Source organism: Varanus komodoensis, unplaced genomic scaffold (genome assembly GCF_004798865.1).
Source record: "Varanus komodoensis strain SLA01 unplaced genomic scaffold, ASM479886v1 scaffold15, whole genome shotgun sequence".
Classification (NCBI taxonomy): domain Eukaryota; kingdom Metazoa; phylum Chordata; class Lepidosauria; order Squamata; family Varanidae; genus Varanus; species Varanus komodoensis.
In genome coordinates, this window is record NW_025335440.1 from 28578139 (window position 1) to 28722317 (window position 144179).

At 38.9% G+C, this 144179-nt stretch overlaps 7 protein-coding genes across 13 annotated transcripts in view; 2 read left to right on the forward strand and 5 right to left on the reverse strand.

Annotated features, from left to right (window-relative positions):
- GATAD1 (GATA zinc finger domain containing 1) overlaps positions 1-3712 on the forward strand; it is a 4686-nt gene extending 974 nt beyond the window's left edge. Inside the window, exons 2-5 of the mRNA XM_044424895.1 lie at positions 20-145; positions 1260-1319; positions 2227-2410; positions 3364-3712. Coding sequence (XP_044280830.1) covers positions 20-145; positions 1260-1319; positions 2227-2410; positions 3364-3554 — 561 coding nt within the window. The 3' untranslated portion in view covers positions 3555-3712. The remainder of the gene's footprint in view (positions 1-19; positions 146-1259; positions 1320-2226; positions 2411-3363) is intronic.
- A 1744-nt stretch (positions 3713-5456) lies between these two features.
- LOC123020751 (1-aminocyclopropane-1-carboxylate synthase-like protein 1) lies at positions 5457-24140 on the reverse strand. The gene is made up of 14 exons (XM_044424894.1): positions 23461-24140; positions 21690-21749; positions 21189-21259; positions 19857-19926; positions 19103-19169; positions 16628-16725; positions 14965-15042; positions 14104-14204; positions 12350-12436; positions 11783-11828; positions 10463-10604; positions 8988-9130; positions 7705-7858; positions 5457-7019 (listed from the first exon to the last, which is right to left on the reverse strand). Exons 1-14 carry the CDS (start codon positions 23623-23625, stop codon positions 6847-6849), a joined length of 1455 nt encoding a protein of 484 aa, XP_044280829.1. The 5' UTR covers positions 23626-24140; the 3' UTR covers positions 5457-6846.
- A 4092-nt stretch (positions 24141-28232) lies between these two features.
- Positions 28233-54966, reverse strand: PEX1 (peroxisomal biogenesis factor 1). 4 transcript variants are annotated; one of them, XM_044424972.1, is made up of 24 exons: positions 54754-54966; positions 52772-52915; positions 52047-52130; positions 51713-51827; positions 50860-51629; positions 49616-49735; positions 48766-48883; positions 47219-47325; positions 46397-46491; positions 45350-45482; positions 44513-44609; positions 43663-43833; positions 43386-43540; positions 42943-43132; positions 41364-41530; positions 40004-40138; positions 38866-38930; positions 38529-38671; positions 38339-38442; positions 36257-36433; positions 34654-34884; positions 33014-33082; positions 30699-30829; positions 28233-28537 (listed from the first exon to the last, which is right to left on the reverse strand). In XM_044424972.1, the coding sequence occupies exons 1-24, from the start codon at positions 54865-54867 to the stop codon at positions 28456-28458; spliced, it is 3717 nt and encodes a 1238-aa protein (XP_044280907.1). In that variant the 5' UTR covers positions 54868-54966; the 3' UTR covers positions 28233-28455. The 4 variants fall into 4 exon arrangements, with proteins under 4 accessions (XP_044280907.1, XP_044280906.1, XP_044280908.1 ...); XM_044424971.1 differs by having other exon boundaries at positions 32885-33082; XM_044424973.1 differs by lacking the exon at positions 54754-54966 and having other exon boundaries at positions 32885-33082; positions 52047-52146; positions 52772-54726.
- A 286-nt stretch (positions 54967-55252) lies between these two features.
- On the forward strand, positions 55253-61690 carry RBM48 (RNA binding motif protein 48). The gene is made up of 5 exons (XM_044425205.1): positions 55253-55391; positions 56782-56972; positions 57160-57305; positions 59199-59728; positions 61495-61690. Exons 1-5 carry the CDS (start codon positions 55266-55268, stop codon positions 61585-61587), a joined length of 1086 nt encoding a protein of 361 aa, XP_044281140.1. The 5' UTR covers positions 55253-55265; the 3' UTR covers positions 61588-61690.
- Positions 61691-61799: 109 nt separating this feature from the next.
- On the reverse strand, positions 61800-69572 carry EFCAB1 (EF-hand calcium binding domain 1). The gene is made up of 6 exons (XM_044425206.1): positions 69515-69572; positions 67928-68083; positions 66367-66471; positions 64092-64243; positions 63502-63606; positions 61800-61929 (listed from the first exon to the last, which is right to left on the reverse strand). The coding sequence occupies exons 1-6, from the start codon at positions 69570-69572 to the stop codon at positions 61879-61881; spliced, it is 627 nt and encodes a 208-aa protein (XP_044281141.1). The 3' UTR covers positions 61800-61878.
- A 2313-nt stretch (positions 69573-71885) lies between these two features.
- Positions 71886-91080, reverse strand: FAM133B (family with sequence similarity 133 member B). Of its 2 annotated transcripts, none has more exons than XM_044424898.1 (11): positions 90960-91080; positions 87361-87458; positions 85500-85578; positions 83281-83355; positions 83071-83103; positions 82681-82749; positions 79305-79400; positions 77447-77494; positions 74950-75045; positions 74496-74540; positions 71886-73786 (listed from the first exon to the last, which is right to left on the reverse strand). In XM_044424898.1, the coding sequence occupies exons 1-11, from the start codon at positions 90981-90983 to the stop codon at positions 73700-73702; spliced, it is 750 nt and encodes a 249-aa protein (XP_044280833.1). In that variant the 5' UTR covers positions 90984-91080; the 3' UTR covers positions 71886-73699. The 2 variants fall into 2 exon arrangements, with proteins under 2 accessions (XP_044280833.1, XP_044280834.1); XM_044424899.1 differs by having other exon boundaries at positions 90956-91043.
- Positions 91081-96421: 5341 nt separating this feature from the next.
- Positions 96422-144179, reverse strand: part of CDK6 (cyclin dependent kinase 6) — a 154142-nt gene continuing 106384 nt past the window's right edge. For 2 of the 3 annotated variants that reach the window (XM_044424897.1, XM_044424896.1), the window contains exons 5-8: positions 133790-133899; positions 116588-116638; positions 108304-108439; positions 96422-107799 (exon numbers count right to left, since the gene is read on the reverse strand). In XM_044424897.1, the coding sequence (XP_044280832.1) occupies positions 107653-107799; positions 108304-108439; positions 116588-116638; positions 133790-133899 (444 nt within the window). In that variant the 3' untranslated portion in view covers positions 96422-107652. The remainder of the gene's footprint in view (positions 107800-108303; positions 108440-116587; positions 116639-133789; positions 133900-144179) is intronic. The other variant, XR_006414205.1, reaches the window with a different exon arrangement.

Below are 144179 nucleotides of genomic sequence, written 5' to 3' on the forward strand. Positions count from 1 at the left end.
TTTAAATTTTTGTACACAGAGTAAGCAAGAAATCCATAGAAGATCAGCTCGGTTAAGGAACACAAAATACAAGTCTGCTCCTGCTGCTGAAAAGAAAGTTTCCACTAAAGGAAAAGGGAGAAGGCATATTTTTAAGTTAAAAAATGTAAGATGACTATGGATTCCTGCTACTGTTTAGCACTTGCTAAATTCCAGCAGCGTGGTAGGTTCTGCACCAGAGAAAGTTGTACAAAAACGACTTCAGCTATTTTCCTACATGGTTGTCAGTACTATGTAGGTAAAAGGCAAACACTTGCATATATGTGACTCTGCACTGGAATTGCTTTCTTGTTGGAAGAAGAAAGAGGATATACTACATGATGCTCATATATATGCAAAGGAAGTAAAACAGTCTGTCACAGGTTTCATGGAAGTGGTACCTCTGGAAATTGGCATGTGTGAAATGTTCCCAAAAATAGATATGAGAAGTAGGATGAGAGAGCTAGATAGATTAGGATAAGACACAGAAGAGGTGAGTCTATTGTGGTCCAGATAAAGGTGCTGAAGGTGAGATTTGAAAGAGCAAAAGACATTGGCTGTTCTTTGCAAATATCTTGGATATAGTTTTGATTCTGAGTTTTTACTCTGATTTATTTTCATGAAAAGACCCCTTCTACAAGTCAAACCTCCTTCCATCCATGTGTAGGACTGAAGCCAATCAGTCTACTTATTTTCTATGCAGATACTCTTTTTTGGATGGAGTTTTTTGGTTCCACTAAACTTTAATGTGTATAATTTTATTTTTTCTTGTGCATATGCAAATCAGAACTGCTTTACATAGTAATAGGCTAAGGATATGCTCTCATGCTTTGAAGTGGATACATGCAGCCATTCTACCAATTTAGCAGGTACCTGCAATTGTTTGCTGCTTCATGGCTTTATGTACAGCATGTGTTCTTGCACTATAATGGATGTGTGTAGCCTCTCCAAATGTTTTGATTGTATTTGTATGCCATAATACATGAAATGATTTTAAGACCATGTCTTTGCAACATATGTTCTTCTAATTAATTAACCAGGTATGTACTGGTAAGTTTTATATTTTTATCATGGTTTTCTGGTACTGAAGATATCAATGATATGCCTTGACATTTTCATATTCCATGGTCCAACAATTCTCTATTTCTCTTCCAAAACCAGTTTTTACAAAGTTATATCATACTTTAATTTTTGAAATTGATACAATTATTAAAACATGGTAACTATAACTTTTCTTTTAGCCTATCAAAGCTCCGGAATCAGTTGCCACCATAATTACAGCAGAATCTATCTTCTACAAGGTATAACTTTGTAATTCTTTTAAGTCTCATAAATCTGACATTACAAATACCCTTGTGCTAGTAGAAATGTTTCAATAGGAAATGAAAGAATAAGCAGATTTTAAAATAGTCCTAAGTAAAGTATCTAGCCAGTCCTTTTACCAATTCTTTTAAGCAACATATTATGTAGTACTTGGAGCTTAAAAATCATTGGATATTTTTACTCAAACGTATGTATTTAGCACTATGTAGTAGCACTCTGAATTGGCACAATGGTTTATACTTTTCTTGAATATTGTCACTGAAGTGTACCACATCTATTTTCTGAAGACCTAGCAAGAACTGAACTAGAGACATCCATGTGTAGTTTATACAACAGTATAGTGGTTAATATTCACTTAAGATCCAAACATTTCTCCCTTAATTTCCATCTAACCAAATTTTATTGCATATTATTTTATCAGTATCTATCTCAGTCCCCAAAGGGATTACAATGTAGTTTTTATTTTTATATATTTGAATTTTAATGTTTGAGTTTTAATGTTAATTAAACAACATTAACACTGTAATCCTACACTTGGTTGAGAATAAGCCCAGTGACATGCAGAAGCACCTTAATGTAAGTAGACATTAAGGTTACAGTGTAAACAATTAATATTGGCATAGAGGTTTGGACAGAATTCATGCATAATTAATTGCAAGAAAGAAAAAAAAGATGCAGTCATCCGGTTCTACTCCTGTTTATAGTTAGGGGAGACCATATATGCACCTAAACAGACAGAATGGTGACCTTGCTGAAAAGAATTTCAGAAATACTATAGGAAGCAGACTAGTGGGAGGAAAGGATAATGTTACAGGCCTAATTGGAAGCTGTGAAAATATCAGTTTTGTTTAAAAGAAATTCTCTAATTGTCTATATTTTTTCTAGGGAGTTTACTATCAGATTGGAGATGTTGTTTCAGTGGTTGATGAGCAGGATGGTAAAACATACTATGCACAGATTAGAGGGTTTATTCAAGACCAGTACTGTGAAAAAAGTGCAGCTTTAACATGGCTCATTCCTACTACAGCTAGCCCCAAAGATTGTTTTGACCCTGCAACTTACATAATAGGTAAGTTCCAAGGCCTAAAATGATAAGTTCCCCTTGTCCTGTCAAATCATTTTATAAAGTGCTACATGTAGGATAGCTCCAGAGTCATAGATTATTTGGTTTTATCCCTTGGTAATACTAGGACAGTGATGTCTGGCAGGGATGTATGTGCATGAGAACCAAAGACCAGTGCTACATATCTGACAGCAACTGTTTTCCTCTGTAATGTGCAGATGCTGGCACATCTCACTGACTGTGAGGCAGTAGTGCTCACTGACTGTGAGGCAGTAGTTGAGCTCTTAACTACCTTCTGTGGGGAAGGGCTGTTATACACACCTGTTTTTAATCCTAAAGAATCTAGGCTTGAGGACAAGGTACTACAACATGCCTTCTTACTGCACAAATGCCACATGCTGAATCTATGTTACTTTCCCATCATCACCAAAAGAAATCATGTAGCTATACAGCATCAGGCTCTTAAGTTCTTCCTTTCCACTGCTGGATGTTTTATAGGAGTACAGGTGTTAAGCTTGATTTACTTAAATATAATTGTTTCCTAGAAGTAGCAAAGTACCAGGTATATCTATTGTGCTACTGTATTTTAAAAGGCAGAGAACTTGTGCTCCTCCAGATTTTAGACCTACAGTTCCCATTACCTCTATCCAGCATAGCCAAAACAACTGGCCACAAGTTGCCCATATCTGTTATGAAGGTATGTTTGTTTGGTACGTACTTGGATGGTACTTTGGGCTAAGTCAACTGGCTTTCATACTAAGCAGATTCCCCATCCTCTGGTGTAATATGGAGAAGGCTGCAAAGCCAGGATTTTGAATAGCTTGTTTCCTGTATCTGGGGGAGGGAAAGGTACAAGTTTTTCCTTTGGCACTTATTGAGATATATGGCAGTGAGTATCCTGATGTACTGTGAAGTTGTGTTTGAATTATAACATGCAAACTTTTTTATTTTTATTTAAGGACCAGAGGAAGATCTTCCAAGAAAAATTGAATATTTAGAATTCGTTTGCCATGCACCTTCAGAATATTTTAAATCTCGCTCATCTCCTTTTCCTACCATACCTACTAGACCAGAAAAAGGTTATATCTGGACTCATGTTGGACCTACTCCAGCAATCTCAATCAAGGAAACTGTTACCAGCAGCTTGTAGTCTGTTTTGTTTGAAACGTACCTCTTAAATGTATAATTACAACTGTTTCAGTCTGCCCAACTAGCTCCAGCAGTGACTTTAAATTTGCCTGTATCAAAATCACATTTTCTTCACATTATTTGAAACATTCTGTAAATGTACTGAAACACATTTTCAAACAGTTGTATTTGTCTTTTTTTGCATAATACAGCAATATACATTAAGTGATCGTCTTCATTAAGGGAACTGCTTATCTGTTACTGTATATTGTGTGTGTTCACCTACAAAAAGCCATAATTACATTAATATTTAGTTTGCTTACTGGGGTGGGGGATAGATGTTGGTATCCAGCCAAAGAAACCAGGAGCTGGGCACAGTGAAGCAACTGGTGCAGTCATCAGAGCACAAGAGCAGAGGACCAGTCAAACAATGACTAAACACCACTTAGAGCTCATCTTAGATCTTACTCTTTAGCAGTGATGGCAACAAAGGGATATTTTTCCACCACTGCTATACAGCAAAGCATTTCCAAGTTGCATGGGGACGTCACATGGGTCTTCATCCTGCTTTTAAGGAATTGATATGTCCTGTTTGTGAAACACTTTTAGGATAAAATTGGTCAACTGCTCCAGATTAGAAACCAACATTTGTTACCTGGAACAAAATGTGGACAGGTTTATGCAATATGACAATGGCTTTTTTAAATCTCTTTTTGGTCTGTCATGTCATCCATATAATACCTATTTCAACTGGGATATAATGTAACAATTGGGAATGTGGCAAAAGAAAGTTGTTACGCTTATATTTCAGAGCCTGCAGCCTGATGGTGCTAAGTACTTGCGTTTTGGATTCTTGTGCATCCTGGTTTCTGTAATCAGGCTTGTCTTTACAGGTATTCGTAATTGCAAATAAGAGAAAATGCTCATGCTGAATCACTTATCTACCTTATCTATTCTTTTCAAAGTAGCCAACCAAATGTTTATGGGAAGCCCACAAGCAGGACCTGAGTTCAATAGTACCCACCCACTTGCATTTTGTAGATACTGCAAGATGCCAGGACAGATCGCCAGAAATCCCTACAACTACCACAGAGTTTTGAACAAGTATGCAGTCCAAACTTGATCAAATAATGAGTCTTGCTTAGTACCACCACCCATCAATTGCATGGCCTTATAGAAGGCACAGAAAGAAAAGTTCAATCAAAGGCCATGAAGCCCTTAGCTTCATGGTCTTCACACTGAAGCTTAGATTACAGGCAACCAAGGCAGGAGGGATGTGGAGGCTGTAATTGCTTCTATACTTCCCTCACCCCCCTAACAAGTAGGTAGCCAATTTCAGCCATCTAAATGATTTTCCTTTCTCATGAAAAAAGGCTGAGGCACCACCAGGCTATTTCAGAGTTCAGGGGTGCCTCACTGCTCCCTTCCCCACTTTCTGCTCCCTTGATTGCACCATCCCCCCACTGGTGCCAATTAGGGCCCTCTGAGTTTGATTAGCAGCCAGCATAGAAGAACTTAAAGGGACTAGCATCAGCTCTAACATGAGTGTTTTTCTCCATGGAGCTGGGATACTATCTATCCTCTGGCTCCCCAAATAATGCTGAGAAATCATAGGATTGCACCCTCACAGATTTAAAACCACAGAAACTGAAAGATTAGCATTCCTGGGGAAATAGCAAGGTCTTCCTGGAAAAAACACAGCACAGCCACCACACAAGTTTCTCTTGAAAGCTCATTCCACAACCACAGAGCCACAAAAGCAAAAGCCTATTTTTCTGTAGCCACCTGCTTCTATTTCTTTGCCAGGAGTTCCCAAAGGAGGACTCATGAGGACAATCTTTTGCACTGGACATGTGTATATGAGAAATGACTGCCTTTCCTCATTTTGGACACCTGATAACCACCTACCGGAAAGAATCCTTTCTGGTACTGGAAATAATTCTTTATTCAAGTAGGCATTTAATGCTACAAAATAATCTAATCCTTGTAATCACTTTCAACTCTTATTCAGTTGCTGTTTCATAAAGTTAATTAACATATTTTACAAAGTGCTGTGACATGTGAAGGAATAACTTTTAAAAAGCAAAGAATCTTGAAAATAATACAAAACAGGGCAGATAAGAGACAAGAAAGAAGGAAAGCAACCAAGGTAGTTGAGACAGATTAGTAGTTTTTAGACTTTGCAGACTTTCTAAGATGTAACACATATTTTTAAAAAATAGGGTAAGACTAGGAAAAATACCAGTTGATATACTACACAGCAAGGGTGAAAGCCAAATACACTATGTTCCTGAAGTAAAGCACCAAGAAAAAAATATCCGTGCAGCTTAACCTAACACAATTTTGCCCAGTCATTGGTAGGGGATTTTAAAATCATACCTGGAAACAATGCAAGTTTCCCTTATTATATTTTGTACAGTCATGATGATTTAAAGCTAGTTGCTACCAAAGTAAAATCCAACAATACCACATAATTGGTTACCTAATGTGTTAATTACATTCCATGTCCTGTGACACTGGAACTTAGGCAAATATATATTTTCTATTCCTTCCATAAATCAACACCATCACATTCAGCAATATATTTATAGAGGTGTTGAAGACCAAAGTTGGCAATGTTTTTGCAAGAATGATATATAAACAGCACAATATACAAATAAACCTATTTAATCCGAGAATGAAAAACAGAAAATATGAGCACTTTCTTAGAAAGCAAAATACAATGGTGTACACATTCAGAAAGCTCACCCTTCAGTTTAAACAATGGTTCAGCATTTACACATTTCCATACAGTATGTATCAACATTCAATCAGTATCTGATTCACAAAGCTGTCAATGTGCAAAGCACAGTCACATGATTGTCTGGGATATCAAAGTCAATTACTTGGAAGTTGGTTGCATGACCTGATTTAATGTAAAGGAGAGTTGCCCAACGTGAACTATTTGTAAACATTTGATGGTGTCAATTTTAAAGCAAATGGGGACTAAGGAGGAGGTACACAACCTTCTCCCATCATGTTTCCCTCTTCCATCTCCGGTTTTTATCCCAGTGGAAATTATATCTGGCCACAAAATCCCACTGGAAGAAAAACAACTGGGGAGGTGTGACTGTTTTCATATACAATTTGGCCCATAGTGCTCAGAAGATCTAAGTGTTTCAGCAAAATACTTCATTCTAGTAGTCCCAATATTTAAATCGTAACCACAGGTTACAATGCACACTGCCAGGTAATAATTAAAAATGGGGTGGGGGGGAAATCACATAGCTACAGTAAGACTAAGCATGTCATGCTTCGTTTTAGCATTCAGGTTCTTAGAAGACAGCTATTTTTTTCAGGTGTGCATATCCTTCTGAGACATCATCCACTGATACATAGTTAGTTGAAACATCATCCAAATCAGTATGCTTGTTTTCTTTAGGAGATGAACTGTTGGAAATGGATTTGCTCATTTCAGCATGTAGCATTTGCTGAAGTCTCTGAATACCTATAAAAAGGAAGACAAATTCTCATTTTTCAAGGAACTACAACAGAAACTGTTTTAAAATGAAATAAAATTCTTGTTTTGTTCCTATCAACATTCCCAGTCCTGTACATAATAGTATGAATAAGTTCATATAAAAGCTGTGTATTTAAGTTTTCATTAGGCCCATAAGCCACTTAAATGAACTGGAACTTCATTTATAACATTCTGAAATTCTACAGAGATTCCATGCATGCAATAAGCTTTTCTTAGAATTGCCAGTCTCAAGTGAGGAACCAAATATAATGCAGCAGAGTTTTCTGGTGGATGATTGTTAATAAACTGAGTTAAACTGAGTTTTAACATAGCAGACTTTATTGTGTGGAACTTCTTAAATCCACCACACATTAAGGCTTGTTTGCCTCAAGGATTGCAACACATCTGAGAGACAATAAGGCATATTGTGGCATTGGAGGTACATTCGCCCCCACAGTCCTGCCACTGTTTGACAGTGCATGTTCTGCTGGGCCATCCTGGGTTCAGACAATCTGCAAAGTCACCTTGGCTTTAAAGCCATGTCACCCACCCACAGAGCAAAGCCTAGGTGTTATAATTTCGGAGCTAAGATCTGAGACAGTTCAAATGTTATTTATATTCTTCAGTGGCCTGAAAGCTGCAATGAATCAGATGGAACAAAATGGAAACGTACACAAGTAAATCTTATCTACAGAATCTGAGAAGACTAGCCTAAACCATCCAGGTTCGTAACAGTAAAAGGCTTTCCCAGGACTAATGAGAATCTTTTCATCAAGAATTTTCCACCATAAATCTATTTCAGCTTCAAATGTCTGCGACTTTAAGAACTAAAAGGAAACAGAGAAATGCATTAAATTATATTATTATTAATTTCATTTCTATACTACCCCACAGCCAAAACTCTGTGGGGGCTTGCAATGGAGCATAAAACACACACAGAGAGATCACACACACACACTATACATATATACATAAATTATAAAAATATATACACACAATACTGTGGTTTTATGTGGCTTATATATAAAACAACACTGGACCCCTCCACTTCTAGCAAATCAGAAAGGCAAGAATTATTAAAGCCTCTACTCAAGTTACATGGACACCAAGAAATTCAGTTTTCTTGCTTATTTCATTGCATTCCACAAAGCTAACATTTTAATGATTAGATACCACATAATTCAAAAATTTCTATGCTATGAAGTTAGAATATATTAAACCTTTAATACTAGTTGTTTACAACCAAACTAGGTGTGGTGTCCATTGCAGTTTGCCCTGAAATGTTTTTAAAATGGCAGTGTCAGGACCACGGCCATAGTGTGGAGGCTTTGCCCAAAGCAGTTCCAGCTGAAATCTCTTAAGCTGAAATCTCTTTTATTTCCAGTGGGAGAAAAACTCAAACTGGCCTTATGTGTAGCGCCAGATCAGTTGTCCAGGACTCTTAATATTTTTACAATTTAAAATTATAATGCATTGGTCTCTAGAGGTGGATGGACATCAGCATCTTCAATTGTCTGGTCTGCTATTTCAGTGTGCATTACATACAATAATCTTCTTTGCCATTATTAGGTGTGGTCAGTGTTTTGCAGTAATGGACTACACAGAGTAAAAGTGTTTTGAGTTGATGTATCTTCTGGCTAAATTTGATGCAATGTTTTATTTATGCAAGATTACTAATATCCATTGGTTGCTAGAAAAAAAGTCAAGGTTCAACACTACCAGTTTACTAGTTATTCAGATACTAATCACTCATCCCTCCATTTGCAAAGTAAGGGAAATACTAGTACTTGCAAGAATTTCCAGAATCATATATATGAAATTCATTGAACTCTTGAGTAATGTGCTGTAGAAACCTCAAGGGTTTTAAAAGAACAGCCACAAGTTCCCCCATGTTATGTACCATATAATACTATTGTTTCAGTTTACCCTCCCTGCCCCACCCAATCCTTCACATACTTTTCTAAAGTCAGCCCACACATATAATCCTCCTGAGCTTTTGAAAACTGGAATGTCTATCTCTGAAAGGCCATCTACAAGAATGTTCTGTGCTTCCTTAAGTCTTCTTTTATTGGTTGGGAAAAACACATTATTCAGCCATTCTGTCAAAAGAACACACAAATAACATTAGGTTTTGCTTTCTGCTTGTATTCTTCAGGGACAGCAGCATCTAAACAGATACTATGATTCCATGAAACAGCATATAAACAGATACTCTGATTCTGATTCCATGAAAATGCAAAGTCTAATTTTAGTGACAAATTTAGTACCACACTGTATTCATAGGACACTTAAAAACATACCAAATCAAACCTAGCTGATGTCATTTAGAGAACACAAATCAAATGGTTTAAATTGAGAGAGAGAGAGAATACAAGAACATGCATATCTATGGGTATATATTTTCCCTGTACTCTTATTTTAAAATCAGCTTTCAATAAGATTATGGAAGAGATAAAGAATGTAAGGCACCCCCTTTTGTATGTATTATCTCTCTCTCTATATATATATACACACACACACACACACACACACACATATATATATATATATATTTATAGAGAGAGAGAGAGAGAGAGCGCGCGCGCGCGAGAGCGAGCACGTGCACGAGCGAGCATTCCCCATCCAGACTGTAGTGTAGTCTAGTGTGCTTAGCTTTAAAGACTGGTCTATAAAGACAAGGCTTTATTCAAACCATCAAGAATTACCTAAAACAATAATTTGCCTTAGTCCAATTTTAGTTGTCTGCAAGAAAGTGTTGCACACTCAAGACTGCTGGCCCCAGATGTGTATGTGTATCTGCATTTGATGCATCGATACATTCAGGGGACTGAGATCAGCATAATTGTTACCTTAATGTACACTGTTTGCATGCATGAATAAAGAAACCTCCAAATCCAACAATGGATGTACAAGTGAAACCCTGTGTGCTTTCCCTTAGGGGACAATCCTATGGCCTCCTGACATTGTCTAGCGTGTGGACATAGGATTATTCAGAGTCCCAATTCTACGAGCATGCAATCTCAGAACTCAAACTCTGGAAGCCAAGTGCCTGCCCTAGCAGAGTCATGCAGCCAGCACAGAAAGAACTTTGCTAGTCATCTCCCCTGAAATTGCAAATGCATCTCAGTAGTCAAGAAAAAGGGGCATACAGGGAAAGGGAGTAGGCTGGGGCCAAGGGCTTATGCTGATTCTTGTGGACATCTCAGCCTCCTTTCCTCCCAGTCCCCAGCGTTCTATCTGGATAGCCACCACACAGGATTTTGTTTGTGATATTAGGTAGTTAGGAACATTGAAAGCTATTTTATAAAAGCCACACTATTTGTCCATCAAGTTGCATACTGTCTAATGACTAGCAGCAGTTTTCCAGTAACTCAGGCAGAAATATTCAGCACCTAGTTCACACACAGAGACACACATTAGATTCTGCTTACCTCTGTCACTAAGGAATTGCCTAAGAACATGTTGCACAGGTCCAGGGCATCCATGAAAACCAGCCAACTGATTAATAGCTTTCCTTATCATACAATTTCTGGTGTATAATACTCCAACTCTAATACCACACATGCCAAAATCCTTGAAAAGCAGGGGGGAGAGAAGATTTAAAATATTCTCATATACAATGCATATATAAAGAATATAAAAATAAAGAATCTATTTCTGACTCAATTTCTCAGGTTTTCTTTAAGTGAAAAGAATTATATTCTTCCATAGAGAATGTTTCCTTTCATATATGATTAAAGAAGCAGAATCAGTGAATTGATTATTCTTTAAATCTAACTTCAAATATCCTGTGCTGTACTGTGAGTGAGACTATAAACAGTGAATGTCCTCCAAAAATTTCCAGTCCTTGAATTCCCTGCTCAGCTTTTGCAAACTGAGGCTCTGGCTCCTTTTATGAAATCAATCCATCTCATATTTGGTCTTCCCAAACTTCTTTTATCTTTGACTTTTCTCAGCATTATTGTCTTGCCTTCTCAGGAGGATCTAAAGTACACCAGCCTAACTTTTGTCTTTTCATCATCAAGGGAAGTTCTGACTTGATTTGATCTAGGACCCACTTATTTAATTAGTCAACTAATTAAAATTTGATATTTGCAAACTGTAATGGAGAACTTGCTTTGTTTACATGGGGGCATTATTTTTTTAAAAAAAACAGACTCTTAACCCCGGCCTCATTCTCAAATGATTGAGTTTTTGTTTTGTAATATTCTTCAAGTTGAGATAATGTTGTTAGTCTTTCTTCTTGCATGTTTTAATGCATATGGTTTGTTTTTAGTAAATTTTCTGGTGCAAGAAATCATTTTGAGATGAAAAACAGATTACAAATCCTCAAAACAATCCTGAGTAATCCCTACAGACTTGGTTTGTTGATAAATCAACAAGCAAGTGGAATTTCAGTAGGAAAGAAATCAACAGCACAAAATTCAAAGTCAACCTGCTTTTTCCCCCTAACAAAATCCAACAGCTTGTTGGATTTGTGTTTCATATTCAGTTCCAAGGAAGATAAAAAGGTTGTTTTTCATTACTCTGAAGACATGCAAATAAAATTTCAAAAATATGTTTTGAATGAGTTGACATTTCAAAGAATATCTAGGAATGTGTATAGTAGAGCCTTCTTATGGAAGTATATTTATGTGCACTAAAGGATTTCTACAGACAAAATTAATAAATATTGGAGGAGGCAATAATTAGTCAAATAATTCAAGTTTCAAAGCCTGTTTTGAAACGCTATTGTTAACAAACATTCCTACCTTGCTAAATCCCCACATGAAGTGTGTCCGGTCTGGGTCCGGTAAACTAAAAAGAAAGTTTTTCCAGAGTTAATTACTTATCTTTAAAATTGTATAAATGAGTTCTGAGGCTAGCAATAATTACTCCAATCCAGCAAAAGCTGACACAGGTATAAGGGTTCAGTGGACATACAAGCATATATACATGGAAGCTCACTCTCCATAAACATTTTTGCAAAGGCAGGTTTGGCTTGCATTACGTAGCCTGCCATGTTGCAGTATGGCTGAGTGCAGGAGCAGTATACTATGTGCTCAGCAAGCAGATGGAGCAGAATCACAGGTGTAACAGCCAGTCATAAATCGGCCACTTACGTCAAAACAATTACACGAATTCAACACATGAGATTTGTTAGACAGCAATTAGTAAGACATAACAAGAAAAATCTGTCAACTTCAATTCTCATACATAGGATACCATCACCAAATACCATTTTGAAAAAGCATGTTATAAAGGCAGCTGAAGATGGCCTGTTTATGCATAAATAAAAAAGACAAATATGTTTTATAGTAGCAGGAAGTTACACTTACCTCTGTAAGCTAAGAATGCTTGTGAATGTGGTATCACCATACACTGAGAGCATGTAAATTTCATCCATTATCACATGTAATTTATATCTGCATATAGAAAGAGATACTTGTAAATAGCACTTAAGACAATTTTAAATACATGCATATATTGCAAGTTAGAAAATCCTTTGTAAGCTTGCAGATTTACTTCTATACTGTTAGCTCACTCCTACATATGAAACAGATTTGTTTATAAACATTTTAATGTTTACAGATATTAAACACAAATGCTGCTACAGTCTTCAGTATATTTAACCACAGTTTTAAGTTATGTATGCAGGAATTTAAAGATGTACTTGTCACCTTTTAAATATGTGCCAGAGAATTAGATGTCTGAAAAAACCATCATGCATTTAACATTTCTCTTATTATACTTGCACAGTGAAAGCCGCACAACCACCCACCAAAAAACAAAACAAGACCCCAAACCCACAGCAAATTGAATTCTCAGTCCTAATAAGGACTGTTACAATGTTTCCATTTTAAATAAGTCATGGCTGTTAAAATTAGAATATAATTATAATAAGTTACCACTTTATAATCAGAGGAACTCCAAATCAGAGCTCCTGCATCTCTTCATTCCTCCTGCCAGGCAGAGTGGACAGAATGAACAAGTTGAAAAAGGGTCACTGGCTTATCTAAGCCGCAGCCAGAAATGGAGAGGCTTATTCCTGGGATTCTGCAGACCCATAACCTTTCTGTTCGGTCCACTCCCAGCCTACTGGGACACCCACTTCCTATCCTACTCTCTTCAAGATCACAAAGTGATCTCAGGAGAAAAGCCACCCTGAAATTTACTACCGAAGTTACAAAGGACACAACAGGGGATCTTTTCCTTAGGTCATAGCAATGTCTCATATCTCAGGAGAGGAGTTCCATTATATTTTATGGTCCTTGGGATCCTCTCTCAGGGGCCCCAAGATTACTCTGCCCATCCATTTTATATGAATGATGGGTGGACAGGAAGAGTATGCTAGGATTTTTACCTGAGGCATTCTATTTGTATAGGATAAGATTCTTCCAGAGCAAAATACTTGTGAAATGACATTTTGTTGATTAAAACTGCAGTCCATTATGTAATACCTGCCAGTGAAGCTTACTGAAAATAGTGGCAAAGGAACTGACATAGAAATAACTTTGCACAGGATTGCACAATAAATATTATAGTAATGTGTCCAAGGATAAGAATCTGATAAAAATCAGAATGTGGACAGCTCAAGAAATATCAAAGAAGAAAATGAGGAATTTTTAAAGCCTGACTGAAGAAATTTCAGATCTCACAGTCAGAGGCCATATTTAATAATATCCAGTTCATAAATTGGTACCAAGGAATAAAGTTGGTATCAAGTTGTCAATCCATATTATACACTCTTATTACTACTGATTTTGGTAATTACCATTTTTCATAATTATGATGTATACTTTTAAATGTTTAACTACCAGGATATTCAGCTCTACATACACCAGAACATTTGTTTAGTGATGCATAAACGAATTTATATATAGCTTACACATTAAGATATTAGGATTTTAAGAATTCTGGTGTTTTACACCATGACCAATAGCCATATGTAAGATAAATTGTGGTGCAAATATATTTTCTAAACATACATTCTTACAGACCTATGTCAATGAAATAAGGAAATTACCAAAATAACTTCTATAATTAGTCATGGAAAATAGAAAGCCCAAACAAATAGCGCTAGGACTCAAACCTGTGCGCAAACTCTAGACATTCTTTCAGTAACTGTGCTGGGTAAATGTCCCCTAATGGATTGTGAGGGTTGATCAGGATTAATGCTCTGACTCGGATGCCCTGAAAAAAGAAAAACTGATAGTCGGAGACGCCAACATGACGTCAAACAAAGGACTAGAGAGTCTGCAAAATGTCCATCCTTTAATAAAATGCCAAGTACTGAAGATACTTCATGGCACATATTGCAAAAGCAACCTTCAGGAAACCAAGACATTTTTCCACAGCATTTTTTCCTGTCAGTTCAAATGTTTTCATTTATAAATAGCTGGAGCAAAGAAAAGAATTTCAGCAATTTCAACAGCAAATATTTTACTATTACTTAAAAAAGGCAATTTAAACAATATAACAGGCCTACATTAAACTTGTCTGATTATTCTACCCAAACCATTCCAGATTAAATCTAATGAATAATAATTTGAGAATTTAAATGAAAACATTCATCACAGTAATTTTATATGCATGAAACCATATAGAATTAAATTAAACAATATATTGTGAATAAAATAACACACATAGTTACTATCAAATAAAGTAAATTTAAACCTATGTATTCCACAAAACTAAATCAGCTTTTCACCAACTGAAAATAATCTATTTTATGCTGAAATTAGGAAAAATACCATTTATGAAAATGAAGTTGGGAACAGTTGTGAAAGTGATAAGTTTCATTAAGCCAAGTTGTGCATGACAGATTTAGAGATTTTACATTTCTAATATACATTTAGAGATTTTACATTTCTAATTTCACTAGAAAATTTATCACACAAATAGCATTTAGTCAAAATCACTGTAGCTGGAGTTCAGTTAAAAATATTCCTACCTGCTCCTTGGCTCTCTGATATGCAGTTTCTAATTTTTCAATTGTTAATTGAAAAGGCTGATTTTCTTCATTAGGCACCTATGTAAGAATTTAAATATGACTGCAAACTTTCAATAAGGTAATGCAATTCTGACTAAAATACTTACTTTAATCACTTGCAGAAAAATCAGGGTTGATGGGGATTTTTCCTCTTTATATTAAAATGAGTTAAAACTGATTGCAGATACTCCCTTTGCATCCTATGTTTTGACGGATGGGGATATCTAGATTAAGTTTATTATCTACAGCAGGGGTCCTCAAACTTTTTAAACAGGGGCCAGTTCACTGTCCCTCAGACTGTTGCGGGACTGGACTATAGTTTGAAAAAAATATGAACGAATTCCTATGCACATGGCACATTAAAAATCAATTAAAATTAATTAAAAATTAACAAATATTTGCTCTGCTCACTTGGGCTGCAGCAGATGCCCAAGATGAGCTGGGGAAGAACAGGTCCATATTCAAGGGACATAGCTACAGTGTCCGCGATCGTACTGGAGAGGGAAGACGGACGTGATCACACTAGTGCAGGGAAGACCGGCATGATCGCAGGCGCGCTTGTGCAGGGAAGGAAGGCGCAATCGTGGCCATCTCTCCCTGAGCACGACCGCGATTGCACCCATCTTCCCTGCACAAGCACGACCATGATTGCAGCCATCTCCCTCCTCCCAGCATGATTGTGCAGGGAAGATGGGCACAATCGCGGGCACGCTCGTGCAGGGAAGGAAGGTGCAATCGCGGCCATCTCCCTCCCAGCACAATCGCGATCGTGTCTGTCTGCAATCGCAGCAATCTCCCCACTGAGTACTCCTGTGCCAGCTCAGAGCTTTTGGACTTGCTCGGAGATCATTTTCTCTGAGAAAGTCCAAAAGCTCTGAGGTGGGCGGGATAAATCAGCATGGCGGGTTGGATCCGGCCTGTGGGCTGTAGTTTGAGGATGCATGATCTACAGTAAATTTTGTAGTATTACATTTTCACAGGGAATTAACTTGTCTGAAAATGACACATATTGAAATAACTTATGGTTACTTTAGGGCAGTGGTAAGTTTCCCCAGCTTCACCCCAGTAGCCAAGCATCAGATAACAGCGCACATAGGGGCCATGTGTATGCTCGGAAAGGAGTAGTGGTGCCAGGCGATGACATCACAAGCCGTGACACATTAGCTGCGACTCATCCAAGCTTTTGCATGGCTGGTCAGTGCGCTGCCAAGGAGAGAGAGAGGGAGAGAGAGAGGGAGAGAGATTTGCTTGGACTGCCTGTTTTCAGGTTTTATTGCTGGTTTATTGATGGTCCTACACATGATGGGATGCATATAATTCTCTGAGTTCAGAGGACTGGATGGCACCCTTAGAAAACAACTTCCTACATCCTGAGGTTGACATATTACTATTGTGCATATGAGTCACAATACACCTGGGCTCAAGAAAATATAACACAGCCTTGCCAGTATATTCCAATTTTCTGGGGGGCGAGGGGGACAGTATTCAAGAAAAACATCTGCAGAGCTTGATTTACATAGTATGGTTGTTTTGTTACTTGGGCAGTATATAATAGTGTTCATTTATAAAAAAATAAATCTGGACTTATACAAATAGGAATCTTTAGTAAATTTATTTTTGTTACCTCACTGAACAAGGGCACATGAACGGGCTGCATTCCACCATAGAGCCAAGTTTTAGAATTTATGCCACCATAATATGGAGCAGGAATTAGATACCCATCTACAAGAAGAATGAACAAGGAAGAATTTCTTAAAGTAATTTTAACATCTTGCAAAACAGAGCCATGCATTTTGCGTTCTGCTTGCAGACATCTTTGTACTGCTATTTTCAATGCTCCTTTGGATGGAATCATTGTGGTTGGAAAAGATTGCTTCCAAATAACAGATTGTTCTTGAACTAGTCCTAGATTCGTTTGTAACCACATACTATTAATAGCCCACTAAAAATATCGGGGAAAATCCAGAAGTACTACTACATAGAGAACACCCATTGAAATGAACTGCCAAAAAAAGTGTGGGGGGAGAGAATATCTCACCATTTTGGGCTTGCTGGAGACTTGAGGAGGTGCTGAACAGAACTAGGGTGGTAATAAATGTTGGTTCAACCCTTAAAGGTGAGAGGATTACCTTGCTAAGTACAAGGTACTTTTTGGTGTACTACTTTTTGCTAAGTACTCCCCCTTTTTGGTGTATAGGTACTCCCTGGGTAATGAACATCCAAGTAATGAACAACCTGTACTTATGAACATGCTGACTGCCATAAATTCTATGTGAATATCTCTAGAAAACTAAACAAAGTGTTTGGCAACATATCATCAGTGATCACATAGTTCCCTAGAGATAGTCACAGTTATTCCTAAAGATATTCATAGCTTTTTGTTAGAAAGAGAAATTTTCCAGAGTTAGTCACAGCTTTTTGCTAGTGATATTTAACAGCTATTTCTAGAGAATTATGCGATGCATCTGGCAACACGTTTCTCAGTGGCCGTGTAGTTCACTAAAGATATAGTATCTGTGGCTTTTTGTTCCACAGCATTGGCTTAAGTATATCCAGGCCAGTGTAGTGCCTCAAGGATGAAGCAGAACCATGGCAAAACAATTTCTGGAAAGAGCAGAAGCAGAGCTGCCCAGATCACTTCCTCCTACTCCACTCTTGTTGTTGCTGTTTCTGTTTTAAAGTTTGAAATCCTGTTTTTATTCATAACTTCTTAATCCATGAGGTAACAATTAAGCCTAACATTAATTGATGCTGATGGATATGGACCTGATGCTGGAGATTGTGCTGCTGGAGGGAAGGGGGTTACCACTAGAGTCACTTTCTTGAAGTATGCGTCAAGTGTTGTTTTCATTTTCATTTTCTTATCATAAATAGTACTGTAGCAGCTGAGGGCCTGGTTACAAGAGCAAATGCTAAAGGAGAACTGGATCAGTATTAGCATGTCCATATTACGGATGGGAAAATGGTGCAGAACTGAAAGCAGAGAGAGCGAGAGAAAACACCTGCCTGGTATAAGCAGGTGACCAAGGTGGCCAACAGGCCTGCAAATATTAAGCCAATTCTATAAAAAGAAAGAATCTTCTGATTATTTTCTCTGTTTTTAGATTTGGTTTGGTTTGAACTGTGGCATTTTATTTTTCTTATGGTTATTGTAAATTACCACACCAACTCAGAAATATATTCAGAAAATGAACAAACAAAAAGAAAAAATATATACAATACTTTAAAGTGCTCAAAATGATTCATATTCATGATCTTGTTATAATCTATGCAAGAATGACAGTGATCTGAGTTAAAATATTCTAAACTGTTTTAAGAAATATTTTGTTTTTTACAATACTATATACCTAGATATATACACACAAATTCTCTCTCTCTCTCTCTCCAGCCTCAGTTCCTGTAGTTATTTTATTATTACTGTATAATCATTATTAAGGATGTTCTCAGGAATCGAACTCGTTCTTAACTCAGGGACTACCTGTACTTGTGCTTTCCCCTGCCCTCTTAGTAAAACTTTCCCCCTAGTCCTTGGCAATTATGTAGAAATTTGCCTATGTAGGCTTGTCTTGTCAAAGTGAATGAAATACAGTGGGTAACATAGAAGGAAATCAATGCATGATGTTTACAAAAACACTGAAGCAAAACTACATGTATTGGATGGACAACAAATATGAAGACATTTGTTCAGTTTTTTTGACAGCAAGAAAAAGGGGAAAAAGGAAAAAGGGAGGTGACAAGTTATGATGCTTCCAAAGTGCCATATGGGCACCAGTCACTGACAAGGCAGGATGGAGCTGACACAGATGAGATCACAGAGTGGCAGGAATTTCTGCAATTGTTTCTAAGAGGTTCTGTAGCTGATTCCAACAACCCAAGATAAAATTCCTCTCTTGGGTTTGGATGATCTGACAACCCTATCATGGGTGTGGTAACCCCTAGAATGAGCCATGTGTTATCACCAGTGGCATGTTCCCCAAAATTAAGCCACTCTGCAGAAACTACTGAAGTTCAAAAAACACAACCCATTGTGGCTGGCTGCCCATATTGGGTTGTTATGTCATGGAAACCCACTCATTGTTATACACTTAAGTTCTCTTACCTCCAGGATCACACAACACAGTTGAAAGAGTAGCAAATACAGCACAGCAACCATTCATCACAATAATCTAGAAACCGAAGACAAATACGTTGTGATAACAAAACTGTCAAACTTTTAAAATTAATCAGAATATTAGACAAATCTACAGCAAACCAATCATATTCAGGTTAAAGCAGCTCAAAGTTACTCTAACAACAAAACAGTCAATCAACATTTAACATCCTGTATTTATAATCATAAATAAAGATAAATATCTATTCTCTGTTGGCAGGTATCCTTTCAATCATTCTGGATCTAAGAAGTCTTTAAGAGCAGTAATGCAAATAAAAATGACGACAATTTAAACTAAAAACAGTTAATTGATAATGTACCATTTAGTAGTTCAGGTTTCCAACTGGTATTTCCTAGGAAGTGTTAATATAAAGATATGAAATTCAGTATAACAGTGTTTGTACAAATACCTTCCAAGAAGAATTCTATTCCTGGACTACTTATTTCAGTTACAATGATCATCTAAATAACTATGCTACTTTTTAAGAATGTAAATAAGCAAAGTGAGAACTAGCTGTAGTCTAAATTTTTAACCACTTGATAAATTCAGTGTTGAAGATTTTCCAAAACCATTTAAAAGTCAAACTCAAGCACCCTTTCCAAAACAGTGCTTCTGAAAGATCTCATGAAAGATCCAACAAACTTTCATAAGTGAGAGGGAACACTTTCCCTATCATAAAGGGAAAATACTGTGGTTCCTTACATGTTCAGGATCCAGTGCTGCTGGAGCTTTTGCATATTCAGTAAGAAATCTGGCAATTTCTTCTCTGAAGCTGAAATTTAAAATTAACACATTACTGGTTAATTTGCATTAATACTTTCCTATGTATGCAAGATCTTACAAGGTGAATTTCATCAATCCATGATAAAATGTGGGCTGCGGAAAGCAGTAGTGCCTAGAGGCTAAGTTTGATGCTTTTGCTGTTTTGTTCCAAGATACACGAGTATGTTCTGGAAAGTGCAATCAAGAATTTTTATCTCAAGGTTCAGTGATGCAGGGTGAAAATTTTCTGAAATAGAAACTCCCCCCCCACTACTTTATTTTTCAGTAGTGGGGTGTTTTTAATTTCAAAAATGTACTTTTTGAAATAATTTTTACTTTTAGAATAATTTAGTAGGTCAAAGAAGTCAGTGACAGACAGAGCAATATGCAATAGGGTTGGAAGAGTGGGCGTGAAGGTGGTAAATCACTGCCCGTTGCAAAGTCTTCATGCCTGCCTGGGGTGTGGGAGTAATGAGGTACAGACAGGCTTTGTTTGTTCCCATCTCTGGTGGAGTTTTCTTTAACCCCCTAATCCTTGATTTCAATAAGAATGTAATAACTTTGCCAGATAGGGCCAATCCTCATCATTGGTGAACAGAGGGGCCATGGATGCACACCGTGTCTGTCCTCCAATGTCCTGCTTATGGGTCTCCCACAGTAGGGACCTCCACACTTTATGTGTCGCCTTTGCCAGCTGGGCTCTTCTCCACCAACAGAGATGCACTTCCATCCCATCCTAATCTGTCGGGGGGGGGGGGTTAAATTGTATTCGTAATTAATAAGCTCAGTACAAGTCAAATTAAGCAACTGACATAGATACATATTGGATGTTATTAGCATTATATGCAGTAATTAACTTTTTAGAGGTGACCATATTTCAGAAGCATATTGAAAATGCTTTTATCCATTATGCTTGGAAAACCCTGCATCATTATTAAAGGTAGGTTATGCACTAATCATTTGAATATGCACACTCTGGTGAGGGTTTTAAACAAACAACTATTTTCCTGTTCATAGTCATTGTTGGAACTACTTTATAACTACCAAATGTTCTAAATCATTCTTAAAACTATATACCTCTCATATAGCCTTTGAAATCTTTACTTAACAAGAACTGGAAAAACAGGTCTTAGCCTGTATGAAAACACATTAAGGACATGATGCTATGCAAATTTTTAGACAGAAAAAAGCCCTGCAATTCTCAAGCTGCTTCATTTTCCTGCTTAAACTTGCACAGAATTACATTTTAAATTCCTTAAGAATTCATCGTACCTTTTAATGCCTTGTGTATCTGAATACTGCAGTAAGTGAGGCTCCAGATAATTCATATCAGGTTTGGCAAGCTGCAGTGGTTTTTGAAATAAAGGTAACAGTACAAGATCTTTTCTTATATGCGATAGTTCTCAAATGCTTTTTAAAATAGTATTTAGAGGAATTAATCAAGTAGTCTTAATTCATTTTAGCTGAGAACACACATGTATAATCTGTGACTGAGAACTAGAATAACAGATCAAAATGAAGAGTCATACCCATGCTGACAATTATATTCAACATATGAATCAGTCATGAAATTAAACACAAAGAACTTATGATTTCTCTGCCCCTACCATATATTAGACCTATATATGATCAGTCATGGTTTATCATACATTACGTATCATACATAACATTTTGATTATTCAATAGCAAATCATTGCCACCAATTAATTCAGTCAACAGATCACGCTTCCAGATTCTGCACTCATCACAATTCATGCGTGAAACTAAACTTACCCTTTCCTTTATTAAATCAAAGCAAAGCTTGTTCTCACTTGTTCCAAAATTTAATATGCCCTGAAAATAAATGCAACACATTAAATAGGTAGCACCACTAATGCTTTCCTTTTATGCTTTTCTGTGTCAATACTGAAAAGTTTTCAAGTTTTAAATAAAATCTCCTTGTTAGAAAACCACAGCTACTAGCCAGAGGCCAGTATGAAAATAAGCTACCACAATTACACATTTTCCTACTTCACAGGAAAAGAAACAACAATGAAATACTTTGTTTTTCTCTCCCCAGAGACCAAGTCTTCTAGACATGGGTTGAATCATCTGGTATGTTGTCTAACTTGGCATTTTAAACTCTTTACATTCCACTTTTCTACATTTCCACATTTTCCTGTAGACCTGGCAGGCTGCAATAGCAAGAAGCGACGACAATGTATTTCTAGTAAGGGTATATCAGGTCAAGTGATCACGTCACCATCTTGCTGGTACAAACCAGACTGAACTACTTTGGCTTGGTCTAGGCTTAGTAAGCTATCATTGGAGGCCCAACTGAAAGGAACAGTACAGTTGCAGCTGCTACCACTCTTCCCCTGCCCTCACCCTGCGAATTTCTAAAATGCTACAGCTTGTCTAGAAGCATCCTTTATTCATTAAGGCTGCTGCAAAATGTTGACCTGTATACTTAGAGACAAGTATCTGCACTCACTTCTTACACACAGGGCTTCCTTCTAGCACCCTGTTGTCCACCCACAGAACTTCCTTGGTTTTTCTGTTTTTCCAAACTCAAATGCTTGGTCTCCCTGCTCTCTGCTCACATCACCCCCTTTCTTTACTTGTTCCACTACCGGAGGCAGCTACCATTTCCCTGCCAATATCACCCACCAGCCAGCTCCTACACAAAACCATTTCCTCACTTCTTTTCCACCCTACTCTGTTCTTCAGGGTCAAAATTTCCATACCATCACTTTCACAATGATACATCTTTCCAATGTTCCTTCCAAAACACTTGTTCCCAATCTCCTCAGTTTCCACATCACTGGCACAGACATTTGACCATGCCTCATATTTTATCCCCATATTTTTATCATCCTATTTCCTCATGATACTAACAAAGCATCCTCCCACATACTAAAGCTTCATCCCCATCAACTCTCCTCACTTACTTCACCCCATACCCCATTATTAAAACACCTGTCCCATTCCATCCCCCCTCCCCAAACACTCATCCTCCACATATCCTTTTCCTTTGGATGCATTTAACCCTGCATTTAACAGATGACTGCTACTCACAAGCCAAGCCAGTAAGGTGTAGTGGTTTAGAGTGCTAGACTGAGACTGAGAGAACCCAGGTTCTAGTCTCCATTCGATCATGAAGTTCACTGATTATTTCAGTCCCGTAGGGCCTCAATCTAGCCTACCTCACAAGGTTGTTGTGAGGATAAAATGGAAAGGAAGTGGCCCACGTAAACTGCTTTGAGTTTTTCGCAAGAACGAAGAAGACTGGATATAAAGGTAATAATGATAAAATAAAGGCGTCCCTACAAACGAAATGGTATTGCTTCTTAACCGATACAGAAATGTAAGGCTTAGAAGCAACCGTTTAAAGAATAAAATGGAGAGAAGGAGGTGGATTTTAAGCGGCCTTGAGTTCCCCACAAGAAAGACATCGCGATAGAAACAGAATAAAAAGTAATCTAAGAGGAGGACGGCCGCGACCAGCCTCTTCCCCCACCGCCCGGATGATGGGGACGCCCCGGCCAGTCCCTCCTTCCCTCACCTGAGGGTTGTGCTCGGCGTCAAAGGGGTCCGCTATGTACATGTCGAAGCCCTTGTCCAGCAGACCCTGGCCGCCGTCAGCGATGCGGGCTCCTCGGGCGGAAAGGATCCGCAGAAGCGCTTCTTCCCCGGCGTCGCTCTGCGTGCCGCCGCAGCACCCGGCCATCGTGGTGAGCTTGGAAGAAAAGAGAAGCGCGGCGGCCGCGGGAACCGCCAACAACGGGCCTTACGCTGAAGGAGCAGGAGCAGGAGAGGCGGGCAGGCGCGGAGGAGGAGCCGCTCCCGGCGGGGGAAGAGGAAGGACGGGAAGCACCGCAGCAGCCGCAGCAGCCGCAGCAGCAGCAAAGACGGGGACGTGCTTTCTTGGCCACAGAAGACGCGAAACGCGGCGCGATTTGAATCCTGCCAGCCGGATCCTTCCCGCCCCTACAGCGTGACTGGCTGAGTCTCTGTCTACCTCCCTCCCCTTCTCGGCTTTCACACGAATAAAATGACCTTTCTGCAAAAGCCAGGCATTTTCAAAAGCGGCGACTCACGCGGCGAACGGGATCCCTGCTTGCCTTTCATGGACTTGTTTTGCTACTAGACCGAGTGTTTTTGTTTTGCTGGGGAATTGAAAGACAGGATCCTCAAGCCTCTCATTCCTCTAACCCCTGTGCAGTAATCAAGGAAATGTAATCCTTTCCTGCTGGAGCAAGCAGCGGTTTTGTTTTAGGAGGTCAGCCAAGGACACCATGGCTATTTAAAACAGACATCTACAGAGTATGACAGACAGTTATCTAACAGCAAGTTAATACTGTGTCACAATTCCATAATAGCCTAGGGAAGATAACTCAGTCTGGGAAAAGTCACAGGGATAGAATATTGTATAATATGAAAATATAGTGCGTTTAAAATGGTGTAAAGAGGGATTGGAGAGATTCATGAGGGAGGGGGATATCAGTCGCTAATGCCTTGTGGGCCCGTGCATCCTCTTTGAGTTAGAGGTGGCACGCCTGCATACACCAGTTGCACAAGAGCTGGACAGGAGGAGGTTTTGCATCCATCCTACTAAAGGGATCCTGTGGGCAACTGGTTTGCCACTGTGTGTATAGAGCGCTGGACTGGATGGACCTTGGATCTGCTCCAGCATGATTTTTCTAATGTTCTTATGTTCTTACAATCAGTTAAATACTCCTTAACAAAAATATCATTTGCCATGAGAGTACCAAAGTGGCTTTTCTTTCAGTTTTACTTGAGAACATACTTCCTTATGTCTACAAATTTCATTAAGACTTCAATTGCTATAATTATGATCAAAGCAGCAGCCAGCTTCCTTGATTTTGCTTATTTATTTATTTATTAAAACATTTCTTGCCTGCTAATACTACATGAATGTATGAATAATATGTAAAATCAATTCCCCTTCATTACAGAAATATTCAAACAAGACACCCTCCCATTTTTTAAAGTTATCCAAGATTTTTAAAGTTTATCCAAGATTTGTTCCTATGATCCAAGGGAATAACTATAATTATGTAACATATGACTACTTCAGGTGAGGTTATATTTGCTCATAAGCAAAATTTCTAAGATATACTTCTCAGAATATTTAAGACTCAATCAACTATTGGCATTAGGACAGCAGGGACCAATTCCATGGACTATTGTCATTGAATTGGACAAAGAGCACCTCATTACTCTGAATGAGTTCAACTTGCAGGACCCAATGGACTAGAGCATCCTAGAGACTAGAGCATCCTAGAGTAATGCAGGCAGAAGAACTCTCAGAACCACTGTCAATTATCTTTGACAGGTGAAGAGCCAGATGACAGGAGCAGGGATAATGTTGTCCCTATCTTCAAAAAGGGGGGAAAGAAAGAGAATAATCAGTTTTTATTAGATTTATATCCCACCTTTTTTCTTACAATGAACTTAAAGCAGCTTACATAATTCTCCTCTTCCTACTTTCAATCTTATCCCTACAAAAACAATCCTGTGAAGTAGGTTGGGCTGAGACTCTGTGACTGGCCCAAAGTCACCCAGTTGGCTCCATAGCTGAGCAGGGACTAGAACCCAGATCACCTTAATCCCAGTCCCACATTTTTAATCACTACACCACATTGCCTCTCACTAGTTTCCCTCTACTCAGCACTGGGTAGGTCTCATCCAGTTCTGGGCATCACATTTTAAGAAAGATGCAGACTAAGTGGAAAGGATTCAGAGGAAGGCAACGACAAAGCCCTGTTGAGGAGGAGGAGGAGGAGGAGGAGGAGGAGGAGGAGGAGGAGGAGGAAAGGGGCAGTTTTAGCCTTAAGAGAAGACTGAAGAGAGACATGATAGCATTCTTCAAGTAGTTGAACAGCTGCTGCACAGAGGAGGGTCAGGATCTCTTCTCAATCATTCTAGGATGCATAACAGGGTTCAATAATGGGCTCAACTTACAAGAAGCCACATTCTGGCTGAACCTCAGGAAAAACCTCCTGAGTGTTAGAGTAATACAACTGTGGAACAGTTAGCTAGGGAGCTTGTGGGCTCTTTCACACTGGAGGCATTCAAGATGCAGTTGGCCAGCCATCTTTTAGGGATGCTAAAAGTCTTGCATTGAGCAGGGAACAGGACCTGATAGTCTTAATGGCCCCCTTCCTACAGTACTATTCCATGATTCTACCACCAATCTGAGTTGTGGCAGGATGCCAGCTCCAAAACTAGGCCTGGTCTTGAAGCAACACTCCAAGATCCCAGTGGGAAACAGGGAGCTCACCTCTGCTCTGAATCCTACCCAATGCCTCAAGTGCCACAAGAGTCGAGCTTGCCTGGCTCCTTGCCATACTAAGGCAGACGCAACTAGTAAGCCAGCTCAAATATCCTGTAGCCAGATGTCATTACAAAATATTCATTCAAAATAGAACCAATGGAAATTAAACCTCTGTTATTTGAGAGCGATACTGTAGTATACTATTTTTTCCCAACTGTTACATGTTTTATATAATTTAAACAGCTATTGATAGTATCAGCCATAGTTCAGTACAGGCACTGGTTTTTGAAACAATTTTACTTACATCACAGGGACTTTCTGATATTAATAGTTTGTCAATTGTTTCTTAATTCTAGGTACTAATAGGTATAGTGCAAATTTGAGTTTGTTTGCTTCAATAAACAATATTTTTGAAAGATTAACAGAGAATCATGAAAAGGTTACTCAAGGTCTGTTGGATAGGACAACTGAGAAGAGCTGCACCTGCCAGTCATCAGATCAGTGAAAGGCAAGTATACTTTAAGTTGTCAGCATCCGCAGTCTGAAATAAATTCTAAGAAACTGAATTATGGACTTGGAAAGTGTGTGATATGCAAATTTAGTAATACGGTGCTGATCTACTATTGCTCCAGATAGAGATGGAGTCAGGTCTGGCTGTGCGCAAATAACTGGCTCCCCATTTGCAACAAAACATATTTTCAGCTTACATCATATAGAGCTACAAAACAACAAGGCACACTGGCATCACCTGTGCTCTTTGTGAGATGATTGAAGAGGCTAAATATAACCTGTTTATCCTTTAGAGATTTTATGAAATGAAAACTGCAGCCGTAACTGCTCTAAAAAGGATCTACAAAAAGAGTTAATATCTCCTCTTCCTGAGAAGCTGAAAATTTGGAGAAGTGCTGAAAGGTGAAGAACACTGTCAGTTCAATAATTACAAGCCAGAGGATCACATTGCCTAGGTAGAGATATTGTCCCTTTCCCCTTTGGTGTGTGCTCTTTTGGTGTCACTTTACTAGTGCTTTTCAACTAACAATGGGACAATTGTTCCCTGGCAACCATTGCAAATTAGCCTATGCACAGTCATGCTTTGACAATTTCCAGCTAAATTATCTGCTCCACTTTGTTGCTACCTTTGAGAGCCAAAACATACAAGGAGATATAACAGGCAAGATTACTCTTATCCTGCCAACAAAAGTGCATATACTCAAGGCTATGGTTTTCCCAGTTGCAATGTATGGCTGTGAAAATTGGACCATAAGGAAGGCTGAGTGCCGAAGAATTGAGGCCTTTGAATTGTGGTGCTGGAGAAGACTCCTGTGAGTCTCTCGGACTGCAAGAAGATCAAACTGGTCAGTCCTAGAGGAGATCAACCCTGACTGCTCTTTAGAAGGCCAGATCCTGAAGATGAAACTCAAATACTTTGGCCACCTAATGAGAAGGAAGGACTCCCTGGAGAAGAGTCTAATGCTGGGAACAATAGATGGCAAAAGAAGAAGGAGATGGCAGAGGATGAGGTGGCTGGATGGAGTCACTGAGGCAGTCAGTGTGAGCTTACGTGGTCTCCAGGGGATGGTGGAGGACTGGAAGGCCTGGAGGAATGTTGTCCATGGGGTTGCGATGGGTCAGACACAACCTCGCAACTAACAACAACAACAACAACAAATTTTTAAAAAATCAAAGCTATAATAATTTAAAAATGTACAAATGGTTGTGCAATTCTCAGAAGCTGATTAAAAATATATATTGACCTGAATTGTGCTGCAAAATGAAATGGCAGTGAATGAAAAAGAATAGCAATTGGAGCAGGGAAGCAAATACAAGACAGGTTCTGCCACACTGTGATACTGGCTGGAGGAACAAAGGGGAAGGATGCGAAGAAGTCATGGTGCCCGGCTGTAAACGCCATGGCTTCTTCCGTGAACAATCCACATTGCATTGCATGTTCATGGCTTTCCCACTGAAATAACAAGAGACTGTGTATAATTCTTCTTCCCACCAGAAAAAAACAGAAGAATTCAAGTAGACAATAGTACCTCAAACATTTTAATATAGGTTTTCAGGAAGACATAATTTGAAAACTGCAATTATGTAAAATAATTTTGCAACAAGTTATTTCAAAGAAATCAATCATTTATTATCCTAGCATCAATATATTCACATGTGTATATTATATATATTGATATAATTTAGCAAAGTAAACACTTTGCAGTGAAAACTACTTAGTGATTATAATCACTTCCATATTCACAGAAGTTAAGCCAATGTTACTTTTTGTCCTGGTTTGAAAGCTAGTCCACTGGATCCTTTTCTCTTTGGATTTTGAAAATTATCATACCTAAAAAAGAAAAGAGAAAAAGAATAGAAGCACATTAAGACCATAGAATGTACTTTGTAGGAGAAATATTCAAAAAACACATCAGAAATAAAAACAAATGCTACTGTGCCTTAGAGGCTTATAATGCAATCCTATTGCTGCTAGTCAGTGCTTAGATGGTCATCTGTTTTTTTACATTCTCAGCTACATAGTCAGAAAATCATTCCACCCATGTAGCTGCGGCTCTGTAACCATATCCTCCTCCTCCTTCCTCCCTGCCAGGACAAAAAGAACCATGCTGACCGCTTCTCCAAGGTCATAAGAGCGATTTTAGAGAAGACCTTTTGGTGGAAGGGATGGAGAGAAGAAGAGATAAGTACACTGCAGTGCCACAGCCTCCTGCACTCCCCCTCCAAAGTGCTTTGCAAGGTAGAAGAGAGCAGGGGCAGCCTTCATCACTGCATTCCTCCTGCCGTCCATAAGATTATAATAGCATTATTACGTTACATTTCTACCCCACCTTTCTTTGGAGCCCAAGGCCATTTACAAGGTTCTCCTCTATTTTATTATCACAACAACCTTGTGAATGGCCCAAGGTCACCAGTGAGTGTCATGGCTGACTGGGAGCTAAAACGCAGATCTGTAGAGTCCCAGTCCAGCACTCTGCACCAGTACACCACTGGCTCTCAGTGAGTTAAAAGCATCCTAAATGGACTGTGCCCTAACTGGTTTGCATGGCATACAATTCTGAAATAGCAGTAATCTTTTAATTAAAATGGATATTCTTCAACACCCTGCCATAACTGCTACTCCATTCAGTGTGGATAGCAATGTACAACTAAAAATGAATTGGAATTAAAATCCCAAATGAATTAGAATTTTTAAATCCATAATAAACAGTAATCCATAATAAACACATCCATGATGTTAATGACTACTTTTCCAAAATGTTCATGGACAATATTTAAAAATTAATAAATACTGTGGCAGGGAACTGTACATCAGTGTACTAATTCTTTCAAGTTATAAATATCTGCTCAACCTCTGGGACCTTCCTCTGAGTGCCAACTCCAAGGGAAGCATGGAAGGTAGCGACAAGGGGGAGGGCTTTCTCTGTAGTGGCTCTCCATCTATGGAACAACTTCCCCACTGACCAGGCTGATGCTGAATTTATCCTCTTTTCAGCACCAGGTTAAGAAGGCTCTCTTCTGAGGCCGTTAAAGACCCTGAGGGGCCTGCAGGAAGTTACCTATCCCAGGTGTTTTGCAGAGTTGTACTTTGCTATTGTCTGTTTTTAGCTGTTTTAAATTTTTTTCTGATTCTGTTTTATTGCTCTTTTATTGTCTGGTTTTTATGGATTGTTGTATATAAACCATCCAAAGAGCTTTGGCTTATGGGGCAGGGCAGTATAGAAATTAAATCATCATCATCATCCTTTGACCTGGATGCTGGTGTCCAGAGACCACCTGGAATACCGCAAATATTTCCCTGGGCTTCCAAACAGGAAGGTTTTTGATGTATCAGGTTTGCCAATGAAAACTAAAGTCATCTCCCTTTTAATTAACACTTTCTAGCCCAACTCCTAGCCCAAAATGTGAGAGGATTATCTTCCTCCTTATGTGTGAGTCCTTTGGCAAAATCTGTAGGAGGGTCATACGAGCCTGTTCTCTCCTAATTAAAAATGGAATATGGATTTTTGTCTGTCATTCTGATCCCCCAGTCACCTCTTCTTTTGACCACCCAAAGAAGCTCTGCATATTGGAACACTCCAGGTTCCACTGTACAGTGAGTATTTTAGGTCAAAGTGTTTGCAAGCTATGTATTTTGTTGTTATTTATCTATTTACAAGTGCTGTTCTCTTTTTCTTTCCGTTTCATTACATGCTTGAATTAACATCATCTTTCAATTTGGATCTGGTTGAACATGTGTTTCTGATAATCCCAAGATTATTACTTCCCATTTGGGACTTCTTACTGGGCTTGCAGGTGAAAGAATAAGAAGAATGCAGGCCACCTATCCTGTGGTAACATGAGGTTTCCGCTGGTACCTCCCTCCCCGAGCCTTCCTTCTATCACCTGACTGGCAACCTCCCAATCACATAGATTTGTGCACAGTTGGTGTGCCTCACAAGGCAGATTATTACTAAGACCTTGTAGCTTGCTTTTACAAGACTTATACTTACAGTTCAGCAAATTTCTTCCATTCATCCTGATTAATAGATGGCTTTGTGGTTTCAAGTGCAGTCATTAGGTGAATCTGAGTAATACTTAGTGTTCTCTTGCTTACTATGGATGGGCTGGGAGTGACCCCTTCCTGAAAAACAATCACATTAAGGAAAAATACTGTATTTTATGAATAAACAGACTGTATGATAAAACAAAAGTAATTTGCCCTGATACTGATAATGGTTCAAGTTCAGAGATCCAGCCAAACCATGGTTTGCAGTAACAGTCATTTATTTATATTGATTGATTGCATTTCTATACCCCCCCCCCCACAGCCAAAGCTCTCTTGGCGGTTTACACATTCCATAAAGAGAGATAATAAAGGTAAAACAGAAATATCATAAAATCAGAAAAAAATAAATAGCTTTAAACAGCTAAAAACTGGTAATAAAAACACAATAGCAAGGAATAACGAATGCGAGAGAAAAGAATGAGTGAGCGTGACTCTGAAAAACTGGTGAACCCTCTCAAGCATCTGGGTGGCCAAGTGAGTCAATAAAAGCCGCAGAAAAGAGGGCTATCTTAACCTGGTGTGGAAAAGATGAAAAATTTGGTGTCAGCCAAGTTGCAGTAGGGAGGTTATTTCACAAACAGGGAGGCAATCACTGAGACAACCTTCCCCTTTCTTGCCACCCTACTCACCTTGAATAGGCACTTGATAAGTATCGTGGTCCTAAGCCATGTAAGGCTTAGATTTAGAAACCAACTCATGTGTACAGAGTGCTGGACTAGATGGACTTTGGGTATGATCCACCATGGCTTTTCTTATGTTCTTAACTACATCAATCAGTATACTAACTCAAATATGCCAGAGAGTCAGAAAAAGACAAAGACTGGGAAAACCCTACATTTGCCAAATAAATAGGAGGTGGTACTACGGAAATAGCAGAGCAGTGGACTGGGAGACTGTACAACCAAGGAAGCGTGGGTGCTGGTGACAACGATGGGCTGTAAGAGTGACAAAGGGTGGATAGATTTAGAAGGCAAGCAGGAGCAATTAAAATTACTTGAACTCAGAGGCATGAGATCCTAAGGGCTTCTGGGTTGGTTGCCAATACAAAAATGCTCTTAGCACTGACTTCCCTTAAGTTTATTTTATTTATATATTTATTTTACTTCTATACCACCCAATAGCTTCTCAGGGAGGTTTACAACATTTTCTCAGTATTTAGTCACAAATTTTAAAAAGGGAGAGGGGATCTTAGATGCTTAGGTACTACAGACTACTGTTTCCCCGAAAAAGCCAATTATTTTGCATTTTATTCTTCTATCTTGCATGCCTCAGTTTGTGGCTCTGCTTACTGTGACCCCATGGATCTGCCCAATATTAGTTGACCTGCCTGCTGCCCCACCAGCCCCAATGGACACCAGGGACCACTGCTTTTGTTTTTGATACTGTGCTAGCTTCTAAGTATCTGTATGATTCCATAGTTGCAGGCATGACTCCTTTTATCAACAGAAGTATCACATACATACTAAGGCTCCTGTGATGAGCCAGAGTCTTAACAAAGATGTTTCTTGGCAGTTTCCCCATGCTGCTTCTTTCAGAAATAAAATGGATTCTTGAGCCAAGGGGCTCAGAATAATGCCAATTAAATACACAGAGCACAATAGGTAAGTCAGAATGCCAGCACATCTGAAGCTCCTGTATAACAGTTAGGGAAAGGCCAAGCTTTCTACCAAACTATACCGGCGAGACTGTTAACAGTCAGATCAAGGCTAGGAATGACTAACAACTGAAAATGACTGTTTTGAGTATTGTGTTTGAATAGTTAATAATTGTAAATATGCTTCAATAATTTCAGACTATACACCAAGTATTTCAGTACTCTCTTGTTCTTAGCCTGCAAACAATTTAGCAGCTGGGGAAGATAGGGAAGCGAGTGCCAGAACAGAACTGTGAAATCATGGCTCTGAGAGCACAACCTTAAAGTAGATGTGCTAGCTGAGTTGTCCCAGCAAGGACCACCTGAGCACTTTTATTTTACCTGTAGAGAACTTATTCCTACTGCTATGCTGCTTCTAAAACCTCAAACCTTTGTTGCTGCATTATTGCAGTACTTACTATTATTGCAACTATAGAAAAAATCCAAAGAACAATTGTGTAAATACAATAAACAGTAAATATAAATGCCTTGCATACTCCATTTCTGCTCCTGTAGTTGGCCTTGATAGCATTGATTTCAGCCCTGAGTTGCTCTATCTGATCTTGATTAAGTTCTTGGTAACCTTCCTGTAATGCTGCTCTTAACACTGGAGGTTGAGAGGATACAAAATCCTTTAGAGATATGCTAGTTAAATCATGATTCATGGAGTTTGGTCCTGAGAAGCACTGAGAGCTCTGTAGAAAGAAATAAAAAATATATAATATCATAATACAAGGCAAACAGCAATTTCATACTTTCAGTTGCTACTATTTCAACAAAAGTAATGGATAATTATCAAATGTGATTAAAGAAGGCAAACAGTAAAAAGTGATTTATCAGTCAGGTTAAGTTATTTGTGCGATGAAAAGCTTAAACATGAATGTGTTTCATCTTTAAAACACTTCACATTTACAGAGGTCTACCTTGATCATCTCTGTAGAACAGAAAAGACCAGGAAAGAAAGAGAAATGTCATTTTTTGTTCCTCCATACTTTCCCAAAACACACACAGACCTCCCTCTACTTTTGGACAAATCAGACAGAGTATAAAGCTTGGATGAAGTGTTACTTGACTTTATCCAATTAAATCACATGCTGTATTAGCTTCTCTCTCAAGTCTGTCCATAACTTAGCAAACTAGGAAGTCAAAGTGACTTGGTTTGAACAATCAGATCATTCCATGGGTAGTTTTAATCCATACTGGGCTGTGGTGCATGCAGGTCGGGATTTGCATAGTCAAGGCACAACCACATCCTGTTGTCATGTGGGCTATGTCAGGGACCATGGGCTATGTGAAAGTTAAATAAACTTCCCATAATCCAACAAGGGACCATGGTTTATGCAAGGGTTTATAAATTCAATATATGCACTGAATATTCAGAATGCCTGCCCTCACACACCATGGCTCAATTGCACAAACCAGCCCACTATCTTGCAGCCAGCATCAGTAACTTCCGTTCCTCATTCCCTTCCAAAGGCCGTAATAAACAAGAAAATGGATTGGAGTTAATTGAAGGATAAAGTAGAGTGCCATTCAGTGTTCTAAATTTATCATACTCAAGGGTGTTTATTAAATAATACTGCCACTGACTTTCAATGGCACACATTTCTTATATTACATTTAAAAATTTTATTTTTCCTCTCATTTTACAATATCAAACTTTTTCTAATGATGGGATAAAATCTTACCCAAGGTGCAATGTTTCCTTCTAGGAGATTGCTACCTGCATAGTAATAAACAAAGTACTTAAATTTCAGCCACTTACCATTTGCAGTTTTTCTCCCTGCATAACAAAAAGTAACTAGAAAAAAGGAATATGATACAAAACCTCAACTAACTCTTTTATTTGAGGTACTTTTCAGTCCAAGCCCACAGAAGATCTTGGAGTAAAGTTTTTCAAACAAAATCGAGTCAGAGCAGCAGGTTCACATGTCCAGAATTTTATGTTTGAAAACCAAAGTGTTTGGGACAAAAGAAATATCCGAAGCAGTCTACTGATCTTTGCCACTGTTTTAACTCATTAGTAGAATGTATTGGGGTAAAAATGTTTCATGGAGGGTTTTTTTTTTTTGTATTTCATACAAATACACATCCAGGGAAACAGTGCACATCTTCTGACCCCACACAGAGGGATGTTTTCTGGAACATTTTACTACTCCAAGATACATTTGAATTTGGTTTGGGGTAGAAAAATATTCTTAACAGATATGTGTAATTTGATTTAATTGCTTGCATGAAGATTAATTAAGGAAAAGTAGCCAATTACCATTTCTGAAACAGTTCCGTTCCCAAGTTCAGATTCATAGGAACTGCCAAAGTAAAGACGATATATGTTGGATCTTGGATCTTCAGGAAGCAACTCACACATCTCAAGGGAGACTAGAGATTGTTCCAAGCCTCCTTCTCCATCTCCTGCAGAATCATCTGATCCACTGCTTTGGTTTAAGAAAACCATTGATGATAGACTGAGATCACTGTCTGAGCTAGAGCCTATATCCTAGTAAAGAAAATTAACAAAAATTAGCATTGCCAAGACTGCAAAATCCCTCCAAAAGGAGCCCCATGGCATCCCTTTCTTCTCACCTTCAGACAAAGAAGTTAACACTTTGGCAAATGTTTGATTTATGTTAGTGTTTTCTCTCATTATCATGAGTTTTGTTACTGTTGCTCCAGTTTTACCTGTTAAGCGTGCAGTCTCCTATGGATTGTAGAGACTTACAACAATCCAATGCAGAGTGGAAGGAATGACAGAGTATGCCGACTAATTTGATGCATGTTCAAATGTCTTCATTCTTTTCAATATCATTCCTCAATAGTTTATGGCGGAATTTTAAATGTCTCCTTATATGTATATATTGACAAGGGCCTCCCAATCCATCCAGGTAATCTTATCTATGTTAACTTTTAAAAAATTTAACACTATGGGATTGGGTTGTGTTAAAACTGACTGAACAACAAGAAAACACACATATACAAAAATTTGCTACTTTTTATTAAAAAGCCTCATATTGCTGTTTTAGTAAATAAACAGGACTATAAAAATATTTATTTATTTATTTATTTATTTAAAACATTTTTATGCTGCCCCCATTGCAATGAAGCCTCGGGGCAGCTCACAAAATAAGCTGACATAAGATAAACTTAATGTGTAGCTGCAGCAAATATAGTAAGTATTATCATTACAATTATACATTTGAATATGAATGGTTGATTATTTGTAAATAATTTTAAAACTAAATGTTTCATATATTAAATTTGAAAGTATAATTTATTCAGCTATTAACCACAAGTTTACTGTGTAATTCTTTTAAAAAAATAATCTTATAAGAGACTGAAGTTTTATGAAATATATTTTATGTTCCTAAAGTAGCTTTAGATTTATAAAGAGTAATAAAAGCTATGTTGCACATATTTCCTTTTCCCCCACAAATTTTTTTTTCCTAGACCAAAAAAAGTTTATCTTTCATAGAAAACTGCACTCCAACATTATCTGACAAAGAAAACAAGTGTGAGTGAAAATTTGAAACTGAGAGGACTTCCATGCATAGTTATGATGTGACATGAGAGCTATTCAAGAAGGAAAGTGACAAGTTCTAGGGCATGATAAATACAGATATTTGGATCCAAGGCTCTAACTATAGCAAAACAAAGAGAAATTGAAGAAACCTTCCAGAAACTTGTTTACTATTAAATAAAGCAATGGCAAAAAAAATTTTTTTTTTTTGTTTCTAGATGATATAACCTCCAAATTAATCCAAATATAGAGCATTTTAGGCATCCTGGTTACCAAAGTTTTGAGATTCTTTGAAACCTTGGTAAATTGTATAAATAGCAAAACCTCTGTTTCAAACAAAATTAAATGTACTCACCTGGGGCAAGGTTGAACCCAAATTAGCATGCACTGCCTCTAACTGGGCATTGTATAGTAAAGCTTTGAGGTCTGCTCCTGTGAAATGCTCAGTTTTTGCTGCCAAATGCTGTAAATCTACATCAGGTGCCAGAAGAAGATGATGACTCAGTGCTTTAAGAATTTCAAATCGGGAAGCCTAAGACAATTAGAAGTACCTTTGTTACTAAAATACTAATTTCTTGCCCTTAGAATATTAAATTAACATTCTGGTTCTGAATCTGCCTTGTGATCTAGCAAAAAGGACAGTGGTGAAGTTACAATAGCATGTGGAAGCACTAAAGTAAATCATCTTTATTGAATGGGATGAATAGTCTTTTGCAATTCCACACACATTTTCAAGATTGTTTCTTACCCATAATTGATTTTTTCTTGGTTTTTAAGCATGTTTGATAAGATCATCAGGAAACTACTACATTCTGCATCTTTGTGAATTTTGCAGTATGTGTTTAGCTTCTGCAAAAGTACCATCCAAAAAACCTGTACTTGCTCAATTTCCATCCCATCCAAGTTCTAGAGGTGTTTATAAACATTATAAATATCCACTTTGATAGGTTACAAGCCTTCATTTTCTCAAACAAATCTATTATCACACAACTCCAGAAATAATATTTTTAAAGAGAAAAACACATTAAGGTTAAGAGTTAGGTACACAATGTGAAATAGTAAACTCTTCTTTCTCAGTAGGTCCAATTAAGTCCTCACCATTATCAAAATTACTTGTTCATATGGGGGATGCAATTACAAATTAATGTGTATATCCACCTCAGAATTCCCTATCACATTTCTTATTTTGTACTACTTTGGTTGATTATCTACTAGACCTGCAGAATGAGCTTCCTAATGCAGAAGTCAGTGTACTAATGGGAGATTGTAATGCTCATACTGGTACTGGTAAGAATTCAGTTACCTCAATTAATACAGAAAAGTTACTTTTGGAAGAAGAGGAGGAAGAGGAAGAAGAATAAAGGACAGTAATAAGATCACAAAAATGTAAAAATATGCTTTACAATATATTCAGGTAGCAAATTGTTATTTACTAACTGAATAAATTAAAAAGCATATCTTTACAATTAAGCAGATTAATTTAAAAAGTCATATTAATTTTGACTAGGATTTTTTAAAGATGATCGAGTAGGGAGTTTACATATTTTGAACCCACATGTGTGGGTACAGTGGATATTGTGGTCATTGCACCCCCTTTAAACCAAGAAATTCTTCAGTATGAAGTAGGAGGAAGGCCAGAGAGTGGCAACCAACCTTTGTTGGTTCACTTTTATTCAATGCTAGATTATACTTTTTGCTTCTGTACACAGTCATAGAATTGATCTAGTTCAAACTAAAACAACTAGATGAACTAACAGGGCAACAATTCACACAAAGACATTAGTCAGAAGCATAATATTAGCATAATAGCATAATTTTCTTGGTACAGAATTTTAATTTATTTAACTGCCTAATTTGCCGTGGTTTCTCTAGGCAGCTAACAACAGATAATTAAAATACTTTATAAAACAATAAAACAATGGCATAAATTTATCTAAAACCAGATAAAAGTACATTAAAAACAATACAAGTGGAGGGTTAGGTAGCGACTAATCAATATTAAAATGTCTTTTAAAGAGGTAGGTCTTTGTCTGGTGCCAAAAAGAGTTTAAAGAAGGCGCCAAGTGAATCTCCTTAGAGAGAGCATTTGAATTGTGGGAAGCAGCAGAAAAGGGCCGCCCCCTAGCAGCCACTCCTATCACCTCCCCAAGGGATGGCTAATGCAAGAGGGCCCCCTGCATTGATCTTAAAGGCCGGGTAAGCATATAAGGGTTGTCATGCTATTATCTCAGTTAAAATTAATTCTGTTCCAATCTGATTTTTCTTTCATATTTTGAAACTGGATATGATCTACAGATCATGATGATTTTATTCTTATGCAATCTCAGTCATCAATAGGATACAACTCAACTGAATTCATACAGAAATTAGTTAGTTCCCATTCAGTTAGGGTTCTTTTTTTCCTTTTCATAGTTGGTGCAGTGCTTTGTTTCTTTACCTGATCAGGAGGTGGACAATACAGACACTTATCCAGGCGACCAGGCCTCAAAAGGGCAGGGTCAATCAAATCAGGGCGACTAGTGGCTGCTAGTACATAAACTCCTTGGAAAAAGTAAGAGTATCTGTTAATAACACATGTCTGCTAAACATTTTACAGGAAGAGGCAGAAATAACAACGAAATCATTACCTTCTAAGCCTTCTACGCCATCTAACTGAGTCAGCAGCTGATTAACAACTCGGTCAGTTACACCAGTGTTATCGTGACCTCGCCGAGGAGCAAGAGAATCAAATTCATCAAAGAAAAGTATGCAAGGCTTGGCTGCCTGTGCTCTGCAATACAACATAATAAAGACTGAAGGAATGGATTGAGCCTGCCAAGACTGGGCATGTGATATTAGTAAGCCTTGCTATTTTCCCACTCACTCCAACTAGCCCTGTTTCTTCACACTGCTCTCTAGTACTTCCAGTAACTATTTTTAACACCAAACATGAAGAGAGAATCTATTAGCAAATTGGGATCCTACTTGTTAAATAGATCTCGAACTGCTTGTTCACTTGCTCCAATGTATTTGCTGAGCAGTTCTGGTCCCTGTAAAACACAAATATGAAAGTACTGTCAACAAACCAAACCACTTGGGATGCAATCCTATGCCCATTTAAACAGAAAAACTCCCAGTTGGCTGGGGCATGCTAAGAGTTGTCAGTTTTTTTTTCTGTCCAAATATGTATAGGATTGCACCTTACACCTTTAAAAATGTAAGAAATCAAGACCGAAGGGAGGGCATATCATAATGAGACACAATTTGAGCTACTGTAATAACTAGCCATTTTAAACATAACCAAGGATACCTCTTCTTCCAAAGTTGGGAGGGAAGTAAAATATGCAATGGCTCTAGGTAGTCTAACAACAACAACAAAAAAGATTGTATTACGCAACTCTCCAGTAATACACACGTTCTACAGAAATTATGTAATTGATCATTATTGAGTGAATGAATAAAAACAGGCACATAAGTAAAGGAACATTATGAAAATCAAGTAACTGAAAGACATTATGCAATAAGATGAAACTGAATCTACCCTGCCCAAGAGATTCACTGACAAAAGCTGGATATACATTTTTCCAGTCTCTGTACCAGGTAAAAACGAAGGGTTGTATCTGACTGTATCCCTCCCCCTCCACAGCCCTTTGATCAGTGGAGAATCCTGTGAGGGCACAGGGAGCAGCAGCTGATTTCTTTGCACAGTTCTGTTTTCTTCTGCAACCTCCACACCACTTCCCATGTTGCTCCCACCCAATGGGAGCAGAAAACATTAGTGGAAATCATGCCTTTCTTATGTATCACAGAGCCTTCTATCAGCTGAAGGCACAAATAGATGCATCCTTTTAAATGACAGTTAAGATATTTTAGCAACTTCCTATGGCTGCGGAAAGCACTATGTAAATTCATAATGTAAAATTGTGGACATTATTACTTGGCTTACAACAAACTCATTTAGATTTTAAAAAGCAATGTAGGTATCTTGCATGAGTGCTTCTGAAAGCAAAACTATATATATGCAGTCCATCTTCTTACTGAATCCTGGCCCAATTAAAACATCTCAATAATTTCAGGTGCATCTTAGTATTTACTGGAATTCAGAAACAGTTCGATTGGTTACCTTGATGCTGATAAAGTTCATTCTACTCTCTCGAGCAACTACACCTGCTAATAAAGTTTTTCCTGTTCCTGGAGCCCCATATAGTAATATTCCTGTTCTCTGTCGTATGGGCAGGTTTGCAAATAACTCTGGATACTGAAAGTATACAAAGACATCAGACATTGTATGATGATAACCACTTGAATACTGTTTTGCTGACCCCATTATTAGCAATATTAATATTAATGCATGATGAATGTAGTATGTTCCACAATATCAGTTCTGGCATTTTTCCATATATAAAGTACAACCAATCCCTCATTTTTCCTCCTCCTTTCACAAAAACCTGTAAAATAGCTTAAGGCTTGCTTATTTTGAGATATAACATGCATATTCCTTTTCTTTTCTTTTCTTCTTTTCTTTTCTAACTTTTCTTTTATAACTTCTTTTATATCGTTTATTTTTTTATTTTATATTATTAATTTTAATTTTATATTGTTATTTTGTATTGTATTGTATCTTATTGTGTTGTAAGCCGCCCCGAGGCTTCGGCAAGGGGCGGCATAGAAATGTTCTAATAATAATAATAATAATAATAATAATAATATGCAAACAAATAATTTTCTAAACATTGTAACATCATTCGGTAATGGGTAACATTCTGCATTTACAGGCTTCAGTTTATCCTGTTTGGCTATGTGCTTTATGATATAGTCCAATAATTACCAAAGAATCATATATCCTATTATTTATATATACAAAATGTACAGTGTTTCATTTCTCCTGTCCTCTTCACATCTGCTTCAAGCCACATAGTATTTACTCTCCCATGTCCCAGATGCACCTGCCAAGCCTCACACTAGCAAACCGCATGCAACAAGAAATAAGATCTACGTGCACAGTCTATTATCTAAAATGCTTAGTTCATTCTATTGGAGATTAAAGATTATGTGCATTGGGTATACAGAAAGACTTATTTTCATTATGCCTCAATGCAAGGTAATCTAGATTTAGAGAGGATGAACATGATCCCCCTTCCACCCTGTGCATAGACTCTTGATGATCTTAGATTAACAACTCATACTTCCTTGCAAACCCATCCATCTCAATACTATTCTGTTGCTGCATCTTTCTCATGTTTGTTCAATCCACACAGGTGCACTTTTAATGCTGTTGCACTTTCCTTCTGCTTCAAGATCCTTCTGCTTCAAGTATGGCTGAATGAGAAGATTGTAGCATACATATGTATTTGCCCATTTTAATAAAGTGGTTATTCTTCAAGCCAGAATTGCTGCCCATCAAATATCTATGTTCATATGATTATATGGCAAACACAGCATTAAGAAAATTAATTGTTTTTAGACAAAGAAACAAGAAGTACCTTTGCAGGTAATTGGATTGTATCTTTAAGTACTTGCTGTATCTCCTTAAGGCCACCAATCCTATCCCAGCCAAAGTCCTGAGGTTTATGAAGGCTAATGTTTCTCAAAGAAGTTGGGGTGAAACCTTGTAAAGCTTTTTGGAAGTCTGATGTTGACAGAATCAAATCTGTTAAAATGGACAAAAACATTCACTTTATGATTTTTGCACTGGAATATTAAGCAACATTATTTCTAAATATGCCATAAATTAAATCTGTTAGCCTAATAAAGGTCAAGGCTAAGTCTAATGGCTTCATCCCATGATACATATACAAGGCAAAAAGCAGCCATATTTGTAAGATTCATTGCACAGCAAAGTGAGGGCCACATCCAGTATGTTCTTCCTGTGAAGGGACCCAACACTGTATTAGTCTGATGGTGAGGAATAGAAGGCATTGCTCCTGTGAGTTGCACTAACAATAAAATGTTGACAGGACCAATGAACCCATCTTAACTGCATCCAAGTTGCAGTCATAAAAGACAGATCATTAAACCAGAAGTACCAGGAAGTACAAGCTGAAAAACTCAAACAGTTGCCCCAGCTCCTTATTCATAGCTGAACATAACAGATGGGCATTATATGACATCTGTGAACTATGCACTTGGCTGAAAAGTGTTCTTGGAGCAGTTCCCTGCCACCTTTGTTACCACAGTTGCTGGATGGTACTATGGCAAATTTCAACCCATAATCCTACTTGCCATCAGCAAGTATAAAAGTTCTTCAGACTGGTCATTCAACAAGTCTGAATAACTCATTGCTGGCTGAAACCATTCAGGCCTCCCTCAGTGTTCTAGACTGAAGGCCTTCAGCTAGCTCAGCACCAGCTTATCTGCCTGCATTTGTTCTTTTGCCTTCCAACCTCCAATATAACCATCTGCTCTAGGATCAAAGCACTTGATATTCCACTCTCTTCTGATACTGGCATTGTTATGGGTCAAAAAAGAAAAGAACAAAGGAAGAATGAGGAGGGCATGAAAGAAAGGGATCACTCTCAGTCAACAACAGAGAAACTAGCTTGCTTTCATGCACATAATGGTGTAGTAGGAAACCTCTTTATGCAGCAATGTGATAAGATAATAAGTCCAGTTAATTGTGGTTATCAGCAATACACGATTATTTAATCCTAGGAGTACTATTGTGCTTTCTATTTAATCCAGCCTCTTAATTAATTCATGGTTTCAGATTATAAAAAGATGCCCATCTTTTTCTTCTTTTTGTTTTACACATAACTTTTCAATATTAAATATTAGGAGATATAAAGGCAAAAGGGGTACACTAGAAATACCAAATATACCAGCCTAGTCAACCTTAGAAATATTGTTACAAGGAACTAAGCCTTGGGACAGACAATTGAACCATTTACAATGTAGAGAAGATTGCTACTTTTTCTGTCTTTTGTGCAAACTACCCAACTGGAGGCTGTGAGTAAAAGGGCATGGCCACCTGCAGAACCCCAGATGGCTCAATTTGGCCTCACAGGCCTGAGGTTCTGTACCCCGTAAAAGAAATGTTGTGCGTAAGTTGCTTATAGTACATACCTTCTTTTTGACATGTTCCCTTGCTAGAAATACATGAGTGTATTGCACGATCAACTAACATTGTCAAATCCCTAGCCACAAATCCTTCCGTTTCCTTTGCAATTAGGTGGAGATCAAGATAACAGAACTTCTCTATGCTGGAGTCAAGTTTATTTTGGATTATGGAATGAAGTATTTCACACCTTTGTCCCTGAAAAAACACAAAAACACAAAAAGCAACTTGATCTGCAGGCCAACAACAAAGAATTGAGAAATACTAAGAAAAAGCTAGACCACATTTCAAAATAATGACAAGGGGCTAACCTTGTAAGATAAAATACAGATTTGGGTATTCAACATTACACATTTTACAACTTTACAACAACTCTTGAAATTAGATCCCAAGATTTTAAATAATTTCTAATGGAACATAATCTGATTAAATTATAGTTTATAGTTTTTACCTGATTTGGAACCTGGATATGTTGAAAACATTGAAATATATGAATTCCTTGAGCAGACACAATAGAAGAATGCAGTGACTGTTCAGATAGGCTTGTGGCAATGAGTGCAATCAAACTTTGCATGGCAATAACTTCTTTTATCAAATTTTTCAAAACTAGAACCAGAAAATAAAGCAGTTTAACTACTAGGTATTATACCTAAAATTACATTGCATCAATTTTTGTTACAGTTACCAGAAATAGAATCTTCTTGTACAATTAAGTAGCAAGCTATTACCATAAGCAAGATGGCTGCTTTGGACTGCTTCAGGGCTCTTCTCATGCTCTGGAGCAAGGGGAACTCCAATTATGTGATCAAGATCATCTAAAAGAACAACAGATGGCTGTCTCCATCCTGCCTCCAGAAAAGCTTCTTCAATCCTTTTCTGAATGTTTTCTAATCTTTTTCCTGAAACACAAATGCAGAGTAGCAAGAAATAGAAAGAAAACATGGTAGCTTCTACAGTAAACTCTGATTCTGCAAGTTTATGGATCAATGCTGATTTTTATTTTATACGATGACACAGTTTGCTTATAGCAGATCTTTATTATCCCTTATTACAGATCTCCTTAAGGCAATGTAAGACAGGTCTGGAAAACTTTCTATTTGCTGACGGCTATATTCCAGAGAGAATAACTCGAGGGGGACATGCCAGCAGTGGATATGGTCAGTTCCAATTCTTTCTCTATTCCTCCCATCCCGCCTTCTATTTCCTTCCTATATTTCTCTCCACTGACCAGGATGCTGGAGAAGTAATAGATAATTCATAGAAGTCTAAACAGATTGCCTGCAGAAGGCTTTGGGAACTAAGACAAGGGCCACATGAAATTAGGCCAAAAGCAATAGGTTGTCCAACTCTGGTCTAAAATATGAATATTAAACCAGTGGGGGAGTGTGATTAAACCAGAGGCACTTGCGATCCAAGTTTTAACTTCTGTATAGTTTATGTGGCTTACTATATGGCATTGGTCAATACATTCTCTCATTAAAATCCAAATCTTAACAGCTGCTAAGATAAGCAAAAACACTATAATAAACAATTTCACATACCAAAAGAGCTACAGAAAGGACACAGCTGTACTCATACCTCTTAATGCTTTACAGTCAACTACTTGTACATGAGCATCCAATTTATCAAATGCTTCTTTGCAGATAGCCTTTGCTAAAGTTGATTTGCCACTTCCCTGTAAAATAAATCAGGACTAAAACATTCTAAAATTATATCCAGAATTAAAGAATACTATTCTAGTTTGTTGCTATAGATTTTCCCTAAGGAAACAGAGATGCACTATCTCCTGTGAAAGGAATTAAAACTACAAGGAACTAAAATCCCAGGAGCAAGTTGATTATGCCTTCAACAGAGGACTCTCTTGGAATTACTTGTCATATAGAAGGGCCATCATACAAAAAAACAAGAAATTAGCATATCTATGAGGATGTAAGGCAAATCTATACATTAGAAGTATAAACACTGTACTGCATAAGACATTATTTACTTATTAGATTTATATTCCACCTTTTTCTTTTTAACTCAAAGCAGCTTACATCATTCTCTTCCTCCTGCTCTCAGTCTTATCCCCACAACAACAACTCTGTGAGGTAGTTTGGGCTGAGAGTCTGTGACCAGCCCAAAGTCTCCTAACTCCATGGCTGAGCAGGGACTAGAACCCAGATTGCCTGAGTCCCAGACCCACTCTTAACAACTACACTGCATTAATCTCAATAATACATACAATATAGAATTACATATATTTTATATAGATAGGTAGATACAAATATATATATGGTAATATCAGATCTTATTTACATTATTTGAAGGAGTCAATTAGAGACAAATTCATGATTGTCTGACATATAAATTGGATGAAGGATACTAATCGATATGTCTTAGGTGCTAAAGCAAAGAAACAAAGTCAAAATGTACCTTTCCTCCAGTAATCAGGATTCCTCCACTACGCAGTCCTGCAGATACAGAAGCTAGCTTTTGAGACAGTGGTTGTCCCAAGAGGCTGTGTGATATGTGTTTGAAACAAGATAATCCTTCTTTATCTACACCTCTGCAAAGGAAATTGTAGCAAAATTGAGAACTACAATTTTGTAGCTACAATTTGCTACAAAACTGTAGCAAAATACTTTCTATCCTGAAATGCCCTGAAGTGACTTGTTTATGGAAATGAAACTTATGAGCCCTATTCTGTTATGATACTTTAATGCCCATAGTTGCAGCAACTGTAAATATACAGAAAGAGTCTCATTCAGACATTCTCCATATATGCTGCACTTCAGGTCTTTGCAGTTCTACCTCCAGGTTTCTGAGAGCCCTTGGGCAAGGCACCCTCAGTAGAGCCCCTCTTTCACTGAGTCTACTTTTGCCATTATCCCCAGCTGTCACTGATCCTTCTACTCGCTCTCATCATGGCTGCCACTTGCATGCTTGACAAGCAGAGGACTAGATAATGGCATCTTTGGCTCCTCCTCACCACTACCATTGTCTGGGCCAGAACAAAAAATCAATTTGTAACAGTGAAAAGTCTTGTCTATAGGTTTCTGATGGGATGTGGCCCTTCAGTGGGTATCCAACCATGCTTACCCTTGATATGTAGGTGGGCTCCTTGTATGTAAGAAAAGTTCAGATAAATCAATCTGACTAGCACAACCTATAATAGAAGGCACTGATATGCCAATCTAGTATTTGTGCATGTTATTGTATAGAAACTCTTCTAACTTACCAGTGCTTGCCACTTGCCCAATTTCTGACTCACACAAGTAAGATTAAGCATGTTACTATATCATGACAGAGCACAACTCCAAGTCTTATAACGTCTAGTGTTCTCTTTAGGAACAACATTCCTCAAAGTTAAAATGGTAACTATATTTATACTGCATGGTTTTTAAATGTTTAATTAATTTTTCGCAGCTTTTTACAGTTAATTGTTTCTTGCAATTATATAATGCTACCAAAATATCTCACCCTAAACAGTTCATGCTTAACCATGGAAGATGTTGGTTAAAAGAAGACTGTGTACCACCACCACCACTGGCTAAGTTCATCGGTTGTAACAGAACCTGCACAAAAGAAAAGAAGTTCTATTTAGAAGAAGAAAAAGTAATAAAAAGATGCCTTTTAGGATGCAATCCTATACCACTTAATATCAACTTCTATTAAAATCAATGAAACTTTGAAACAGACAAGTATAAGATTGCACTATTGGAAAGTACTGGGGAAGTGGGCAGAAATACTGACCATTTACCAGATATACTGGTAAAATAAGACTAGGATCAAATTATTAGAAATCACAGGGAGGAAACTTGTATCTCAAGTGTGTGTAAGGGGTTTGTACAGTTCTATACATGCCTACTCAAAGAGAAATCCTGAATGCAGTTGGATTTACTCCCAGGTAAGTACAGGATTGCAGCCCAAAACAGTAAGACAGACAAATAAACCACAACATTACATTTAAATACTGCATGATTTTCACTTTTCTAAAAATATAGAAATTTTAGAAATATATTTCTAAAAATATAGAATACCAAAAACTAGAAAATAAGCACACTTTATAAATAAATGTGCTATAAGCCTGTTTTGAAAAGCAGTCACTTCAGAACTCCTCTAAGATTCTAAAATATTAAGACACTAAATATTGTTATGCACAGATGATTATTAGAAAATTTCCCCAGTGCTTTATGCTTTTCTTACAAGCAACAAAAACAACTAACAACTATAGTGAAATAAAGGAAATGTCACTATTTATTTGATGATAATGTTTGGATACCTGAAATAACTGATATTTACTTGTATATTTGCCTTCCGCAGCAATCCAGGGCTCAAGATGAAAGCATTTTTTGCTTTTTCCTCTTCAGTGTCAGAAGTGACTACACTGAGAACAAAGTCCTCCATGCCTTTTAAAACACAATGGATACATAATAATTTTGCTTGTGATATAAAATGAGAACATTGCATATTTTAAGACTTTTCTGTATTTTTATTAATAAAATCCAGATGTTTCAAAAAGTGTTATTGGGTATATAAAATCATTTTTGGGATAAAACAAATCACATTTTAATTGATTAACTGGAAATAACCAAATTTATGGACAGAAGTGAGGGTAAGGTTCTTTATTTACTGATGGTTATTTTGCATCCAATGTATTAATATAAAAACAAAAGAAATTCTTTTCCGTCTACAACAGGGGTGCACAAATGTTTTGGCCCAAAGAGCTGTATCTTGGGTATACTGAAGACCACAACTTCATGTGTGTGCATGCAGGCATATATTCACAAATGTAATTCTGGAGAACTTGGACATTCTTCAACCAAGCATACAAGGCATAGCTCAATCCCATTCATATCTCAGAAGCAAGCTTCAATGCAATAGCACTTATGCACACAAAACACACTTCATTTCTAAAACTGAAAGCTATTTAAACTTTAAATTCTCAGTGGGATAGTTACACTTTAAATGCTTTTAAAGATGCAACCTTATACATGTTATACAGGATAACTGGCTGGGGTACAGTAAGAGCTGTAGGGACTTTTTTTCTGTCCAAACATGCATAAAATTGACATTGATCAGAGATTTCACAGCTTGCTGCTGAAAGAACTCTTTCTTTAGTCTTTACAAGTTCTCCTGTGTTCTTTTCCTAAAGCTGCCTAGGATGAAACTGGGTGGAAGCTGCACTACCTATAGCTGCAGTGTGTCTCCATATAACTAGCTAAATAGTGTGTCTCCATATAACTAGCTAAATACTATAAACTGTCTCCAAGAATGCATCACACTTAGGTGCTTGGTAACAGGCATATTGATTTAGAGAGCATTCCCATGGCCTCTAGATGGCTTTTTTAGAGCCATAGTGTTGTTCAGATGCTGGGGATCCTCCCCTCACTTCACAGCTGGTACAGAATTAACCATGCTGGAGGTGTCTCCAGGGCTATGAGAGTGACCCTTAAGAAGGGCAAAGAGGGCAGGAAACTGCATTTGTCAGATTATGATGTATCCTGATGGTCCTGCGGCCTCCTTCCCTCCTCATCTGATATGCCTCTGTTAGATGGTCAAACTGACAGTCCAGTTGATTGTAAGGTGGAAGGTGAAGGGGAAGTTGCTCCCATGCTACTCCCACCCTGCATGGAATGCCTGTAAACCCCTGAATATGGAGGCTTATGGACATTTCCACTGATTGCACATTGATTGCATTGATTAAGGGGCATCCCCCTTAAAGGCAACATATTAATATTTAATTGACCGAAGGGTAATCATACTTAACTATCCTTTATCATTAGCAATTTTTTTAAAGGTGAAGCCTCATAACAGAGTATTACAACTAAAGATACAATTTTGCTTACCATCTTTAAGCGGTAATTGTATATAGCTTCTGTCTGCTATTATCAAAGGAAGCTTGCTGTAGTCCTCTAACCACAAATTAAACGTGTTTTTAATGTCATCTTCACTGATCTCATTATTCTGAAAAGAAGATATAAAGAGGATTGTTAGTTTGCTGGAGCTCTGTAATATAAATAATTTTACATAATAAACATTTGTTCATTTGGATGTCCACTGGACAGAAATATTAAGTACTGGAACAGTTTATTATCTGAGGGTTTCCTGTAGTCTCAGCATTTTCTAAAACATGACTTCCCTCTCAATTGCTTGTAGTAGCCATTTTTTTAAAAAAAAATAGAACTCAAGTCCTTATATACACAATATCCATTTTAATTCACCAGGAGTATTATTCATCCTCTCATTTGCAGGTAGTGGCAATAAGTACGAACCATTTAGACCTCTATCAATCTGCTTCATGTCACTTCCTACTTTACCAGGAACTTTTCTCAAATCTACCTTTCACAGCTATGATTCACTAATGTCTCCAGTCTGGCATGTGTGCTGCTAATTGGCCCTCCCTCCTCTTCACCCAGCACAGCAACCAATCAACTCAGTGACATTCTCTTATCATCACATTAGGCTGCTGCAGGAAGGCGGGAAGGAAGGGGGAATTAGCCTAACTTACATCCTATCTATTTCAATGGGTCTCCTCTAAACAGAACTAACATTGGATAGAGCCTTGCAGCTTTAAGAATGCTTTTGGAATGAATTGTGTTTTAAAAAGCATCATGGAATATGATGCTCCCCAACCATAACAGCCTACAAGACACTGGAAACTTCTTGACAAATCATAAGCAAAAGACATAAGCTCACTAAAGTTCTTTCAGGATGCAGTTGAATAGATGTTGGAACTTTAGGGTCTGAATTCACTGATACGATTCTCACAGCTGCATGTACTTCTATATGTAGTCTTTTTCTCAACTCTTCTGGTATCTGAAATGCAATTAATGAAGAACAGTAACACCAAAGAATATGTGCTTAAGAATATTCAAAGAACCCTTCACATTCCACTGAGGTATCTGTGCCAGTCCTCTATCTCATGTTTAGGAAATTTAAGAGTAATCTGTTTGTTTTTCCAAATGAATGTGAAGAATCCAATTTGAAATGTTAACAGTTTTCTGATGCTCTCAGAAAATATAGACCTGAACAGCACCCCTCCAGCTGGCCAGGACTGTCTTTCTCAACTTCTTTTAGGGCACCAATAAAACCCTTAAATCTTATTTGCTACTAGGAGTTGCACAAAACATTACTAGTGGCCTGAGTGAAGACTCTTCACCCAGTGGTGGCTTGTAATAGCCTGATTACCTACTTTATTTTAAATATATTTTAAGACATCTCAAGAACTTCAGTTAGAAGAGGGCAGAAGTAATTCAAATAAATACAAGGAGTTAGTTAATTAAATGTTGTTTTTAAAAGTATAAATGGTTCACAGCTATTCATTCTAAAGGGAAATAGTTCCTACTGATGTCAATGAACTATTTCAAGGGTATGAGCCTATACGTGCCTGGAGACAGAAAAAAGGCCTACAATTCCAAGGATTCCCCAGCCAGCATGACTGGCTAGGATGTGCTGGCAGCAGTAGGATTCATGTCTAAACATGAATAGGATTGTGTTGTGAGACAACGGTTGTGAGCTTAGAGACTGTAGCCTATCACTGTGTGGCCAGGCACACAGTTTCCTAATTAAATATCTGAAATTGATGGGACAGGGAACACCCATCTGCGTTTGTAGACACAGTTGCTAATTTTGCAAAACTGCCATGACAGCAAGCATAAAATAGCTGGCACAATGGATGTGGTGCCACTAAGTCTCCATTTTGCAAACAGTAAGCTATTTGTCAGTTAACTTCACTAATCTATGTCTCTTCCAGCAAAGACACACAGAGAATGAACCAACCAACCAGAAGTAGGAAAGAGAATGATCAGAACCCAGATACAGGGTGAAAGAAGAGATGGGAAACAGATCCAGAGAAAGAAAAGCATCAAGTTCACTTGACTTAAACATTTTCAAGACACAAATGTAACGATTATCCTGCAAGCATCTGAAATTGGACTAACCCAAACTCTTCCAACATGTAGTTTCTCCACAGGATTATTGCACAATATGCTATTCTTTAAATCTTCAAATCCATTCCATATTATCTGCACAACAGTCTTCTCACTGGATTCTTGACTTCTATTGCTGCTGGATTGCTTTTGGTCTTCTACACTTATCATCTGCTTTTCTTTTTTGGACATTAGATTCTGCCTTGACTCCTGATGCTGTTCTCTTGGAGAGAGCAGTTTATTAATCTTCCCATAAGAAACCTTAATGCTGGCTTCTAACGCTGGAAAGTCTAGATTCCACGGAAAAACATGAATGGTACTGTATTTCTGTAATGTACATGATGCTAATGTACTTTGCACACTAGGGGGTGGAGTCTGACATACTCTGAAAATAGAATCCATGTGAATCAAGTTCAACAAGCTGTCTTTGATTGTATTCAGTTCACCAGTATCACAAGAGGCTCCCTGTTTCTTGTCAGAAGGATAAAAGAAAATGTTACCAATTATGTTCCATATGTTTGGCAAGACATTTGCACTTAATGACACTTTTGTGCCTGAGTTATGGTCTGGGACTCCCATATTTAAATCGGTTTCTTTGGCACATAATTCTTTCATTGTTTCTCTTGAATCTAACTGAGTTTTAGACATATTATCCTGTAACAAGTGATTCTTTGCAGAAGGCAGCATGGTGGAACTTTCTTCATGCTGATGCATTTTAGGGCGTATGCAAAGTTTGGTCCCAGCTTCAAGTCTCCCATAAAGAGCAGCTGGTTTTAAGGTAACTGAAATAAAGGGGAACATATTAATATATATGCCACTTTACTAGTATCCATCTAATGGTGTAGAAAAAATGAATGACACTTACCAATTTTAATATAAATACATGTGTGTTGTTCAACCCACACTGGGAAAATAGCTTCAGGAAACACTATTCGAATTTGATCTAGAAGATGGCTTTCAAGTGAGAAAGCATGCAGCTCCTACAATAATGTTAATGAAACATTAAAAACATTTTATATTACACCTTGTCTGTATTCCATGATGAAGTTTATACACAAAACTGGATTTGAACCGTAAGGAAAGAATAGAAAAAATTATGTACAGTGAACATTTGGTTGTAAAAGGAAAAACAACGGGAATAAGACATCAGAATGTTTTAAAATGACTAAAAAAATTAAACAATTTGAATATTTTATTACCAGTATCTCCCAATCATCTGCTGAGAGGGGTTCCACTTCTACTTGCTGACAGGATAAGACTTGGGAACATGGCTCAAGGAATATCTGGCAGATAATAAACCTTGTTGAAAAAAATATTCTTGATATTTACATAAGCAAAATAAAGCAGACAGTATGATCTAGCTGAGAAAATGAAAAGAAGATGTAAAGGAGTGCTGGCAGTGAAAATGAACCAAGGCATTTGCATGCCTCCCTTGTGTTGGCATTATAATTTTGAACCATTTTTTCATTAGTGTGCCTTCCTTGTTCTCCCTGAACAATCCAGAAGACATTTTTCAGGTTTATAATTCTGTTCAGAACACTATCAGATACTAAACAGTTAAGAAAAATCTCTGGTGGTCTGAATCTTTGTTTGCTCATACATTAATCAATTCAATGAATCATGTACAAATTATTCTAACCCAGCTTGTTATTCAACATAATGCTTTCTTTCTGAGTTGGTCCTATGTATAGAAAGAGACTAATTTCTTCCTTTTAAAATATTGTTTTCTTAAGTACAGTATTACCCTGAATTCCGGTTCAGTTCATGCATGAAAAAATAAACTTTTGTTTTCATAGAAATGCTTTACTATAAACAAACTAACAATATGCAACAAACAACCAGATGAAGACCAATAACTATGAACTAGATTTCAATAATTTCATATCCTAGTCTGTGTATACAAACAAGAGCTTGCATTGCAAACCTGCTGTCCATTCTTGATGCCAAGTTTCTCTGCTAGTTGTCTGCTTATTTCAACAATGTTTATACCATACTGATGACAATGTCGGATTTCTGTCCAGCCCAAGAATACAGGAGAATTGTCCCAGGAAGCTTTCACAGCTTGATCCTGTTAAGTTCAAAGAAGACTAACCATAGTTAAACAGTGTATCAGCATGCATCATGCACATTTTTTCTGGCTAAGAATATGTAAATACACATATATACCATCAAGCTTTATTCAGCAAAGAGAGAGCTTATATGATGCACCCTTATACAGGGTATTTCTTTACAGGTTATTAACCTTGTATAGAATTTTACTCTAAAACCTGTGCATATTGTGCAGATCTTTTCTATGGATGGGCTTCCCTATCTGCTTCAATGGAGGGGAAATATCCATGTGTACAAAGGAATGCCTACATGAATTAGATTCTCCCTCAGGAATAAATGGAACAATTCCAGCAGCATAGTTCCACATTCAATGAAGATCATGCAACTAACAACTAATAGTTACTAACTATTACTAGTTACTAACTAATACTAACAACTAGGACAAAAATCTTCCATTTCACCCCAATCTTATTTTCACCATCTAGAATAAGATATTTGAAAATGCTTTTCAGCCTAGTCTAATTTAATAACAGTATGTGTGTATATTTAAGATGAGGCAGCCCAACAAGAATGCTAGTATACTATCAAACCACCAAAGCATGTGCAGGACCTAACACTATATGCACAGCCACCACAGGAGGTGGATGTTAATGACAAGAGTAAAACCTGTGAAGCAAGGCTACTTCTCTGCAGAAATGTATCTGATGTTCAAATAAACAAGAAAAGGAATACTGGAAATTGAGTCCTGTGAGATAATGCAGTAGAGGATGTAAGGCAGGAATGTGTGTGACAAGAGGAAGCAAAAGCGGCAGAGGACAGGAGACTATTTGGTAAATAGAACTTTTCGCTTGATCAACATTGTGATACACAGTTATTCTACTAAAGAAATTTGGGTACTGCTGATTGCACAAAACATAACAAACAGGAAAGGAGGAAGTTAATGGAGGAAGTTAAAACTCAAAGTACTGACATCCTCTATTAATGTGTGTATTTCAGATGTTTATGTTAAGTATATTTGCAAAGGAAGATCATCTCACTGAACTAAGATTTCATGCCATTAGCATGACCACAGATCAGAACTTCAGGTCTCAAAAAGGCATGGCAGGTTGCATTACCGCTATGAGCTAGAAAGGAAGGTGATTCAGTTGGCATTAGAAAGAGAGGCAGACAGAGGAGTATGTTATGTCAGATTTAAAGTGTCTGGCCCTTTTCTAGCTGTAGGAATCTACAAAGGAATTTTAGGTTTTCACTTCAAGTTCTGCAGTGATGAAAAGCAACAGCAAAACAGCAACCTTGTATGTAACATAATTCCATCCTCTATACCAGGAGCGAGAAATATGTAGTCCTCCAAGTCATTGGACTCTAAATCCGGACAGCATGGCCAATGGTCAGGGCTGCATGAATGGTAATCCAAAGATATTTGCAGGGTGACAGGTTTCCCACCCCTATTCTACACAGCTAGTAAAGGCACACGCAAAGAGTTCCCATTCTCTACTGTATCCAGCAGTCTGAAACCAGAGTATCAAGATGCTATAAAAAAGAATTCCAAGCCCTCTCTGTGTTGCCATAGTAACAAGATGCGAAAGTTGTGATGAAGGAGGCTGCCATGAGGGGAGAGTGGGCACCTGAACGTCGCCAACAAAGACACGATGAGAGGAAAGCAGAAATGCGAGTGAACACGTATTGCGAAAGAATAAGAGATCTGCAACTAGGAAAGAACAGGAGAGCTTCACCATCACGGGTGACACTGGGCAGGGGTTCAGCTTGCGGAAAAAGAAAAGAGCAAGAGCTCGGGCGAGTTCCCATGATCCTCTACCCAGGCAACAGATTAAGCCACCCTCCCCTACGCTCCTGTACCTGCTGCAGACGGAGGCTGGAAGCCAATCCAGCCGGCAGGTGCAGGAAGCAGTCGCGCGCGCCGCTCAAGGAAACGCTCACCGCGGCGATGCCAGGGCCACCCACCCGCCACATGGCGGCCGCGGCCCGGGCCTATCGACAGCCTGTAGGGCTAGAAGCTTAAAACTACCCAGACTCGCAACTACTGAAAATCATGTTCGCACTAGAATTAATGTTTCTGCTTCTCCGCCCCCAGTCCACCCAATGAAATCGATCGACCCATTCACCTTGCTTTGCTGTGATTGGCTAAGTTCTTCGTAGTTTCCGGACTGGGTTCAACTTTCACCCTCTTCTCTCCACTCCCGAACAGGGACCAATGAAAACGCAGGAATGCATTTCTCTTGATCTGATTGGCTGTCTGTGACGGAAATGGGGGAGAAGCGAGAGTGCGGTATGACAGCTAAAATATGCGACGAAGGACAGGGGGATGGGTGACGCTTGACGTGCACGACAGAGGAAGAGCGATAGAAGCAATGGCGGCTGCGGTTGAGAACCCTGATGGGGGTGAGATCGGTGGCGTCTATCAGCACCACGCGCAGCAACCGATATGTGCATCGCGCGCTAAGTATCGTGAGGGGCGCAGGCCACGCGCGGTGAAGGTAAAACGGCTCCCTTCCCCTTGCCTTTTGGCATCTCTCAAGTTTCCATGGGAGGAGCCCTGCTGGAGCACACCAGTGACTTGTATTCAGCGGTGTATTCAAAATTTCGTTGAATTCAGTATAACACTGCCATTGAACAATAAGGCTCTGTTAAGTGCTTATTAATATTTTCTGACCTAGTCTATGAATCGGCATAATCCACATTTATTTACTTATTTAAATATTTCCTATACTGTCATTAAAATTATGATGATGATTTTCAAAATTAAAAAAAAATTCAAACCATAAAAGAATTAAAAACTCCCTTTAGAGGGCTAGAGAGCTGTTCCAGTTTCTATAAGTGTTAATTGTGCCAGTTGTTGACTTTCTAAAGTGTGTGGCTGTGTAGAATAGTAAACATTCCGGTATCTGAGATGTTATTTTTCAAGAGGATAACAATTTCTTGCTGGTATTTGTTGCTAATGTTAAGTATTGTACTTTTTTATATGGTGCGTGATTTTCTAATTATTAAATAAGCACTTTTCAGATCTGTCGTACTGTATGTTAACACACTGAATAAACAGTAACAAATACATCTGTTTTGATTCAGATGGTATTTTTAGGATTAGCTCTGTTAGATGTATTCTTGTGCTTTTAGTATATATTTTGTGCATGTTTATTTATTTAAAACTTTTGTATGCTGTCCTTTATGTATGCAAGGCATCTCAGGACGGCTTACAATCATTAAAACAACCACAGTAAAGCAGCCATAAATAACTATTAACCAAAAAATACAAATTAAATAAGTTAAATAAAAGCGACTGTTAAACATTAAAATTTAAATTAATTTTTAAAATAACAGTTAAATAAAAAGGTTTTAACCTGGAGCTGAAAAGAATATAAACTTGGTGCCAGGCGAACCTCTCCAGGGAGCTGCTGTTAATGTTGCACAACCCCATTATCTATTTTCTTACTAGCAAGTTTAAAATTTAAATGATCAGATTTTGTATCTACTTTCTAGTGATTTAGATTTTTATGAATTGGTTTACAGTAGAGTTGTCTGTGAAGATTATTATACCATTAAAATAAATAATTAGTATTATTTATACTTTCCCTTTTTCTTCTTTCTAGGAATCCAAGGCAGTTAACATAGGCTTAATCTTCATTTTATCCTCACAATTATCCTTTGAAGTAGGCTAGGCTTAAAGTTGCCTGGCAGTCTTTATGGCCAAAGGGGAACTAAAACGTGAATCTTCTACATCTCAGTCCAACCCTAACACTTTAATTTGTAAATGAAAGGCTAACTCAGTTACATTACAATATTATTTAAAATGTTAAGAATGTTTAACAAACGAACTTGAGATTGCTGCCTTTATTACAAAATTAGCATTAATCCTGCTATGTTTTTCAGGTATATACTATCAACTTAGAATCTCGATATTTGCTAATACAAGGAGTCCCTGCCTTGGGTGTTATGAAGGAATTAGTAGAGCAATTTGCATTATATGGCACCATAGAAGAATATAATCCTTTAGATGACTATCCAGCAGAAGAATTTACAGAGGTTTACTTGATCAAGTTTCAAAAAATACAGAGTGCAAGGTAATTATAATTCGGGAATTATACCCTGTCTTCACTTTATGTTCTTCATTAGTTTGAGATTTTTGTGAAATGCTTGTTCAGTGCAAGTCACAAAGTGATTTTTGTAAAATCGTATCTGAACCTAGGTGTGGAATTAAAAAGATCTTAAATATTAAAAAATGTTTAATGTTCACTTTCTCTTTGTTAGGATAGCCAAAAGAAAACTGGATGAACGGAGTTTCTTTGGCAGTTTGCTGCATGTGTGCTATGCTCCAGAATTTGAGAGTGTACAAGAGACCAGGGAGAAGCTACAAGATAGAAGGAAATATATAGCAAAAGTAATTAGTAACAAAGGTTTGTTGTACACACTTCTTTGGAGGTTAAATGTCCTTGGTGTTTGTTCTATAGTTAAATTTAAATTCCTTCTGTGGTAGTCCACATCTGCTGCAGTATCTTGGGCTACAAGGACAGGATAGGAGTGAACAATGTAATCAGTGTAAGATACAGCTTGAAAAAAATAGTTCAAAACAACACTATGCCTTGAAAACTGTATAAAGCTGTCACACTACAGGAATAGCGATCATCTATGTGATCTGACAGACAATATATGAAAGAAAATTTACCCTCTGACTCCCCAGTCTAATAAAGGGAAGTGTTTGGGCTTTTGGTATGAAAGATACTTTCACAGCCTATCATTCTAATTTTAAATGTTTTAATAATTGTAGTTTTAATATTGTATTTCAGAATTTTCTATTATGTAAGCTGTCCTGAGCATTTATGCGAAAGGACAGGATATAAATGCTTGTAATAAATAAATAATAAATAAATAGTTCCTAGTATGGTAAGCTAAAGATGACATCAAGAGCAGTCCTATTGTGATGGCCATAAGGCCCTGAACTTAGAGGTTTACAGTCCTCCCATGCAGAAAAAGGAGCACTTGAGGCATTCTCTGGGGGGATTTAAACTTGCATTCAAGTTGCATTTTTAAAACAATGCACATTAAAAGCAAAGATGCATTGTTCTTATCTTTAGTTCGATCCTCTTGTGTGATAGTGGAAATAGAAAATATTCAGGGTAAAAATTATTATTATACTTTTACATTTATATCCTGCCTTTCTTCCTCCTACAAGGAACTCAGGGCAGCTTACACAGTCCTCCTCCACTTCATTTTGTTCTCAAAACAAAAACCCTGTGAGGTAGATTAAGCTGAGAGTTAGTGACTGGCCCACAGTTACCCAGTGAGCTTCAAGGCTAAGTGGGGATTAGATTATTCATGGCTAACCTGGATCTCCCAGGTTCCCAGTCCAACATAATAACCCCCATGGCACACTGGCTCTCTGAAGATGACCCTTTTCAAACCTAGGTTAGGCATACATTTAAAAGTTTGATTTATATCCCATTGTTGCATAAAAATGGCACTCAAAGGGGCCAAAAATTAATGAAATGTTCTTAGTAAGTTCCATACTGAAATAAATTTTTAAGATGGGATCTAGAGAACAGTGGAGAGGATTAATAGTGATAGTTAAAATGCTTGTGAAAACTTGTATTTATAATAGATTAAAATGTATCTATGTTTGAATCCAAATGTCTTCTGAAATGAATTTTGGATGCTTCTATATAAGATTTCTTCACCCCAATATACACGTATTTCCGAAAATTTCCATGGTAGGACTATGTGAGCAATCCATTTGGGGGTGGGAATTTCCTTGGGCTTGGCTCCATGGGCTCTGGTCTGCTTTGCAGTGGCCCTGGGTCCAGGTTCTTGGCAAGTGTGTTCAGCATTTGCAGGGCTCTCCCTAGGAATTGAATCCCACATGCTGTAATGGCAGCTGCACCTGACACCAACGAAAGCTGATTGTGAGGGGATCACCAGGAAAAGAGCTGCATGTGACTGCTAGCAGTGCCCCTCTCCCATGCCAAGGGCAGCCACTGTTTTGGCAGCTGCAGCTGATGCTGGAGAAGGCTGCCAGTTGCACAACTAGTGAGTGTTCGTGAACTTTTTCTAAGCCGCTTTGGAAAACCACACCAAGCATAAGAGGAAGGTCATGCTTGGATTCCAATAGGGCTCATCTGAACCCTAAATAAAACTCATTCTCCAAAGGTAAGAATGTGAACACTGCCTTAGGAATACAAATCCCCATCTTAATGCCAAGTTATTACATAGTAATACAATTATGCTGCATACAAGCCTCTCTTGCACAGATATTAGGTAGACAAGATGTTAATTTCTACTGTTTTATGTTTAAGAGCAACTACAGATGAAGAACCGGGATTCTAACACTAGTTTTCAAAAGAACATTCAACTAAACACTTCCAGATCTTGTATGACTGAAGCAGCAACTAGTACCTGGAATCCAACTGCACATTTCCATGGTCCTCATCAATCACCATACTGTGAACTGTCATTGAGAGGTGTAGCATCTGCTTCAGGAGAGCAGTGTCAGAGTGTGTTAGCAGCACCTCTGTCAGTTGCTGACTGTACTAAAACATCTGAGAGGACAGTAATGACTCAGAAACTGCAGCAAGGAGAATGTAACACGTCAGCATGCAAAAGAAAACTTCCTTGTTATAATGGACTTGGCAGATTCATGCCCCGAACAACGCAGCTGCAGGAACGAAAGAGAAGACGCGACGAAGACCACAAACTTGCGCTTTTTGGAAGAGACAATAGTGAGGAAATAATTATTGGTCCAAAGCTGCCAGAAACACCTAAAATAGACATGGATGATGAATCACTGAATACCTCAGCAAACTTAATTCGTAATAAACTAAAAGAGGTATGTTGTAAACTCTCATTTGGTGTTTTCAAAATCTTTACTAAAATGATTTGTTTAGAGGTTATAAGCTGCCTTTCCATGTCAATTCAATAAGGGAAGGTTATGAAGGAAAGAGGTGCACATATGCAAGCTTCTTGTTTTGGAAAACCATTTTTAGTACCATTCAGCATTAGGGTGCTTTCTAAAACTGTCCATTTATGTATGTATGCAGTCAGTCAGTCAGTTAGTTAGTTAGTAAACTTCTATGCCGCCCCATTCGCTGAAGCCTCGGGGCCGCTTCTTATGTTTCTAATTGTCTGGTATTTCCTGTTTTGGCGGGTCAAAATTATGAGAAAAACAGTTTTAGAATGAAATTAAATCCCATTTTATGATTAAAACTGCTGCTTTGTATCATAGATTCTGAAAATGAAGTGATTTATTTTCAGCCGTAAGGATGCCATTCTGTGTCTTCCTGGCATCATCTGGGGGGGAGGGGGCATAGGTTTCTTCAGAGCCCCAGCACCCTGCTCACCTCGCAGTTGATTCAGAAAGACCATGCCAGCTACCCCGCCCCTCCACTGATGTCACTGTTGAGTCTTGTGGGATGCTGGGTGGTGGGGAGGGGAGGAAGCTGGGGCTGTGGTCTTGGAAACAGATTCCAGTCAGCATTCATGCTCAGCATCCTCAGCAGAGATCACTGCTGTGCCCCATCTTGGGAACAGGATGCATGTAAGCCTCCGAGTTCAGAGGCTTATCTGTCATGGGGGCAATAGGACTGAACCCTAAGTCTTGCTTCAACTACTTAATAGAATGCATATGCTGCTGTCATAAGCACTTACTTGGAAACAATCCCTTTTGCTTTCATGGAAGTTAATGTCTACAGTACTTGGGACTACATTTCTAAACCCCTTCCATGCAGTGTTTGATGCATGGGAGTTCATTCTTCTGGGTAGTGTACACACGTGCACACATGCACACACACACACACACACACACACACACACACACACAATTACAATTACTTCAGGAGGACCATTTGTACGTATTTTATTTTTTTTCTTTCAAAATACATCTGAGTGATGACTAGAGACAAAGGGGTGCAACTGTTGCTGTAGATGTGTTACTGTATGTTTCAGAATCTGCTCCCAATTATAAAAATGCATCTCATGAAGTTGCTCCAAGCTCATCATCAGCTGAATGACAATTAGATGAAAGCTAATACAGAGCTTGGGCTATATTTTTGTTTTGTTTTGCTGATCAGTGACATAAACACCACTTAAATGTTTTAATGCCTATTTGTTTTTGGATGTTAGTGCCTGACAGCTTGTAATCCTAGAGTCACACCTGTTTCATAGAGTTATTGCTGAATACCATTTACTTTCCCATGCCATGACCTCTTCTCCCTCCCCCTTATCTAATATAGCCATCTGAAACTGCCTTGGATTGTATTCCTGCCTAGCCAGATTGTTTGCTTCTGGAAAAAAAGAAGAGTGTTAAATAGTTTACAGAATGCACTGCTACAATTGCTATACATGTTCTGAGACCTTATGGGATAAAGTCCTAAAGTCAGAGCTACAGGACAATAAAGGGAGGGATATTAGTGAAGGATAAGAGTACAAGGTTTGCTACCAAGGCACGCAAAAAGAGGCAGGGAAATGGAGAAAAGCAGGTACATTAAGAAGATAGCATTGAGTCATCAAAACATTTGCTTAAAAGACTCATATACAATTAGTTTATTTATCTGTCTGAATGAATGTACCAAGTTTAAATCTTTCTCTCCATATTAGATTGTTGTCCCTGTTCAAACTCCTCACCTACATGGACACATCTCAGAAAATAGTCAAACAGAGACAACGCTAAAGCAAAGAAGAAGAATATAAAGGGAGCATCTTCTGTGAATTTAACTTAAACAGATATGGTTCTATTAGTTTACACAACAAAATTGTATGGCTTGATCTGACTATTAAACAATTTAAATAAGAATGTTTAATGTAGTCCCATTATTTTTGGAATCCCTTTAAATGTATTACTGCATGATTAGGTAAGTATATGGCAACATTTTCCATTGATCTTCCTATTTTAGTATGCTTGTATGAAAAAGAAACTCTCTGACTTGCCTTCTTTACTTAAAGAAGTGTACTTTCATAGTACAGTATATTTCATTTGCAGAATTACAAATCAGTCGTCTCTTGAAATGCTTGTGTCTCAAATTCTGTCCTGCACTGTAAAATAAAACATTAAAAAGATTTTGAAATCAACATAATTATCTAATGTTAATATATATTTAAAAGTTAATCTTGCATAATATAAACATCCCTGAAAGCCAAAAAAGCCCTAATTCTTTTAATTTTACAGTAAAATTTCCATCTGTCATCTTATACGAGGACAGCTTTATCATGGCTTCTATCCGATGAACTGCTTAATGGGATATTTGGCTCTTCCCCTCAGCCCCATTGAACAACAAACTTCCATTTCATATTACAATTTACTCTTTATATTACCACCAATTTTGAAAGCATTTTGCCAAGTTTCCTTTGTTTGTTTAAATACAAGTCCCAAACCCCATGAGTGTACAAAGCTACCCCCACATTTTATCCTAATGCGTTTAGCTATTTGGCCATGGCAGAGAGTTATATATCTTAACAGATGCAATTATGGGGTTTTCAAAATCTGCAATGATTTGCAGAAATGCATCTTACTTCGGGCTTCATATAAACACACTTGTATAGGAGGAAGTTTTTTTCAGCCTGAGGGGCAAATTCCATTTTGAAGAGCAGGAGTAGGGCCTGGATTCCAGTGGTGGTTTAGGCTGAAATTTTGGTTCAAAGCTTTTACTGTGAGTAAAAGAGTCATTTCAACTTTTTTTTTTACAATCAATGAGAAACCAAAAGCCAAGAAACAGTCAATGGTCAGGGAAAGGGAATGAGGTAAGGGCAACAGGTCATGGCTATCTGAGGAATCCTGGAGTCCTGGATTTGCCCCTGGCCGTGAAGTTCTGCATCTTACCATAAGAGAATATATAAAGAATGGCAAAAGCCAGTACAGCAGATAAAAGCATTAACAAAAGTAAAGGTGCCTTGACCATGTTATCAACTCCTTTTCTCAATCACCATCAGGACAATTGGCAGGCATCCTCTTCCTCCTTTATACAATCTATTGCAACTGACATGCTGTTCATGCTTATTTCTGATTAAAAATGTAAATGGTTGGTATTCAAGATGCTATTGGTCTGAAAGAGTTTCTCCACCACAGTACAGATGGCTGGCTGATTGGCTTTAGTATTCTTAAGGTGTAAAGATATCCTTCATCTTTTTATTAATCTAAACTAACCTTTCATCATTCAATGTCATTTCATGAGATCTCTCCTTCAGTCACCTTGGATTTGTGATTTGTAACTTTTTAAATTTGAATGTATTGTTTTGAGTCAAGCTTTATGCATTTCTTGGAGTAAAGTTACTATTCCAACTGAACATGCTATGAATAATACAATGTGCATTAACGCCAGATTTATGTTAAATCAACTGTGCTGATAGAAGTAGATCTGCTACCCCTCCTTCCCATGGCAGCCCCTCCAGTCTCCTGAAAACACTATAGAATGTCAGGAGACTTTACTGAATAGGGTGAACTGTGATGTAGAGGGATCTCAAAAATCACAGCAAGGGATCTTTTGCAAGAAAAGTGGTTTCTCTTGTGGAAGGCAGCTCCTGGATCTAACACCCAGTGTTTATATTCAGTATATGCTTCTAAACCAGTCTATAGCAGTTTTGTGTTCCAATCTGGATTACATTAAACACCTTCATATCAGGTAAACATGGTCCAAATGCTTCTAGAAGAAGATTTTCATCTCGTACAGCTTTTTCAAAATCCATGTAAGAGAGTTTGCCATCATGGTCATAGTCCTACAAAAAAGTGTAGATATTGTTAACCAATATAAATACTTCATTTACACTGCAATCTTATACATACTTATGTGAAAGCAAGGCTTACTGAACTGAATAGAGCCCTATTTTGAGTTAGACATGCATCTTATTACACTATCTGGCAGCTACCAGCACAGAAATTTTATATAGCTGCTGTACCAACTTCTACTTTGCTGATACCTTTTAAAATATTTTTCCAACCATATTGTTATTGCCAATTAGTGTAATGAAGAAAGTTGGACTCTTGGATTATTTCTTCTTTACTAAAATACTGCTATTAGTCATTATCAGATGGAAGTGCAGTTTATATCTTGGATTGAATCCAGACATGGTCCCTTAAAACTGATGGGGCTTAAATTAGTTATGATTAAGTTCTGTTAACTTCAGTGCGACTACCCTAAGTATGACTACTAGATCTAGGCCTATATAGCTGAGAAGTGATGTTTTTAAGTTACTGTACTTGCCATTTTTTTCAATGTTATTTCTACTAAATCTTTAATGCCTTCATCAGGATCCTCTTCTGATGGCTGTTTTAGCAGACTGTTCTTCAGCATATGAAACATTTCCTCCCGTGAAATATATCCATCACTGTTTAGATCATAAACCTCAAAGCAATCTTTGGAAAGGATAATTGAGTTAATATAAAGCATGCATATCAAACAAAGCACATTTCAGCTAATCAAAACTCTTAGCAGTTACTAACTTTTTTTTAAAGAGTAAATTGCATTTAACAGAAAGCCTGCCCTGCTGAAGCATGCTTTAGGGATTATGTGGTACTTTCTCCATGTACGCAAGTTACCACATATTCATAACTATATATTTGTTCTAATCAACCTAACAGCATTTCTTTTTTCCAAAAGCTGGACACCTCCTTCCACAATAACAACTTTGCTTCCTGTTAATTCAGACATTTTATGTTTCTGTTACATTTGATGTTGTATTAAAAAATTATGACTTCTCAATCCTAGACTGTCTGGTTAAGTTGGCATATACCTTTGGAAAAAGCAATATAGTGTGTGAAGAAATAGACAGCAATGAGTAGAACTTACAGAACAGGCACAGAAGGAATGGAAATAGACTTTCTCACCATGTTTATATAATGGATCTAAATTATAAACTAGGTTCTCAAATTACTGGCTGTAGTTTCTAGGGCATGTGGTTCATAATAGAATTGTGGCAATACCACATGCAATTCATCAGTTGGTGTCTTGCTTCTGTGAATGAACCATAAGCCATAATGACAGGGTGGGAAGAGCTGCTGAGGCAAACTTCAACTCCCCACCCTCCATGTTTAGAGATTTTCTTTGCATAGGCATTTCATACTGTCTAGTGAGGACACTTCAGAGGGGGAAGAAAGGAGACTGGAGGAGGCGTATCTCATGTATGTATGTATGTGGACAACTTGTATGCCGCCCCATTCACATAAGCCTCGGGGCGGCTTCCAATACATAAATATATTTCTATACAAAATACATAAAATACTGGAGACATCCTGGCAGCAGATTTAAAATCAATAAATAAAATCAACAGTTAAAATAACGTTTAAATAAAAAGGTCTTGGCCTGGCGCCGAAAAACAATTAACGACGGCACCAGGCGGACCTCTCTGGGGAGTGCGTTCCATAAGTTGGGCGCCACCGCAGAGAAAGCCCTCCTCTGGGTACTCACCCTCCTAATATCTTTCACAGAGGGCTTCCTCTGTGGAGAAGGGCCTCTGTGGAGAAGGGCCTCTGCCGCCGATCTCAAGGGGCGGGAGGGCACATATGGACGCAGGCGCTCCTTCATATCCTGGCCTTTCTGATATCCTCCTGATCACCAGAATATCTCCCTTCCCCTTCCTCCTCCAGAGGCAGTTGGTGCATTTCTTTCCACACCAGCTGCAAGGGGTCAGAGTGTAAGGGTGGATCTCCAACTCCTCCTCTGAAGTTGAAACACTGCCTGTGACTTTGACGGTTTTTTAAGACAATCCTGTGATTGCTGAAATGCCCTCCCAAGGGCCACAGGATTGTTCTCTAAATCTTACAGTAAGAATGTCCATACTATCTCATGCTACCTCATACACAATTGCTTTTCAATGTTGTCAATTATTCACTATGTACTCTCAAGATTTGCTGAAGAAAAGCACTGTTAAATACTAACAACCTTGATTCAAATCCTCACTCATCCACAAAGGTTATAGGTGATTCAAGTACTGTTGTAATTAATTCTATTTTAAAGCAGGGATGCAGGACTTGTGGGCCTCTGGACTGTTGGATGAAATGGTGTGGGATAACAGGAGCTTCAGCCAATACCTGGAGAGCCATATATTGCTCACTCTTGTTTTACAGGATTTATTTTTAGTATGGTATACTGTAATCTCTCCTATCATAAGCCACCTTGATTATTTGTACCATAGAAAAGTGAATTATAAATATAAAATATAAGTATAATTGCTGTGAACCTCCCAAGAAAGCACTAGCTATTGGACAGCATAAAAATGAAATAACTCATCATTATCTAAAGTAAGCATAGCTAATCACTTTCAGTTTTATCCATCTACAGAACTGTCATGAGAATAACAAGTGGGGAATTATAAGGCACATATATATTACTCTCAGCAGTTTGGAAGAAGTAAAATAAATTAAAATGAATGATGAAAGATTCCAATTGTTACTTACATATTTAAACAATATACTTGTCATTTAAATTGCCCAAGATGTAAGGCTAGCACAAAAAGAGGCTTCTGTTATAAAAAGCTTACATTTCATCTTTTCTTCAAGTGTTCCCCGGAGAAATATTGATAACCCTTCCACCCATTCTGTTACACTGACACAGCTGTCATTGTCTTTGTCAAAAGCACGGAACACTGAAATGAACAGGGAAGTTATAGAGTATTTCAATATATTCAAGTGCATGCAATTCAGAATGAAATCTTGTGTTTAGTAGAGCTTACTCTCAGGTAAGTACGCATAGAACTACAGCCTCCATGTCTATGTGTGAGTCTTAGAGATGTATCATTCAGTTAAAATGTTGGCTCTCAGTTCATTGCACCCCACCAGGACAACTCAAATGTAAAAAAGATTTTATAACTCCATAAATCCCATCTTAAGCCCTAAGTAAATATAAACATGGAAAACAAGAATTTATCTGCTCTATTAAAGGATGGACATTAATTGTACTGAGTTGTTCCTTTCCTGACCCCTGCCTACAGTAGAATGATACTCTCATCACAAATGTTTTTTAGACATTTGTAATAAGAAATATTTTCAGAAAGAAAAGCTGTGAGAACTATGTTTTAGCAGCAGCTATAAAATACTTCTCTCAAAACCATATTTGCACCATCTTCATATTATAGCATGTTCATCCAGGATCTAAAAAAGGCAGCAAAAGAGAGCCCTGTGGGCTATGAGGCATATAAAAATGTAATAAAAGAAATAAACTAGTTCCACATTTCAGAATGGATTTTTGACTGCCACATGGAAAAACACTTTTGAAAGTGAGGCAATTTTTTGATATAGCATGAGCAGGGTGGAGGAAAGCATACGGTTCAAAGTAAAAACCAAATGCAACTTCTGCTGTTCAAGCCCTTGTGAAACCTTAAGTAGAAATTCTGGACACCAGTCACAATGAACCAATTCTTTGTCACCAAGTCCACATTTTAAAATCATGGCTAATTTTGTGAGCAAAGCTGCTGATGACAGCTACACAGTGTTTTATCTTTTGTTACACGGCTTAATTGCCTAATTGCAGCAATAGCCACTAGACAGCAATGCCTGACACATACACTAACTGATGCTTAAAATGTATTTGTATAATGTGTCTAATATGTTACCATAGTAATAGTGCAATCCAGTGACTTTACTGGGAAAGACGCCTCCTCCCCACACACTTTTAAGTGAAGGTTACTTTCAAGTTAGCATTCCTACTTAACCTAGGAGTAAGTTCTACGGAACTTGGAACTTACTTTTAAATTACAATATATAGGATTTACTGTAAATCCTTTATTTGAGCTATTGTATCAGCAGTGGTACTTGGATAGATATTATTTATTTATGGACAAGAGAACAAGCCTCAAATATTGAGTTGCCCAAAAGCCACGGTATAAGTTGAAGATACAAATGCATTAGTCATCAGCAGAACTCCTAAGGGCTTATTAATTTATAATTAGCAGTAAAGTAATACTAAAGCAGAGCTTCCATCATGTGAGCTATCAATTTTATGAATTACTATAGAATAGATATGTCTTCAAAACTGCTAGACAAGCTGCCTTCTGATGGATATTTTAAATATATACAAATTAGCAAGAATGCATTTAATCTCACCTCTGTCCATAATCATGTCATCTGTCATTCCAAATGTGACATGTAGGATATTTCGAAATGAGTTACGATCTAAACCAACAACAGAATGTCGTTCACTGGGTTCCACCCCCAAGTTGTTGAAAAGTTTTATGAGGCAATCCACTTCAAATTTGTTGACTATAAAATAAAATAATTAATGACAATCACTAAAATAAAATACTACTAGGTTGAAGTAAAACTTAATTGACATAATTCATATAACAGGCTTTATAATGCTTTCCTCAAGGAAATCATTGTATGGTGGAGTCTGATGCTTTCAAGCATAAAGTGAAGATATTTTTATCAGCCTTCTTAGGCTTCACAGATCTTTTAGGTTGTAGTCAGTTTTTATGCTGAGTGTCTAGCACTGGTTTTAATCATTTTCACTTCATTTCATTTTTCCTTCAATGGCATGCACCACTCTGGGAGCTTTTGGGCTGAAGGACGGTAGTTAAATCTTTGCAATAAATAATACTTTTCATATGATGCTTCAAGTCACAATCAGAACAGTGCACAGTTTGGGAGTGCTCCTCGACCCAGAGTTATCCTGCTGGGTGAATGCTGTGATAAGGAGCACTTTCCTTCAGCTTCAGCTGATCCATCAACTACTCCCCTACCTGGATGAGGAGAGCCTAGCGACAGTGATCCATGCTCTGGTAACCTCTGATTGGACTACGGTAATGCATTCTACATGGTGATGATCTGGATACTTCAACTGATCGGAACAGAGCAGCCAAGTTGCTAACAGGGACTGGCAGATATACACACATTAACACTGGTGCTGTGCCACCTCCATTGGCTTCCAACTGAAGTCCAGGCCCAATTTAAGGTACTGGTGATGACTTATAAAGTCCTAAACAGCTTAGGGCCTGGATATTTGAAGAAGCACCTCCTCCCATACATACCTGCTCACCCCCTAAGATCTGGATCAGAGGTCCTTCTTTGGGAGCCATCTTCAAAGGAGAGTGGAAGAGTAGTTACTTGCAGAAGGGCCTTCGCTGCAATGGTCCCCTGGCTATGGAACATGCTCCTCAGAGAGGTGCACCTGGCACCAACACTTTTTTCTTTTCAGCGCCAGGCCAAAACCTTTTTATTTTCTCATTATTTTAAATGTTAATACTGTTTTAAGGTCGGGTTCTATTTACTGCATATTTTGATGCTGTACTTTATTGTATTTTATTCTATTACCACCCTGAGACATAGTAAAGGCTGGGATATAAACGCTTTAAATAAATAAGTAAATAAATAAAAGATCCTACAATTTCCAGCAGTCCTCAGCCAAAGGGTTGGCTGGAAAATGCTGGGCGGGCAGGGCCTCCTTCCGCAGGGCAACCTATTCATTGGCCTGCACCCTTAATTTTCAACAGCTTTCCGAGGTAGGTTAGGCGTGGAGGTCTTGATCGGCCCCCCAGGGAGTTTTCAAGACAAATAGGAAACTGAACTCGGATCGCCCTGAGTCTAGGCCGACACACCATCATATAAGAATGAAAAAACAAAATGCACGTTCAAAAATGAAACGAGATAGTGGCTGGAACCAAGAGGAGGACGTCACGGTTGTCTCCCACTCACAATGCTTAGCGGTCTTGCACAGCGACTCGGCGAGCTTCTGCAGCTTCTTCCTATTCATCCTGCGCTCCGCGGCCTTGGCCACGCACTTACCGTGGCAGCAGAGGCTTCGGCCTCGGGACACCCAGAAGCGCCCAGTCGCAATTTCTCTCCCTGCCCTCCCACCAGGTCAGGCACCCGCGTTGGCCCGGGGTCGTCCTCAAGACGCCGTAGCAGAGAGGGAAGAAAACGCCGAGGGCAAGGCGGGAAGCTGAGCCCTTTGGTCTCCATGGGGACCGAGACGCTAGAAGAGAGACGCCGACGGACGAAGATCCACGAGAGGAGGGAGAGGAGGAGGGGGAGGGGGAGGAGCGGTAGAGAGACAAGCGGGGTGTTTGGGACCCTCCTCCACCTCGGATAAGTAGCTGGCCCCTTTGCCCTCCGTTGCTGGACCTTCGTGGTCACTTGAAAGAAAGTACTTTTCACATATATATGTGAGTCATAAAGTGAGGGTTAAACTATGGCCGCAACCGTACACATTTACTTGTCAAAGTACTCCAACACCATTCGCGGATATCTTTATGGGACTTAATTACAGCACTGTTTGTGATTTTTAGATTCCCCATCCTCCATCCCAAAAAATCAACATGGATACCTGTATGTTTTGGATGTCAGTTTCAGGTAAAACATGTTTTATCACGTGCGACAAAGCTGCCGAAATCCACTGGCTGTGTTCTTCCCGACCTCTATTTTTTTTATCTTGGAATTGCCACTGTGGAGTGGCAAAATGACAGAAAAAACAATGAAAGAGACCCGTGCAAACTGAAAGACTGAGGAAACTCAACTTGAGAAGGGAAACAAGTAGGTCAGATAAAGAAATCTTAAGTCAATCACTGGTGCAGGTTGTTAGTTACAGTAATAAAATGTTCGAATTCCTTGCTCATTAAATGGTTTTTGCGCTGATACACGTACAACTTAGCCAGTCTCGGCTGAAATACCTGCACCAAAGCGCAATCTTTTCGAGTCAGCCTGTTCCCCCTTTCAATAGCTTTTACTTTTTTCTTAAACTTCGGCGGAAATCTTGCGTTCTTATACTTTACTTCGTTCAGTTCTAGACCAGCCTTCTGGATCATCAAAAAGCAAGCCTGCTTAATCTTCATGACGTGACAGTTGTCCAGGCTTCGTGGAACAGAGCAGTCATTAGGTTTACTGTGTGGGGTAATTCAAGTGACAATCCTATGAAGGGGAGCCTAAGCCTTCTAACTTCGAGGCTCCCCCCATTCAATTTTCCTCTCCACTCTCCCGTTGCTCTAGCGACAGCGTTTTGTCATAGGATCTCTCCGTCCAGTATTTCGGTTGCACGCTTTAATTCTTGCAACATTTTACTACAGTAATGTAAATTTGGAGATATACTGAGTTAGCTGCATTTAGTTCACACTGATATCAATGGGACTTCAAATATTGTTCCACTGATTTCAGTACTACCCAAGTTCAGCTAACACAGCCTGAACTGAAGCCACTGAATTTCACTGTGCAGTATTGGTTCTCTGATAATGCTTACTCCAGTTTCTGACTTCTTTCAGGTTAGATTTAATGGGGATGGAGGGTAGAGCATTTTATATGAACTGTTTCTGAACTGGCTAAGCAAACACTATTTAAACAATTCCTTAGCAATTGAAGCCCACATATTACATTGCATTTATAACCCCATTTGTGAGAAATTCGATGTGGACCTCCTTTTCTCACCAGGTTGTGTCACTTCCATTGAAAATCTCAATGCATAAGCTAGTGAATCCTCTTTTCTAGGGGCTGCTGATGGACTCTTAACCCCTTTACTTTTCCCTTTCATTCTGAGTTTCTTCAGTTCTTACCTTGGTCATTCATAAAGATACTACCCTATCGTGAATGTTGAACATTTCCATACCGGCCAACAAAACTTCCTGGTTTTTGTGTACCTCCAGAGTAGTACATCCCAGTACTATTAAGATCACAGGAAGCTTCTTTCTCTTTTCTGTCTTTTCTTTTTTTGCTGTACATAAAGATGGTGGGAGAAGGTTTAAATCCTGGAGGCCCACTGTTTATCTCTCTTTGTGCATAGATTCTGCAACTATAGTTTGAACAGGCCAAGGCTTCTGGGAATATAATGCAGTATGTTATTTCTATCTTTTCAGTAACCTGAGGTGCTTCTCCCTGTAACTTCCCCCTAACAATCTGTTTAACAGGAAGCTAAAGCAAGCAGGCATAACTCAGATGTGGAGAGGCCATTGTGGACCAAAGCGTATTCATGATCCCAGGGTACATATACGGTGGTAGGCTTTACTTGGAAGATGCAAAACGATACATGTGAGGTTAGTAAGATAGACAAACACAATCACACACAAAATCCAGAAGCAAAGAAACTTAAAACATATTTTTACTAAGTGTCTGGCAGTATTTTTTTTATATCAAGACATAGTTGCATAACCAGTCTGCCACTGAACTTATGTAAAGGCAGCTTCAATATGAAGCTGTTTGCCATCATCCCCTCAGCTTTTTACATGCTAAATGTCTTCAGCAAATGTGCATTTAAACATAAGCTTGGATGCAATATGAACTATTACCTATAAGTAATGCTGCATGTGGAACTTAATAAAAAACACTGATTACAACTGTATTCCTCTATTGGTTAATTTTTAAATGGTACAAAATCATGCAGAACATTAATTCTAAATATCTTAATGAGAACACAAATTTTAAAAATGTCAGAAATGTTCAATTAAATGCAATATCACCTCAAATAATGGTAATAGGTACTAATAGCACAGTACTCAGGATTATTTTTATTCAGTGGTGGAAATCCTCACTTTTTGAGTGCCAGCTACGCTGCAATAGGCTAGTGTTTCTGCACACCTCAGCAGCATATACTACTGGTTCAGAATAAACTGAGGACCAAACTAGATGAGAATGGGTAGCCACATTTGTTGCCTGACCTGCTCTCATATAAGGCAGGGAATGGGACAGGGTCTAATTTTTACAGTAAATATTATGAGTGTAGCTCAGCCCCCTCCCGCAACACTCCCCCAGGCTTTGCTACAGGCACTTTTCTCCCAGTTCAGCTCCAATACCAGAAGTGAACCAGCATAGGTGGAAGCAAAAAAGTAAGGTGGGGAAGGCTACGACATTCACCTCTCATTAGCTTTGCACACCTTTTGTTCTAAAAATTAGACTTCCCCCTCCCTCCCCTGCCCTTGATATATGAGTGGGGCAGCTACCTAAACATTCCATGTCTACCTTTGCATTAACAATTATTAGCACAACTGCTCTTTTGCAACATCCATTTAATTTAGCAAGGCCTGCACAGGAAAAGTTTCCAGTGGGTTCTACTGCATATTCAGAAAGAAAAAGGCAACGGAATCTATCCTTGAAAGCACAGTGAAAGTATCAGCAAACACTACTGCTCTCAAAAAGGATCAAAACACTCTCTCTAGTCCATGAGAGCACAAGCATCCCTGTCTTACCCCAAAAAGCAAGAGCAAAATTATATTACAGTATCTACAAAAGTAACCTTGTATTTGTCACTGGCATGTTTCAGCTTTTAAAATGGCATCAGTAGTCATGAAATGTCACAGGTGTCACTTTATGTTTACTTTTTATGAAGAATTCTGCATATTATTTTGCAATAGAAAATTAAATTTCAGCACCAATCTATTAAAGATAAAATGCCCTAATTCAGCTTATGGGTAAACAAAACAATCCTGGTGCATATGCAATTCTGAACTGCTGTCTTTAGGATTGCCCCATTCATTACAGCAGATGGAGCTGATCCACATGTGCATTTCTTTATATGCTTGAATTCCTTTTATTGTAATATAAGGGGAATCCTGGCTGCATGGGCTACATCTACATTAGAGAAGAAGTAGAAACCCAGGAATGGGCAAACCCTTTTTATATAAACCCAATTTCACCATGCTGTTGTCTTATTTAAACCATGAGCAGGACTTCAAAACATTTAACACCAGCTGCTAGATGGGGGGAGAGGGGTACTATGTATATATTAAGCATCAGGCAACAACAATGGCTATTTCCAGCCCAATGACACTGGGCAAGCTGAAAATCTAAAATATTGTTAACACACAGGAGAGCTCATGCAGTTGGTAGTTCATAATTTTCACAGTCGCAGTTCTCTCTAGTCTCATTGCACTTTTGATAAGAAAAAAGTCTTGATTGATGTTATTCTGAGTAAGAACTTGAACTAGCTGCCTTCTTTTTCTTCTTTTTTCCATGTTTCTTGTGCTTCTTTCGTTTTTTTGTTTTTTCCTTTAATATCAAATATAATGAAATGTCAATATTAAAAACAATATCAGGATATTGAAAATAAATACATATGCTCCAGCTAAGCATATGTATTGCAAAGGAAGGGGTTCACCAAAGACATTTGAACATTTTATTAAGACCATCCTAGTAGAATAACAACATGCCATTCAGATTCTTTGGTGGAGGTGAGAGAAAAGTGATTTACATAGGACATAGTTCACTGGCAGAGTTGTTCTGTGTGCATGACCCTAACTTCAATCTCTAGAATATCAGGTAAGTCTTAGAAAAACCTTTCCAAAAGGCACGAGAACTTATTCAAAACCTGTTGCCAAGCATGGTTGACAGCACTGTAATAAACTGCCTAATTCAATGTAGGTTCTTTTCACCTTTATTACCATGGTAGAAGTAAGGAATACTGGTCTCATTAATAGCTATTGGTGCAGATCCAAGTTTAATTATACTTAAAATATAGCTATCAAAATCCAACTGATTTCCATTGACTCTCCTTTAAGTGTGACTAAATCTGAAGCCAACTTATTACAAACAGCAATTCAGACAACCAATTAAACTCTTTTTTATGCTGATACACTAAGATCAGTGAAACCCCACAGCAATTGAAAGAGGGGTGTTTGTGCCAGTGCCTATTTATGCTGATCTAAAATTAAGAAGAAATACTTCTACAGGTTCTTAGATAAGCAGAATAAATGCTTACATTTTTCTCTTTTTCTTCACTGCTCTTCTTCTTCTTTGCTTGTACCTAAGTGGAAAGCGTAGAGAGGGGAAGCAGAAGAAATATTTTCAAGAATGCCAAAATGCAGACACAGTACTGTATCAATACTGCATAGTAAACAGAATACTTTTCAATTTTCTAATTTAAAAGGTTACTATTCTGCAAATCCCTTCACAGTTCCTAATTTTCTTCAAGGACATGATAGCTGTTATAATATGTACTATAATTTTAAAAAATCACACACCACACAGGTTTAGTCCAGGAATATCTAAATAAAAAAACTTCTGTTTTGCTGGTGTGGATCTTTCCTTCATACTAATGTGGAGCAGCAGATATCATGAGGATATTGTTCCTATGCTTCTACAGATACAAGCCAATGGGGTCTGAAATTGCAAAAATATTTTATATTATCTCTGACCTTTATATGTATACCCACCTCATCTGTATGCTCAGATTCTGATGAGGAGTCTGACAACGACAAATCATCCCCACGATCTGCTTTTTTCCTTTTCCTACCAAGGGTTTTGGTTTCCTATGTAAGAGAAAATCTACATTTTATAAACTAGCAAAATAGGGGCCTATTTTATAGTAACCTGAAGTAACCTCCACACAAAAGCAGCTGAATATTTAGTTTGTTTTATCCATCAATGAAAGGACGATGGATTAAAAATAAAACCTAAACGAAAGTACAAAATATATTTTTGCACTACTTAATTCTAATTCAATCACCGCTGATGATATTTTGTGAGTGACAGAATGGATAAATGGATATGGATAAATGACATGCATTTAAATGGATAAATGACATGCATTTAAATGAGAAAAAGCATGGTGGGAAATGGTTAAAAGAGTTTTAATGGAGAATACAAAGAACTATGGACAAGATGGAAGAAACAGAACTGTCTATTGAGTGAATATATGATTCGAGAGGTTTCTTAAAAAATCCCAGTATAACTCTAAATGACATAAAAATGAACTAATATTAGTCCCTGAAATTGAAGATGTTTATAAAGGATTCTTCAGAGGTTTAATTTACTCCTGCAAGAGAGTTCAAGCCTGAAGTTTCCTAGAAATTACATACATACAGCTACTTGCATAGATGAAGTAGAGATTATATCTACATATATAGATATGTGCAGAGGATCATTTCACTTCAAATGGCTGGATTTGAAGCTAGCTTAAGTATTAGCCAATATAGACACATCAACTGTGTTCTAAATGCATCATTCTTGTTTAAAGCTGTCAGTGTATTGCTGAATTGCATTCTTATAAACTGGAAGCTATTCTCTGGCCTCTACAAGTGAGCTCTATTAGCCTTATGGTGGCTAAGACACACACATTATGGGGATGGAAAGATCAATCATCTCCCTCAACCACTTCATCTCTCATTCCACATCTGGTCAACCTACATTAGTGATGTACAGCAGGAACTTTGAATATCTCTGCGTGTATGTGCGAGCATATATGTATACATATGTGTTATTAGTAATACTTTCAAGGCCAGTTCATTGTATCTCTGATTGTTAAAGCATGGCTGTATGTTTTGTTGTGCTGTTTTGTTCCTTTTGTTTTGCTTTCCCCCTTTTATTTGTAGTTCTACTCTTGTTGTTCTACTATAATTGGTGGTTTTTCACTGAAGTTTGGTTTTGTTGAAGGAATGTAGAGTTCAAATAGAAGTTATATTTTAAAATTATTATGCAATATAATTATGAATACATTATGGTTTGCTTTCAATGAAACATAACATCAGATCTTACGTGCACATGTGAATGAATACCCCCTGCAGGCCCCAACTTAACATATTTTAACTACCTGGAGTTAATTTTCTTATACTGCAATCCAATACATATTTATTCAAAGGTAAGTCCCACTATGCTCTTGAAGGGTTTACTCCCAGAGAGGTAAGTGCAGGACTGCAGCCTGATAACCAATTGTCATTTAGCAGTGATTACTAGTTAAACAATGCTGCTGTGGAAATTATATTTTTATGCTTGATTCTCTTTTTGTATTTTAATGCTGTTTCATTGATATACTGTATTCATGGAAATTGTAAGCTGTCTTGAGTTTAATGAAGAGAGATATAAATTATTAAATAATAGTAACAAACTGCCCATCACCAATAACCTCTTGCATTCTTGTTTGCAAGCCATCAAGCCATTAGTTGCTGTGTTGTCACAGAACATATTTAAATATTCTAATTGTTTAAGCAAATGTATTTGTAATTAGAATCTTAACAATATCTACAGATTCACATAGCAATGATTTTTTTCCCTGGGGAAAATCTCACAGAAAATTGGCAAACCTGTATGGGGTCAGCCTGATAATTGAGGAGAAAAAAGATCAGTGTGTGTAATAAATTGAAGAACAAGAATTTATGTGCAGTATAAATGGTGGAGAAAGTCATCAGACAGGACGAGGGAGTTAAAGCTAAACAAAGAGCTAATGAGAAGCCAGCTTGGGAAATCTTACATGAATTCTATGGCTGGGAAGAACTTTATGAGAACAACTTTATGCTGGCAGGAAGCAATTGGTTAGACAAGAAAGCAAAAATGGGGTGAATGCTGATGATTTTCAATAATCACTCCAATATTTGACTATACATCTTTTCTATAATAATTTACAAGGTTACTGTTTAGAGCCTGTTTGGTGTAGAGATCTGGAAGTCACTTTGTACAATTAAATATGCATAGTAACAAGCAATGTTGATATTCCATAGCAGTAATTTCAGAGATTTTACTAATAGTTGAGTGTCTAGGAACACTTACAGACATCCAAAAAAAATGTACCCAATTGTTGAAAATCTCCCAAATGTGAAGGTAGTACCTCTGAAAATCTAGATATACAAGTTTCAGTTGATAACTATCTCAAATTAAGAATTTTACCCAAATGTTAAACCATGAGGTAGAACTTTTTTTTACAGTACAAAGAAGTACCTTTTCTCTTTCATAGTCTTCTTTTGGCCTTCTATTTTTCAAGCTGTCCTAAATTAAAAATAGTAGTAGTTATAGGTTAAAAGATGGCATTACTTCTAACCACTGAAGTTTAAACATATACTTATTGTAAAGCTAACAATACTGATACTCTTGAAGTAAGATGTTCAAAACAAAGCTTGCAATCAAACAGATACTTCATACTAGACAGAGCTGGCTTTTATGTAGGACAGCCTAGGGCAGTGATGACGAACATTTTAGAGACCGAGTGCCCAAACTGCAACCCAAACACCCACTTATTTATCGCAAAGTGCCAACACTACGAGAAAACCTGAAAACTGAGGTATTAGTTTAGAAAAAACAACTCAGAGCCAGTCCAAGCAAATACACACACACACACACACACACACACACACACACACACACACTTGGCAGCGCACTGACCGGCCATGTGAAAGTTTGAACAAGTGGAGGCTAATGAGTCACGGTGCTTGATGTCAATGCTGCTATTCCTTTCCAAGCATGCGCATGGCCCATAGGTGCGCTGCTATCTGATATTAGGCTGCAAAGGTGATGCTGGGGAGACATGGCTCGTATACTGACAGAGAGAGCTCTGTGTGCCCGCTGTGGCATGAGTGCCATAGATTCGCCCCCACTGGCCTAACCCTACCCTGGTGCACTCCCCGAACCCTAATATAGGGCTAAAGGTCCACAGGAAAGAGGGCAATTTTGAAAAAGCATTGTTTGAGTAGCTTTTTCTGCACAGCTCATCATTTCTGCCCATTCTAAACACATTCCAAGCATCAAAATCATTCCAGGACACCTCGTTCTTCTAACCCTAACCCTACCCTGGTGCACACCCCTAACCCTAACATAGGGCTAAAGTTCCATTGAAAAGAGGGCAATTTTGAAAAAGCCTTACATGAGTAGCTTTTTCCGCACAGCTCATCATTTTTGCCCATTCTAAACACATTCCAACCATCAAAATCATGCCAGGACACCTCGTTCTTCTAACCCAATCCAGTGATTGTGAACCTTTTAGAGACTGAGTGTGCAAACTGCAACCAAAACCCCACTTATTTATCACAAAGTGCCAACACAACAATAAAACATGAAAACTGCCAGTCCAAGCAAATTCATATACATCCTTGTCAGCGCACTGACCAGCCATGCAAAAGCTTGGACAAGTCGTAACTAATGTGTCGTGGCTTGTGACATCATTGCCTGACACCACTACTCCTTTCCGAGCATGCGCATGGCCCCTATGTCTGCTGTTATCCAGTGCTTGGCTGCTGGGGCAATTCTTGGGTGACGTTGGTTTGCGTGCTGACAGAGAGGGCTCTGTGTGCCCACTGTGGCATGTGTGCCATAGGTTCACCATCACTGGCCTAGGGGCAAAAGCAAGTAGAAGAGAACGTAACATAGAAGGTGTGTTGGGGGGTGGAGTGGGGGTTGAAAACCTAGTAGGCTGGGTGTGAAAGACATGCTAAACCATCATGGCATATATTTCGTTTATAAGCTACTTGACAAACCAAGGCCTATTCCTAAGATATGTTTTCTCCATGGTGAATTGCCATGGTGTCCATATCCATTACATAGTGACTTGACAAGAAGAGCAAAACCACTTGACATTGTGGCTACACAACTCTGTGTGACCAAATAGCAGGTGCAATGAAGTGCCCATTCAGCACTTTGGGGTGGCCCTCAGAGACTCCCTACTGTACCACCATGGCCATTTTGCTTGGCTTATTCTAGAAGAGGCTGAACAGATATCCCCTTATATTTGATATGGCAGAGTATAGCTCATCTCCCATACTGTTTTCACACATACACCCCCTCCCCCATTAATATTACACTTTACCTTGCTGTCCGATTCAGAACCTGAACTAGAGCTGTCTGATGATTTTCGTGAGAAGCGGTATCTTTTCTTTCTTCTCCTTTTCCCGTGTTTCTTATCCTGGCCACAAATATTTAAAGAACATGTTTTGGTTTTGTTCACAATTGAAAAGGTAAAGATAGAAACCTGTATGTATTCTTACACAGTAGCTGCAGTAATGGCTGAAGCTTATGCAAGTCCCCTACATTTTTTCTTCATTCAGAGTCAATAAAGCCAAGATAATGGTTTTGTCCTATACATATTTTCTTGTCCCATAATATTTTATAGTTTTTGCCACAATGATCCAACTAAAAGCCTGAAGAGACCATGAAAATAAGCAACAAACAACTTCAAACACATGTTCTTAAACTGAAATGTAAAAACCAAAATCACACAGTATTTAAGATGATACTAAGGCTACAATCCTATACTTAGGAATAGGCTTTATTGAAATCAGTGGAGCTTCCTGCTGAGAATACATTATAAATAGCATTTAGACCTAGTTCATAATTTATTAACAATCAAATATTAATAATGAAGCAGAAGTATGTGAGCTCCTCTCTGCCTGCTCCAGCTGAAGTAACCCAGGGACACTTGCTTTTTATCATCCTGTTTGAACTTGGAACTGAAGCATGCTTAGCTCCTGACCACTTCCATTGAGTATCTCAATCTAGAATTGGAGGTTGCTGGGTGGAAGGTTCAATACAGATTTGTAACCCAAGAATTAACCATAAATTGCATATCTGGGTTGTTCTCCAAACGACCCCCAATCCAATGTGCTGAGTGCAGATGTCCTAATAAGAGTTGGATTGATTTACTCAGGGGGAGCAGTCAAGTGGTCAGAAGCCAGCATGCTTACTCAGAAGCATGCTGGTCAGAAGCCAGCATGCTACATGAATAAACTAGTTCATTTATTACAAATACAGCCTACAATACTACAACACTGACATTCACATGGAGCTTCTTCCAAAGTAAGTAAGTCTAAGTTTGAAATAAGTTTAATTTCAATTTTAAAAAGAATACATAAGTTGGACCACCCTGAACAATTACTGTGCCGATCTAAGTAAAGTGAAAGTTAAACCATTTTGGTTGGTGTTCTTCTTTTCATACTTCAAGATCAACATCTCAACCCGGATCAAGAACTGAAATCATTAAAAGGCTCTGCTGAAATGTAATCAGTTCTCTTAATGAGTATTTTCTTCAGTACAGTGTTTCGGTGTTTTGGATTCAAGTCCCTTTTTGTCAATTGTGTCTGCTCATTCTTCCGTTTTGGTGGATGAATTGCTTTTAAAGACTAAGGAGTGACTGATTTCAATGTCCAGAGTTCTTAAGACCTTCAAACTCCCTTGTTGCCTTTCGTAGTCTCTCTTTGACAAATGATTAACCTTTCAACCATCATTTTTGTCAAAGGACCAGATGGGACTTGCTTTCTACTTCACAATTCTGCTCTTTGACAAACCAAGTTAAGGCTGGGACTAAACTTTATATGACCATCTTGTGTATTAAAAAACTTCAATAGTTCTCTTCCAGGAAGCAACAAGAAGAGGTGATCTGCATTAAAGATGTGATCAGTGGAGAAGAGAGTTCTTAGCTCTTCCCCAACACCTTTCCACTGAGACTTCCCTAACAGCTAGGGATGCATACTCATTATGATTATTATTTTCATTTCTGTACTGCCCCACGACTGAAACTCATTGTGCAGTTTACAATAGTCCACATACACAAGTTGGAAACTTGGCTAGGAAAATACCTGGTGGTGTGATTGTAAAGGATAAGCAGCAGGTAGAGAAAGGGTTAAAAACCAATTCAATGTGCTGTTTCTCCTTTCCAGTTCACCCCATCTAATGTCACTCTGAGAAGAACAGCTTTTCCCCTTTTTCCCTTCATTGCTGGGAGATTTTGCAAATATGTATGTATGTATGTATTTAGGGGACTAATATGCCGCCCCATTCGCCGAAGCCTCGGGGCGGCTCCCAACAAATCTTACATTATCCAGTTGACAATAGGTCAGCAAATATAAAGGAAGGGATTCAGCCAAGTCAACAAAAGTCCCTCCCCAGATTGGAACCATTCTTTAAATCAAATAGGTGGGATCTATTGCCACTGAGAGCCAGTGTGGTGTAGTGGTTAAGAGCATGAGACTGGGACTCAGATGACCAGGGTTCTAGTCCCCGCTCAGCCATGGAGCCATCTGGGTGACTTTGGGCCAGTCACAGACTCTCAGCCCAACCTACCTCACAGGGTTGTTGTTGTGGGGATAAGATGGAGAAGGAGAATGATGTAAGCTGCCTTGAGCCCTTTGTTGGAAAAAGGCAGGATATAAATCGGAAAAATAAATAAATAAAATAAAAATAATGACTAAGAACCAAGAGCCCATGCAGCTCTCCCTGCATGCCTTCCTGTGTATATGGATCTCTTTGGCTCATGGACAACAGAATGGATCATGAGTTGTCCTTCTGCAAACAAAAAAGCTCCTTCCTTTCAGAGAGGAGTCCAGTGGAGGCTTGTGCTGGGTGAGGAGGGCCTTCTCCACAGTGGCACCCAGACTTTGGAATCTGCTCCCCAGAGAGGTCCACTTGGCGCCAACGTTATACTCTTTCCAGTGGCAGGTAAAGACCTTTTTATTCGACCACTATTTTAATAACCACCACTTTTAGATGTTTTAGGATTTTTCCCTTCACAGTCGCACTTTCTATTTTTTCCTCCTTTTTCTTAAGTTGTGATGTGTTTTATATTGTTTTAGTAATTGATGTTTTATATTGTATTTTTATATTTTATATTGCACTTTTATATTTTGTAAGCCGTCCTGAGCACTTGGCAATAGGGGGGATATAAAAGCCTGTAAAAACCAGGAACCCACTAAACAATTGGTACTTGAAAGTAAGATGGTAGGGTCAAGGGAAGGAAAATGGCTTCCTGAAGAACAGCTGAATTTGACCTCTGAAGTTCTGAACCTCTGTGCTAGAAGAATGTGGAAAGGAGGGAAAAGTAATTACACCTTTCTTTTATACCTTCCTACAGCAGTGTCTATGCTGTTCTGAAGGATTCCCTAACTCTTTGGAATAGATTTTCAGGGGACTGCTGGGGGAAAAAAATACTCTTCCTCATTTTTTCCAGTAGGGTATTGTCTGAGCAGAGTTCCTACAGGAATGTTGGATCCAACCTAATATTTAGCTCAAAGAAGTTAGAGTGAAAATGATAAAGTATTCCTTAAAAGACTGCTTTCATTCCAATGAAAGTGACATCTTGAGAGTTCAAATTTGTTCTGCATTAGATATAAACTATACATCAACACACCAAGAAGAAAATTAAGCTGACACAAGTTTATAGAAAGTTACATTTCCAGTAATAGCACTCTTACCTCATCTTCAAAATCAGAAGAACTGCTGGAAGAATCAGAGCTTGATGAGGAGGAGGAAGATGGAGACAACTTGACCAAAGACAACAAAATGTGAGTTTGTGAGATGCAGAATATGTTTAAGAAATACAATAATGAACAGCTCACAGCCCTAGAAGAAGGAGCAAGTTCCTAGATTCACAGTTATTGTCTTAAATTCCAAAAGAATAATTCCTAAGAAATAGTAAGTAAAGTTATACCAGATGGACTTCAAAACAAAATTTAGGTTTAGAAAACACAAGAAGATATTAAAACATACTTCTGAAAAATCCAGTTTACCTCTACTGACAAGTCTTTAGGTAAAATGTTAATCTACACAGAGGTTGGGGAAAAAAAGGTGAAATCTTTGCTCACCCTACTGGATTTCTTCTTCTCTTTTTTCTTTTTCTAAAAGGAACCAATTGATCATTCATTAGTGTGGTTATTATGCATGCCACCAATTAAGTTAGGAATCTTCATTTTGAGGTGTTTTGCAGCAATAGTTATGATATTGCACTTGCAGATGATCACAATATGAAAATTCAGACTCCATTGTTACTACATAAATACACCAAAGACTCTTACCTCTTTCTTTCTGGAAGTACTCTCACTTCCACCTAACAATTTCTCCCTATGTTTTTCCAGTTCTTTTTTCCAGTTCTGCAAGACATTGAAAGAAATCATGGATAATTTTCAGGTAGCCTTTGTTAACCTCTATTCAGAATATTAAACAAGTAGTCTCTCTAAAAGTATCCTGTACCCTAAGAACATCTTCAGAGGCCTCCTTTGGGTGCCTATGCCACATGAGGCACGGGAGGTGGTTACTAAGGAGAGGGCATTTCTGGTATGGAATACTCTCCCTAGAGAGAGGTTCAGCTGCCACCTACACTGCGGTCTTCTTTTTGGCATCAGATGAGAACCCTTTTATTTTTCTAGGCCTTTCAGTTGTTCAGTTTTGTTTTTTAATGTACATTATTGTGTTTTTAGAACTTTCTCTGCTGCTTGTCCTTACTCTGGTTTTATTCTGTTTTAAAACTGTTACAGCACAATCCAATGAGACTGCCATAATCCCCCAAATCATGCATGGTGGAAGAGGTACAGAGGCAAATGTTGCCTCTGCACTTCCCCACCATACAAAGCACTGAGATGGCCAATTTCAGCTATCTAAGGGTTCAGCCTCAAAGTGGGTGGGAAGCAGTGCGAAGCACTACCAGGATACTTCTTATGTTCCCCCACTCTTCTCTGCCTCTAGAGTCCCATTTTGTGACCACAGAGCTGAACTTGACACAGTTCTTTTGTGCAGGCTAAGAGGGCAAAGGAAGACATTCCACTGATGACAGTGGATCAAGTTTCTGAGATTGGAGCTGGAATGCCAAACACTCCTATGACCATATAGGTGTTGTCTAGCATCCACAGGATTGTGCTATATTATATTAAGTTTTCCATGCTGTGTTCTATGGTTTTGATTTCTGCGAACTATCTGGACAGCTTTGGCAGTTGAGTGATACAGAAATGTAATGAACAAACAAATGAAAAAGCAGTTTCTTCTGATACAGTTCAGTTGCTATCTTATACTCAGTTAAAAATAAGTAGGGGGTCAGAAATACTCCTCATGCTTTAACTTAAATACGCCTCCAGTTATTTGTCCTGAAGTGTTACATATAAAACCTTTCTGCTTTGCACATTAAGTATCTTGTACAGAGCAGGTGGTCAGCTTCTTTCCTTTATTAACAAATATGCTAAAGTGTCCATATTCCAGGCCATGGAAATAGGTGACAATACAGACTATATAAACCTGGAGCTTATAAATAGTGTTATCTGACTGGGAGTATTTCTCCAAGGATTCATAGGGGGATCTTTCATTCTCCCTTTCCATTTAAGCTGAGGTTTGGGGATTGAATGTAGAAGCGCCTTCTACATTCAAGCATGCAATCTAGCACTTAGCTACAAGCTTTTCCCTGGAGAGCTCTTTCCCTGGTTTTGTAGAGTTTCAATACCACAGTAAACAAACTCTGAGAAGGAAATAATTTTTAAAGGGATAAGTGACAACAATGAGAAATTAAGGCAAGGAGATTTTTAAAAATCTGGAACCTCGAAACTGGGGCAACATCCAAGGATGTTGTTTTTCATGTTAATTCATTCAGTGGTGGCTAGTGTACAAGACACAAAGCACTAAAAGTTAACTTCTCACGTGATCAGGTCCTACCTCTTATTGTTCGCAGCATATTTGTATATGACTGGGATGTTCCCACTGATGTAAGAAAAAGGCTCTGTCTGCACATTATTGGGCTATTCTAGTTGCCCCTTGGAATGAGAGTTTGTAATTCTATTTCTGTTCCCTCTGTTAGGTTTTCAGTTTCTTCTTGGTTATAAAGTCTTCAACATGAAACATTACATGTCACCTCTCACTGGGAAATGTAAGACAGCTGCACTGACAAAGCGATTGTTAAAGTACATTATAAACTTTTTTAAACACTTCATTTGAGCTAATTTTAAAGGAATTTCAGAAACTGAGCTTTACATTTTTGCCCTTGCTGGGCAGAACTTGCTACAGATGGAAGCAGTTTGTAAAATTAAGGCCCTGTATATTAGAAGCTAATATGTTTAATATCAAACAATACCAGGTAATAATAGTGGACTACCAAGGAACTCAATAAGCAGCATTTTCTGTCATGCTACTATGGTTTTTAAAAACATGTAGGAAGACAACAGATAGCTAGAACAGGATATTTCATTACACTGCTAATGGAAAAGTGGAAAATTTAAGCAATCCATATGCATATAAAGTTATCCAAATAACAAACCTCATTCATCCTTTCCTCAAATTCTGCTAGGGCCTTAGAACCCTTCTTCTTCTTTTCTAGTTGTTCTTTTACTTCTTCCCTTTAGTGAAAACAAACACATGTACAAAAATCTGTAAGGGATACACCTGCAAATTCAACAAGTCTGGCATATGGACTTTGTGTATAAATAACGCTTTTGGTGGAAAATGTTGGGTTAACCAACCCATAAAATATGGGGATGTGTAGCACAGGTGGACTGCTTGCACTTTCCTGCAATAACCTATGTATACCACATCTGTAGGCAGTTGCTAGTTGTAACCATGCAATTTGTGGGCTAATTAACACATGATTTGCTGCTAAGTAACCCTGTTAAGTGCAAACAACCCCACTGGCTTTGATCCTAAGATAAGTAAGTTCACAGAATAGTTTATTGTACCTTTCTCCCCTCTTCAGCCATATGTGGCCTTTCAAAAGTCTATCCGGAAATTTTTTATTCTTGGTGAGAGAGCCAAGACAGATAAAAGGAAGTGCTTAGTTGCACAACATAGAGTAAAATTATGCCATTCATGCCCAGAAAATTCACTGTGCATTCCACTGTGAAGATGGCTACCAACATGGATAGTTTCCAAATCTATGTAGTTTCCAAATTCTACATCTATGGAGAATAAGGCTAATGGCTATTAAACATGATGGTTATGTATTACCTACAGCATCAGAGGCACCATGCCTTGAAATACCAGTTACTGGCGACCAATAGTGGGAAAGGGATATTTCCCCTCATGTCTTGCCATTGGACTTCTCAGAGGTCTCTGACTGGCCACTTTGTGGAACAGGACTGGACAAGCTTTCGGTCTGACCCATCATAGTTCTATTTATGAACTTAATTTCTGGGGGAAATGGGAGCCATGAACAATGCAGGATGGAGTTACTTGAAAAGAAGAGGAGATAGGATAGATGAGAAACCTTCCTTCCATGTATTTCTTTAACTAGGCTAAATTAATTTAGAATCTAAGACACAAATGTGAAGTACATTTCAACATTACAGCCCAACCTTAACAATATTTTCAAAGAATATGTTCTGTTACTTGGTTTAAGTACATATGATTCAGATTACAACCTTAATGCTATCAAATATAGTTTTGAGGCACTGGCTGCTAAAAAGTGGTAATTTTAAATATCTGTTTAGTTTCAAAGTTGCACCCGAACCATCATCACCCCATGGACAACATTCCTCCATGCTCTCCCGTCCTCCACCATCCCCCAGAGTCCACCTAAGCCCACACCCCCTGTCCCACTGACTCCATCTAGACACCTCAACCTCTGCCGTCCCCTTATTTTACAAAAGAGAATGGCTTGAGATCTGTCAATTTATTCTACAAGCCTGACTCAAATTTAACATTAAACCAAGCTTTTGCTATGAGAACAAGTTGTTGCAAGTTTCAGGCTCTGATGGGTGTTTCTTTACCTCCTTTTTCAGCACAAAGGAAGGAAAGGAAAGAGATTAAAAGTTCTTTGAATAATCTGTAGCCTCATGTTACAACCAAACTTGGAAAATTTGTCTAATAGCACTTGTTCTAACAAACCATGAATAATGTAGACTCAATATTGGCTTGTTAAGTAACCACACTTAGAATAAACCAGTTTCTTGAGTTCAGATGCATGGTAAACTGCAGTATATTCAAGATTTTTAAAAAGTTAATTTCAATTTCACCCCACCTCACACTGAAAATGTATGGAGTGGGGGAATGCTTGAACCGAAGACTCATGGCAGCTCATTCCTTTATTGCAAAATATGTGCTTACACATATAACTGTCCATGCTGGATCAGAGCAAAAAGTAGGGGCTCTTATAAAAAGAGAACAGTCAGCATTTCCATACATACCATGTTGGTCTTGGTCTGTTCAAGTAGTCCTGTATGGTAGGTCCAGAAGATGGAGCAGGCCCCCGTGATCTAGCCATTGCTATGGGATTCATATAAGCCTTAAAGATGATAAAATAAAGAGGGATATAATCAGATCATTCCACTTTGGGGCCCTTACAAATAATACTCTTACTTATTTATGGAGCCTCCCCCACCTTTTTTTTCAAATTCAAAAAATGTATTCTATAGGCAACTAGACAAACCACAAAAGTCAATAGGTTGACAGACTTACTTAAAGTCTGGATATGTATGCGCACACATGTGTGTGTATGTGAAAAATGTTACAACAGTGTATTTTGGAAAGTCGAAGAAAGTCCAGTTGTTCACAGCTGCCTCCTCTCAAATCACTGTTAAAAGTGTTGACTTCTAAATAGAGCATACATTAAGTGTCACATAATTATTATAGTCATTTCTTTGACCATGCTGACTTTTTGCTGTAGTTTTCTTTTCTAACACAGCAGAAAATGTGTGCAGACCCTGAAAATCATTCTGCTCAAGATACACACACATAACCAAGGCAGTAAAAATGAGGGATGTTTGTATCTTAGACAAATTTTGAATGCGCAGTCTAACTTAGTAACATTAACCATGTGGATGAGAAATGTTTTATAAGTTAACTCTCAATTCTGTCAGCAGTTCTGTGTCATGGTTTATGTCAGATAATGGAAAGGTTCTTAACTCTTTATGTCACTAAGGAAGAAAATACCCCCATTCAGATATAACCTGGGTATATTAAGTCAAGAATGAATGTTGAGCCCAGGCATTCCTGTCTCCTTTTCTCTCCTTCATTCTCTATTGTACCATGATTCAGTACTGCTTGGGGAGAGGCATTAAAACCACAATTTCCTATGAGATCTGAACTACAAAACTGTGATTTAACCTCCATTGAACAAAATCAAAAAAACTGATATAATTGGTTTTGGGAGCATTTAACTACACCAAAACCAAATTCAAATACATTTTTGGGGTAGTAAAATGTTCTATAGCAAAGCCATATCTGTAGTTATGGAGGTGCACTTACTTCTGCTTTCTTGTATACAAAGTTTTTTTTAACTTCAGTACATTAACTGAGGCAATGAAAAGCACCCAAACGGCCCCAACCAAACAATCTTGGAGGGTTGTTCAAGAAAAATAACTCTGTAGGGACACAGAAACCTAACACTCTACATGTAGGGTTTCTTTTGGGGCAGGGTACCCCTACACATTATATTGGTTACCTAATAACCAAGAATTGGGTTAGGTTCTATTTTGGAATGAGGAGGGGATATTATGTACTTTTTATGTATGGAAAGAAAATTGTAAATGGTGAACGGGTGAAATGAGGAGACCTAGTGTGAACTGCCATGTAGGTAACATTCTTCTAAAAAAAGTAAAATTTACACAGGGTGGTTGGATTAAAACCCACAAGTATTTAATTACAGTGAAAGAAAGAAAGGAGGAATAATGGAGCAAAGTTTGTTTCCAGGTACCTTGCTAACTGATGGTGGTTGGCTACTAATGAAAGGACCTTTTCTGTTGTGCACCCGAGTTATGGAAAAACGTGTGCAACAGCTTGCCAGGTGTCTACACTGAGGTCTTTTCAGTGTCGGGTGAAGACCTTTTTATTTTCCCAGGCATTGCTGTCTTTCAGTTTCTGTTGTTTTTAAGTCTGTTACTGAATTGCTCAAAGTGGTTTGGCTACTGAGTGGTAAAGAAATTTAATAAATACTTAAACCATGGTGTATTAGACGGAGATAGGTACATCTGAACTGGGACCATGGCCGAACTGAGATTATGCTTATGTTCAAATTCAGCATTCTGTTCACATGAATCTTGGCAGTTCAGGCACAGGACAGTTAGGCCAATATATGCAAGTTCTGCCTTATTTGCCAGCTACAATTCCTATTTTCTTGACTCTGGCCTTGTAAGTCACATAAGAACAGTATAAATTACTGTCCCCACTTTTACCATTTGAGGAAGATATCTTTTAAAATTATTAGCATGCACCCATACGTGCTAGAGTTCTCCAAATTTCAGTCCTCTCTCAAGTTCATTGTTAAAATGCTGAATACAGAGAAGGGGTGTCTAGTATATTTGCATGTAAATACATCCATGAACTCAAAATGTCTGTGCACCGCTATTTCCCCATCATATGCAGAGCCAGATTTTAAACCCGTCTAAATGACAGTTATTCTATCCTTTCAAGATATAGCATGAGACTTAACCTAATATCTTCATTTTGAAAAAGTGAAACTATGATGATCAGTTTAATGTACAGAAGACAAACTTAAGGATGTTTACCTTGAAAGACAGTCTATAATATTTTAAATAATAAATTAACACTGCTTTGTTGTGTCTGTGCCAAAAGTCACATTTAGAGCTTTAGCACAATTCCACTAGGAAAAATCTTTTTTGCCACCTGTTATACAGAATCCCAGTAATCTGTGCAATCCGCTAATTTTCAACATCTGATCTCAGAAAGAAACTAGTTTACAATTACCTGCCTTTACTTAGCAAAGGAAGATTATTCTGCAAAAAGATCACTAGCATTTTTTCTTTTAAGATACTTTTGAATATTTCAGTGATAACATACAAAATGCAAGCACACATGTTTCTAGTCTGTGCTAACAGAAACAAATGCCTCAGCAGTTACAGGTGCCACTAATCATTCATGCTTTGTACTCAGGTTTGAGTGTTATGTTGAGTTTAACAAATGCAACACTAGAAGATGCTTAAGACATAACAATTAAGTAATAGCACCAATTTTTAGTCACATTCTTGAAGCATTTATAATTCTCTTCCTCCCTCTCTCACTCCATGAATTGTACACCACAACAATTATTATTATTTCTGGCAATAATCATAAAAAATAAATAACGACAATGCATTCCTTAAATCTAGCCACATCACAACGCGGGGTGATTTAGCAAGCCTCTAGTCCCAAAGGTGAAAAACACCAGATACAACAATGGAATTAATTATTCAAATACAATAAAAAAAGGAAGTCAATTTTTTTCAATCATCAAAGCCTTTAATGCACAGGGATCACTTGAGTATAATCACCACCACAACTATCCTCGTACAAAGAAAGCATCCCTATGAAGAACCCCGTGCTAAATTTCATTCCTGTCGCATAACAATTCAATTTGACAATCCAGCACATTCACTTGTACTCCGGGCCCAGGCTCTTTGCCTTCGAATCAAGGAAAAAGCTTGTTAACCCACATCTCTCGAAGGCACCTCAAGCCAAAAAACAAAAAAGTCCCCCCACTCCCCGCCACAACACACAAAGCCTCCCCAAAGGTCCTCGAAACCATCAGAACTGGGGCTACTTTTAAGAGCGCGTGCTTGTTTCTCCAGCTGAGGGTTAGGAAAAGTCTGTCATGGGTGTGACAGGTAACGCATCTCACACATCCCGACCCCCCCCCAAAACCACAACCTACCCCACACACATAAGCGAACCCGCCGCCCCACGTCGTTCCCTCCCATCTCCATCCAGTCGAAGAGGAGCGCCGACGGCCCTTCCCGCAAAAGCTTGCAGCCCCAAGCAAGTCTCCACCATGGCGACCTGACTTACTCACCACCCGGTTATCCCTTTTCCCCATGGCGAGTAGAGACCCCGGCACCCACTCGGACACAATCAGCCCGGCCTAGCTGAACCCTTTTCTCTGCTGCCCGTCAAGTTTTTAACATCAAATACTACTGAGCATGCTCCGTGACACCTGGGCATGCTCAACCGCCGCCATCGAAGCAGGCTGCCCTTTCTTGCTTGCCCTCACTTGGAATCAGACTGTACTGCTTAGTGGAAACGAGAGCGCAAGACGCGTCTAAATTAGGAGCTTGGCGCTTAAAGTGTGCTGCTGTAGCTTCGGATCTAGCAACGTAGAACTCCGTTCATTGGAGGGGTCTTACAACTCCCAGCATACTGACTGCGGAATGCTAGGAATTGTAAGTTTTATTTCTGTCTATGAAGAGGATTATGCCCTTTATTCATAGGCCGAAAGAACTATGCGCTGCCAGATGAGGCTTTCATGAATCCCTGGATCTACAGTAGAGAAGCCAAGTGTTCCCCACCCTCTTTAGAAGTATTCAAATTGTAGCACCAGTTTTATCCCTTATATTGGGGTGAGCTCCGAATTAGTCGAATGAGCAACATTTATGGGGTTGCAATTTGGGAACCTCTACAGTGGCATTCCACACCTTCACTCCATCGCTGAATTCCCTGGACTCCCTAGATCTGAAGAAGGGAGAATAGATTGTCTCATCTAAATGATTTTCCAGACTGGACTCCCCAAGAGTATTCCCAGATGGTAGGAAAGCCCAAGTGCTACCAGTCAGTAGATGCTAAGATGTGCAGCTATTCCATCCTGTTTTATCTGATGGAAGGTACTTCCAGACAAGGTGTTTGTTTTGCTTGCACCCTACTGAGAAGAAATCAATAGTTCTATAATTTAATGTGCATAAAATTGCATATGAACAGTCCTCACTATAAGGTATACATCTCTTTCTATTGACCCGCATATAATCTGAGTATTAAATTTATTTATTTAAAACTTTTGTTTACCGTCTACTACCAAATGGTCTCGGGGTAGTATTACACTAAAACAAAGTGGAGCACAGCATCCATACTATACAATAAAAACCCAATTAAAATCTCAATCTAAACCTTAAAATACTGGGAAAATAAAAAGGCTATAACCTTCTGAATTAGTGCAGTCAAATGCTCCATTCTGAGGATTTTTTTCTGGTTCTCCATAGCTAGAATCTCACAGAATGTGACTCTAAACAACAAAATATATATGCACACAAAGAAAATGCATGTTTATATTGTAGTGCATGAGAAATATAATCACATTTTTTAAAGATGTGTGTTGTCATTGTTATGGGTTCTGGTTTTTTGGTTTGCTCTCTGTAAGCCTCCCAGAGACTTTTTTAGTAATTGGGACAGCATACAAAAACCATAAATAAATGTCATTGTGTAGTTCAAAATGTTCTTAGAAAGCCCGAATTCCCCCTCCCCCCACTCCAAAGCAGGCCCATAATCCACAGCTTGCTAGGTGCTGTAATTGGAGAGAACTTGACATACCTCACAATAGCAAAGTTGTCTTTAGACTACAAATCTGTTTTGAGACATGTAAGTTTTCTTTTTTGTTTATGGCTTGCCACAACTGTGTTCTGAGCTTTATTTTTTTAAAGGTACATAGGAATATAGGAAATAAAGTCTGGATTCAACTAAATGGTATCCTAACCCAACACACTGGCTCAAACACTGGCAAACAAATCTGAAAATTACTTGCTCACTTCAGAATGTGGTAATCTAGGCCACCTTCTGCCCTTCCTGCTCATTCTCCTGAATGGGACTCTAGATAGGAACTCCCTCCCTGACTGCATCACTGGGTTGTATCACAGTGCAGTGAGAAAGCTAAAGATTGACAGCATTTTCTATTTATGAGCTATGCAGGGCCTCCCCAAGGGGTGTCGGATCCCATGAAGTGCAAGGATTCACGTGAAGTGCAAGGTGCTTGTATGTCACATGAAAGCAAGGGCATGCTGGGAGTTGTAGGATCTTTGTCTGAACACAGGTAGAATTCTGTCCTAAGGGAGAGAAAAGGGTTGAACAAACCACAGAATGTTGGCTACTGGGGGAGTAAAATAGGACATCAGATGGAAATAGAAATGGTATGGACCATCTTAGATCTAGGCACAGCTAACTTTGTAGAGTAGTAATCATGATGAGTTCAGACAATAACATTTTGTTGGAATTTCTACTTGTTCTTCCTGAACCTCTGGCTTAAAAATGAACTACCCAAGGAAACCAGTGTGACACAATTGATAGATACTTACCCTTGGGAAGAGTTAGGTGTAGTCACCTCAGCTATTTAAATCAAAGTGGCCTCCACTAATAATCATCTTGTGTAAATTTTCCTCCTTCCCTTCCCTTTGTTTTCCTTTTGTGTTGTGTCTTCTGGCTTCTAAGGCTGCAGGTAAGGGCTATTTTATTCTGATTTTGTAAATTACTATGTTCTGGCAGTTTGTTAGGTTGCAAAATGGGGTAAAACACATTGTTTATTTACCATAATACCACATTATTGAGCTGAAGAAGGGATTTTCACCTTTCGCCTGGGAGAAATGCATGTGTCCCATATGGAGGCTGCAAGAGTAATCTCAGGGCTTCCTGTGTTTGCACATAGAATTACAGTCGTGATTAATAAGACTTGGTCTGGCCAGGTTCATATTTGCAGCCTTAAAGTGAATCAATGTGTAGGTCAGCCCCAAATTGAGAGAAAGGCGATGACCTCATATGAAAGCTATGAATGCTACAAAATAGAGGTACAGTTGTGTTGTGCAGAGTCCATATGTGTGATGCATAGAGACCACAAAGAATAATTGAGGTACATTTGTGGCATAAAAACCATTTCCCACTGTATACACCAGATTGACCTCAGATCTTCCAGGGAGGCTTGGTTGGTTGTCCTATCATCCAGCTTTTGCATGTCCCCTCATTCTAGAAGGTCAAATGCACCTTCTAAGACTTCCTTGTTGCAGTGAGAGCCCTAACTAAACTATGCTGATATTTTTGAGCCCTCGCCTTTTATCTCTGGCCCCACCTACTCCTGGAATGCATTCCTTGAGAGCATCTCCAAAGAGGAATTTGGCCCACAGATTGAAAGAGGCCCTGAGCTCTAGTCAAAGTAGCTTAACACTGAATCATTACTCTTCAATAATTGCTGAATCCAGTTGTCTAAAAGATCATCAGTATGATTCTTTATGTTGTTGACTGTCTCAGAAAGTAGTGATGAAAGCCAAGCAAAGTAGTAGCATGTGCCTATTCTGAAAAGCAAACCAATACCAATAACTTGTGACACACTTCAGCCATGTTAACATAAAGTAGCTTCTGATCTCAGACATGAAGCATAAAATGTGGTTAGGGAACAAAATTCCAGAATATCAGTGTTGCCACACAACAGAGCTTGTTTTTATAACAAGATCCTGTCCATGGCTTTTCAGAACTACTTACTCTCAGGTATGTGCATGTGTATAACACCATATCTACATAAAGTGTGGATACTTTATATTAGATATGCCAACTGTTGCTTTCTGTAACCAATTGAGAAAGGATGGGATGCTGGAAAACCAGACTATGGTGGAGGAACATGATATCAGATGTACATTTTTAGTGTTTAGGCATTATGGCTCAAGAAGTTAGATTCCGCTTGCTAGACTGAGAAGCATAGCCCATTTCAATGGTAATGAGAAAAGGCACTGGATCAAGATAATGAATGAATCTTTGAAAATAAATAGTAGTTCAGGTAGATCAAATACAGATATGAAAAACAACAGGATTGGGGATTACATGAGTGGTGCCAGCTGGAGGCCCCTTCTGACTCACTTTGCTTCTTTGTTTCTAGGATGTGGTTGAATGAACAGTGAGTTCATATTATGGTACCTGGTGCAGATGAGACTCTAAATGGTGCAGTTGCAACTCAGGTAAACATTTTAATATCATATGACATAAAAATGTATTTTCACATACAGTGATTTGACTAAGATAAAGCCTAGTTACTCAGTTCACAATGATGATTATAGTTCCATTTGCCTCAGCAGGAACCTCATTAAAACTCCACCCTAATGCATAGTATGCTTAGCATAGCCGTCAGATTCTGCTTGCAAGTCATTTAAAAGCAATGGAGCAGAAAAATGTCTCTGCGTCTTGCTCCAGAAATCTCAGGTCTAACTGTACCATCTTTTGCATTTCTACTCAGGAAGCAGTGAATGGCTGTGACACATCCTCTACACACACACGACTGCAGCAGCATTTTGGCTGGAATCGGAACCCACTGTGGTCTTCTTACCACTACAGTGCACCCTATTGTATTACTGATCAAATGCAGTGGCTCCTAGGATTGCTCATTTCACTTGTATACAGGAGGCATCTTTTAGACTGATGCTTAACCTCCAGATCAAATTCTAAAACTATCTAGGTTCTGAGACTTTCAATGGTCAGAGCACTTGACTGATGTACCTTCTGAGAGACTGGGCCAAAGTTTGCATTTAAATTGTATTATTTTAGGTAAATTGCACTAAAGTTAGTATGGAGCAGCTAAATACTCACACACATCAGAAATACAGTATATGAATATCAGAAATCGGTTAATAACATGATTGAACACTGTAACATTATACATTGGCATAGCAATCCTGGTTTGCAGAGCAAGAGATGCACTGAGGCAACCTTTACTTTTGCACTCCCCCTGCTTTGCATGAGATGCCCATAATCCTCCAAGTATGGATATCCCCATAGGAGAGTGCCTGAAGGCTTTTATAAATTCATAACCTTAGGCTCTAAACTAGCATCACCTAGCAAGAGATGTTTCTTCAATTGAACAAGATGAATCCCTGCAGAGTAACAGGAAATTATTTAGGACTTCAACTTCATGATGTGCTTTAAGACAGCTTGAATTTCTCAGTTTCTCACTCAGTATTCCCAGAATTCCACCCCACCTTCTACCTATTTAATTTATAATTAATTGAATAAAGAACAGAAGAAAAAACAGTAATTATTAGACTAATTAAAGCAAATCTCTTCATAATGTATTTTCCCCTCAGTCATGGATTTATATAAGGATACGTAGTGGACCCATATTTTCCTGTAGTTGGGCTTAAACCATTGATCTTCAATAGAATTTGTATTTTTGAACTATACACCATTATACTGAGACATAAGAATACATTTTCCTAAACCTGCTGCTTTAATTTATGGTCCAACAATTAGATTACCAATTTTTACCAGCCTTGGATACTGTGTCTTTAACAGCTTGATGTCTAGACATCAGCAGGTTATAATGGTTATGGCTGAAGCTAAGCAGATCTGGCTTGGAGGGAAACCACCTGGGAACCATGTGTAGCTGGCTTCCAGGATGGAAGAAAGGTGGGATATAAATATGATACAGAGACATCTAGATAGATGGATAGAATCATGGCTGGAGCACATCAGCACAAAGTTTGTGCTGTCACCTGGCAAGCCAACAAACAGAATGCTCTGTAATTATCACACAAATGTTTATTACATACAATGTTATCAAAACTGACACTTATTTTAATGACAAGAAATCAGAGAGATTGGTTTAGATATCCATCGTTGAGACTAATTTCAAGTGACAACTACTACAAAAATAAAACAGAAAATAAAGCAAGCAATCTCTTCTAATTTCCTGCACAATCCCTTCCCACTCTATTTCTCTACACATACATTTCACCCTACCAAAATCTTTCAAGTTTACATGTTTTAAAACTCCAAAAATAAAACCTAAAAGATACTACATCCAATAAGCTTTGTCTCTTTACTTGCAAAATGCAAATGTAATACTATGCAGCTCATTCAGACAGTTTACTTTATATCCTGCCTACTTTTTAGACCCTCTAATCAGATTAGCAGCTTGCATACCTAAACTGTACATTTCTTAAATGCAAACAATTCTGCAAAAGCACAGACCTTCTACACTTTCAGCTAGTAACACTTTTCCTAAAGCCACTAATGCATACACTAGATCTTGACTCTGAGTTGCTGAGAGTGATATCTATTTTTGTCAAAAGTTAACACAAATCAATTAAAATAACCATCATTTACACTGCAAATAAACAACTTGTATATAAGTGTCAATTTTTTCAATAAATGTTGAGCTCATCAGTCGGGTCTGAGTGCTGTTACTAACCATGTGTCCTCACTGGATCAGTCAGTTGCTAACCAGGAACCTGAGACTGCAAAAACATCCTTACAACTGTAAATACATTTACCCCCAAGTAAGTCCCATTGGTTTCAAAGGACCAGGATCTTCAGACTGAAAAACTTGTGATACAAGAATCCTGTAGCAAAGTTAGCTGGGATGAAAACACTTAAAAATGAACCTACTCAAGGATAACTGACTTGAGAATAATTTCTGCTCCCTTAACAGTCCAAACCAGCTGACTTGTGGGGACTGTATTTAGGAGTCTTGTCACAAACATCTGTAAAGGCATAACTGTGTGTTGTGACACTCTAGTCATGGAAGTTGGAATGCTCCAGGAAAAACATTTCAAGTAATATGCTTTTCAGGACCATTCCTTTACTTGACAATTAAACATAAAAAGCCCAGTGTACATACAGAAGCTGTGGAACAATGGGGGCATCTCAAATCAGTTGAAAAGGATAGCTCACCAGGCTTCCATCTGTTCAAGTAAATGAAGAAATTCACTGTCATGGGAGTTCTGAATATCAAAGCACGAAGGAATTGGGGCACAATCCATCATCCAAAGCCCTATGTGTGCAGGGTCTTCCCATCCTCCTGCATGAAAAGCTCCATACATGACCAAAACTTCCTTGTTGTGTGCAAAGTAATCCCTTGCTCACAGAAGGGAATGAGAAACCCCATGAATGTGGAGCTCCACACATCTTCAGGTGCCAGTGCAGAAAGGCCAGTCTGTAGAGCTCAATTCTTCAGTTCATACTAAAACAGACATCCCTATAATTGTACTTAGGTCTATAATTTAAACCAAAATAAACTTAGCTTAACTGCAGATTAAGAAGTATGCTACTTAGGAATAATTGCATTTTCAGGCCCTAGGACTGACAGAATCTTAACTTGTGAGGAAATAAAACTATATGTTATAACAACAATATTCAACAGCACATGCAAAAAATTAAACATATTTTGAGGTGAGAGAATATACAATATTCCACACGATATGGATTTTCAAGTTATAAAACATATCTTTGAAGCTAAGAAACCTTATTTTAGTTCTTTATATTTACTGAATGCTTATAAGGATTCTCAGAAGGGCAAATTCTGCACCTGTGTTTACACAATGAACCCAGACTTACACCCATCATTCATGCCTTGAATATAACCCTCATTAGCAGGAGAGGAAAAATATTTTGTAACAATCCCTCCACAGCAAACAACTAAACAGAAATTATTTCAGAGAGAGACTGTGACCCTCATGCAATTGTTGATGGGCTCAGCGTGGGAACTGTCATATATGCAAACCGGCTGGCACTGAGAACTCCTTGGGAAGGACATGACAAATATGCGATGGAATATAAGGAATATTCCTAAAAAAACCAGAAGCAAATGCTCCTCATGGATTAAAAGTATGAATAAATTATAACATTTAAAATTAGAGGTCAGGAGCCGGGCACTCCCAGGGCAAACCCTGAGGTGTATTGTAAAATTGTCAGCCTGGAAGGGCACTGGGTGCATAGCATCTGTGCTAACAGGACTTTGGAGAGCCTGGAAGTCTAGGCCTTTTCCCTCCTTTGCTCTTGATTCCGTTGCCAAAGATGCTCTCCAGAAATTCTGGCTGTTCTTCAGGACTATCATTTTCAGCTGCAAAAAGCTAGAAAGCTACAAAAAGCATATTTTAAGGAATGTATGAAGCTGACCCCTAATGCTGCAGAGCAGCCAGGGTTGGGTAGTTTGCTCTGACAAGCATTGACTCTACAGGGCCTCAGGCAGACTTTTTCCCAGCCCAGCTGAGAGTCTTTCCTCTGGAGGTACTAGTGACTGAATGTGGGACTTTTCTCTTGCATTCCATATACTATAGTACTGCAATAGTCTGTGAAAAAAGAACATTTCCTACATAGATTTTCCTCTTTATCATGGCCTGCAAAGATATTTTCGTTAACATGAGGGTTCTAAGCAGCAATAGGACATCCATCCTGCAAATTCAAAGGAAGTCTCATTGCCTAAAAGGGGACAGCTTGTTTGTGTCATGTTGACTTGAAAAGTTTTGGACTAGCTCATTTAAAGTGTCTTATAAAAGCAATTCTGCAGTGTTCAAACCCACTAACTGGACGGATCATTGCTAGCTGCCATTTGCATATTACAGTAAGTTCAAAAAGAAAACACCTCCCCTTCTCCACAACTTCATCTAGGATGCTCTTATGCTGTCACAGCTGCCAAACAGGAAAAAATGAGTACATTTTTTGTTGATATGAAAGCCTTCCTTCCTACTTTTAAAGTCCTCAGATCAGTTTTCAAAGCTGAATTACTATAGAAACAATTTTATTACTCAATCCAGATCTTCCATAAATGTCAGTCTGAGCAATATGTGCCCATTTGTCCCCTTTTATACACTTGTATCACACCTCTGATACAAGAATTTTTCCTTTCCTCTTTTCTTCCTGACATCAAACTCCTCCATAACCTTATCATCCATGTATTCATTTTGGTTAGCAACAGTTTTCTGTACTTAACAGAACAAAACTATCAAGTACCTTGGAGGTTTCCCCATATATGATCCCACACTTACTAGTCTAGTTTTTGGGAAATACAGTCCACCGAATGAGGTACAGGTCAATGGCCTTGATCCAAGAGTTCTCATATACATGCATGCACAAGGCATTTCCTTTCTCTTCTCTGGTCAAGATTAACAGAACAAGGAATTCCAAATGTGTGCAACAGACAAGAGTGGCTATTTCTAGCTAGCTAGCATCTGAATAAATTCCCCTGAGGAAGACAATTGAAATACATCAGAAATCATTTATTACATAATAATTGCACCTTGTTGGCCTGGCTTCTTCTAGGTATCCTGTTATTGCAGCTACCCTGACTTGCTTGTCTCTTACACTGAGCCAGTTAAATGTGTCCAATTAAGGCCTATGTTTTTTAATGTGGCAAAGGCAGATTCTGGTTTTGCTTCTGAGGCTTTGTAGCTACTGTCTCTCCCCTTCCCATTGGTGCTTGCACTTGTCAATCAGACCCCATCTACCCATAGGTCTCCCTGAGTGCTAGTCCCCCAGCTTCCTTATAATCGTTGGTTTTTTTCCTGCTTGTTGATCCACTGTATTCCTGCCCAGCCTTCTTCAGAGTTAATTAGTTTGGACTCTTGCCTGTATCTTCTGCTTGCTACAATTATCAGAGTGCAGCCTTCCAGACATATTCAGATTACAGCACCCAGAATTTGAAGTCAATGGCTCTGCTGGATGAGAATTCTGGGAGTTGTGGTCCAAATGTCTCCAAAGGCCACCAGTTTGGGAAGGCTGTCATAGTGGTTCTGCTTTCTATATCCCATCTCTAGGTCTTCTGTAGGAGCTTCCTCAGTGCTGTATCAGAACTCTAGCCCTTTGCGATGGGACTTACACTTTGACCATTTGACCATATGCTTGGCTATCTACAGCCTGGTCTTCATAAGACATACAAAAGATTCTGTGCTATGTAATTACTGCAGAACTTAGGTCACCCACAATGTAAACACTAATAGAGTAGCTTTTGTGATGATGTGAGGAACATCTTGATCCAGCAAACCATAGTACTCAGAGGGGGTGTTGACTTCAGTGTGTTGGTTTATATATGTAGAAGACTGGAACCCAGCTGCAGTAATGAGTGAGTTCAAAGGAAAAACAAATGGGCGAGGTTCTGACAATCCTGAAGGCACATCACATCACCAATGTATCCATCTGCATCCATTTCCTTTTGCAACTTCCCGAACTGTTTCAGTTCAGCACAATTTCATCCAAGTGGCAGACCTCCACACCTGTTGCTGAAATTGTAGTTTGACAATTTACATCGCCTCTGACTGCAGTTTCAAGTGAAACTTTAGTATTCATGTGCTAAAGTTCTAGTAAAATCTACAATGAGAGTGTACCCTAACAATAGCCTTTCCACAGTCTTTACAAAAATAAAACAGGTTGGACAAAAGCTACTCATAATAAAGAAATAAAGGTAAGCCTTTTTGACAGGAACCATTCAAAAAGTTAGATGGTAGGGAAGCTGCTGAAAAGTCTTCCTGGATTAGCACATACCATTGGTTTGTTGTTATCTTTTGAGGCTCCATACAGAATAACATTAAGAACAATTAGAATTGGAAATACTGGTCACAATGCAGAGAAACAAGGGGATGCAAGCAACCTTGTAAATAAGCCCACAGACTTTAGTAGCCTGCAAATTTGTTAACAGCCTACTGGAAGCTGGTAGAAGAGGGGCAGGGAGCTCAGGAAGGGGTTACTTCCTCTGGAAGCCTGCTTGGTTTCTATACTGGCACATAGAAGCGATGGGGTATCCATCATTCCCTTGTCTGTGCAAAGGACCCCATTAATTTCAGTAGCAGTCTAAGAATGCCATCACTTCCCTGGAGGAGGCCCAGTGCCCTCTGAAGTTCTGACCTTGCCTTTATTGTAGTTGTACAGCTCTTGCTTATTGCAAAACATTCCTGCTTTTCCCACCCGGTGCCTTCTAGATGTTTTGGACCAGAATTGCCAGCAGCCCTGGTTAGCATGGTCAACAGTGAGCTATGGTGGGAGCGGTAGCTTAAATCATCTGGAGGATACCAGTTTTGGTCAATCTATCCTCATAGCATGCAGGGTCAAGAATACAAATTCTACAAATTCCAGCAAATTTCATCCAAACCTCAGACCAACAGAGCAACCTGAACAGAAAAAGTTTCAGAAGGTACACACATACCAGAAACAACATATGCCTCTCCCAATTTTCAGATTACAAAAGAAGCACAATTAATATTCCTCACCTTTCAAGTAACATGTAATTTACAACTGATTTTATAATTTGTATAGAATGTATGATAACATCTGCAAGCTTTCAGGGTATTGTTCTCTACAAAAACTATGTCACACACTGGCTGACTTCACAATGCCACAGCAAACAACCCAGTGCAGTTTCCATGGTGCGTGAATTTTTGCCTGAACTTACCGGTCAGATGATTGCATGGTTCACATGGCAACATAGTTTCTACATTCTCCGTTTCATCCTCCTGCTCAAATCATGGATCCTGGCAGCCCCATAAGCGTAATCTCTTTCCTTACACTATTACTCCCTATGATTCTCAGCATCCTAGCTCTGGTTGGACCTCTTTCTCCTCTGTACCTGCATCTCAAACGCTTCCTAGCCACTCCAATCCCCAAGGGAGTTTTTAATTAAATTACTTTTGCTGTGCTTTCCCTTCTTCCTCTGTGCACTTGGCTGTTTTCTCCCTGTTTCTGAAAGTAAACAGGCACATCACTCAGATGAATAAAGTGGATGATGAAGCATGTGTTGTTACGGAGCTGAGGGTAGCAGAGAATGGATGACTGGGCAGACTCTTTTCACAGGACTGTATGGTGTTTTCATACCAACAATGGTGAAATGGAGATCTTGGGTTTGTACAACTGCAGAAGTGTGGGCACCTTAGAACAGTCTATTAATTCTGTCTGTGGTTTCAGGAAATGAAAGGTACCATGCAGAATATCACTACTGCTTCCAGATGACATGGCAAGACCAACAAGGGTAAAAAATCACCATGGCTTCTCATGACCTGCGAACCCAGCCAGTGTATTTTCAGATCCTTCCATACACTGAAGCTGACATAGTTTCTAGCAGCCAAGAGATCTGTGGTTTTTACAACATAACATTATTCTAAAATGCTTATCTAATTATATAAATAGGAGAAAGTAGCACAGTATATAACTTACATGGTAACTTTTGTCAAAAACACCAGAAAATAATTCAACCAGTTTCTGCTATTTTACTGTTCCCAGCAGCTATACTTCAAGATGCAAGAAATGAGCTTTAAGATCGTATTGCAAAGGGTCAAGAATGCTAGTGCTTAGTGCGAGCTATCCTAGGGTGCGCATCTGTGATTACATGCTTGGGCCGCTTAAGAAGTCAGGAAAGACAGATGCAGACAAATAAAAAAGGAAAAATTCCGCAATTATCTGATTTGCTTCTGCAGCATAGCCAATCCTCATAGGATTGTCCCACCTACATGGCAATGGCAATTGCAAGAGTGCTAGGCACATAGCAATAAACACATGATTCATGGAAGAATATTGGTGTGCCAGGCCTATTGGTGCAAGCCCTACACAGTCAAGGATCTTCTTTTTCAGAAAGTTTCTCCTTGGCATCTGAGGAGTACAGCTGGTCTCCGAGTTGCCTTTATCACAGCTGCTTGACAACAGCCACCCCACAAACATTAGAAAGGCATCCTTTTCAGCATAAAGAACAGTTCTCAAAATGAAAAAGGCAAGAGCTCTCCTGGATGTTACAAACCCTCATGTGTTTATAGAGGGGCTCTCTGGATTGTGGCTGACGTTGAATTGGAGGCAGGGGAGGCCCCTGTGTATATGTCCCCTAAAGCATTCATAATCCTATGCCTATGCTAAAATAAGTTAAGTGGAGAATTTCCTAGAGGTACATTGTTTATTTTCCTTTGCAGATGCTTGGGGAACACAAACAAATGAAGGTCCTCATCATTTGAAAAAGGACAGCTCAGAATGAGAAGATAAGCAGCTGGATGGTTACCAGCCTCCCCCAATATTATGCCTTCCAGATGTGCTGGACTGGATAGCAATGACGGCAGTTGCAGGCCATCACCTCTGCAGGGCACCAAATTAGGGAAAGCTGGCAAGCTCTTCAAGGTAATTTGCCAGTAATCAGGCTATGTGGAGAAGCTGGGGAGGTAGCTTCTTTCAATAGGAGCACAGGCTATGCTATTTGTCTGTTTAGCCAGTGCTGTCTACTCTGACTAGCAAGCAACTCTTCAAGGTTCCTGGAAGGTTCACTGGCTATGCACACCTTTTTAAAACTGGAGATTTTAGGGACTGAGCCCAGGATCTTCTGCATGCAATGCCTATGCCATTCCACTGAGCTATGATTTCTCCCTCATCCTCTCATGAGCAGCTTGAATGGATCTCAAACCCGGCAGCAGCTAGGGTAATGCTGAAGAAAACTGAGACTGGATGACTGTGATCATGTAACATGTAGAGTAGTGCACACTCCAACAGTGCATCTGCACTTATGACTTAGGAGATAACACATTCTTGCATGACCTCAAATCAGAACATCACAGTGTTCCTGGCCATCATAAATTTATTCTGGATCATAATAGCAATGTCTGAAAATCACTTGTCATGGGGTTGGTTAGGGTGGAAATAAGTATTAGCATAGCCATTTGGATATAGCTCAATGAGGATGTTGTTTCTGGAAGTTGCTTTTAAATTACAGGAAACTTTCATCAGATTTTTTTCACTTTTAGCACCAATGGTCTTTTCCATACTGGTGTGACTTGACTGCAGAATAAGTGCATGTCCTGAAAAGTGCTAACCTGGGCTATGTAGAGATCACAACAGTTTTTAAGGGACTGTAAGTATCACGGAGATACTGTTGCTCATGGCTACTCATGTTTTTTTCCTGTCCCACAGTGGGCTCTAGGTGAATGAAATTTGCACATTTTCAGGGTATTTCAAAAGCCCATTTCACCAGAAATCTTAAGCACAACATACAAAAATAAGAGGCAGCAGTTTTCCTATGAATTTCCGAGAATTGTTGTTGGAACACAAATTGCTATTTGGACACCACCTAATGACTGCTCACAGTCAGGAGCTGTCTTCCCAAAACTGGGGCTCTAATGGGAGTGGCCATGCTGGCTAGGAACGAGGGGAGTTTCAGCAGAATACCTCTGTGGGACATCCGTTTGGAGAAAGCTGATCCAGAGACAGTTCATCTCCCACTTGTCCCATTGTGCATCCTAAGAGTTAAAATACATATCCATTAAACACTGCTTTTGCCTATTTGTACAGTACCTGTGAGCTATAGCACAGTATAGAAATGCAAAATGCAATGCAATGCAATTTTAGATAGCATCTGCAAGGGGCGGGGCTCAGGCAGTGATCAGAACCATGATGAGGGCTGTTTACACTTTACCCTGCAACATGACCCAGATGCAAATTAACACCTGCCCTAAAGCTGCTACTGATCTCAGGAGTCACGCGGCTCTTTATGCCAATGGCACTGTTACTCCTGCCACAAATAGCAGCTCAGGGCAGAGGAGTGATTTATAGCCAGGATCCTACTGCTGAAGTGAAGAGTCAACCTGTCTTTCGACTTAGTCCCAATCCTGGCTTGGTTTCCATATGGACATCATTTAAAGTAGACTAACTAAGCATGCAAGACGAAGCTACACATTTAATCCCATGCATTGCTTTGCCCTCAGTCCATCTCTCTGAGACACTGCGAGAGTATAGCTGCATGATGCTCAGAGTGCATTCACATGGAAGCTTTCTGTATTCCCTGCTCTATGCTTAGCACCAAATGTAGCATGCAAAGCACTTCCTGGACAGGCCAGTCCATTGCAGTACTGAACGTTTACATATCAATGGTCCTCCATCCCCTCTCTGGACTACACAAGGCCACTGTGTGGGGATGGCACAAGATACTGGGGGGGGGGTCTCCTTGGGTGAATGTACAGGGGATAAGAGTGTGGCCAATAGAGCTCAGTAAACAGACAAGATAAATAAAGGGTAAGTACAACAAGGCTGATTGTGGGTGCTAACAGTATATCAATTCATTCTAAGGGTACCTCTTTCTTTTGCAGCTGCAGACCAGATTTCCCTGGCAGGAATTCCTCTGGGTCACTAGAGTGCAACCAGACTAGGAGTACATCTTTCATTTGTAAATTAAAAACATCTCATCAAACCATACTACAAAAATAAAATTTCTTTTAAAAATTCTATTTTTTTACTTAAGCTAAAATATATACAAAACTTTATGTAATAGTTAAAAGTATTTGTATGAAGGCAACTAGGTGAATTAGTGATTAAAGCTGGCTTTCAGTTATAGCACGTTTGAAAGGGAACGCATAGTGGAACAATCAATCTATGTGGTGGTGCGCAAGAACACTTGGCACACTTTATGATACAGAAAAATTGAACAACAACAACAACCCTGCTCAATGACATGAAATGTGAAGGATCCGGAATTGACCTGAGATGTGAATGAGTTGTGCACTCGGGACACATAGGTTTTATGATGGATTCATTTTACAGTGCATGCCTCCCTTACAGTACAATCCTATGCATGTTTACTCAGATGTTTCATTGGACTGGATCCAGATTTAGTCATACCTAAGCCCACAAAGAGGCTTAATTTATTCTCATGTACTTGGATGTGAGACTTGCCTTCTGTGGATAGAAAGGCTCCACTTAAATTGTGCCACTTTCCAAGTTTCAGGGATTCCTGTCATGCCACAGCTCATCTCACTCAGGAGGGTTACCTGACCCTCTATGTGGCATTTTCAAGGAGCTGGAGGGACTGCCACAGGGAGGAAGGGGCTAGAGAAGCCCACCTTCACCAGCCTACTTGCATGTGCCTACATCTGGGTCTGTCTTTAGAATGAGTAAATCTGGATCCAACCCACTGTGTCTAATGTGACTTACACCTAGTAAAAAGTACACAGGACCACCTCTTGCAATGTAATCCTATACACATCTGTTTAAAAGTAAGTTCCACTCAGTTCAGTGGGGCTTACTCCCATGAAAGTGGTACAGAATTGCAGCATTAAGTCAATTTTTTGATCTCTCAAGTCAGGAAAAAAAAGCATCTCAAATTTTCATTGACAATAATAAGGAAGCAATCCCAAAGGAGCAATTGATTCTTATTCTGGTTAACCTTTTGCATTGAACATCATATAGGTATGAAATATTATCACTGCCAAAGGAAGACAAGAGTACTATGAGAGAGGAATAAAGAAAATACATTGGCTAACGACTGTCATAACCTCAGCAAACTGGAGAAGTGATCCCTACATTTTTTTAAATCCACCTTCTCCCTTGGCCACATGTGCACAATCTCTTTAATAATACCCTTGTGCATTAAAGTCAAAGACACAAGTTACTATGAAAAGCAATGAAATGCTGTAATTATCATCTTAAGTTTCCTACTGGGGAGGGACATTCCTGTATGATTACAACAGCCAGATGTGTTTGTACACATCTCTCTTAAGTGCAGGCTATAGAGGTCCAGTATTTCAATGTCATTCACTTAAATATTGCTTAAAGATTTTTTTTTCTGAAATCATGATTATGCAAGTAAACAAGCAAAAAAACAAAACAAAACAAAAAACCCCTATCACCGTAACTCCAATGGAGTTTCAAATCAGATTTCAGCACCTAGAGAGAACAGTTAAATCACGTTTTGGTAGTGAGACTGGATTACTCTAATCCATGGTGGCACCGTTCAACATTAGAAGAAGAAAATGGAACTGGTCAGCAGCTTCTCTTCACCTGGAGCTCTCCAGATAAACTAAACAAACATCAAGCTACAGTGGGATCACTGGAAGCCTTGCCTCTTGCATTGCTTTAATGAAGGTTTTCTTCCCCAAAGAGATCATCATCTTGAAGAAGCATATAGATGACAATACATGAAGTCTCCAGAAAACACTCCTCAGCTGAAAAGCTAAGTTTTTTATCCATGGAGGTGACTTATCAAGCTCTGTTTTGTTCATTTGTAGGTTAAGCTTGATGTAGCCCTATGGTGTATTCCTCTCAGTAGAGTTTTGACTGGATGACATATCAGCGTCTGTATTTTCCTTACATTTCTCCAGATCATGAAAATAAGGGTGAGATAAGGCATCATAGGCTGATATCCTCTTTATGGGATTGAATGTCAAGCATTTCTGTATATAGGAAAAACAAGACAGTTTCAAATTAGAAGTCAACACTAGATGCACTCAGTAAAACCAGGGAGCAGAAAGATGCAACTCACACTACCACTGCTGTAGCTCCCCAAATTCAATTTTTCAAAATACTAACACATATTTTTAAAGGTTAACCAAAATGGCTATTGAGTCTCAAGTGTGTCAAAAATGGATTGCTTGCAAGCTAATTTTGATCTTTTTGGTTTTCTGGTTTTCTATTTTTTTCCACTGAATAAAAATGGTCTCTGGACCTCTCAAGGTTGACTACCTTGTGTAAGAGAGTTCATACAATACTGCACCTGGAGGCTTAAAAAGGAACAACAGCACTTTATTTAATGGTATTTCTTTAGAATGCTGTAATCAAAAGCTTTGTCATTTGTACTCAATATCATTATTCATTTAATATATTGCTATTTTTTTGGTCTGAAGATACTGACAGATAGCTTGCCTCTATAGCTCTCCAGAGGTGCAACAGACACTCACCAGTAGCAGGTCCTTGCCAAGTTCATCAATATCTGTTACAAAAAGTTCAATGGGCTGTGGGGTTCGAGATGTGAAAGCATTCCTTGGGAGAGCCACATCACTAGGCCAGTCTTCTTCTTCAGGAAGTCCAATCACACTGTGCCAAACAAACACACAGAAGCAAAGATATGCTTCAGGTAAAACACTAGTATTTTTTGCTTAATTACCACCGCTGTAACTTTTCTTCCTATTTGATGACATTTCTTATTCTTTTGAGAAATACAGTAAGCATGCATGCTGTAATCACCTAGTTAAGGCTACAGTTGTGAGGTTGAAATCTTCAAATAGTTTATTCCAGTGGAAGCAGATACATTGCTTTTCTCTCCCCGCCCCCAAAAAATGCCTTTTCTGAAGGTGCTTTCCTAGAACCTTCAAACTGTTTTTAATATCCCCCTCAAAGATTTTCATAGATTTCTGAACTTACAGTGTAATTTGAGAATCAAAATTATTGTCTTCACAAGTATACATTTGAAAAAATGCATATGAAGAAATGTGTACTTTTAAAAATGTGGTTTAATCAATGGTAGAAGAATGTATAAATTCCACAGATATGCATTACTGATGCAATTGTTTGGGAAAATATACATGGGTTTTCATGCAAAATGAAAAAAAAAAAAAACCCAAAAGTTTGCAATTTGATATGGAATTGAGTTGGAAAAAGCTTTGAGATTTAACTGGGAGAATTTCAGCAAGCCCAAGTTTGGTCAATTCACACATTCCTAGCCCTAATGTACACATGCCAAAATGTCTAGTTGTAGTTTTGAATGAGAATTAAGAGAGCAAACTGAAAGCTTTTGCAAACAAACAGGCTGCAGAAAAAAGCAGGGGTGTTTAATCGATACAGGAAAAAACTATTTAGCTGCCATTTCATACCACAATATAAAATAGAGCATTACAATTACAATGTTTCTTCAAGGTAAAAAGTAATGGGGGAAGATTTGGTACTAAAAGGAAATGGCTACATTCTGCCACTAGGGTGCAGCACTGATCTAGCTTACAAGAAAAAGCTCTTTTAGACCATGTGCTGCTAAGGATGAAGTTCTCAGGGCACTACCAGGTGGAGGATTTTTCAGTTGTCAGGAGGCATGCTGATTTTGGCTACCTAACAGCCACAAGTCACATGAGGTCTTAATGAACGCTGCCAAGGCCAAAGGGAGACTGAAGGATACACAGGACAACTGTTATGAAAAGTCCTGTAGCTTTTCTCTTTCTCTGCCACTCTGTCCTCTCCCCCAGATTATTCTTGCATACCTGGTTCAGCGCTAAAACACGTCCTGTAATGAAGCTGTAATGAACATCTGTGGCAAGAACTTTAAATTGCCATCAACTTTATTGTAAACCAACTTCACTGCAGTCGCTTTAGTTAAGCCAGTAAAATACATCCAACATGTACACCAATGCAGAATTTCACCTATCACATTTATGACATCTCTGCAAGTTAATATAAAACAGCACAGGACACAACATCATGCATTTACATCAACTGCCCACTTTATGCCTAATCATGTGCCCAGATTAAGTTGGGAGGTAAAAGAAGTAGAGTAAACAGGGGATGCAAATTACACAAGATGCTTTTACATTATCAAAGTTCAGTGTCACCACAGCCTGGATGCAACACAGCCCAGGAGCCCCAGGTAATGAGGCAGAAGAGCACATAAGTGAAATTCAACAAGCTACTTTGAAATATAAAAAAGCTTCCCTACCCTAGCCTATAAAGCAGCCTTCCTAATGTGATGACTTCCAAGTTGTTGAACAAAAACGTCCAACATCCTAGTCAGTCTGATCATCTGCCACAGTAGTTGAAGATAATGGCAACTAATACAAATAAATCAATACAGCAATAAGCAGCAGCAATATCCAACTGATTGGAGTGCAAGCTGCTACTACATGAATGTGCATTGGATTGTAGCCCTAGCATTAAATCGGTACTCTCCTCCAGTGCTCTGTATATGTATGGCAAAGCAAACAAAAGGTGAGAGAGAGCAGCAGATGGATGTCCCTGAGAGCAGAGGGCTGGACTAGGGAAACATTTGGTTCATTGCAAGTTTGTGATTCTATAATCCCAAGGTAACTCCCCGCCCTTCCAAATTACCCCAAGAATATCTTACAGTCACACTTCTACCTGCTACCTCCTCAGGTGCCCATCTGATATGCTTGCCTCTATAAGTGACATCAGAATTAAGTGCAGTGGATGAATAATGAAGGGATGTAGAAACAGCCATCACAAAGCTTTGCTGGACAAGGATCTGAAGGAGCATTACTTAGCTTATTTATCTTTTGGAGCTAGATATCCAGAATAAAAATGGAACATACGTTTCAGATCCCATTGCAAATAAAGAGGAGGAGGAAGGAAAGAAAAAGTAAGTCATTTCTTTCTGGTTTGTTTTCCTTAGCTCTTTCCATGCCTTATGCCTGTGTAAGCATTGTGTGCCCTTGGGTAATGTACTCCAATATGTAGGCAACAAATCAGGAATTATGTTCCCACTGCAAGTCGTAAGCATGATAGGTTGGATCCAGACTTAGCCATAAGTACAGCAGACTCACTAAGATCAATGAGACTTAAGATCAATCATCTAAATGCTTAGCTGAGTTCCATGAATTTCAGTATGTCTACTCTTAATTATGCCTGGATTCAACTCAAGTATTTATTTGGACTCCCAAAATATGCTTAGCATTGTGATTTTGAAATATAACCCAAGAAATATTAAAAGATAGTTTAATTACAGGCCTGGCAGATCTTTTTTTCTTTCCTGTAAGAAGACTGTTTAATAAAGAATGCCTTGTGGCTTGCTCAAGCTGGCATTGCACTTTCTCTGATTCATGGGTAAATTCTTTTCTATATAGGTAATTGTAACTAACAGAAATAGATAGCAAAGGATGTTTTCTGGATGTTCAATCCAACTGGCTCATTTTCCCACCAGAAATGTTATAAATAATTTCTTTTAAAAAATGCTGCCATGCTTCAAATACCATGAAAATAGACTCTGACCTGGTTCGCTCTGAAAAGGAGCTGCCAAAAAGTGGAGGGGGAGGCAATATCTTTTCTTTCTGGAAATGTTGTAGACTTAGGGATGTGTTGAAAAGGTGGAAGGCACTGAGAAGTGTCAGTCTGGCACTTAAATGTGACAGGTCCTCATTGTCAAGGAAATGGTATTGCCCCTGCCCTTTGTGCATATACTTCTGCTGCTCATCCGCCCCGCCCAGTGCTTTTCGATTGAAAATTTGGTAATTGGTCACTGGCAACTATGTGCAGATCAACCAATGCACAGCTGCATTTGTTGATATCCATGTAGCTTACCTGCTCTATTTCCCTGCCCTCTTTGACAACTGAAAGGAAAATGACCAGAAGAGACTACACATATGGCACAGCCCTAAGAGGACACCTGCATGGTTGTAGAGGACAGTGATGACAACATCATCCTCAACAACAATTTATGCACGTAACTCCATAGTTTTGTTGGGTTGAAAAAAGCAACACCAAGTGTGTTCAGGTTTTTTAAAGAGGCAAACTGAGAAGGGTAATGATCAGAACGGGGAGAGAGAGACAAGGCAGGTTGGGCTGCAAAAGATACTGAGTTACCAGCTGGAGGGCTGAGAGGGATAACATGCCATGGTGAGCCAGATTCTCTGTCCAGCACTCCGCGGATGTTCTGCAAATGGTAACTTATTTACAGGGTGGCTTAGGATACAGGGGTTAGCATACTCATTTTATTGTGCTTCACTTTATTGTGAAAATAGTGACATTTTCATTTTTCATATTGTATTTTTTACAAATTGAAGGCTTGCTGCAACCCTGCAACAAGCAAGTCTATTGACACCATTTTTCCAACAGCACTTGCTCACTTTGTGCCTCTGTGTCACATTCTGGAAATTCCTGCAATGTTTCAAACTTTTGCATTGCTTTTATTTTTATGGTGATCTGTGATTTTTTATGTTACTATTGTAATTGTTTTGAGGCACCATGAACCACGCCCATGTGAGACTTCAAACTTAACTGATAAATGTCGTGTGTTTTTTTAATGCTCCAACAACTGGCCATTCCTTCACCTCTCTCCCTCTCCTTCAGCCTCCCTATTCTCTGAGACACAGCAATAGTGAAAATAGACCAGTTAAAACCCTATAATGGCCTCTAAGTGTTCAAGTGAAATGAAGAGTCTCATGTCTCTCACTTTAAATCAAAAGCTAGGAATGATTAAGCTTAGTCACAAAGGCATGTTGAAAGCTGAGACTGGCGCAAGAGGCCTACCTTTTGGCCTAACAGTTAACCAAGTTCTGAATGCAAAGGAAAAGTTCTTGAAGGAAATTAAAAGTGCTATTCCAGTGAACACACAAATGTTATGAGAATGACAGAGGCGTGTTGCTGATATGAAGAAAGTTTTAGTGGTCTGGAAAGAAGATCAAACCAGACACAACATTCCCTTAAGTCAAAGCCTAATCCAGAACAAGGTCCTAACTCTCTTCAATTCTATGAAGGTTGAGAGAGGTAAGGAAACTGCAGAAGAAAAGTTTGACGTTAGTAGAGGTCGGTTGATGAGGTTTAAGGAAAGGAACTGTCTCCATAACATAAAAGGCAAGGTGAAGCAGAAAGTTCTGATGTAGAACTTTATCTGATGTAGAACTGTAGAAGTTATCCAGAAGATCTAGCTAAGATAATTGAGGAATATGGCTACACTAAACAACAAATTTTCAATGTAGATGGAAAAATATTATATTGGAAGAAGATGCCATCTACAGCTTTCATAGCTAGAGAAGAGAAGGCAATGCCTAGCTTCAAAGGACAGGCTGACTTTCTTGTTAGGGGCTAATGCAAATGCTCGTTTACTATTCTGAAAATTCTAGGGCCCATAAGAATTATGCTAAATCTACTCTGTCTGTGCTCTATAAATGGAACAACAAAGCCTGGATGATAACACATCTGTTACAACATGGTTTACTGAACATTTGAAGCCCATGGTTAAGATCTACTGCTAGATAACACTTCATTTCAAAATATTACTGCTCAATGATAATGCACCTGGTCACTCAGGATTTCTGATGGAGATCTATAACGAGATTAATGTTGTTTTCATGCTTGCTAACACAACATCCATTCTGCAGCCCATAGATCAAGGAGTAATTTCAACTTTCAAGTCTTCTTATTTAAGAAATGCATTTCATAGTCTAGAGCTGCCATAGATGGTGATTCCTCTGATGGATCTGAGCAAAGAAAATGGGAAACCTTCTGAAAGGATTCACTATTCTAGATGCCATTAAAAACATTAATGAGAGGAGGTCAAAATATTAACATTAACAGGAGTTTGGAAGAAGTTGATTCCAATCTTCGAGGATGACTTTGAGGGGTTCAAGTAACTACAGATGTGATGGAAAAAGCAAGAGAATTAGAAGTGGAGCCTGAAGATGTCACTGCACTGCTGCAATCTCATGATAAAACTTTAACGAGTAGTTGCTTCTTATGAATGAGCAAAGAAAATGGCTTCTTGAGATGGAATCTACTCCTGCTGCTGTGAAGATTGTTGAGATGACCACAAAGGATTTAGAACATTCCATAAACTTAGTTGATAAAACAGTGGAAGGGTTTGAAAGGGATGACTCCAATTTTGAAAGGCGTTCTACTTTGGGAAAATGCTACTGAACAGCATCACATGCTAGACAGAAATCTTTCATGAAAGGAAGTCACCTGATGCAGCAAACTTGGTTGTTCTCCTATTTTATGAAATAGTCACAGTCACCCCAAGCTTCAGCAACCACTACCCTCATCAGTCATTGCACAAATTGCAGAACAACAAAAATGCACCAAGTAGTTCCAGAACCAGGAAAACCTATGATGTCTGAGGAAGTCAGTTTGGGGTGGGAATCCATTAGATTTCCTCAGCTTGGATACACAGACTCCAACCTGCTTTCTTTGTGCCCTCATGCTAAACATTTGCATGAGCATCCAGCAGGAAGTGAGTTTAAGCAAGTTCTTGAGGGCAGCTTGCATACTTGTTGACCATGTGCCTGCTGTGCAAGTGGAGTATTGTCTTGGTACATATGACTTCTGGGCTTTGCATATTTTGTGCAAAGAATTATGTAATGTATCTATTTTTTTGCAAAGGATTATTTACTTTATACAAAGAAGTCACTAGCACTTCTAAGCATTTGCAGACTTGATCTTGGCTTGGCTCACTTCCTGGCCAGAGCAGAAGTAGAAAGACTGCAAGAGAGCAGTGTTCCAGACTGATCTTTGCACCCCAACATGACTGTCCACCATTGCTTATGGAAATGTAAAGGCTGCACTGTCCAGCTGGGCTTGAATGGAATGGATTTCCCAGCATTGCACACCCCTACTATCAATAGATTTGATGTAAAAGAACCAAAAGATTAATTGCCAAGACTAGAAAAACCGAACAATCAAGGAATGACTTTTTCTAGATTGTGCAGGAAACGCTATTCAGTAGCATGATAAGCCATGCTGATGAGTCATATACAATGGGGCAGTACACAGGAAATGGAAGCCAATTTGGTTAAAACAAAAACCCATTATTGAAAGCTAGCAGTTCAAAATAGAAATCTCTAGGAATTGATACCATGCAGCCTCAAAACTGATGAAACAGACAAATGCTCTGTTTGACTTTTTGAAGCTCTTTACAGCTTTAAAGATGGCCCTTCAGAACTGAGGAAGCTTATCTGAAGAGAATTCATTTATATTTTTTTTCTGTTGCTCTGTCCCATCTTGATACCTTGACCCTATCCAGAAAATTTTGTCTTGACTCCAGAAACAAAATATTCTGCTCTGTCCTATAACAATGTCAATAATTCAGTAAAATATTATTTATTTTTCTTTATAATATTTTAAATGCATTTTCTAAGTTTTGTTCATTCCGCAATGAAGGTGTTAGAAAGAATTTACATCATCAGTCTTGCAGCAGTAAAACTGGCTAGATCACAAGGTACTTGTTATCAAGTCCTGTATGTTTTTTCTACAGTATTAACTAATGACAAGAAACAAATATAATTAGGAATGTTTAACAATGGAAAATAGAGTAAAGAACCCTGTAATCCCAGATCTTACTCCTCCCACCCCATTTTCATCATGTTGCTATCAAGCTACTGCTTGTTCATCAGGGCCCCCATAGTCATGGCAAAAATGTATTGATTTCTATTCTTGCACTGAAGCAACCATCTGAAAAGAGCCTCCTGGCACTCCATATCATCTTACTTATACATAAAAAATGGATGCCTAGGAGGCAAGCCATGCCACACTATGAAACAATCTCTCTGCAAAACTAGATCAGCCTTCTGCAACCTGGTGCCCTCTCCATCATTGCCATGTCTGGGAACTCGACTCTCCATCATTGCCAGGTAGCACACTAGGCAAGGCTGACCTAGATCAGCAGTGTGATGCAGGTAGCCGTCAAGATGTTGCTGTCTCTGATTTGCACCAGCCCTATCTATCCTAGCCAATGCTAAGGAGAGAGGATGATGCTGGCAGTCCAATGATTACTAGAATGCCACACAATTCTCTTCCCTGGTTTGGATGAATGATGGGCAGGAAACATGTTGCTAACTATTAGCCCCAGCCAGCATGGCCAATGGTCAAGGTTAGCTGAAGTCCAGCAGTACTGTTGTGCTTCTGGTCTATTTGATTATTTCATTAACTAACTTCCTGTTTTAAAGTTGGTCTTACGGTTAACCACGTTTAGCTCCATTTTTAGTGGAAAATAGGATATGAATCAATTTATATGTTATACCAGATATAAAATATAAAATCAACAAACATCTGAGGCACACAAGTCCCCCATCCCTGAACTACAGGGATCCTTGTTAGTTTTGGGACTTTGGATTCCTAGATCTAAAGCTGGAAACAGAACTTCAGCTAAGGAACTGGAGATCTGCACCCCAATCCCCAGCTTCCAAGTGGTGTGGAAAGAGCTTCTCTAAGGCTCCCCTGCTCCCAAGTGCTCCTTTGCTACTTCTCCAAGGCTGGTTGGAAAATGCCAAAAGTTTCAGGATCTTTTTCTGTCTAAATGTACATAGGAAATCATAGAGTCCATGGAAATTGAGAGAACTTAGCTTAGTTGTGAATACTTTTTCTGGATCCATCTCACTGTATCTAATGCTAAGGAAGTGAGGTAGATGTTCATCAAAGAAAGACAGTATCTAGACTCTTGTGCAAGAAGCAACTGACTGCTGTGCAGTTATTATTGCACTAAAATCAATTACCTGTAAATACCCTTAACAGAAAATGCAGGAGACTATTACTTACTCAAAGATTTTTCCTAGTTGATCAACATCTGAGTTTCCACGAAAAAGCGCCCTAAAAAAACAAAAACAAAATAGAAACACTGTAAAGAAAAGATTTCCAGTAATAAAAAAGTGATTTTAAACTTTATTCATCTAGCTTTTTCATGCATTCTTGAATGTTGGCTGCTTTAGTGTCTTCAGTTTCTCACTACTCAAATGCATACTTTTTGAAACCCATCTGACATGTGGTAGCTGAAGTGTGTTCTGTATGTTAGGCCTTTCAGACAGCTGGTTTTCAGTCAATTCGCACCACCTGGTGACTGTAAAAATCAATGCTCATTGAGGAAGAAAAAACTGGTTGTTATAACCTATCTTAAAGCCTGTTCCAACACAGTATTGTCTTTCAAGGCTGAAACTTTTAAAAAATTATTTAGTATCATATGGCTAAACAAATGCTTTGGCAAAAATAATATTCATTAAGGGCATCTAATGAAGGCTGGACATTTAAAATGAATAGAATTCCATGTACAACTCAACTTGAGGGGCATTCCTTGTGCAAACAATTTTACCATTGGTAAAGGAACAACAGATCTATTTCTACATGAGGTACAGATCTATGTTTTCTGCATTGAGAAAGCCACTTGGATTAAAAGGTGAGGAGGATATTTTTGCAAGGCTTATACAAGTCCTTTAAGAATAACTAATCTTGAGCCAAGCAAGAGTATCAAAGCATTTTCAACAGATTAACTCACTGGAAACCACCTCACAGTGTGACAAAATCCTCCTAACAGGTAATATGGGAAAGGGAAACTACTGTTTAGGAGAAAAGGAAAGATCTCCCATTTCTAGTCCAAATACACTACAGAGCCATGTGAGAAGCTCTAGAACTGCCAATACAGCAGCTTCAAATTCTGTGATGGAAACCACAAATGAAAACCAGGAGAAATAATTCCCAAGTACAAATATCTGGATTCTCTCATTCTTAGTACAGCTTAGTCAGTTAAGATGGCACTGTAAGTCATGATATTCTTGGTTTCTCCTCAATTCTGATTCCAACGTTTTTGAAAAAACACCACATATTCACTAAAATCTCTAGAATAAATCATATAGTACACCATACTCCAACATTTTTATCACCCCTAAGGAAATGTTGGGACAGCACACCACTGCCGCAGCTCTAGTTATCCAAAATCCTTGTAGTCCAATGTCTATGCAAACAATCTTCTATGAAAATTTATGATGCAAGATCTTCTAAAGTTAACAATTATTTTTCATGAGAAACAACTGTTTTTCATTTTCTGCAATGTGTGAGTCTATCTTCTGGTATGTACAAGGCATGTCACTAACTAGCAGGATAAACTAGTCAGCTTCCAAAGGAGTTAGCTATTCCCTGTTTTCGCTCAGTTGCCTCCCACCCCATTTAAGAGAGAGAACAAAAAAGAGGCTTTTGTACTCAATGGCTGAAGAGGTGAGACATGGATTAAAGGGAAAAAGTAAATGGTTCATGTAAATGATGGACAATGTTGTGACAAATGTGGAAGTCTAACTAATGTCAAGGTTATAAGGCTATACTCTGACTTGCAGCAACTCTAAGAGGTTTTTCATATCATTAGTTACTGGATCCTATTTAAACTGGATTTGCTGGGAATATGCCAAGCATGTGCTCTGCACTACTGAGAGACTGGAATAGTATCATGGGGAGTGCTTTATCTCCAGGAAGACAGCTTATAGTCCTTAAATGTATAACTAAAATGCAACTTTCATTATGGGAAGGAACGCCAGACAGCAACAGACGTGCCAGGTGAGGGGGAAATCATGTTGTCCCAGCAACAACTTGCCCCTGTATGCAGTGGAACAGTGGTAAATTTGGAGTTCAGCAGCTCTTCAGATTATCAGGGCCTAAGGAGTCCATAGTCACACTCCCAAGAAGAGTCCAGCAGCTGGGCTGGTTCCACAGGTCCTGTGCCTAAGATACATCATGACAAAGCAAGTATATGCACACACATGGCTAGGGAAACTTGTATTCACATCCTTGATTAGCCATGAAGTTCACTCCATCTCCTTGAGTCAAACACTATTTGAGCTGAGTCAGCTAATAAATCTGTGCTAGGCCACATCAGTCCTCTAAATTTAGTCTAAACCATCTAAGCTTACAACACTGATAAATGATGCCATCATTCCTGCTGTGGAAGAAGTCCCACAGATGCACTTTCCCATGTCTCCCCTCTATTACACCACTGCTTGAAGGTTGAAAGAATAGGGATTTCCCCATAGCTTTTCCAATGGAAGCTTGTGGGGGGTCTCCTCTGTGCTTGCTCAGTGCACCTGATACCCACATGCCGAGCAGGGTTAGCATTCATTCCAGATAGTCCAAATGGCTGACTGTGATTAGCAGATGTCAAGAGTCCCAGAGAGAAATCATTTCATGAACTCCCTCACTAATATTATCCTGGCAACTCCCTGCCCCACCTGTCTATCCTCACTTTTGTTTTACTATTACAGGCTCTAAACCAGTGATGGGGAAACACTGCCATCTGGTCAAACCCACAGCTGAGGGAATTGCTCATTTTGACAATGCCCACTTTGAGTTACTTTCAGTCAAAAGTAGCTAGCTTAAAGAGTTTTGCTGGGTTCCAAGTTCCCATTTTAAGAATGACAACTTTCCAATGTGGCTAATTACTTCCTCATACTCTTTTTCCCTCTTTCAGTTAGCATTTGTTTGTGAATGGATGTAAAATCGAGTCAAGGAGGAAGTTCTAATTTAGCAAACTACACCAAACATTTCAGGAAATGTACACGTATTGCCTTACCAAAGTTAAGGGGATGGGGGGAGAGAATGACTTGGCCATGGGTGACTGGGGGAAACTGGCACATAATAAGCAACGAATGTACGTTGATTAGAAAGAGGCCGGCAGTTTTGATGGTATCAATTTGAGTTTTTTCTGAAACTGCACAAAACATTACCACACTGACCACATTCATACCAGATGCAACTTCATTCAGGTTATTGCAATCACATTAGTAAATGATCGTGTAGGTTCATATGTGAGTCCAGTGTGACTGCAGGCACTTCTTTTCCATCTGAAAGTCCTGTGTGGCTGCTGTTAAGCACTAAGCACTGATGCAGCAAAAATGACAATGCATGTTGTGCAACAGGGGACAGTCCATCAGGTTACATCATACACCAAGTATAATGACCTAGGCAGTAGGCCATTTGAAATGATAGACACAGATGTAGGTCAATAGAATATCTTACTAAAAAGTAACTGAAAAGCCTTGGTGGTATTTTATTCAATTAGGTATTTTTATCCCACATTTCAAGATCAAAGGGCCTCTAATAACAAAAATAATTAGAATGATTATTATTTAAACATAAAGCAATCAATCATCCAGCAGAATTCCAGTGGAAGCCACAGTTAACATTATAAACTGGCATAAGCAACCTTTTTTGGCTCAAGACCACATTTGGCCTATGCCCAGGATAAACTGTCCTGGGCACCAGCACAAAATGGCTGCTGAAAGTAACATGGCAAAAGACATATAAGCAGCCCAAATGACAAGGCAGAGGGAGAGCTGAGTCCCATCACACTGAACAATTCCTTGGGATCCACATTCTTCAGCAGCACCAGAAATACATTTGACAGCAACCTAGCTGCAAGTAAGAATATGTATTAATTGAATTTTTAAGTGGGAGGTGTAGGAAACTTCTTGGGTACCAGGAAAGGTGTCTCAAGTGCACCATTCTATTGGCATCATGTTGCTATTCCTGTTAAAGAGGAACTGTATTCAGTTGGAATATACACATCTTAGGCGGAGCGGTCCTATGGCCCCCTAGACAGTGCCCAGGAGCCACAAGACTCTTTGGCACGTTGGCCTCAGAGCTGAGAATATGTGCTCAGTTTCCTCTGCCCTGTTCACAAGTCATGTGGAAAAAAACACTCCTGCTGCTTCTCGAGGTTGTACGAGCAACCTTAGAGAGCTATTAAAGATGGTGTTCTGGGGACGAAGGGGAGGAAAAGTGCTGCAGCCAGAAAGCTCCTGGTATGAAGGGAACAGCTAGAAGACTGAAAGAGACTTGTCTAGTTGGCTTGTCTAGTGGCAGTCCAGGAGAAGCATGAGGAGATTTGACCCTGAGCTTCTCCAACATTGTACAGGATGCCTGCAATCCTCCTTGGACTGCACCCTAAAACTGCCTGGAAACAGCAAAACAAGGAACCAAGCCTGAAAGTTAAGTCTGCAGGTAACAATGAATACAGAACACCATTATTTAAATCATGTTGGTAATGAACCTTGAAACAAGATAATGAATCCATGAAGATTAGAGTCAGGTTTGCTCAGGTTTTGCTGCTATTTTAATGAAAAAGAACTTGGAAAAATTAAAGAGTGAGATTATACTCTTTGGCTATTATCCAAAGCAACTATTTACAGTGCATGATAAGCAATTTTGCACTTCTGAAACTTGCTTTGTAGTGTTTACTGCTGAAGCTCTTCATGCTGATGTGGAAAGCTGCTGTTCAGCTTTAAAAGTCTGCATGTCTTTCCAGTACGCAAAACTGCAAATAAATCTCTGGGGCATGTGTCTTCCTTACATTTATGTAAATGACTTGTCTGGACTATGACTTCAAAGAGTAACTATTTCCAGTGGGTGAGCTGTATTAGTTGCTTGAAGTAAAAGCAAACAGAGTCCTGTGAAGGTAAGTATCGTATGTCCACTTTACACTATGACACATTGGTTAACCTTCAAGGTAACTTTGTAGTTTTGGCAGTTTTAGAGAGGATTAAAAGATGCAAAACAATATAACTTGTTAGTATTTCACAGGCTTCAAACCACCTTTGCTTTTAATCATTACAAAACCAACCTAATAATTAGAAAAATTACAGCCAAAGGAAAGGAAGCTTTCAAACAAAAAAGGCAAGACTTTATATTTTGGCATAATTGCGGAAAATAAAAAGGGGATGAACTTTTACTATGAAATGCTTCACTTCACTTTTAGCACAGAATACAGCCAGACAGAAAAGTCCAGAATTTGAAGTGTGAACAGCACCAAAAGTTCAGTTCAGACAGTTATAGGAAAAAGGAAGCATTCTTAAAATGGAAACCGTATATAATGCAAAGTTCTACAAATGAACATAAGTTGTCCTCCACATTAATTCAGCCAGCTACGACTATGACAAATTTTTATAAACACATGGGTGACAAGCTTCAAGAGGGGTAACATCCAAAACTTTTGCTGTCATATATTCTGCTTAAATATTCACATGCTGTGCTACCAAATATTATAGGACTCAGGGTTTGGGCTGGCATCCTTTACATTTCCCACATTCCTAAAACCTCATCATACAGTGTTGGGAGGGAACATTTTAACTTCATGGCATACATCACTTAGGTCCTGATCTTCTACCTTCTAGGATAGCATAAACATGAGTATAGAACACCTTTTAGCACAAGTGTTGAATTCCATTTTTGGTTAGTTCTTGGGGACCAAATGCCAGTGGCACAAAGGGCCAAAATACCAAAAAATACCAGTGCATTCTAGTTTGAAGACCCCACTGCCAGCAATTAAGCCTTAGGAGAGGCAATTAATCTCTTAGAATGAGGAAAATGGCACAAAAGACAGGAATCCACCTAAGAAGGTGGTGGGCTCTCCCACACTAGAGACATTCAAAAAGAAACAGAACAGCCATCTGAGTGGGATGGTGTCCTGCAACAGCAGGGTTTTGGACTCTATGGCCTTCATGGCCCCTTCCATCTCTACTATTCTGCGATTCTAAGAAGAGGTGGTTGGGCAAAGGAGTGGAGCTAGCAGAAGGCTAGGCAGGACTATTTATGGAGGGCTGGATTTCACCCTTGAGGGAACTCAGGACAAGCCATCCATTCCTTCCCTTTTTTTCAGCTGACAACCTCAGTACTTCTAAGGTTCCCAAAGACACTAATCATAAGCATTTGTCAGAACTCTTTGGGATGGTGTAAGTTTCTATAAACTGTACTTTTCTTTTACTTTAAAAGAACAATGTACTTGTGTGCAACAAGAGAGTTCCCCTACCCCACCACTATTGCCTACTTCAATTTCCTGCATCTGCTTCCAACCCAACAGGCACAGGACCACTCAACCTCAGTATCAGCATGAAGATGAACCTTTTCCCTTTTAGCTGGAAATGACCTTCAGATAAACACATGGACAGCTTCTATTGGAAGAAGCTGAAAGAATGGCTAGGTCCACAAATAATATAAAACCATAATTTAGGGCTGTGTTTACAAGCAGAAAGCTTCCATGCAAAAGCCTGCTCTTCCTCCTCCCATATAGCTAACCTCAAGGATGAGCATCTGCTGAGGGTCAACAACCCAGTGGGGATCATTGACAAATCTCTTGGAGTTGCTGCTCCTTTCACTATTGCAGTCTGCTTGTTCATCTGTCTCTTATTCTGGTCCAGGCAACAGCATTGGTGAGAGAGAGACACAGTCAATGCCACTGCCTACTTGCTTATTGGCTTGTGGGCCGTCAAACATGCAAGTGCTAATAGTGATGGAGAAGAGGATGAAGAGACATAGCAGCTGGTGACAAAGGTGGTGAGAAGGAAGGCTCCATGAGGGATGGGGGTCATTGAGGGTGTCTTGGCCAAGGACCCACAAAAATCTGGAGACAGCACTGCTACATTCAGTTTCACTCTTGACTTTCCATTCAATGTGAATCAGGAACTGAGGGTTAACCCCACCCCTCTAATTGATGAAATAATAGTAACAGAGTTATAAAAGCAAAAGAAAAAAGTTTGTGGTTGTGTCCCAATTGACTGTGGATTCATAACTGAAGATCAGACTGTCAAAACAGAACTATATTCCCATCAGTTAAAACAAACTGTGATTATAGTTGTTAAATGTATTGAGGTCAGTGTGTTTAACACTGGAAACAGTTTTATTTAAAAACACCTACTTTTTACCTTCCAGTTTTGAGCCAATAGCAGTTATTTGCTTTGGGCCTCACCAACTGAAATTATTTCTAATCTCACTGCTATGATGGGAAACCTTTGAACAGCAAATGTTTAATGCCAGTAGGTCAGTTTCTCATGGAATAAACTTTGCTTAACCAAACATACTCCTACTTGTATCAGCTGAAAGCCTTTGCACACATGAATGAAAGCATGAAGGAAGTTAACTCTTACCTACTTGAAGACTTTCTAACAGCAGTGTAAAGCAAATAAACACATGAAAACAAAAGTAGTTTACTTATGGGTTATCTCAAATATTAGAAAGGAGAAATTATTTCTACTTTCTGTTTCTATCACTGTTAAAAGAATCCCACTGTGCTAAAAGGTGAGTCCTGGACTAAACCTTGTAATTAGGAAAACAGAGAGCTGTACTTTTTTGGGAAAAAATGCATGCTACATGCAAGAGGTCCTAGATCTCTACTAGTTCAAGTTAAAAGGATCTGAAGACAATACTGGGAAAAAACTTAGCTTGAGACTTGAGAAGCTCTGCTTGCTGAAACAGAGAATACTGACCAAAATGAGTGATGCTTAGACACATGTGCTCTTAAAGTGGTGCAGTGCTTAGAGTTTCAGATTAGGGTTAGGGAGACCTAGGCTCAAATTCAACCTCAAATCTCACTGGATAACCTTGGCCCAATCTTTCTTGGCCTAATCCACCTCAAAGGGATGCTGTGGGGATAAAAATGCAATTGCAGAAATCATGTATGCCAATTTGAGTTCTTCACTGGAAAGCTGAGATATTAAGAATACAAAAGATTTCAGTTCTTGACAATATTTGCAAGACAAAAATGGGTCACACAATATAGAAAATGGAGGAAGGAAAGGGATCTATTAAGGTTTCCAATATTTTATTTAGATTCCATGAAATTTATACAGTTGCTGAAGCAAAAATAGATGTCCAGTCTTATCAAAGATGCTTATCTTTCCTCACTCTTAACATACATGTTGTTCACAAAACTAAACAGGCAACCCAATTCAGATATGCACACTTTGCATAAAAGTACAAATTTTGCAAAAATGCAGAATTTGGTTTTCTACTAAAGTTATTGTAGGTTAACCTAATCTAGGTTATTATTATTTAGTTCAGTTTGCTGATCAGTGTGTACTTGGTACCACTGCCATAGCTCATAACCAGTGATAATTAATGGCTCAAACTGTGAACTGAACTCATAATCAAACAAAATAGAGCAAATATACTTTTGTTTTTGGTAATGGAAAATGGGTAAATAACAGAATGCCTCAGAAGGAGGTTATACTTTGAAAACAATAAAAGTGTCAAAACTATTACAATGAAAAATAATAAGCTAATATTATTATTAGCTTAAAATGCTCTAAATAAATAAATAAATTTTAAAAAATGCTGCAAAAGGTGAAATTTCAACATTTACACCAGCTGCCTGGGTTTGAGCAAAAGAAAGAGAGAGAGAGAGAGAGAGAGGAAAGCGTGATAAAACATGTAATTTAGAGCAGCTGTCTTGCATTATGGAGATTACTAATACAGGCAAGAAAAAAATTGAGAGCATGTATGTCAGAATCTTTACAATGACATTAACACAGAAAATGGATATTTTGTTCAAAGCTTGTGAAAATGTACACTTACAATAATCTTGGCTCAAAATAGTATATGGCCTTTAGCAGGAAGGACTAGCCGGATGTGCTATGTTTAAGGTAACCAGAGGCATCAGAGGAATGGCTGACTGTCCCATTAACAGTCATGTAGAAGAAAGAATTTCAGCTGTTGTAGCTTGTCTTACAGGCTATTCCTATTGGAAGTTCTATGTACTACAATTAAAGGTGCAGGAGATCCATCCCCATATGCATCTCACCACCCTAATTAAGCTTGTAGGAGAAGGTGAACAGTCCACTCTACCATCTTTTCTTTGCATAGGATGCCACTTTGCTTAGTGTACTGCAAGATCCTGGGCCTTCTCCACATGAGGTTTTTAACCCACCACTGTATCAAGGCTTCTGGATTCTTTGTGGTATAAAATCAGCTCCTTTACATATAGTTCCTCCCGTCCCTGTTATCTCTATATGCTTCATTACATAACCACTAGGTGGAACTGTGGAATTGAGGAATTGCATAAATCCACCAGGGTTTCATGTTGCCCTTTACAGTTATACCAAACTTTCCTCCTTAGGAAAAAATGCTAACATAGTTGCAATGTATGGGAAGGACTAATATGTCAGCCCACTACAAATGTAATAAATAAGGATAATCTCAATGTATACAGTTTTATTGGCAAGAGAGACAGCAAGACATGAACAGCTCTAAGCAAGACCATACATTCTGACCTGGTCATGAATGATGTCCAGTTTGCAGTTGTGAATTTAAAAAAAGCTTCACCAGAAGCAGTTGTCTTAGCAGCTATCATGATCATTTATCATCAGAAAGCTCACATGTCTCAAGCATCCTGTAACTTTTCCCAACTGTTTCATTCTGCCCTTGCCCCCACAGGCCCTGTGTCCACATATTATGACATACTTTTCGATTTCACAGAAGCATCTGCAACATAACATCTACAAGCTATAAAATATCCCTCAAATCCTTCTGGCTTTCTATGCATCAACATGGAGTTTGAAGGCAGCCTGTACAAAAGGTCACTGATATGCTCTTGGGCTGGAAAAAAAAAATCCTTATTTTTTCCAATGTCTAAACAGCACAGGATCTCACATTGTGAACTCTGTCATTCTCTTTCAGCAAATTTGGCTCAGAATTGTATTTGCTTGGTACAAGATGGCAAAACATTTCTGAATCGTTTTATGTTTTCCTCTCAGCTGTCCTCAGATGCTGTCAATGTCCTGCTGTCCCATCCTTTTTCAAATATCTATTTGATTTTCCACTTCCCTGGCTGCATATTAAGCTGATGTTTTAACATTTAAAAAAACCAAAAACTCTGAATAAATTATTGAAAAAGCTTAGAAGAGCTCAGGGAGATCTGCCAAAACAAAGCTTATAAATGCGAAAGAAACAACATGGTAGATGAATTTGTTCTATACATTCTGTAACGTAACTGATGCTTTTTTGTTTAGAAACTACTTTTCCATTTAGAAAAAGTAAACACAAAACCCATTCTAAAATATGTGCAGGTTGAATTAAATTATTTTATCTCAATGTTGGAAAAATAAAACATTCTGTAGTCCTATCTGGGATTTAAAGCTATTTTAGTTAAAGTTTTGTGTGAAGTGAAGAACAGTAAATTTAAATGTATCATTACCACACCAGATTAAAAAGGCCCTCAACTAATTACTATATTGAGCAAATACTTTTGACAACATACATTTCTCAATTAGTTTTTGTGAAAATATATGTCTTGGACTTTTCAGTCTGAGTAGATCTCCACTGCAAACAGTCTCAGATGTCAGCATTACATACAAATTGCCAAATTATAAAAACTTACTGCTGTGAGCTAGATTTTCCACCCTAAATCCATTTATATAGAAGTAATTCATACTGCTTAAAATAAGATTTACTTTTAAATAATTTAAAATTGCAAGCATTTGTTATTTTCAATGTGACTTGTTCCCACACAGAGATTTTTAACATATACAACCTTTCCTTCAGGTATGCTTTCTCTAGTATCTTAAGGTGGCAATCCTCTGCATGTTTAAACAGAAAAAATACCCTATAACTCCCAGCATTCTCAGTCAGCTTTACTGGCTGGGCCAGAATGGGAACTGTAGCACTTTTTTCTGTCTAATTATGCATAGGACTGCACTTTAAGAGAATCTAACAGTACAGTTCTTATACATGTCTATTCAGAAATAAGTGCCACTGAATTCAGTGCAGGTTAGTCTAAGGTCATGGGTACAGAGCTGTTGTTACAGACTGTTATGTGACTGAAGATTGTTCAGATCCCTGCCTCAAGACAGATTCTGAGCACACAAAATTTAACTTGACACTGCCTGCTGTCTCAACAAACAAACATTATGGGCACAATCCATTGCAGAGTTTTCCTGTATAAGCTCCAATGAAATTTATAGATTCTATTAAAATATTGTGGATGAAACAGTTATCCTCCCATGCAGTTTCAATATATCCAATGGAGCAAGTCAAAAAACTTTCAGGTAGATTTATATTTAACAAAAGACAAAGTCAAAATAAAGCATTTAGTTGCTAGTGAGAAACTTATTAGCTGAGCATTTGTAACAGATCCCCCATTCACATTAAGTTGGATATTGTGTTTTGACATCAAAATCCCATGTGCTTTTAACAAGGCAACTAAATTATGTGACTGACACAGTGTATTTTTTCCTGCGTGCCAAACTGGGGTTCTTCCCTCCCTCTTAATTTTGTTAGGGTAAGTTAACAGTTTTTGGTTTCTATGGTTTATCAACGGTTTCCTTTTCCCATAGTATCTACTATTGTGACAAAGTCTGGCATGATTGGAAGCTTGAAGAAAAACCACAAGTAAATGTCTTGGTGTTCACTTCAACACTCTTCTCCAACCACAGACAGATACGTTACTGGATTAGACTAACGGTTATCAATCAACTCAACTGTAGGTCCTTGGGAAGATAACAAGCCAGAAAAATAGAAGGGAGAAGGAAGTTAATATGAAATATTTCACACACACACATGTGGATAGAAGGTCTGGTTACTCTCCTGGAATTTCTTAACTGGTTTTTAAGCAGTGCTTCATGTAGTTAGTTAGGTCACATCACATACTGTTACTATTTCCTCAGCTAACATGTTAACATGTGAATGTCATGCACTGTTAAATTACTTGTGTGGATGCATCTAAGAAGACATTAAACAAAGGTGTTTAAAGACACATGTAGGCTTGCATCTAGTGTAAACGTTACATAGTTGCTGAATGAAGCTGAAGCACTGGTATAGCACCAGAACGGCCTACAATAATTGTAACTTCATAGATGTACTTACTTCTGTATTTGATCACTATTCATTCAGTTAAATGAATGTCAGTACAAAACTTCTCAAGTTCAAGAAAATGTACTTTCAACCCTGAAGGTTGAACAACATGCCAAGAAAGAAACAACTGGCTGAAGCAAAAGGCCTCTGAAGAACCATGGTGGGAACTTAATTGTTTTCTCAACATTGCACACTTAGTCCTTAACAAATGTTTTTGCTCTGGCTGGGCCTCCAGGCCAGTAATTTTCTGCAACTTATTCCAATTTAAACACACTGAATTGTATGTATATATGTATGTATGTATGCATTTATTTATTTGACTTTTTATATGCCATCCTATACCAAAGTTTCTGGACAGCTTAAAAAAGAAGAGATGTAATTTGATGTAGTAAAAAGAAAGACAGAAATATTCTTAGAGTTAATTATAGGAACAATTGATTCAGTTTACCTGTTTGGTTTCTGTGAAAATAGTTGTGACAAAGAAGTGTTAATAGAACAGGACCCACAATTGTGCAACTAATTGAAAATCAAGAAGTGGGCATCACAATTCTTTTAACAGTACAATTCCATGCATGCCTACAAGAATAAAGCCCTATTAAGTTCAATGGAGCTTACTTATTTTGCTGCCACTGAACTAATGTCCCTGTAACCAGGTTGGAGTTGGCTGTATTTAAAAAAAAAGTTTTAAAGAATAACTTAACAGAGCTGTTTCTAAGAACCATACTACCTGTGCAATCTTATACACACTTCCTTAAAAGTAGACCATATTGGTCTTCCCTTCACTTAAGTGTAGAGGACTCCAATCTAGAAGAACACTTCTCTTTCTTTTAGAAGAAACCACCTAGATTTGAAATTCTTCAACATTTAAAATACATTTTTCTTCTCCACTCATTTGTCTTTCATGAGCATGCAGATGTTTTACAGGCTCATGAGCCAGTCTGGACTAGATTTTAATTCATCTCTAGACAGGTGGCCAGTCTATTAGATTTGGAGATTTTAGCCTTGCTTCTGGAGTCTGGGACTCCTACCATCAAGGCTGAATGAACACAGACCTCTAAGTTAACCTAGTGACCTCTCAATGTAACAGAATAACAATGACAGCTTGAATCATGCTTCACTACAGACAAAAGGGCAGCAAGGCACACTGGTCTGCTGAAAAGCAATATTTTTAGCAGAGTCCTAAATCTTTGCCCCGGGGTACACAAACAGAGCTAAATGAAAGATGTTTCAGAATTAGAAATGCAATCTGAATGCAGCACAAATCAAGTACTCCCTGTATATCTTGCAAGATAAACATGTTATCCATAACTGATACAGGTGTCAAAAAAGCAGGCATGGATCTAAAAAACCATGTTTTCTTTTATGTCACCATAATATTGAATGTCCTCAGCCTAAACTCTTCCTTTTCCTGTAACTTCAGAATTATGGTAGCTCAATGGCTTTTAAGGTAGCAGGTCTTGAAAGTGGAAATTTTCATGATTCTTAGAAAGGCTTAAACCAATGTTGAATATTTCTATTTGGGGGCATATCTAAGTAAATACTATGAATTAAATCTTCAATAACTTATTGTTAAGAGCAGCTGTATGAATTATCTTAATTCAGCTTAGTTCATACTCAGATGTAACCCATGGGAAGGTATAACTCAAAATAAATGACTGTATCTCATTGAACACACAAGTAAATATCAGACAAGCCTCTTTTGTCATATCATTACAAAAGGGTTTGAATAAGGTCAGAACTTTCTTAAAGAGCTGTGATTTTTAAAAACTCACTGCATAAATGGGTTCAGTTATTGTGCACAGGTCCAATATAGGATGGGTGTATGTTACTGTGAACACCCAAAACTGAAGTAAAGATTCTGCATGGACAATTATCCAATCAAGCCTCAAGAGCCCTGCTCAGGTTTAGTATGGATTCTGCACATCAGAAACAATTGAGAGGTAAGGAGTAAAAGGCCCCATATTGCCTGAGCCAGGCATAAATACTAGGAGCGTGACTATTTGTCAATGTCTGGTTAATGGGGCAGTGGTCTCTAATTCTCCCCTCACTGACCCTATATTTCTAGATTACCATCTGCAAGAGGACATTTACCCTGAGAACAATGGTATGGTGGACCCAGGGCTTGTAGCGATGTAGCAGGGATACTAATACCTTTTGCTACCCAGAGTGGCAAATGAACTTAGTTGCAATCCTCACAGTAGCTGGAGCAAAATGAATTTTCCCAGTAGCTAAGACCTGGCTTGCACAATCATGGGGCAGAAAATAAGCCACGGTGGCTTATCTTCCCTGCTGCACATTCTGGGGAAATTTGCTTATCTACCCTTGCTAGTGAAGTTTGTTGTGCAGACCCAGTGTTCCTGTGGTTTAAAAGCCAGGCAGAGCCCTACAACACTCCATAGGTTCTGGGTGACTTCTTAACCACAGGCAACAAGACACCTTTGCAGGGTTCTTGTGTCATGGCAAGGTGTGCTGCTGAGTATAATTATGCAAATGATCAGCATGTTAACTACTATGTTATTTCTACTGCTCTGGTCAGGGGATCACAGGACATAAGTGAAATTACATGTGAAGCTTTGAATTGCACAGTGACAGCACAGTTCTTACCCTACCAAAGTGACTTCTCACATGAATTGGTGAGAAAATCCAGGAGACTGAATCTACAGTTAGTATCCTTTAAGGAAGATTAACAATCAAAAAGCAATAAGAAAAAGGAAGCCTAAGTCCCATGATATTTAAACAAACAATTTGATTTGTTTCAATATTGACCTAGCAGTCAAATGTACTTTCATTCTAGAAAAGCTAATTAAAAGGGAGCTTTATAAGACTCACAATAAAGTTTGAATAAGAGTTAAGAGTGCCACGCATCACACACTTTAACTCCAGAAATAATCTGTGGGAGCCTGCAAAACTTCAGAGTTTATTGCTACTATATCACTGCTGGATCTTCATTTGCAATTAGTCTTAAATAATAATATTTATGTAGTTGCTATTGCAGGAGCAACTAGGAGCATAACAGTATCTCCACCTGGATAGCCATAGTAAAATCCAGCTCCAGCAATGATCTTGGACAAGGATCCTGAGGCCAGAGCAGGGGCTCTGAAATTAGAATGCCCTCCCCTGCTCTAGTGGCTGGCATGCCCGCTGCAGCTCTGATGTCTCAAGTCCAATTTTGGATCCAGTGCTGGGTGGAGAGAAAGGGGAGCAGGGGAATTTTGTCAGGGTTTGAAGAATACCAGCAGTGTTTCAGTCCCTCCTCCTTGCAAACACTTAGATGCTTAAAATACTTATACAGGGCAAATAAACTTATTGTTTTGGAGAATGATGGACGTGCAAAGGCAATATTTGCTTCTGCACTTCTCCCATCCTCCACTGGATACCCAAACCCCTGAGTTCAGAGGGTTATGGGCAGCCACATTGGACGTCACTCTAACAGTTAATCCTATGGTTTCCATGATGCAAAGAGAAGCACTGGTGAGTTTGGATGGGGGTAGGGGTGGCTAGAGATATTCATGGTTTTCCACTTTTATGGGGTCCTGCATGAATATAGAGTACCAATAATACATGATCCAACTTACATACAAATTCATTTTCAAGACAAATTTCTGTTTTCTCAGCAATGGAACTCATTCATAACCCAGGAACTGCCTGGATGCAGTCCTGGATGCAGCCCCCATCAGTGTGCCCTTTCCAGAGGCCCATCTGTCTAGAGGGAAAGGAAGATAGAGGCAAAAGGACAGAGAGGCAAAAATCACCTCCATCGCTCCTTCCCTCCACCTCCAAACACAAAACCCCATTTGAAAACATTTAATGCAGGTTCTTTCCATACTTTAACTCCATACATCTGAAACAATTAACAATAGTGTTGTAAAAAGACAGAACAATTCTTCAACATTTACTTTCTATTTTTTCCAACCGTGTTCACTTGCATTTAACTCTTAGATGGCTAAGCTGATCTGTTTTAGCATCTACAGAAGAAAAGCTAATGTCACCTAGTTCTGCTTCACATATACATTAAAAATGATTCTGAAATCAGTAATCAATATTTTAATTTTTAACCACGAAAGCAAACTATTTCTAAATTAGATTTAAATGTTGGGTCATTTAGGTTCAGTCCTATGCATGTTTAGACTGAAAAAGCTCCTGTTACTCCCAGCATTCCCCAGCCAATCATGCAGCTGGGGAATGCTGGGAGTTTAGTCTATCTAAACATGCATAGAATTGAGACTTGAGTCAGCTGTAAACTGGTCAGAGAGTTTCAGCTAGTTGGTGGTATAGAAATATCATCATCATCAGTTAAATTAATCAAAATAGTTTGATCCACTAAAATGCACATTCAGTTACTCAGACGACACATTTAAAAATACAAATGTAACAGCAACTATCTTAGAAGAGGCATTCATCCTTCTCTCCCATACATAAAGGATTGTTCCCTCTAAGGACATGCCTGCTGGAACAAATACATGCATTGTCTGAAAACAAAGACCTCTCTCTCAACTACTGTTGATTCCTATGTAATACATGGCCTCTATCACTTGGACTGTAAAATGTGATGAATACCTCAAGGATCTTATTTGTGCTAGAACTCAGAGTTTTATTTCCCATATCTCACCAGGGCAAAGCTCAGGCAAGAGGGTGATCCTGTGATCCCTATACAATGTTTGGGGTGGGGGGGTGTTCCTGGATTCTTCACGGTCCGAGATCCAGGTTTGGAAACAGCTTTGATCTTGGTGCTGGAGATCCACATTCCACTTCTAAACTCCCACCAACTGCTTCCCTGAGGTCAGAAAATGACCTTAGAGAAGGCATGAAGAGTGTTGTGAGGCAAGGTGGGGAGCAGAGGAGGCTGCAGTCCCCACAAAAAGAAATATCCTGGTAGTACTCCATCCTTCACTCTCTGTCTGAAGCACCCGGCTAAACTAGTCATTTAGCTGACTTGCATAGTGGGAAGAGCATAGAGACCTATACAACCTGTACCTTAAATACCTGGAAGAGATGTGCTTCCTATCAGTCTGTAGGATTTTCTTTTGAGTCCCAACTCCAAGTGCCTTCCTTATTTAAAAAAAAGTGTTAGAAAAGCACAAACAGCAGGGCTTTCTTAGTGATGGAGTCCTGGGTAGAGAATCCCTTCCTTAAACATGTTATGACTGGTGCTTTGTTCTGCATTGTAATTTTCATTGCTGCTTTTTATCATGACTGTTAGTATTAATGGAATTGCATTTACACAATTCTTTCATGGGGGGCAAGGACTGCAGGGTGGGAGAGAGTAAATTTGATATACAATTGGATAGAACCCTATAGTTTTTTGGATTCAAGCCAATGTTATTGCACCTTTCCAAAACAATTAAAAGGATTTAAATTATTTCTTACTTTCGACGGAACATTTCTGCAAATATACAGCCAACACTCCAAAGATCAACTGGTGTTGCATAACTGGACTGAAGCAAAACTTCAGGAGCTCTGTACCATAGAGTGACAACCTGCAAAACAAAGATTAGCAAAGTAACTTATCTGTAGAAATACCTGTGGTTACCACTAAAAAGGCAATTGCCAACATTTCCTCTCAGCTGGCATGCCAATTCCAATAGTTACACAGGAACAGGCGCAAATGTTGTGGGAAACTATTGGCTAGTGACCATGAAAACACTGGCGACAAAGCAAACAACTTTTCCTGTATGATTCCCTACCCTCTGTTAGCTGTTAGAAAATATAAAATGCTTTAGAAGCTAGATGCTTTCCTTCTCTGCTATCACTGAAGCACACTTAAAACAAAGACAATAAAAGCAAATATGGTTGATTCCTTGCTGGAAATGTACTCCACAGAAAAGGAATATATTTGTGTGAGTATAATATTGAGCAATATTGTGCAGTGGAGCTTGACTCTCACTAGTATGTGTGTTCTTATAAAGGATTTTTTTTAATGGAAAGGCCATAGAAATTGGTTCCTATCTTTTCCAATTCTTTCAGAAAACAATGTGTTCCCTTGTGGTGAGAGAACCATATCATCCACAGACATGAAGAAAGTTGTCAGTATAATTGCCCACCATGGTCTTATCTCCAGAAAAAGAGGAGTACAGCTTGATTGTTGAAGGGTTGCAATATTTGAAACTGGCATAATTCAGGTTCCTCTGAACCACTGTGCTTCTTCCCAGGGAATCATAGGATACAAGAACAGTGGAGGGTGACAATATTTTGGTTTAATATTTTAATAGGAACATTTTAATTTACACTTCCTGAACTTTTTTCTTTTAAATTGTATTATTATTATTATTATTATTATTATTATTATTATTATTATTAATGTTTTATGTATTCTTTGTGAGCCGCCCCAAGGCTTTGTTGCGATGGGGGCAGCATAGAAATGTTTTAAATAAATAAATAAAATATAGAGACTGTGTAGAATGATCTCCTATTGATGCAGCTACTTGAAATCTTACATGCATCAGTGCTTCAGATTTGTGATCACAGGCACCTTTCAAGTGTGCAGGATTCATTTTTTAAGGCACACAACAAAGGCGGAATCCTGTATGTTATATGTGTATTTACTCAAGTGTATGAGTGCATATTCCAACTTTTCAAAAATCAAATGGCACTCAGGTTTGCTAACAATAATAGAACCAAGGTTAAATGGTGGCAGTGAAGATCAGCAATTCTGCATGGGTTCTTTTGAGAACTCTAGGATGATTCCCATCTAGGCCAACTATTTAATACTTTTCAATCACAGCTATTTGCCTCAGTTCCTCAGACATGCTTCCTGAAAACATAAGTCCAGACATAGGTATGTGTCCCATATCTTCTGCAATGAAGAACAATTAAAACAATTCATTCAGCCTTTCTGCAGTCTCCTTATTCTTCTTTATCCATGCTATTATCCAGTGGTCCAACTGCCTCCTTAGTTGGTTTCCTGCTTCTGACCTTACTTTTGGTCTTGATGTTTTTTAGGTGCATTGGTAGAGGCTGGTTCTTTAGAAACTGAGGGAGTAGGCTTTGGTGTGGCTGTTGCCCTGGAGGAAGGATGGTTTTTAATGGCTTCTCTGGAAATGGCAGTGCAATTGTTTTAGTTGCTGGCAACGCCCTCATAGCAATAAGAGCCCTTTCTCACATTTCCAGTTTCATGTGTTCAGCTCTATTTTTGCAAGCTTGTTTAATAAATGCCTCAGAGTATGGCCATTTCTCTTTCCCCAAGCAGAAGAGCCACAAACAGTATTCGTCTGTGGATGCCATTTTAACGCCACATTTCGTATACTTTCGAAAGGCCAGTTTGTGAGCCACCAGCAACGGAAGAGAGAGAAGACTGAGTGAAACAAGGAAAAGTCTGAGGCAAGAGGAGAGATAATAGAGGTTTTTTTAAAAAAAATGTAGGTGGGAAGGAAACAGTGAAATAAGGAAGAAAAGTTTTGTGAAAAATGGAACAGTTAAGGTGAATAGAGAAGGAGTAAAAGCTGAGGTAAAAACAAGAGAAGAACACTAGAAATCCTGAGGTACTGCAACACCGGTAGAAAGCAAACTGAGAAAATGGTGGGAGCCTGTGTATTTATATTAAGTGAGAAAGGGGGCGGAGCTCCCACCAAAAATTCTAGGCTTAGCCTCTTTAGGCTAGAATCTTCTTGAACAGAGGCTCTGTGCAGGCACAGCACCCATATGTGTGATGCACAGAGACCACAAAGAAGAACCATGAATATTTTAGAAATCTATTCTAATTGTTTAACTTTTTTTTAAACACCTTTCAGAGAAGCATTGGGAATTGCTTGGCTGAAATTCCATTTCAATAAACAAGATTTAAGTGCAGTTTTTGTGGTTGCAATTCTTTCAAGGTATGAAATCATCAAATATGAGGTTCAAACTGAAAATGACAAACTTGTGTTTGTTTCCATTTAAGTTCCTTGAGTACAAGGAATAACCACAGACTACCTTTCTCTTTGCTAAGAATCTTCTCTAAAAAGCCCAACCCAATGACAGCCAACTAGAGAGATGCACATGATGAACATTTTCTTCTGGCTCATATTCACCAGAAAAACCAAACAAATATTTGTGGACATTTCATTCACAGATACAGATAAGCAGAATTGAATATTGTTCTGAATATAGGAGACAATGCTGAGCTCAACAACTAACACAGAACTTCCTCTTCTGTGTTGTTTCTATTTCTGTTTTTTACTTATATAAAAATGTTTGCTTAAGTAAGCCAGATAATGAGAAGCCTTTGTCATCAAAAGCAAATGTCAGCCTTTCATAATAATTAAGTAATGTAAGATGTACCAAGATATGCAGGAAGAAGGACAAATCAGATGCCCTCTAAAAGATAAGCTCTGGATTTAAATTACAATGCAGATTAAATAAATATGCAAAGCAGATCCAAAAAGTGAGTAACATTGAAGTCTTCTGCACGTTTCTTCAGATTTTAAGACCCATGCAGCTCAATGGAGCTTACTTGCTTGTAAGTTTAGAATTACACTATGAAAATACAGTCTACTTCTGCTGAAATCACTGGAAGCCTTCATTTTCTCCCAGTTCACACAATGTGACCATTATTAATAAACTACTGTGGTTTGTTAAGCATCCCCACATGTGCTGGTCACATGCCACCCAATTTACCATATTATCCTTGCTGGATTTAACTTCCTAAAACATCTGAACCAGGTGAAGGTAACTGTGGTGGTTAACAAACCACCCAGAGACCATACTATTGTTCATCAGCTACCAGTCACTGTGGGTTATTAACTACCCTTGTGTTGTGTGTGAACATGGTCATTCACTCTTTTGGGATCTAGATTGCACCCACAGTGTTCACTCTTGCTTTCCTTAGTGGAGACTGCATTGTAACATATATCTAAAGCTCTGAGGGTTTAACTCTACCTGTATGCAACGAAGAATTGCACACTGTTCAGTGTGACTGATTTATCATATGATCCCATTTAACATTTGGGTGAGAGGAAGAGAGAAAATTATTTTATGTAAATATGTTCCTATCAAAGTGGCTCCTGATATTTGCTATGTAAAGGCATATTTAGGGAATACCTCTGTTTAAGGCATAGCTATTTTATATATTACAGAAGTGGTTATTTAAACATGAGGTATTTTTTCCCAGGGTTTAAATGAAATACTGACAATAAGTTTCAATTTCAGGCACATGCCTGGTTGTTAAAAAAAGAAAAATGAAAAGGACAGCCCACATGGATTTTCTCTTGGTTTGATGTTCTTGTTTCACTGATGCCATTTACTGATGCTGTATCAGTGTTCATTCGGTGAGGAGATAGCCAGCATTGTAAGACTTTGTATACTCAGAAAGAACATTCTGTGTCTGATCAAATTTTTCTAACCTTCACAGAAGATGATGCACTGAACTAGCTAGCCTATATAGTTTGGAGCTCTTTAAAGAATTATTTTGTCCTCGCACATAAGCTGTGCCCCATACTCTAGTGCTGTGTTTTCTGTGTATCTAAAATGTTGTACTAGTTCTTCTCCAGTAATGATAATGATAATTTGGTTCCTGACATCTTGGTTAATCTTTCAGTTCACTGTGTTGGATCCAAAATTGCCCTCTGTCAATGGAAGGGGTCCCACCACTGTCAGAAAGAACTGCAATGTAGCACTTTGGAGAAAGATGGCAAAGCAGTGATTCTGGATGATTTTGCTTTCACCCCACTGCCCCCACCTCACATACTTGCTTTGCACAATCGCTACAGCCAGCCCTAGTTAATTTAAGTCAAAGTGGTTTGCAGCACTTGTCTACAGCTGTTGTGAATATTCAAGCCACAGTGGATAGTCACTGGGACATATCATGACAGCCAAACCCAGAAAGGAGGAGTTGTTGTCATAGTTAACTATCGGTAACTCATAAACTGATTATGGGTTGGGAGTTGGTTTGTTAACTAAGACAACAACCAACCTTGTGTAGGGGTTGGATGCTGCAGTAAGCAACAGGTACCATCCATTGTGGCTTGAATATTCACAGTGGCTGCTAGTACATGCTGCAACGCACCATGACTTAAATAAATAACCCATGATTGACAGAGCAATTGTATGAACCAAACCAGTGTTTTACAGTGTCTTCCAACCTTGTAAGTACAAGTTTTTACAGCTGTTTTTAGGGCTCTTTCAAGGCAAAGGGTTGAAATCAGTGAAATTTGCTATTTTTCTTCCTTTCTCTTTCTGGGCAGCACTGTACAAATGCTGGGTGTGCTCATCAAGAATTCAGACTCAGGGCTGCAATGACTGGAGTCTAAGGAGCTGAGCCCAGGGAATCTGATGGATTTCTATCCCCAAACAAATTTCCCCACAGATTCTTACCAGTGCTCTTTTCATGAGAAGCAACTTTTAGAAACCTTGTCTAAAATGTCCTAAAATTCTTGAATCTGATAGCATTTACTTTAAGCAATATTTGAGGAAAGCAAATCCCACCCTTGGTCTTACATTTGATTCAAAAGCTTAACCCTAACATTAAACTCTCTTGGGAGTTAAGGTTCATTCAGCACACTAGCTGTGTTCATACAACAGAACATGCAAGCCTGCAGGGCTTTTTACCATGACCTACTGACAGACAATCAAATGATGTCTACATTATCATGTTTTATATCCTTCCTGCTCAGTCCTCCTGCTGATGTATTCCATCAGTCAGTATGTCTGAAATTCAATCCGAAGATACATCACTTCCTGCCTATCTCATCTGCTTCTTCCTCAGTGGTCTACACACAGAAGCTGGATGGCTGGAATGGTTCCTGCAGTTGCCACTCTTTTCAGAGGACTCTGTGTGGAAACCATGATTATGGCTTCAGACAACACAACGTGTCATGGTGGTACAGAGAAACTTGTTTCTCATTCTTGTTTCTAAAAACCAAACTCACCATGGTGAAATACCATGTCTGAATTCAGATAACACAACAGACCAACAGTGGTAAAACCACCCATCATGGCTTGTTATGTTGGCTGAACCCACCCACTGTGATCTTCATTGTAAGCAAACATTCAAAGGGCTGCAATGTACAGGCCCAAACTACTTTATGCTACTGTGCATACAAATATATATTTTGAAACATATTTCCACTTGTCTGGCAAATTACAACCTAACTTTCTGTATACATGATTAGTTAAATATATATTATTGCTCCTATGCAACTATGTGAAAATATCAAAACAGCTTTAAAAAAAGAAGAATCGACCACACATAAGAAAGGAAGTCTCAACAACTACTTTTCACAAGTATGTTCAATGCATTATACATTATTATATGCCCTGCATTAGGATGTTTCTCTCTTGAAAAGAAAAGAATTAAAGATATAACAGCTACAGAAGATAACTTGAATACAAATGCTGTTCATTTCCTTTGATGGTTTACACAAAACACTAATCAGAATCTTGGTGTTATACTTCTAGGAAGAACCACATCCCTAGAATGTTGGCTTTCCGTAAGACTATTTCTAGGTATATCCGTTCTCAATATATGCACAAGCATGTGTATATATAAACACCAGTGGAAGACATGTCATCTCAGTATAGAATTTTGAACAAACTTTTATGCATTAGGTGTGTATACAAAATAGTTAATTGATAAAACAGTCTTAACCATTCCTAATCAAGAATTGGCATAGGCTTTATTGTTAATGATATATTTTACCTAGATATATTTACTAAACAACAACTATATGTAGCTTCATTTAAATTTCACCTAAACATCTATAGCAGTTCCTTCAAGTATCTCTTTTTGTGGTATATTAATGACTCTTCCCAACAAAGAGTTTGCTTTTCCAGTAAGAGTAACACATAAGAACTATGTTAGATCAGGCAAAGGACTGTCTGGTCCAGCATTGTGTTTCTACAGTGGGCAACCAGGTAGCTACAGAAACAGCACAAGCAAGAAAAGCAGGTTGCTTACCTGTAACTGATGTTCTTCGAGTGGCCATCTGTGCATCACACATATGGGTTGCTGCGCCTGCGCAGTGCCTAGGCCGGAAGATTAGAAAGCTAACCGTTTTTTGCTGGGAAAACTCCGCTCCCCTCCCCCTTTGTGGTATAAATAGAGTGGAGTGCCCGCCATTTTGCTCAGTCTTGAAGACAGCACGTTCGCCCTCTAGAGGTTAAAAATAAAGTAACGATAAGACACAATTATATTCCCACGGTACTGATGTGAATTATAGTACGGTACCGAGAACAATTTCTAGTCAGCGATATAACCCCCTGGTACCAATGCCATTAATGTTTCGGTACCGAAAAAAAAAAAAAAAAACACCCAGCGACATAATCCAAATGGTGCAAATTATAGTATGCAAATTATAGTATGGTACCAAGAAAAAACATGATATCCACTCACCGACACTGAGTGGGGCCAGCGGGTGGGTTGTATGAATGCACAGATGGCCACTCAAAGAACATCAGTTACAGGTAAGCAACCTGCTTTTCTTCGTCGTGGCCTCTGTGCATCACACATATGGGTGATTCACAAGCTTACCAGACTCGGCGGAGGGAGGTGTCATCATCGAAGAACTGATGAGAGAACAGCTCTACCAAAAGAGCAGTCCCGTCTGGCACGTACATCAAACCGATAATGCTTGGCGAAAGTACATGGACCAGCCCAGATCGCAGCTCTGCAGATGTCTTGCAACGGAACCCCTGCGGCAAATGCGGACGAGGTTGCTACAGCTCATGTAGAATGGCCAGTTGGAGAGACAGGTAAGTCTATTTTCGATAGCTGATAAGCCAGGACAATAGTCTGGGTGATCAATTAGAGAGTCTCTGAGATGATATTGGTGATCCCCTTTTTCGCTCGGAGTATTTAACAAAAAGTCTATTAGTAGTACGAAAAGATTCAGTGCGGGATCTGTAAAAAGCCAAGCAGCGGCGAACATCAAGCGTGTGTAGAGCACGTTCTATTGAGGTCTACGGCGACGGAAAGAAAGCCGGTAGAACGATATCCTGATTCAGGTGGAACGATGTGGCCACCTTGGGTAAAAAGGGGAAATCCATCCGAAGGACAACTTTTTCCTTATGGAAGTTCAGAAATGGTGGGTCTATGTGGAGAGCAGAAAGTTCGCTAGCTCTTTGTGTTGATGTAACCGCTACTAGAAAGGCAGTTTTCCATGACACCAGGCATAAGTCTGCAGTTGCTAAAGGCTTGAACGGTGGTTTGGTAAGTGCTTGGAGTACTACAGAAAGACTCCACGTCGGCATGGCAGGGCGAACAGACGGATGTAAATTTTGTAGTCCCTTAATGAAGCGCCGAACCAGCGGTTGTGAGAAGACTAACCCGTGTATAGTGCCACGATAATGGGATATAGCGGCTGCATAAACTTTGATGGATGACGGTTTAAGTCCCTCATGATGCAAATGTAAAAGAAATTGTAAGATATTGGTGACTGAAGCCGTTGCAGGGGAGAACGAATGGCACTCCGCAAAAGAGGAGAATCTTCTCCATTTAGCCGTATAGGAACGACAAGTGGACGGTCTTAATAGAGATTCGATAATCGCTTGAATTTCTCTGTCGGTAGGCATCGGTATTGTGATATTCGCTGTCGAATTCGAAGTCGGGGCTGCATATACCGTGTGCTGTGTGAGGTCACCCGTAGTGTGAGGTGTCCCCAGTACCGACTCGGTGACGTGAATCAGGTGATTCGCCATGCCGTCAGCTTCAGAGAGAATATATCCGGATGGCGGATTGCTCCTCCTTGTTGTGTTAACAAGTGCGGGAGAGTTGGTAGATGAAGGAACATTCTTCTGGACAGCAGCAAGAGAGTGGTAAACCATGGTTGTCTCGGCCACCACGGAGTCACTAGTATCCCCGTGGCCCTGTCCTGGGCTATTTTTGTTACCACTCTCGTCAGAAGTGGGATTGGAGGAAATGCATAAAAAGTCATGTTGCTCCAAGGGACCATGAGAGCATCTCCCATCGATCCCGGCCCGACGCCCGCTCTGGAACAGTAAAGGGCACACAGGCTGTTCTGTTGCGTGGCGAACAGGTCCACATCCGGATAACCCCACAAGCGGAAGAGTTCCTCACAAAGTTGTTTGTCCAACTCCCATTCGTGGGTTGTCGACATCTGTCTGCTTAATGTATCTGCTTCGACATTTTCGGTTCCAGCCAGGTGAACCGCCACAAGCGTGATGTTCCTCGGTATGCACCAGTCCCAAATGTCCATTGATAGGCATGCTAAAACTGGAGATTTTGTGCCCCCCTGCTTGTTTATGTAGAAAACTGCCACTATATTGTCTGATGCAATTTGGACAATTTGACGGCATAACACAGTCTCAAAAGCCTTGAGGGCGTTGAAAATCGCCAGAAGTTCCAGGAAGTTGATGTGTTTCCTCGCCTCTCGTCGGTTCCAAGTACCTTGGACCCGAAGTCCCAAACATGCCGCACCCCATCCCAGGAGGGATGCGTCGGTGTACAGAGTCATTGTTGGCCGAGGTGGTCGAAACGGGGTGCCGATCGACAGGTTGTCTGTGATGGTCCACCACGTTAAAGTGTGAAGGACTGCAGGCGGGATCCGAATCTGCTTGGTGGCAGGATCTTGTTGCGGTTGAAAGGCAGCGTTGAAGAACAGTCGAATGGGTCGCATACGTAGCCTGGCATACGGGACAATAGCAATAGCAGCAGCCATATGCCCCAGCAGTCTCTGAACGGACAAGGCTGGAACCGTTCCGCGTAGTCGAATCCGATGAATATGGCTGCATAAAGCATTCTGACGTTCCGGTGGGAGGAAAGCTTTTTCCCGTGTCGAGTCGTGCCCCGATGAAATCGATCACCTGCGTGGGAATAAGGGTCGATTTGTCGCGGTTAATGCAGAGGCCGAGAGCATCGAGCAAAGCGCAGGTCATTTGTATATCAGACAAGAGAGCTTGTTCGGATTGCGAGATGATCAGCCAGTCGTCCAAGTATGGGTAAACCTGTACTCCGCGAGTCTGCAAGTGTGCGCATACCGGTGCCATACACTTTGTAAAAACTCGAGGGGCTGTGGCCAAGCCAAAGGGTAGGACGTTAAACTCGAACAGGTCGGATCCGACAGTAAAACGTAGAAAGCGTCTGTGTGAAGGATGTAGGGAAATATGAAAATAAGCATCCTTCAAATCCAGTGAGGCGAACCAATCCTCTCTTTTCAATAACGGAAGAATGTTCTGTGAAGTGGTCATCTGGAACTTCCTTGGTTCGATGTACTTGTTAAGAGTTCGTAAGTCCAGGATCGGACAGAGACCACCGTCCTTTTTCGGGACCGTAAAATATCTGGAATAGAATCCATGCAATCTTTCTGAGCAGGACAATTTTCGAATCGCTCCCTTGAGAAGTAGCTGTGAGATTTCATCGCGTAGCACTGATGAAGAAGGTGTAAAGCGAATCAGGCTCGAAGGAGGGATAACATCGAATTCTATCCTATATCCGAACGAGATGATAGATAACACCCACCTATCCGATGTAATCGATTCCCAAATGGGGAGTCGGCCCTGGAGCCGGTCCCCAAAAGGGAGAAGGGAAGGTGGTGCTGGAATAGAGAGGATGGTTCGCGCAAGCCATCAACATGGGCGTTTATCGGTATCGAATCGCCTACGGCCTTGGGAAAAACGCTGTTGTGCTTGCTGCCTCCGATGCTGCCATGGTTGGTATTGTTGGGTTCGAGGGTAGTTTTGCTGGCACGGATAATATGGTTGATTCCGGTAGGACGACCGGGACCACTGCCACTTACATTTTTGTGGGAGCTCCATGCAGCGTGCGGTTAGGCGTGATTCATGAATCGCCTTTAATTTTTGGTCAGTCTTCTGGTGGAACGGACCGGTA

Bases quoted from the DNA above. Each gene is read 5' to 3' on its own strand.
- LOC123020751 (XM_044424894.1), bottom strand. From the start codon at position 23,625: ATGGCCGGGTGCTGCGGCGGCACGCAGAGCGACGCCGGGGAAGAAGCG. The intron at 7,859-8,987 runs GTATGTGAAGGA...GTTTCCTTTTAG, and splicing joins TGTGGGCTGACTTTAGAAAA to TTCTTAAAGTCGCAGACATT. The intron at 7,020-7,704 runs GTACGTTTCCAT...TCCTTTTTATAG, and splicing joins TGTAGATAAGATTTACTTGT to GTATTCAGAGACTTCAGCAA.
- PEX1 (XM_044424971.1), bottom strand. From the start codon at position 54,867: ATGTGGCGGGTGGGTGGCCCTGGCATCGCCGCGGTGAGCGTTTCCTTG. The intron at 52,916-54,753 runs GTACAGGAGCGT...TGAACTTAACAG, and splicing joins CCAGCCTCCGTCTGCAGCAG to GATCAAGCTGTGAAAGCTTC. The intron at 34,885-36,256 runs GTGAGTACATTT...TTTCTTTACTAG, and splicing joins TGGGTTCAACCTTGCCCCAG to GATATAGGCTCTAGCTCAGA.
- RBM48 (XM_044425205.1), top strand. From the start codon at position 55,266: ATGGCGGCTGCGGTTGAGAACCCTGATGGGGGTGAGATCGGTGGCGTC. The intron at 55,392-56,781 runs GTAAAACGGCTC...TATGTTTTTCAG, and splicing joins GCAGGCCACGCGCGGTGAAG to GTATATACTATCAACTTAGA. The intron at 56,973-57,159 runs GTAATTATAATT...TCTCTTTGTTAG, and splicing joins CAAAAAATACAGAGTGCAAG to GATAGCCAAAAGAAAACTGG.
- EFCAB1 (XM_044425206.1), bottom strand. From the start codon at position 69,572: ATGAATAGGAAGAAGCTGCAGAAGCTCGCCGAGTCGCTGTGCAAGACC. The intron at 66,472-67,927 runs GTGAGATTAAAT...TGTTCATTTCAG, and splicing joins TGACATGATTATGGACAGAG to TGTTCCGTGCTTTTGACAAA. The intron at 64,244-66,366 runs GTAAGCTTTTTA...TCCTTTCCAAAG, and splicing joins ACTTGAAGAAAAGATGAAAT to ATTGCTTTGAGGTTTATGAT.
- FAM133B (XM_044424898.1), bottom strand. From the start codon at position 90,983: ATGGGGAAAAGGGATAACCGGGTG. The intron at 87,459-90,959 runs GTGAGTAAGTCA...ATCATCTTTAAG, and splicing joins GGAAAAGGGATAACCGGGTG to GCTTATATGAATCCCATAGC. The intron at 85,579-87,360 runs GTATGTATGGAA...TTTTCACTAAAG, and splicing joins AACAGACCAAGACCAACATG to GGAAGAAGTAAAAGAACAAC.